At 41.4% G+C, this 144,179-nt stretch overlaps 3 protein-coding genes, 1 long non-coding RNA gene and 1 pseudogene across 4 annotated transcripts; 3 read left to right on the top strand and 2 right to left on the bottom strand.

Moving 5' to 3' along the window:
- The first annotated feature begins 17,229 nt into the window (after window positions 1-17,229).
- LOC147901470 (germin-like protein subfamily 1 member 6 pseudogene) lies at window positions 17,230-17,892 on the top strand (annotated as a pseudogene).
- A 44,837-nt stretch (window positions 17,893-62,729) lies between these two features.
- Window positions 62,730-66,667, bottom strand: LOC147901469 (ABC transporter G family member 11-like). Its single transcript, XM_087374314.1, has 11 exons — window positions 66,079-66,667; window positions 65,866-65,945; window positions 65,481-65,770; window positions 65,173-65,344; window positions 64,885-65,007; window positions 64,585-64,716; window positions 64,304-64,498; window positions 64,097-64,183; window positions 63,722-63,994; window positions 63,446-63,553; window positions 62,730-63,249 (listed from the first exon to the last, which is right to left on the bottom strand). The coding sequence occupies exons 1-11, from the start codon at window positions 66,545-66,547 to the stop codon at window positions 62,851-62,853; spliced, it is 2,328 nt and encodes a 775-aa protein (XP_087230440.1). The 5' UTR covers window positions 66,548-66,667; the 3' UTR covers window positions 62,730-62,850.
- Window positions 66,668-100,467: 33,800 nt separating this feature from the next.
- LOC147901468 (uncharacterized) lies at window positions 100,468-101,601 on the top strand. The gene is made up of 2 exons (XM_087375140.1): window positions 100,468-100,886; window positions 101,160-101,601. Exons 1-2 carry the CDS (start codon window positions 100,468-100,470, stop codon window positions 101,599-101,601), a joined length of 861 nt encoding a protein of 286 aa, XP_087231266.1.
- Window positions 101,602-102,073: 472 nt separating this feature from the next.
- LOC147901467 (uncharacterized) lies at window positions 102,074-103,060 on the top strand. Its single transcript, XR_015540955.1, has 4 exons — window positions 102,074-102,186; window positions 102,279-102,458; window positions 102,596-102,826; window positions 102,953-103,060. It is a non-coding gene; the product is annotated as an uncharacterized LOC147901467 (long non-coding RNA).
- Window positions 103,061-125,664: 22,604 nt separating this feature from the next.
- LOC147901466 (uncharacterized) lies at window positions 125,665-129,761 on the bottom strand. The gene is made up of 2 exons (XM_087374518.1): window positions 127,031-129,761; window positions 125,665-126,915 (listed from the first exon to the last, which is right to left on the bottom strand). Exons 1-2 carry the CDS (start codon window positions 129,705-129,707, stop codon window positions 126,491-126,493), a joined length of 3,102 nt encoding a protein of 1,033 aa, XP_087230644.1. The 5' UTR covers window positions 129,708-129,761; the 3' UTR covers window positions 125,665-126,490.
- Window positions 129,762-144,179: the final 14,418 nt, after the last annotated feature.

Genomic DNA, 144,179 nt, shown 5'->3' with positions numbered 1-144,179 from the left:
CTCGATATGTGTTGGGACATACTTGATTTGCATAAACTGGTATTAGATCCTTTGCACCTTCTACATAGTACACTAGGTACTCTGTTTCATACTCAAATCATGAGCCTACTTTTTCAGCTTGTAATTGATGTATTGGAACTGCCTGAGGAGCTGGATTTGGTGCTCTTGGATATGATCATGGATTCGGATTCCTGAGTAGTTGTGTGACTTGTGTCCGAACGGGAACAGGATTTAGCCTCGAAGCTGGGGGCACTTGTGCAAGTGTCAGTTGCCTGTACACTGGCATGGGTGCCTCTTGGTATTGTTGAGGTCAAGGCGGGTTGTTGCCCATGTTGAAGATGCAATTGTTTTCATCATGGCCGCCGACGATGCAGATATGGCACCACAACCTTGGTGGTGGATTTGCTTGTACAGTGATCTTGGCTCTTAGGACAGGGCACTCATTTGCTATATGATTGGCCATGTAGTGTGGACACTAGACATTTTCTCGCCGTGGATATGTCTGAGTTGGCGGCTGAGACAAGTGAAGTTTTTGTTCCATGGCCTGCATTATGTCTTCTTTCAGCTTCATGGTCATGGCCTCTAAGCGAATCTTCATTTGATGTTTCGGCAGTGGACTTCCATTTGCCCTTTTTCGAGCGCTTATCTCATGCACTAGATCTGCCATGATCACTGCTAATGTCTGAATCGTTCATGCCATCCTCGATGTCAATGGCTACCGCATGAGCAGCACTGAACGTTTCATAGCTGCTAATCTTTTTCATATCCTTTCGAATTTTCTTTCTTAGTCCTGCAATGAACCAAGCCATGAGGTACTTTGCATCGGGGCATGGGTCACATTTGGTGATTAATCTTTTCATCTTACCCAGGTACGTACGTACATCTTCTCGACGGCCTTGTTTGATCTTGCTTAGTTGGAGATTGGGATCATCTTGTAGCCTCTCTGTTTGAAAGCGTCTTTTAAATTCTGTTTGAAGCAGGTCCCATGTGGCTCGTTCTTCCACTAGAAGGTCTAGGTACCATTCAGACGCTTCATTAATTGAGGCCATGGGAAACCAAGCCACCCTTGTTTCATGGGATTGATCTCCACCTGCTCGGCATGCAGCATCAAAATGTTGGAGGAATCGGGCTGGATCTCCCCCAGAAAGCATGGAAACTTGAGACAATTGCTTGGAATACCAAAGTAGAACTTAACACAATGCCCCAAAGAGTGTGGGCTTCATTCCATTATGGGGTATTTATACAAGTTGGAGAGCTTCTCTCTCTACATGTAGGAATTGTAAGACATTCTCTCTCTACATGTAGAACTTGCATGTAGAAGTTGCAAGTTGCATGTAGGAGTTGCATGTAGAACTTGCATGTAGGAGTTGCATGTAGAACTCGCATGTAGCACTTGCATGTAGAACATGCAAGTTGGATTTCTAAGAGGGATTATTTCTAGCCTTGTGCAAGTATAAGCGGAGCTTTGCCACTACTCTACACACACATTCTATTCTACCTAAGTCCATCTTGGCATAGAGACAACATATTTCAAAGAAACTTCTTGCACACCTTCGTAAGCATACTCTATATTTCAAAGAAACTTCTTCCAAAGCTTTAAAAAAGATAATGGAAAAGAGGAAAGGAAGACAATGGGGATTAAAAATGGAGTTTATTAGCACTTCCTCAGGGAGTGCTATAGTGGGATGATTGGATCCTCTTTTGTAAATTCCCACATGTAATTTTGTTTATATTAATTGAGTTTTATACTTCAAGCTGCCTTTTATAGAGATCATCCTACCAGTCAGGGCTAAAGTTGCCTTATAATAGCCCGCTCCATTAAAAAAGACATCTGGTTTTTTCTTCGCACCCAAGAGTGCTTATACTAGGAGGCAATGCCTTCGCGCAATTGTGCACTCTTGTTCTCTATTAGAGGCAAGTTACCTTGGTGTAATAACAATTGCTCACACTCATGCTACTTGCAAAAGGTTTGGTTAATTTTTCATTTGCAACATTCAATCCACATCTATATAATGCTTCTTTGTAGTCTAGTGGCTCAATCTGCAAAAAGTGACATCATGTGACACTAAAGCAACCATAGACACAAATGACAAAATCCAAGACAAGGTTAGTGTTGATTAGTTATTTATTGGTCCATTAATAAAATCGCCCTCCTCATATTTGGCTAGATTGCCATCCTTCCAACACAATCTGAAACAATCACATTCCAACACAATCTGAAACAATCGCATCACACACTGCTCGGGCTGTAACCCTTTTTAAGTTACTTCAAGGTGACTCATTAAATGTTTGTGTATAACTATGGCTTGCATGTCTCCCATGAATAAGTGGCTTAGTTGAAATGTAATTAGAATTATTCACAAGATGTAAGCCGTCTAAACAGATCTTGTCCCTACACATCCTGAACTATGAAAGCAATGGCAATAGTAATTCTAAACAGTTATAAAGAAGTGTGACAGCAAGAGCAAGAGCAAGCAAAGGCAAGCAAAGCAATGAGGACCCTCTCAAAGGGGAGAGGTCACAACAAACACAGAGCAAATGTGAATTGAACAAAATCAATGCAAATAACATATGAACATCACAGTTTGCAAGTCAAAGGGTTAGCTCACAAAAGAGAGCTTTGCACAACCTATTTAAGAAGAAGAATGCCTCATCACCTTGTGTAAACCCACTATATTAGAGGCCTTAAAAATGTCAGACCTAAGTCATCATCAAAAATATTTTTTGCTAATCAACATCATTCATTGCTTAGAACATTTTGCAGATACTTGTTTCAATGATATAACATAGCACCTGGTGATGAACATGAAACTTTCAAAAGAAAAACAAGATACCCAAAGTTGCCATAGGACAATGGTGTATTGCGAAAACCTATTTATAGATGTGCAGTTTTACAATTGATAGCTTAAGCAAGTGGCATATTCACCTTAAAATCCACCGACCTATAGATGAGACCTAAGGCCTGAATGGTTGTCAGCACAATTCTAACTCATTCTATCTACACATAATGCAAACCAACTCCAATTGAGCTATTGAGCTTGACAAATATGCAAAAATGTGTTGGCAAAAAAGGAATCAAGCCCAATCTCAGCCCAATGAAGAAATGCCACCATGCATGTCCTTGAGCCCATGTTGACATCCTCCCATAGAAGGCCCAATCAGGACCCAAGAGGAGAATCCTAAAACCATGGTGAAAATATACAAGTGAGCCAGAGGCCTGCCTGCTGGTCTGTATTGTGCATGTAGCACTTGTACAAAGTAATCTGAAAAACATTTATGATTCTAGTATCTTACAACAATGCATACAGCTTAAAATGAATAAGGAGGTAGGGAGTTCTCTAATTTTGAAGCAAAGAGAGCCTCTCAATGACTTACCCATTGTGAAAAGCATGCCTTTCTAGCTAGACAAAAGGACTTTCTTCAAGTCAAATTTCAAGGTAGCTTCGGATTTTGAGGTTGAGAAAAAGTAGACATCCATTACTAACCCCCATACCCAGTACCATTATGCATGCCCCTTGTATGATAGTCCAAATTGGATCCATCCTGACATATGGAACACACCCCGACCCATCACACCTTCACTTTTTACAGTGGCCAATGTACAAGATGGGCACCCAATTTAACACTGGGCCCTAGCCAAGCTATTCAAAGAAGCCATGTTTCGAGATCTCCTACATCTTGGGACCCCAACATGCTCATCCCGATTCATAATCCATGTGCTAGAGCTGGTGTGGCATGCTATGGCATGTATACAGTAGGGTGTAACCCCAACTATATGAGCCCATTGGATGGACAGAGGATGGTCAATGCCATTTGAGACAAGCTAGTAGTTTGAGCCAAGTATCAAGCCTCACATGTAGGTTTTAAAGGCTAGTTAGAGCCATCTGTTGGACCATTGCATTAGGAAAGGCCAAGATAGAAGCAATGGCACAAGCTCGAGAAGAAGGGTTGAGTTAACCAGTGAGAAGTGCTTGAGGTAGACCAATCGGACAATTGAAGGATAGCCCGCGACAAGCCACTCGTGCACTCAGAAGGTAGCTAAGACAAGCCACTCAAGCCAGTAAAGAAGTGGGCAACAACAAGTGTGACCTGCAATGGCTATGGATCACCAGACAACGCAATAAGACCTTCTTCAAACCGTATGCAAGCAGTTAGCGCAATCCAAAGGGGGCGGATAGAGAGATAGAGGCAAGAGAGAATGTAAAGTCGACACGATATTGGGTCCCTTCACCCACTGGGGGGCCCCTCCTGCAATACACAAGAGTATTTTCTTTTAATCGTTGGAGAACTGTTATAATGATGTGAACACTCTTGAGAATCCCACGTGAAACAACAAAGGACTACGCTCTTCTGCGCAAAGACAACCCAAGCCGAGTAAACAAGCAACAGCTCTTGATCCAGGGCTTCAATGCTATCCACATTGAGATGTGGACCCTCTGCGAAGCCTCAAGTGGCTGTATGCCGCTGTCCGCATACTGCAGGTTGCAAGGGGGGGCTGGTTATATTTCTGGCCGACCTGTCCCTATTGTGTGCCCTTCTGTCCCCCTACTGGCTCCTGCATGGTGGTTGCAAAATGCCTTTCGTACCTTCACCAAAACTCGTATCCTAGGCTGGACCCAACTAACTAACTATTGAATAGTTCTCCGGTGGGTGCAAGGGACTGACACTGACTGCACACTATGGCTCATAGATAGACCTACATAGCTCGTGCCTGACTCATCCGTGGAGTAGGGCTCACAAAGGGGCATGGCATATGACAAAATATCCTATGTGGGTGTTACTTCTATACACAGTTTGCACTTTGTGGTGATGCCAGGTTGTCACCATGCACCCAAGTGCAGGGGTGCATGTTACTGCAGGTATCTGCTTTAGTGAGAGAGTGCAAATGAAGGAGAGAGAGAACGATGAAACAGATTTGAATCTCAGGCTCGTCCTGTTGCCTGCGTAGATGAAGGTACTGCATGGAAAAATGAGCCCAATAGACAAGCGATGCTGGAAACTTCCTTAAATATTTGATGAAGATAAGTTATGCTGGAGCATGGTGACTGTAGATCCTGAGAGCTGGAAACAAAGAGCACCAAAGATGGAAGACTTCCTGATGCAGGGCAGCCACTAGGCGATGAGGGATCAGGGCTATAAGGGCAGCGAGAGAAGGGCTGGGGATGAGGGTGCTCTGAAGGTAGCATGTCTCGGGGTTTAGGCTGAGCAGCCAGAATGCCAAGATCTGAATGCTGATGACGGAAAGGGGGGGGGCTGGTTAGATACTTTCCAAGGCTGCACCTTGTCCCATACTTGTATGGGCATGGGCCAACCACTCGTGAAATAGACCGTCTAGGTTTTCAGCAGGCTCCGCTCTTCTGATGTTGGCCGACCTGCCCCTGGCACCCTACTGTATAGGATTGCAGATAGGGTACTTGTAGCCTTGAAACATACCAAACCTTGTCTAAGCAAGGACTTTCCATATAGCTACAAATAATTTCAATGGAGTATGTTAGTATGTGGCTTTGAAGGGCTTGTAATTTTGTAGCCAAACAGCCTGTGGATACATGATTTTTTAAGAAACTATAGGTGGCGCAAAGAATCACTTTAGATTGTTAATGTGTCGCCCTTATATAGTAGGCCTTAGCAACATCAATTTTTGGACTGTGCTTTGGAATGTTACTGCAGCGGTATTTATGTCCTTATTGTGAGTTCCCTTTCTCGTCACCGGGAAGGCTCTTCTGCTCAACAACGCCAATCAGTCGTCGCATCGGTCACCTGTAAATTTTCTAGCGATTGAACAATCTTCGATTGATAGTGTACGTACATCCTGATTGAACAATCTTCTATTGATAGCGTACATACATCCTGCCATGCACCCTCTTCAAAGCAGATGAGCCTTACTATACACTCGAAATGGGCCATTTAACTTTTGTTAGACCATGAGCTCATGGCTGGAGGCACTGCACTTTCACAGTTCGCTGCATAGGTACGATGCATCAAAGCAAACGAAAACAGCCCATTACTTCGAGATAATAATCAAGACCAAGCAGTCCGTTAGCTAAGCAAACCGCCTAAGGGCAGCGATTGCAATCCCTCCTACTTTGAATCGCTTCACAATTCCTCCTGTTTGCTGGTTACCTGTTGCGCAACGACGCATTCAATTTCTGCGCATGTCCCTACCCAGTGTGAATAAATTGTTTTGGCTTCTCAATATTTACTGAGAAGTTGGCATAAGAGACGCCTTGCAAAATGATCTCGACGTCACCCGTGCAAAATGATCTCGACATCATGTAAAAGTGCCAGCAAGGCTTTGAAAATGCACCTCCGCGACGTCAGCCAGTGCTTCGGATACAAGCACGGGCTGAGAGACCCCAATCTTGGCCAACGCACGGCAACATCATATCCCGTGCCAATCTTGAGATGCATTATCTAGACTTCACCATCATTTAATACCTCTGGCTCAAGGACGTGTCTGGTTTTTGAAACACTGGTGCCTTCGTCTTTGCGATATCGAAGATTCGCTTCGTCTATTTGTTAATTATTAGCACTCCATCCTTAGAGGTGTGGAAGATTGGACTTTCCTTTTGTGAATTTCCAAGTGTAATTTTTTGAAAAATTTTATGCATTTAAAATTGCCTTTTATGAAGATCAAAGGCTTCCTTTTTTAGCCCAACACACATAAAATTTTGTTTTCTTCTTCCTTTGCATCCAAACGTGCATGCTTTACAGGTATACTAAAAGGCAGTGCCCATGGACACTTGTGCACTCTTGTCTTCCATTGAGGCTCTTATCCATGCATCTTTGATGTTATAGTTTTGCATTGAGGAGAAAATATGGAGGTGTTCATCCTAATCATTAACTTGCCTTGTTTTCCATTTCTCTCTCTATTTGTCTTATATGTTCGATTAACCAATGAGTTTGGCTTGTCTTGAGCATGTTGGAGCAAGTTGGAGCACCCTTGGGGCATCTACGAGCAATTTGGAGTAGCCTTAGTAGCTAACAAAGGGAGCAACCTAAAGCAGCCTTAGGGTAGCTTGCAGTAGTTTGAAGCTACCTCGAACAGTTTGGAATGACTTGGAACATCTTGAGGAAGACTTGTAAAGGTTAAAACAACCAAAAGAAACTAAGAGCATCTTGGAGCAATTTTGAACATCATTGGAGCAACCCAGTCTAGCTTGGAGCAGACTACAATAGCTTCAGAGAAGTTTTTATCAAAGCTATACTTATATATTAATCTAAAATCTTGGCAAAAGTTTATGTAACTAGTTTTTTTAGTTTCACAATTAATGGAGCAGCCTGGATTAGAAAGAGAGCATGCCAAAAAGCTCGTAGGAGGGGGAAGCTTGAGGAGGGATTGCGCAACCAGCCTATATGAGCCCTTTGGACTCTATAGGAAAAAACCCAGGCATTTGACCCATCCTAACTCTGAATCCAAAGGATGCACATACCTTCAAAGCTTCCTAAGTGATGTTGGTCTGGTATCATAAAGTGCCTAGCATTCAAAAACATCCTCTTGTAATCACAAAGCAGCTTGAATGCATCACTCTTTGCTTTCAAAAAATAAACCCATGTCATGTGGCTAAAATCATTCATGAAAGTAATGTAATACTGTGCTCTGCATAGGTTTGGGGGTGTTTTTGGCAACTGTGATGTGATGAGACAGTGGAGGAGAAAGTGATCTATGTAAGAAAAAATAAGAAGGAAATGAGATTTGTATTTTATTGAGTTTTTTCCCGAAATGTATGAAAACTAGTTAAAGAACTTGAAAGAAGATGTTTTTGGCGACTGTGATGTGATGAGACGATGGAGGAGAAAGTGATCTAACTACCTAGATGTAAGAAAAAATAAGAAGGAAATGAGATTTGTATTTTATTGAGTTTTTTCCCGAAATGTATGAAAACTAGTTAAAGAACTTGAAAGAAAACGAACTTTCCTACCCTCCCTTTACTCTTGCTACTCTCTCCTGGTAGAAACTCTCTTTCCCTCACACTACTTTCTAGCCTTATCTACACACAAACACCTCTCATTTTTCACATTTTCTTGGTTTTCTTCTCACTCTCTCCACAACTAGCCTCTCTAGGCTATGGGAAATAACAAAAGAAGGACTGTAAATGAAAGAAACATGCACTCTATCCCCAACAATGGTACCAAATATGTGGAGGAAAAGTGATGGAACCAACTTCAAACCTCTCACATGTTGTGAGGAAGAAGTGCCGGGTGCTCAAAGCCTCAAATCACACACCGTAATTTGATGTGAACTCAAAATGCTCTCCGATCCATAAATGTCACTAGCTCTAGACTCTCTCTCCATGTTGCTCCAAAAGAGGGGGGAAAAGGGGTGAGGAGAAGGATGAGAGGGAAGTGCAAGCATGGTGAAGGGGAAGGGGGAATTATATACACAGCAACAACAAGGATGCACAAAGGAAAGCAACTAAACACAACATGAGTAGAGGGAGGAGTGAGCTTGTATTCCTTGTAATAGAAAAGGAACACCAAATTCAACCAACTTGGCTTTTATACAAGACCCTTTAAAAAGGGATGGTCTAACCTTAATTCCACTACTAGATCTAATTTCTCTAGTTCTAGAACATCATACACAACTAGACTACCTCCCTCTCTTTTTCAATTAACTAGGAGCATGTGGAACATCGTACAAGGCTCGACTACTTCCCTCTTTTTTCCAATTAACTGGATTCTTCTATTTACAAAGAATCGTGTCATATTGCATATGTACAAGTGTGCTCAAAATGTTGGCAAGACCCACTATTAACACATTTGTGGGTTAATAGTTGCTCTGGTTTTTATTAGGAATCGATGATTGGCACCGATTTTCAGCCATTAATAAATTTGGGAGGTATATGGACGCGTGTCTCCTTTTAGCGATAATTTAACCAATTGCTTTTTTAATCAAGGATTATGACTATAGAGATTTTTTTTATCCAACTACCATGATCTAAACTATGGCAACCCAGCCATTGGTGCCCATACGAGCTCCACCCAACTCATTCCTTCTTATTTCAACTCACACATACAAATCATTGTCGTTTTAGTCCGATTGTGAGGCAGCTAATTCTTAATTATCTGTAACAATGGAATGAAAATGGCAAGAGCCATCGGTAAAGTAGCCTCGCACCACAACCTTGTTGTGGAATCAAACATGATGACACCGTAAGGAGGCTTTGTGAGGTAGTAGTATACCCCCAAATTCGATCCCAACTTAGCTTCTATCAAAAGATTACCAGCCATATTCTAAGCATTGGTGGAAGGATCATAACTTAGCTTTCAGAAAAGGAATGCCGGCCATCTTCCAAGCATTGGTGGAAGAACCTTAAGCATTTACCATCAAGTAAAACAGGTGAGGTCCCCCACCATGACAATATTGTAAGAATTGGTTGACCTTTCCTACATCATCATAGGTTTGTGAATTAGGTAGACCTAGAGCAACAGTGGTAGGTGCTTTTGGCATTGAGTAGTTTGCATTGTGAACTGACAACATCTTGCATATAGTCCGTTGTTTTTCAAAATAAAGGAGGAAGTAACCACCAAAACACCCAAAGAGGACTCAAAGATGTCAGTTTAAGTAAGATGGAGATGTGAGTTTAAGTAAGGTGAGCCATGTTTTGGATGATCAAAGGAGCAAGCCAATTGGCCAATAGTGCAGAGGAGGAAGCAAGGTCGATGAGGAGGGAAGTCTGAATGGGGGATGAGGAAAGTGCTAGATGATACAACAAAGTTCCATCCCCTATAAAAGGAATGAAAGTGTAGAATACTAGTTAGAGGCAACCAAGCTATGAGATCTTCTTTGTTGTTAATCACTACTACCATCAAAATATGAGTCTGAAAGGAGGAGGATAAGATGAAAGCCACAAAGAAGTCTCTGACTAAGGTGGATTTGTACAAGCAATAAGCAAGGCAAGGTCTCTATTGCTTGGATTCCAAACATCCATGAAAATCAGCTTGCCTCGATTCTTTGAATGCTAAATCTTCTGGCCAAGGGCGAGCTATTGATAGCAACAATTGAGATAGGAGCATATCAAAGGTGGTAGCTATGGTGTGACAAGTTTCCAATTGCATTATCTATGGCTCTAGAATCAGCCGACTGTGACATATGGTTCGCTATCACGTAGGGTGCAATGTCTATAGAAGTGTCCAACTCCAATGTACCAGAAGTTGTTGCCTTTTCCAATGACAAATATGTGGCAATACTTGCAAGTATGTGGGGTGAGGGTGTTGCAAGCCAAACTGGCCTACAATAGAACATCAAACTTTTGATAGGAAGAAATCAAATACTCTTCCAATGGAATAGCAAACCTTTATCTAAAAACCTTTCCTAAAAGCTGATACAACAAAGAAACTCTGTATCAAGTTGGATTTTGAAGAACACATTATAGATACAAGAATGAATCATCGGAATGTTAGAACCAGTCTCACTATTGAAACAAAACTGCATATTTTGCATATTCATAACTCATCCTCCACATAGCATACATGCAATGCATGACTGAATATCTAGAGATTGAACATGGTAGAGTAGTTATTACTAACTTCTAGATGACTTATGACTTTCCAACTTCTACTTATGGCTCTTGACCTTCCCACTACACCTATTATCATACATAGATTATAACATAGCCTAAGTGCCATGTTATCCCCTAACACCTAGCACATCCGATAGGTAGTATTTTTTTCTGGTAGGTAGTATTTTTGCTCGAAAAAATGCTGAACTTAGAACCACTCAAGTCTCCAAGGTGTTGAGGTTATGACAGTGTAAGTACATGTGCAAATTAGCTATGCTTGATGCCAAAAACTTTGACATTGAGATGTGGCATAAGATAATCAAACACATGATCTTTTAGCAAAATTGCAAGGTATCCCAAACTCAAGTGTTGTCATTGGTGTCCCAAAGTTAAGAGTAAAAGCACCTTCGTGTGTATGCATTTCTTACCAGTTTGCCAAGCAAGCAGGAAAACCATACCCACATGAGGGGAAGAGATCTAGCAAGGTATTGGAGCTCGTACATACAAATGTTTAGATGCCATTTGAGCCTAGTATGAGTGCACTGAAGTATTATGTCTTGATGACAATTCACAAAAAAACTTGGATTTACTTCATGCGCAAGAGGTCTAACATGCTCGAAAATTTAAGCACTTTCATGCTATGGTAGAGAGAAGAGTAGAAAAAGGCTATTGATCATCCATTTGGATGGAGGGGAATACATGTCCAAGGAGTTTATTAGTTATTTGGATTCTCATGGCGTTCAAAGGAAGGATTCATGTGAATACACACCACAACAGCATGGTGTAGCAGAGACAAAAATTCGTAGCATTGCAAAGGTTGCAAGAGCCCTCTTGAATTAGAAACACATGCCTATACATTTTTTTGTAGAGGTAGTGCAATGTGCATTATATATTATGAATAGGATGCCTAGCATAGTAGTACAAAACAAGACACCAAAAGAAATGTATTCGGGACAAGATCCGGATGTATCTCATCTCAAAGTGTTTGGTTTTTGGTTCATTTGTTATGTACATGTTTCGAATGAGATACAGAAGAAGTTAGATCCAAAGGCAAAGAAATGCATTTTTGAAGGGTATGCATTAGAACCTAAAGGCTGCGGGTGCTACAATCCTATCATAAGGCAGTTAGTTGAGATGTACTCTTTGATGAGTTGAGCAGTTGGTGCAAATCAGCAAATGTTATGTGTGATCCACATGATGATATGGCTGAAAATCAGGCCCATGCACAACCACATGCTGGTACTTCATCCACTAATGTAAGTGGGGCTGCATATGTCAAAAACACAAACCCATGGTTAGGTAGGTTGCAAAGTAATGTGTCACGACCAAGTATAGCAAGAAATGCCTAAAGTATGGCTAATCTTACCACTATAAATCAGCCTAAAATCAATTTTTTGTCGTCGGCTTCAACAAGTCCATAATCACATGGAGTAGGAAGCATATGCATTCAATCACGTGTTGATGTGTATCATAGACCAAATGTGACATCAGCACAACTATAGATTTTGAGCAGCAAATTGGGTTAGATGCAAGTCTAGAAAGCATACAAAAAAGTCTCATGACATGCAAATCAACTCGGGTGAGGTATCCACTCAAGAGGCTCATATATGATGGGTTTGTTGCAGTACATCATGCCTATATGACACAAGCACTATAACAAAAATAATTGGAAATGTTTAAGGATGCAATTGAGAGGGTACATGCTATGAATAATGAGATGGATGCATTCAAAAAGCAAGGAACATGGCCTCTTGTTGACTTACCTCCTAATAAGAATGCCATAGGTTGCAAATGGTTTATTAGGTGAATCATAATGTAGATAGATGGTAATGTGAGCAGGTACAAAACACATTTGGTTTCTAAAGGGTATGCTCAACAATATGGCATCGATTATGAAGAAATTTTCAGCCCAGTGGGACTAAGACGATAACAATTTCGATGATGATTGCATTAGCTATTATGACTAATGGCTAGAAAAGGCATCAAATGGATGTCAAGAATGCCTTCTCCAATGGAGAGCTAATGGATGAAGTTTACATGCAACAACAACTTGGTTATGAGGATGATAATTACTTGCAAAAAGTATGTAGATTGTGAAAGGCAATATATGTGTTAAAACAAGCACCATGAGCATGGCATAGTTGGTTTATTTCTTGTTTGCAAAACTTAGGCTATTAAGTGTGTCCATGTGATTCATCCCTATTTGCATGGATGAGGGGGAGTGATAAGGTATTTATTATTTTGTACTATGTTGATGACTTGATAGTCAATATTAGTAATGAGAAATTGTTGTAATGAGCAATTGATTGCTCACGTGAAACCAAATTTTTAGGCTAAATTCGAGATGAAGGATGTTGGAGAGCTCCATTTTTCCTTGGCGTAGAGGTCATCAAGGAATGTGATAACACGTGGATGCTTCAATGGTAGTATGCCTTGGATATGCTTGCAAAGTATGGTATGACAAGGTGCAAGCCTATGACTACACCCAAATACAAAGTTGTCAATGCATATGGGTGATGAGATTGAGAATGAAAATATGTATTAGAGAATGCTAGGAAGCTATATCTACCTTACCATTACTCGTCCAAATTTGAGTTAGAGTGGTTAGTCAATTTATGTAGTCACCTAGGAAGCCACACTTGGATGTAGTGCACAGGATCATGCGACATGTGAAGTCTAAAGTGGATTATCGCCTAATGTATAGCCTGCACTTTATGCATACATACATGTTGATTGGGCAGGTAATGCATATGATAGGATGTCTACATGAGCAAATTTATTTAGTTGTGCAAGGGCTACAATATCATGGTCTTCAAAGAATTAGCCAACTATTGCATTGTCTTCTATAGAGGCTAAGTACAAAGGCACAATGATTGCAACATGTGAGGTTTTTTGGTTATGCAATTTGCTAGTACATATTAATTATGATTTGTGGATTATCATCTTATTTCTTGAAGGATATATTTCAGAATCATGAGCGATCACTGTGTGTGAAGTTATTTATTATTTAACGGTTTCATGGTACATAAAGCAAATGTTTTTGGACGTTTCAACAATGAGACCCCCACCAAACCTCTTCCCAAGAAGATTCAATGGCAGAGTCTACAGCCTCAACAATGAGATCCCCTTTGAAATTCACAACCGTCTACCCCTCCTCAAGAGGAAATAAGCTTCCTGACTACATATCATAAATTGAATGGTGCAAAAGCAAGAACAACTCGCATGCCACAAGCTCAACAACCACTGGGTTATGCGATGGCATCCCAACTCCGAAATCAAAATAAGCCATAACCCGAGGATGGGTAATAAAATGAATCCGGGAGTATGTTGTCTCTGTGCCAACATGGACTTAGGTAGAATAGAATGTGTGTGTAGAGTAGCGGCAAAGCTCCGCTTATACTTGCATAAGGCTAGAAATAATCCCTCTTAGAAATCCAATGTGCATGTTCCACATGCAATTCCTACATGCGAGTTCTACATGCAAGTCCTACATGTGAGTTCTGCATGCAACCCCTACATGCAACTTCTATATGCAAGTTCTACATGTAGAGAGAGAATATCTTACAATTCCTACATGCAAAGAGAGAAGATCTCCAACTTGTATAAATACCCCATAATGGAATGAAGCCCACACTCTTTGGGGCATTGTGTTGAGTTCTACTTTGGTATTCCAAGCAATTGTCTCAAGTGTCCATGCTTCCTTGCACTCCATGTCCAAAAGTATGTCCTAACCTTGCAACTCCTCCTCCCCTCTCCTCCAACCTTGCAACCCATCCTCTCCGTCTCCTCCCTCTTCCTCCCTCTTCCTCCTCCTCCTCCCTCCTCCTCCTCCTCCTCCCTCCTCCTCCCTCCTCCTCCTCCTCCCTCCTCTCTCCTTCTCCTCCTCCCTCTTTCTCCTTCTCCTCCCTCCTCCTCCCTCCTCCTCCCTCCTCCTTCTCCTTCTCCCTCCTCCTCCTCCTCCTCCTCCTCCTCCTCCCTCCTCTCTCTTCTTTCCCCCATGCTCTTACACCTTCTTCCTCTCCCACTCCTATGCTCCCCCTAAACCCTTAGTTCCTCAACCCTTAACCTCCATGATCTACGAGGGAAATGAGTTCTCCACCGTGTACTCTAGCTTGAACCTTGGATCCTCCTTCTAACCTTGGAACCTCTTCTAAACTCTGGAACCTCTCTCTAAATCTTGGAATCTCCTTCTAACCCTTGAACCTCCTTCCAAACCTTGGAACCTCCTTCTAACCCTTAAACCTCTTCTAAACTCTAGAACCTCTTTCTAAACCTTGGAACCTCCTTCTAAACTCTGGAACCTCCTTCTAACCCTTAAACTCCTCCTAAACCCTACAACCCCCAATGAAGACGAAAGCCTTCATTATCTCAAACATGATGATACATGTTTCTTTTACACATGCATGCACTATATCTGCTTACCACACTTAAGCCTACATCTCTCATCGGAATACGACTCGAGGTCCTAAGCTACACGTATACTACAAATGACAACCCAATATATGTGTAGGTCAAAAAGCCTCGGAACCCTGCATATACTGAGAATACTCTGCTCTTCTTGCGGAAGCTATGGGAAAGAGCCAACAAAATATGAATTATCGTTGAATGTGGGATTCCTTCAAGAAGCACATGTCATCTCACGATTATCTTACAATAGACACGGTAGTGTATGTTAGAAAAAGAAAAAGAAAGAACGAGGAGAGTTGAAATTGATGTTTGGTGGAGCTTGAGGGTGGAGTAGAGACAAGGAAAAAGTAAAAGACCTTAAACTTGTGTTTAGTTGGTTGAGAAAAAAAGCTTTGGTTCATGAAAGTGAAATAAATGTTGTTTCTTTATAAGTTATTTGAGCTCAAATTGAACCACATGTCAAGATGTAGACCATTGGATCAAATCTCTTCTAGTTCTAGATTACACCATGTGTCAAATTATCTGCTTTAGATTAAAGCTAAAAAGTGGTGTTTTGAAAAGCTAACTAATGAAAAGCCACAACTTGAAAAGAAGCCACTTTGAAAAGCTAAGTAAACAAGTTAAATTTCATTCATAGGGCTTGCCCATTTTGAATTTCATTGTTATTTAGTTTCTTCTTTGACGGTGATGGTAGTATAGAGAAGCGAATGTTGGACCAGTAGATGAAGTTTGTTCCAGTATATCGGCTATTGTTAGATGTGTTTGTCCAAATGTGGTTGATTCATGAATTGTGGATTGTAGTATTACAGTGAATGAGTTGATGCATGTGGTTTTCAGTCATGAATTTGTTTAGTTATGAGAAATCATTATTGTTTTTGTTTAAGTTGATGTTGAAGTCTCCAATGATGTAAGCATTGCATTGAGAAAGAATAAATGATAGCATTAACTGGAGCCAGTATTGCAGCTCGTGTTTTGGGATTTTTGTAAACGTTTACTATAGCTAGTTCTTGTATTGAGTTTGTTTGGAAGATTCTCAGTAGGCATTGAGCCCCTCCTTGAATGTAGTATTGTTGTTTTTTAACGTTCAGGTTTTGTTTATAGTATGTTGTAATGCCTACTCTGTCTTCCTTCGCAATGTGTTCAAACCCTTGTATGGCATGCACATTTGTATGTTGTACATGTGTTTCTTACAGAGAGAGTAATGTTGTGGACATGATGCTCATGCAACTTTGAATATATTTTTGTGGGCATGTATCGATCTCGTGTTAAGTGATTGAATGACATGTTGTTGGTGGAGTATGTTGGAGAAGTCGATTTGTTCAGGTTTCCACTGTGACTCATTTCTTAGGCAATGTATCTCATTCAGCACTCCTGTGTCAACCTTGATATGTTTTTTCTCTATATTCTGTAGTAGAAAAAGATTTTTCGGACCTCTGACCCTTGATAGAGCTGTGTAAACTAGTTAGTGTGACTTTATGTCTATTGGGTCAAATGCAAGTGAGTTCATTGAAAGTCCTTGTGAACAATGTATTGTTCGTGCTGAAGCAGGTTGAATCGAAAAGTGTATTCTTGTGTTTGTGTTTAGGCTGTCTTTTCTTACTTGAAATTCATGTTGAATCTGAGTCAATGGGGTCAATCTTTTTGATATGTTGTTGTCGTAAAGGTTTGTAAGCCTTAGTCTTGCTTGTTGTTTGGTTTTGCTGTATCCGAAGTACTGGATGCATTTTGTTGTCACTATAGTGCAAGAAAATTCCTTCAGCCCCATTCACGAGTCCATCGTCCTTAATGTCCAAATTTCTTGAACAAGTCTCCACAATCATTCCTACCTTTAGTTGTAGTTTTGAATGCAAGGCAGCTGTGTCCACTCACCAGATGTGATAGTCCCTTGACTTTAGTAGCAAAGAGATTGTTAACATATTCCGCTCAAGGCTTAACTAGGAATTCACGAGTGGAGGATGTAATGAAGTGGATTATAAGTGAGGTGGCAATGACATGGCACATGCTAACATGGAGTATGTGATGAATGTGTGAGATGAAGGATGTGCACTTGCTACCTATGTAGCTATTGCATGATGATGAGGTGGAGGAAGGCTTAAAAAAACACCTCACATCCAAAGTTCTTGATGAGATTGAAACTCAAAACCAAAGGCAAGTCGATGGGATTGAAACCCACAACCAAAGGCAATTAGAGGAAGGAGAATCATAACCATGAAGTAGGTGTGCTTCACTTTCTACTAATTCACCAACCTTTAGGTGTGCTTCATTGTCACAACAGTGGCTTGATCAATGAATGAGTGAGCAACTTCTTCATCAGATCGCAGCAATGGCTGGACCTGTATTGATCCTCGTAGCTGTCTTCCACGCTGCTTTCTTTGTAGCTGCTCTTGCCTCCGACCCTCAACCTTTGCTAGACTTTTGCGTAGCCGATATCATTAACAAGCCCATCATCTTCGTCAACGGACTCACTTGTAAGAATCCCGCCCATGTTGTTTCTGTCGATTTTAAGAGCAGTCTCCTGAAGAAAGCTGGAAACACCGACAATCCTTTAGGCTTGGGCATCTCTGCCGCGACAGCGTCCACATTTGGGGCGCTTAATGCACAGGGTCTTGCTCTTGTTCGTGCGGATTTGGCCAAGGGAGGCGTAGTCCCTCCTCATGTTCATCCTCGCGCTACCGAACTCCTATTCGTTTCTGAAGGTGCAGTCTCTGTGGGGTTCGTAGATACTAATAACACACTCTATACCGAAAATCTTCAAGCTGGAGATCTCTGGGTATTTCCGAGGGGGCTTGTGCATTACATATTCAATATCGGGAAGGAAAGAGCTGTCACATTTGCAGCCTTTAACAGCCAAAACCCGGGTACTCTCGTTGCATCTGCGCTGTTCGCCTCCAATCCATCAATCCCAGATGAGATTCTTGAAAAAGCATTCCGGCTATCTGAAGAGGAAGTAAATTTTTTTAAAAAGACCATCGGCGGAATGGGCTGAATTTGAATCAATTACGGAATGGATTAAGTTTCCCGTAGTCGCCAGATAAGGAATTAGCACAAAATATGCGAGGCTACAGATGGACCACTGGTTTGCCATAATCTGAAGCTAAAGAAATATGTCTAAGCAGCTTCTCATCCTCCCCCCATTCCCAGCCTGAGCCTTCCTCTTTCCATGCGCGCGCTCCCAAATCTACAGGTACATTGTGCAGTGATGAGAGTAGTAATTATTAGCTGAAATGATATGCTCTATTGCATTTTACGAAAAAATAATATACAAGGTTTCTTTTACTTTATTAGCAGGTTGATCTTCTTGATAATTCCGTTAGCTTTCGTTTAAAAATCTCTGTCTTTCGTTCTACAAGAAGCAGTACACACGGAGGAAGATACACCGTATCACACCTTCGAGAGTGTTAACACCTAAAGTAGATAGAGAAGGTAGCATGTCTTTCTTGTGCGGAGAGCATTATTTAGTCATGAATTATTAGTTTAATTGAATTTGGGGGCAATTAATTAATTAGTTTGTGGGGAGGGGGGAGTGGGATAAAGGGGGGAGGGCTTGAATTAAACAAGGATGCATGTATCTAACTTGTGGGTTTTATGGGTCTTTAGACACAGTTGATTGTTTAGTAAGAAATAACAAGATGAATTACATTCAAGTGGCCTGCCTTTAAGGTAGTGGAATGTTAGTATAAATCAACGAATGGTCCGACCAATAAATGAAATTGGTTCCGAACATTTCATGTGCTTGTGGAACATTTGTCCAAATGTGGTCAATTGTAGAGCCGTGTATAGATGTTGGGTCCTTGATCAATTGTTGCATGTTATTTTGTGCCATGAATGTCGATAGTTTTAATGCTTTGTTGTTGGAGTTGGTATAGTTAATGTTAAAGTCTCCAATGATTGTTGTTTTTGTGGGTGACCCAATTGTTTGTATAACACTTTCTAGACAAGAGATAAGTGTGAAGTGTTTTGCTGATGGGGAATTGTACACATTAATTATTGCTATTGAGTCCATTTCTTTATTTTGGAATGTTGTGAGCAAGCATTCACAACCAACTTTATTAATATAATTTTTTGTGAGCAAGTGAAGACCTTGACAATAGCAAGTTGCAATACTTGCACCATTTGTGGTTTGTAGGCATACGAATCCTAGCAAGTGAAGTGTGTATGATTGCTTGATATGCAATTCTTGAAGGCAAAGTATGGTGGAGCTTAATAAGCTCTTGTCTAAGAGAATGCCATCAATGTGGGAAGTTAGGGCTCGTACGTTGAGTGATTGAAGTGTGTTGTGTTACAATTCTATTGTTGAGAAGTCTATTTATTTTGTTAGCCATCTTCTTTCTGTTTGTAGTCTTTGGAGTTCTTTGAGAACATTGGTGTCCACCTTAATATGCTTTAGCTCCAACGGATTAACGATGAAAAGGTTTTTTGGATTGCGTATACGTGAGAATGCTATGTATGCTAGAGCATGGGATTTAATAAATGTAGGATCAAATGCTATCCATGGACAATCCTTGTGAGCGATGTATAGTTCTTGCTTCTGCTAGTTGTATCGGAAATTGAGTTTGAGAAATTGTGTTTAGGTAGTTCTTTCCCACTTGGAATTATCTTGTTATTGGAAAGATGGGTGTCCAATTGAATGGAATATTGTTATTGTAAAGATGTTTATGTTTGAGTCGTGTGTGTTTTCCTATATTGTCATTGTTGAAGGAAATCTAAACCACTTGTGGAATTATTTGAATGTTGGAGTCCTTATATATGCCGTCCGTTCCATTGACTAATCCATTTGCAATATCTAAGTTTCCTGAAGGAATTTCTATTATCATATCTTTCTTTAGTTCTAGTATTTTGTGTAATCCTACTGTGTTCTTTGGGTCTTGTGGTGATGCAACTTTAATGCTACAAGTTTTATGTTTTTTGTCATGTGCTGGAAGAATATGTGGTTCACCTACAAGTAGTTCGAATACTTCTTTATTGTGGATGTCCTTTGATGAATTGGTGTAAAACAAATGAGGGACTGTTTTTGTATAGGGGTGTGATAATATGTGTTGTTTATGTAATTTATGTCGTCTTCGGTATGTTCACCTATTCTTATTTTGTTAAGTATGCCAATGTATTTCGGGTTATTTTGTCTCATGGGTGTGGTTAGCTCATACATGAAGACATTTTCTTCCTAGTAAGATGTAAGTGTCTGTTTATTTGAGTTATTTTGAAGGAATATCCACGAATCTTTTGTTGGGCTTGCTTGGCATAGATCTCCACATAAGAGTATGTCAACCCCTCCAAATGGCTCTAGATGGTTGTGTTTTATTTCTCTTAAACACATGTCTGCTACAATGAGGGTGCTATGGCCAATTAGAGAGACCTCATCAAAGACCACTAGTTGCAAGTCACAATATAGTTGGGAAAGTTCTTGAAGTTTCTCTACTGAGACAAGCTTGTATAATGAGAAGCCATTAGTGGTAAGTGTAGAGCTGAGTGTATTGTTGTCCCTCCAATATTAAAGGTTGCTTTTCTTGTATAAGCTAGTAGCAAAACCTTTGGCAATTCAACGTTGTGAGTCTCTTTGTGAGAATAATATCTTAGAAGTGCTTGGACAATTGCCATCAAGACATGAGTTTTCCCTCTTCTAGCATTTCCTGTCAAGAAGAGATGGAGTTTTTGGTGTCCTCTAAAACAACACGTTGTTGTTAAGTTCTCTTATGGTCTTGTAGTGTATTTTGTTGCATAGTAACTTGCAAGTTAGTAAGCATTGATTATGTGGTTCTCTTGAATTTGTATATGTATTGATGTCCATTGCAAGGTCATAGTTATGACGGGCTTCATGAGTGGATTCATTCGTAGAAACTGTTGAACTGCTAATAATTGTGGATAAGTTTGAGGAAATTTTAGGAATAAGTTTGTTAAACTTTTCCTTGTTTTGGTCTATAATATTTTTGTGTTCATTATATTTGTCATGCCATGTATCATTTTCTCCACTAAGCGATGGCTCAAATTGGCAATAAGGAAGAAACAAGGTGCAAAGTTCTCAATAGTATGCCTCTGGATCGTTTCTCTCATTATAGTTATTGAATCGAATGATTTTACTTTTTTAACGTTTGGTTATATTGGAAGACAAAATTGTATAGTCACTTGCAAAGCTTGCCAAGCAAATGCCTATAAGGCTTAGGGGCTGTTTTAAATATTTGACTATAATGTCATCAAAGTAAATGTTTGTGCTATTTGGGTCTAGTTTTTGGAGAATGTCTCTCTGCTTCAATAACAATGTATGTTTTTCTAGAGGGTTAGTGTCAATATATTGAAATTGTCTTGAAGATGTTGACAGGGGCAACGACAAGGACAGGTCAACTACTTGTTGGGAGCTAATCATGTGTTGAGTATTCAATATAGCATTTTCTACACACCGAATACAGTCGTTTGGTTGTGCATTTGTTGATATGCTCTGTGACATAGCTGCTCTTACTACCTCTGTGGTCTCCTTATCTATCTTTGTCATGTAAGATGTGCAATAAGCTACTGCTTCATGTGGATTTAATATGAATTGCATGTCTGTATATTTGCACCCCATAACTTGGAAAAAGTTGGATTGAAGTTGTTCATGTGGATGTCTTTGGGTTCTCTTCTAAGAAACAAAGTTGGTTGTGAGATAGATGCTCGAAGTGAGAGAAAATATTGTTCTTCGAACAAAGAAATACTTGACAAGAATGATCCATAGTCCATGGAAAGCATTGTATCTTCCATTAGCTTGGACTTAATGGCCTTTAGGTTTTGCTTTATGGCTATGTCAATTGAATCAAGTTCTAGGGGTAATAGAATTTTAGTATTTGCCATTGGAAATCGTGGAAATCCAAATCTGTATTTCTTATTTTTTTTGTAGCAAGTTTTTCGATGTTTATGTGTTTGGATTTCTCTTTGGGACAAAGGGAAGATTGATATGTTCATAGAAATGTATTTGTCGACAAAGGCTTCTATGTCATTATTTGTTTGTATTCCAAAAGTAGGTGCTCCGTTAATCCATAGTAGACTATGGTCATGTTGACTACCTGTATTTTGAAACTTTGTGACAAAGAAGAAGTCCTTGATTTTTCCTAGAATGGTTGAATCTTGTTTTATTAATGATTTAAGTGCTTGAAATCGATGCACATAATATTGAGCCATAGTGAGTGGATTTGAACGAATAAGGTTTCTTATCTCAATGTTAGGATTTGGACATTGATCCATTGAGACATTTGGATTGAATTTTTTTAGACACTTTAGTAGTGGTTCCCATAGTTTCTTGGCGGATGATAGTGTTATAAAGAATGTTGGGGGGCCTAATTATCTCAACATAGCGAACATGTTTTTCTTGAGGTGGTATTTGTAGTTGGCTGATGTATGAAGGTGTGTAAATTCTCAATATCCTATGTTTGATTGGAGTAACTTTTCAATGTTTGTGTCCAAAAGAGCATCTTTAACTTGGAGTGTCCTACCTTGTGTTTGAGCTTTTCACATGCAGACCCAAGAAGAGGAGAGAATTTTTTTCACTACTAGGATCTTCATTGTCTTGAAAAAAAGGTTTTCAATGCAATTTGTAAAACGTTTATCTACATTTGTTAGTTCCCAACGTGCAATTGTTTAATACGAAGTTCATTGTGGAATGTTGTATTTTCTAGGATTTCCAAAGAAAAGCTTTGGGAAGCCTAATTCTTCACAAAATTTATCTTTAAAAATGTTAAGTGGGGAGAATCCCTTTGAGGAAGCGATTGCAATTGTTTGATTTTTGAAATCAACAACTTGTTGACTTGTGTATATTCCATGTACTAGGGTATTTGTTTGAATGTAATTGCAAGATTTTTGTCCTTATCAATGTCATTGTTGCCTTCTAAAATGTATTTTGATTGAATGTTTCTTACATCATCTTCCCAAAGAGTATTTATGGAAACATTGTTTTCTTTGTACAATGGAGTTTCCAACAATTCCTTCAATGCAAGCATTGTAAATGTAGGACGAATGATTCCACTCATATAGCTATGCTTGTATGAAAGCTTTCTTTTTATCGCAATAGCAATAGTGTCATTCTCATCCATAAATCTTGGAAGTACCCATTGCGCTCTATCTACATCTGCTCCCATGGAGTCCAAATTGGCCTTCATAAGTTAACTCTCGAATTTGAGCAAATGGAATTCTAATGGAAATCAAACGTGCTTCAATATCATTCCATTTCTTAGTGTAATATTGAATATTTGCCATTTGCATATTCTTTGTAGAAATAATTGAGATTTTTTGAATTTTCACTTCTTTATAGCATGGAGAACATAAGAAATTAGTCAATGAATTAGAGAGGGCAATATTTATTCCATTAGGCTTGGAGGAAGACTCTAGTCTTTTCTTTTAATTTCAAAATTTTTGCATGAAATGTCAATGTTCCACAACATATGCATGGATAGCTTGAAGTATCTTCGATTCTCTTATTATATTTTTGTATGAGCGAGATTTATTTGTCTTTCTTTTGTGTTGCAAAGGAATTTCTTAATTATCCATATTTTCTTTTTGCACAACTTTATCCATACCATGGTTTTCAGCAAGTACTAAGCATTTTTTGATCTTGTAAATTTTGTTTACAATAGCTTGCATAGTGTGAGTTCCTTGCATTTTATTGTCGAAATATAGTTGCAATGTCTTTTGCACACAATGTTGGGTTTTTATAAAGTAGTTCTTGCAATTCTAAATTGTCTTCTTCATTCCATATGTTGTAGTTCCTTTTTCCTTGCAAGTGAATCAATGGAGTTATTGTGCAAGGTGATTTTGTTTCATCCAATAGTAAGGCCTTTGATTCACTGCGTTTGCATTTTCCTATTGTAATTTTCTTTGACAATTTAATTCCATCAAAGCAAATGTTGCTCCCAAAGCTTCATGGATACATCGGAGGATGTTCACTACAATTGCACAAGATGTGGAAGAGTACTTAAGCACATCATCAATATTTTCTATTGTTAATGTTGCATCTCTAGAAATTCTTGCTAACATATGCCATGTTGTACTACTTGTATCAATACTAGAGCCAAACCATTTAAAGACTATTGAGAGTAGTTGATGATATGTTAGGGTAGGATAGAAATCCTAGACATAAATTAGAGCATTTGTGTTTGATGGGTTGCTTAAGAGAAAGCCTATATTATTTCCCAAATATTTTGATTCAGGCAAATGTAACCAAGCCTCCCTATGCATTCTTGAGGCCTTCTTTGATTGTACCATCAAGCACATCCACCAAGATGGTGAAATCAAAGATAGAAATGGTTCCCTTTTCCTTGAGGAAGGAAACATTTAGCAACACATACATAACCACACATTCTTTATTAAATTCTTGCAAATGTTGAGTAAATGTGGTTTTTATTTCAATCACAAAGGACAACTACAAGATGGAAAAGAAAAGTATCAAATAACTTTACTTTCCAAGTGTTGAAAAATAAAACAAGCACCAAATAAAGACACTAATAACTTACTGTAGCTCTATCTTCATCTCTTGGACCATCCGCCACTATGGTTTGGTCAGCCATGCGTTCATCACTTGCTACTTTGATAATAACAATTGCAATTGTTCCCATAACATGAGAGACTTGTAGTTTTCTAAAGTTGATCTACAAGTCTAAAGTGTGGGGGTTAAAGGTCACTGTGCCTTTACCCCGGTTATGTACAATACTCAAAGACATATATAAATGAATGAAAAAGAAGATTAGGGTGTTCTACACCCACCAAAACTTGTGTGGTTCTCTGTTTCTCTCTCTCCCTATTCCGTTCTTGCTTCCATTGAGAGCACTCTCAACTGGTATCAGAGCCTGGGTGATCTAGCTGAGCATGTGTGAATGCTTGAAGCTGAGCAGCTCTGTGGGAGGAAGGAGAAGCTTGTGGGAAGCTTTGTGGGTGACTTTACTTGCATCCGAGTGTGTAGAGACCTTGGAGGAACCTTTGGAAAAGCCACTTTGGTTTTGTGAAGTGGTTTTGAGAGCCTGTTAAGTGTTTTAAAAAAAAGGTTCGTTTTTTGAGCTTTTCCCTATTCTGTTCGATGACAGAGACTCCGTATTGACTTGTAGAGGCAACTATTGCTTGCTTTTGGTGTCCACTTCACTTCAGGAGCTTGGAAACACTTCATTCTTGAATCTGGGATCATTGCTTTGGATTTCTTACTCACTGTGTTAGTTTCTACGTTTTTCTGCCCGGGTGTTGGAACTCAAGTTTGGAGAAACCATTTGCAGATCTGTTAGTTTTGATGGACTCAGGAGGTCCTGAAACTTCTATGTTGCTCATCATTCACACTCCGGTGGATTTTACAAATAGCTCTATTTCCAAAAACGTTTTTCAGTCCATGTGTTGGACCCAGTGATTGAGACCATGATTTCCAAAACCATCTGTCCCAAAACCCCTACTTGTCAGTTGTTACGCGATTCGGTGGAGGATTTTCAGAGTTATAGACCTCTGTGTATTCGATTTCATCTCTCTGTTATGCATTTTTCATTCTAAGGTTTTGAACCTTAGATTTATGCCACATGGCAGTGGATAGGTGTTGACTCCCATTTCTCAATCATCGGTTGGGATTTTGGAGTTCCAACAGAAGAGAGATATTTGCAGATTTTCTTGCTGAGTCCGATTATACAATGGCGCCCATGTTTTGAGGCATCTCAAGTTCTCATCACCGTGGGACTATGATTTCTTGAGCATACCTTATGCAGATCACTCTGGTTGCAGTAGTTTGGGCAGTGTGCGCTCATTCATGGTGTGCATTGGGTTCCAGTGGATGATTTATAGGCCATTTGGATGCATTGCAGTCCTTATTGGATGTGCTGATAGGCCCAAATTGCCTTGTGGGATGCTATTTTTATGGATGCTTTGCACATGGATGCTATTTTATGCTGAGGGACAGCTTTGACACATTGCAGGTGATGCACTGATAGTGCTATGCTCTCTTGGATGAGATATTATTAATGCATATGCCAGTGGACGGTGTTTATGCTTGAGTCATTTGGCACTTATTGGCATTTTGGATTGCCATTGCAGTTGGCATTTTCTTTTGGGCCAAATTTGCTCATATGGATGCATAGTATATGCACATGAGTTAGATGCTTTGAGACATGAGTTTTGGTGATATTTCACTCTATTGTGGCATACACATTTGGGTGCACCTGGTATTTGGTGTGATTCTCTCTTGTAGGCACTAGCATTTGGGATTTTTGCTTCATTTACATCATGGCATCCTCTTCCATGTCTGAAAAGGAGTTTTTTAGCATTAAAAAGTTTGATGGGACAAAATTCTTTGTGTGGAAAGAACAAATAAGGGATGTGCTTATTCAAAAGAAGCAGATTAAACCCTTGGCAAGGATTAAAGCTAAGCCTGCAAATATGTTTGAGGATGATTGGAATGAGTTGGATGCTTTAGCAAAATCTACTATTAGACTTCATCTTGCAGAGTCAGTTTATTTGACAGTAGTAAATGAGTAGACTACGGAAGATTTGTGGAAGAAATTGTGTGCCACTTATGAAAAGGAAACTGCCTCTAATAAAGTTTACCTCATGAAGAGATTGTTTGAGCTACATATGAAGGAAGGGGTCTCCATTGCTTCTCACTTGAATGAATTCAATATTATTTTCAGCCAGCTTCAGGCTCAGAAGATGAATTTTTGATGCGGAGACTAAGGAAATATTTCTTTTATGTTCATTGCCATCCTCATGGGATACCTTTCGTACAGCTGTTAGTAACTCTGCACTTGGTGGAGTACTGAAATTTGATGATGTTGTGGGTAGCTTGTTGGCCGAGGAGATTAGACGGAAGTCTATGGATGGCAACAAGCAGGATGCAGCCTTAAATGTGAAAAGGGGTAGATCACAGTTCAGGGGGAAGTCCCAAGAAAGAGGGAAGTCTTGTAGCAAATCTAGGGCACAGAACATTGAGTGTTACCACTGTGGCAAGAAGGGCCATATGGAAAAGGATTGCTACAAGCTGAAAAGAGAGCAAAAGGATAAGAAAAAGAATGCAAATGGGGGTGCAAATCAAAAGGAAGAGAGTCCAAGGGAGGACAAAGGAAAAGTGAAGATCGAGGAGATCAATGTAGTCACACATGATAGTGACAATGACGTTCTCTTCATGTCTAGTTTATCTACAGAGTTGCTTACCACTTCAGATGATGCATATTCCCAGGATTGGATTTTGGATTCTGGTGCATCATTCCATGTTACTCCCCATAGGGAATGGTTCTCCACTTGTGACAGTGGAAAGACAGGTTGTGTGCATCTTGGAAATGACTATGCACATGATATAGTGGGAGTAGGTGACATAAAGTTTTCTTTTGCAAATGGGTCTACATCTATTTTGAAACATGTGAGACATGTGCCTAAGTTGACCAAGAGTCTTATTTCAGTGGGTCAGCTAGCTGATGCTAGTTTTCACACCACTTTTGGCTTTCAGAGTTGGAAAATTCAGAAGGGCTCTATGCTTTTGGCCAGGGGTGCCAAGTGTGGGACTTTGTATCCCTTACATGTATCAGGGGTATTTGATCATGTTTTTGCAATAACCGAGTAGCCAAGCACTTCTTTGTGGCATTGCGGGTTGGGGCACATGAGCCAGAATGGAATGAAACTCTTATGCCATTTGGGTTATGTACCGCATTTGAGTTTCTCTGATTTTGAATTTTGCGAGCACTGTCTCTACGGGAAGCAGACTAAATCAGCCCATAAAAGAAGGGGAAAGAAAGAGTTTGAAAAGCTTGATTTGGTGCATTCAGACGTATGTGGTCCCATTCCTACACGGCGGCGCTGAATACTATGTGACATTCATTGATGATGCAACTAGGAAAGTGTGGGCTTATGCTATAGCTCGGAAGAGTGATGTGTTCCAGGTATTTCAAAAATGGCTGGCCTTGGTTGAGAATCAGTTAGGTAGAACGCTTAAATGCCTACGGATTGACAATGGTGGAGAGTATCTCTCTCATGACTTTCACCATTTCTATGATACACGTGGGATTAAGAGGGAGCTGACATCCCTTCGTACTCCAGAGCAAAATCGAGTTGCAGAAAAGATGAACTGTACCATTCAAAAAAGGTTGCAATGCATGCTTTCCAATGCAAGTCTTTCAGGTGGTTTTTGGGCTGAGGCAATGAAGACTGCAGTGCATGTGATCAATAGATCACCTAGTAAGAGTTTGGATGGTGGTATTTCTGAAGAGGCATGGAGTGGCAAGAAGCCCTCTTACTCTCATTTGCATATATTTGGGTGTGTGGCATATGCACATGTGCCAAAAGAGCTTCGAAAGAAGCTAGATCCTAAGGCTAGGAAATGCATCTTTCTGGGTTATGGTGAAAGTGGAGAGATGGGCTATCATCTCTGGGATCCGGAAGCAAAGAAGATCATACGCAGCCATGATGTAGTTTTCAATGAGAAGAAGATCCATAAGGCACCCATGAGGGATGTGGAAATGAGGAGAATCACTTTCTAGGATGTGAATCCACCTGCATATGTTGATAGACAGCAAGCTGTCCATGCACCAAATGTGCAAGAAATGGTACTACCAAGTACTCCCACAGGTAGACAATCAAGGGTAGATGATGGATCATCTATTGGTGGAAATGATGAGCCAAATGTGGCTGATATGCAGGTGGGACAGCAAGCTGAAATGCCCTTGAGAAGATCATCTAGAGTGTCTAGACCGCCTGATAGGTTTGTTCCAGGGGTAGACTATGTGATGCTTACTGATTGTGGGGAGCATTCTTGCTACAGAGAGGCTATGATGTGCGAGGATCAATGCAAGTGGGAGTATGCTATGCAATCAGAGATGAGTTCACTTATGAAGAATAAGACTTGGGACTTGGTTTCTTTGCCACATGGAAAGAAAGCATTGCCATGTAAATGGGTCTACAAAATGAAGGTCACAGGTGATGATGTGCCTAGTACAAGGCCCGTTTGGTTGCTAAAGGGTTCAAGCAAGAGAAGGGTGTGGACTTTGATGAGATATTCTCTCTGATTGTGAAGATGACCACACTTAGATGCATGCTTGGACTAGTGGCAGTAGAGGATATGGAGCTTATGCAGATGGATGTCAAGACAGCTTTCTTGCATGAGGATTTGCATGAGGAAATTTACATGGTGCAACTGAAAGGCTTTGAAGAAAAAGGCAAAGAAAATTTAGTTTGCAAGCTGAAGAAGAGTCTCTATGGTCTTAAGCAAGCGCCTAGAGAATGGTATCAGAAGTTTGATGCTTTCATTCGGTCCCAGGGTTTTAGGAGGAGTGAAATTGATCACTGCCTCTACACTAAAAGGACTAAGGATAATAGCCTGATAATCTTGGCACTATATGTGGATGATATGCTATTGGCTAGCAAGAATACTTATGAGCTAGATGCATTAAAGGCCAAGTTGCATGAGGCTTTTGATATGAAGGATTTGGGACTTGCAGGTCATATTCTTGGTATGCGCATCATGCGTGATTGGAGTAGGAAACTCCTTTGGCTTTCACAAAAAGAGTATGTTACAAAAGTATTGCAGCATTTCAATATTGAGGGGGGGAAGGCAGTGAGTACTCCATTGCCTCCATATGTGAAACTAAGTCATACAGATAGTCCCAAATCAGATGAGGAAAGGGCCATGATGGCCAAGGTTCCTTATGCATCAGCAGTTGGGAGTCTTATGTATGCTATGATAGCTACTAGACCAGACATTGCATTTGCAGTGGGAGTTGTTAGCCGGTATATGGCTAATCCAAGAAAGAGGCATTGGGAGGCAGTTAAGTGCATCATGAGGTACATGAAGGGTACCAAGGAGATGTGCATCTGCTTTGGTAGAGGGGACATGCGTGTACTTGGCTACATAGATTCAGACTATGTAGGGCATGTGGAGAGTAGGAGATCCACTTCTGGTTATGTGTTCACCTTTGCAGGTGGTGCAGTGTCGTGGATGTCTTGCACACAGAAGTGCGTTGCTTTGTCTACCACAGAGGCTGAGTATGTTGTAGCCACAGAGGGTTGCAAGGAGGCTATATGGCTTGATCGGCTAGTGGGAGATTTGGGGATTCATACAGGTGTACCGACATTGCATAGTGATTCCATCAGTGATATTCAGCTAGCATGGAATCCAGTCTTTCATGCAAAGACCAAACACATTGAGGTCAGGTACCATTTCATCAGGGAGGTACTTGAGGACAAGTGCATAGAGCTTGTCAAGGTTCATACAGATGATAACCCTGCAGATATGCTGACGAAGAGTCTACCTAGTCAGCGGTTTGAGTATTGTCGTGTATTGATGGGCATTGGTTAGTATGCTCACTGGTTGTTCTCCCTTAAAGGCACATTGTCCTTTAAGTGGGAGGTTGTGGGGGTTAAAGGTCACTGTGCTTTTACCCCAGTTATGTACAATACTCAAACACATATATAAATGAATGAAAAGGAAGATTAGGGTGTTCTGCACCCACCAAAACTTGTGTGGCTCTCTATTTCTCTCTCTCCCTCTTTTGTTCTTGCTTCCGTTGAGAGCACTCTCATAAAGTTGATCATCTCAATAGCCCAATGAACATATGTGGCAAGAAAGTGGTCAGGCAACAAATGAAGATTGCCTTCAAAAGGCTCCCCCCTAATGATGCAAGCAGTAGCATCCACAAGCAAGGCATACTTAGAGGTGCCACCTTTTGTTGATCCTTTTGCCACAACTGTTGCACCCTCCACTCTATAAAACTCCGCAATTTGTAAGAAATTTACAAATTGATGAATGTAAGTGGATGGTATTAGCAATGTAATGGTATGTGCACAAAACTTGTTTGTAAAATCCCCTTTCAGGAAAGTAGATGAATGTAAGTGGATGGTATTAGCAATGTAATGGTATGTGCACAAAACTTGTTTGTAAAATCCCCTTTCAGGAAAGTACTTTGGGTTGGCAACTTTATATGTACCATATTTGCAAAGCAATTTCCCTTCAAAGATGAATCTATAAGGTGCACAATCCGATAGTTGGCCTATAGACAAAGAAGGTAAAGAGTTCCCCCCCCCCTATGAAGTTCTCTTGCGATGGAACAATAGCTTTGGCAATGGCTAGGAAATTATGATGCAAGGGTTGTTTTTTGTTAACTTGATTGTATGAATTAACTTCATCATTGTCTTCATTTGATTGAACTTGCTTGCTTGCTACAAATGACAATTCAAATGAAAATAAGCATAATGCACATCGACGTATCTAAAGTATAAGATTACTATACTAGCAATCAATTTTGGGAAGAGAAAGATTATCCATAGATGCAAGTTAAGAAAAATGTATCATACTTTGAAAAAACTAGAAGTTGTAGTTTTTGCAAATAATCAATTTAAAAGGAGAACATTTCATTAGCAAACTTTCTAAAAGCAACTTTTGAAAGTAGTATTTTATCAAAAGTAGATTTCCAATGCAATCTCAAAACATCTATTGCATTTGGTTACCATCCAAACATTGACATCTAAAGCATCATGATCTAAGTCAATCAGAGATATAATAAGGCTTCAGAGCCTTTCTCTCTTCTCTAAAACACTAAGAACATCGGGCTTTGAATTCCCAAATACACTCCTAGCTCTAAACCTAGTCTCGATAGAGAGTCAATGCTATTGTCGTTGCTGGCCAGGGACATGGCTGCTGCCGTCAATGCCATACCTTGAAAATTGGTTCCAAAGGCATTGAGGGCAGCCATGCGGTTCACCAAAATGACCTTGTCAGCATTGCGATTGATGTCAGCATGACCAATCACTTATGACAAGGCCTTGCACTTCAGGAAGTCATTAGTATCATGTGGAGAAAACTTTTTGTGGATAACCACAAAGCACCCTTTTGCTTGGCCAAGGTAATGTGCCAGTGAGTGATCTTGGCTAAAGCTATTGCGAATAAGGCATTGTTGAGATGAGAATAGGTCGACCTCAAATGCATCCTACAACAGTCCAACATTACATTAGAATTCCATTAAAGCAAAAGTATACCAAGAGAGAAGAAATTCAAAGCTCATAGTTTCTTACCACTATGGAGTCATCATGCTCAATCCCTTCCTCTTTGTCAATGAGGATGGATCTAGAGGCCTCCTACTGTCTGGAGTGGGATGTGGAGGCTTCTTCTGGAACATCAGGTAGGTTAGAGTAGATTGATGTCTCTGCATCTTTGATTTGGGCTAGTGTTAAAGCAAGAACCTCTTCTATTGAATCATCTGCTTTCAAAAACCCAGGTTCTTGCATAGTCATGTCCACCTCATATCCACATAGGACACTAAGAGCTTCATCCTTCCGGAGACCAAACATAACCTCTATGTCATGGACAAAGAGGTATTGTTCTCCATCAACAAGAAGGAGAGCAAGAAAGCATATCACTGTTGCGGGGTCAAAAGAGGTGGTGCCCGAGGTGGATGGAATTTGAGAAGTAGAATGGGGTTTAGAAGGTCACTGGAGCACTTCCAGGGCCAATCCAGCTTCCCACTCCTCAGCTTCACATCTATGCTCTTATCACAAGTTGGAAATAACTCCTCCTCTCTATCAATTAATGGAGTATGAGAGATGAAATCATGGAAGGCAGACCTATCAAAATCCATGGTAGTTTGCTAGCTAGGAGAACTATGGCTATGATAGTGAAACTTTGAAACTAAAGTAACTTTATAACCTATATATACCCAAATGTTCTAAATATAAAAATTAAAAAGAATTATAATTTTTTTGGGAAAAACTTGACATTGACATGAAACAAAACCATTCAAAACATCAAAATTAATTGCACCACTATTAATTGGAAAATGTCAAAATCCATAATTATTCCACCCCACATTGTTTACAATCTTCAATATTGCAGAAGGGATAAAAGTGGCACTATGCATGAGCTTCTCTGCATGCTTTCCTACCTTTTCACCATTTAAGGTAAAGTGAAAGGACTCAAACATGCCATCCTCCATGACCAATAGGTGTTCCCGCACATCCTTGAGAGTCCACTGTGACATGACAGTCACATTCTTGACATCTCCTAAATGAGAACCAACACATAAACTTACCCCTATATTATCATCGTTGTTAGAGTTAAGGGGGAGCCAATTGCCAGTTGTTTTCTTCCAGTGCCTATATTGGAAAGCAAAATATAACATTTGGTGGGAGATGTGGTACTTGACAACCACATTGTCCTTACATACATGGCATTGAAACAGATCACCCTTTTGTTCACCTGACTTGCTTCCCCAATTCACCCCAAGCAATTCGTCAAAGCTCCATTGCTAGGTTTCGTCACATTGCTCCAGTGTGCCTTTGCACCAATCCCCCACCTTTCGATGTTACACAGGATGTGTATACCATGTCTCATCACATCCTAGAAATCTTGGACATTTGTGCACCATGGACAAGTACAAGGCCTATAGAAGCTCTAATCGGGTGTTTATGACGATTTGCAGTTCAGGGAAAGTCAACCAAACCGAATAGACGTCCAAGTACTGCAGATTCTTGTGGGATTTTTGACATTGCTCCAAGATGTGGTATATAGCTCAGCTAAACCAAGGACTTAGAGGAGCCAATGACTGAGTCTTTCTTGGATGCCAAGATGTAACATGAGTGACCGATCATGGAACTTGTAACATTTTTAGTTTTATATATCATCCAAGATTGGATTTACTCCATTGTTTGAACAGTTTGTATGTTTACAGTGACATGATAAATGATGCGATAAGTAATGTTTAAATATTGTTTGTATAAGTAAATGATGCGATAAAAATGATGATCCAATTGTCAAATATGATAAATGATGCAATAATTAATGTTTTAATATTATTTGTATAACTGAATGTTGCGATAAAAATGATGGTCCAATTTTAAAATATGATAAATGATGCAACAATAAATATTTAGATATTATTTGTATAGGTTTAATATTATTTAATTGTTTAAATATTTAATATTATTTGTGGTTACAAATTAATTTTATCTTGTTGTGATTTTTTAGGCTAAGTATGAGCATGGAGGCATAAAACCCTAGCCCACATCCTTCTCCAACGATTCATAGAGGTGGAAGGAAGCATTCCCAATAACCAGCAAATACCCTTGTATTTCATCCAACAGGTGTATGTCTATGACGTCTTGCATCGACGCGTGGATTGGAATGACAAGCATCACTTGCTAGGAACAGGAAAGGGGCATCTTGCAGAGCGCAAGCAAGCAAGGACAGAGAATAGAGAGCTCGTGTCTCAGAGACCTCGTGTGCTAACTCCTCAGGCACACAATGATCTTATTGACTTGGCCACATCTGCCATACCTCTCCATCAACAAGGTGTTACTGCTAAGGAGTTACAAGATTGCATTGCATGACAAGCCAAAGGGATCGAGGACCTACAAGCATGCGTACAGATGTTGGAGTTTGAGCTTGCACACTACAGATAGTACTTTGGAGATTTGGATGCCGCTGAGGATACCTATATTTTTGATTTTGAGGACCTCACTAATATAGATTTGCAGGGTGTAGGACCAAGCACTCAGGGAACGGTAGATGTGGATCCTACTGCATAATTATGTACATTGTAAACTTCATATATAACTTTATAATACTCTTCTTCTACAATGATGGTTCAAGTGATATAAGTGAGTTAAGTGGACTAAGTGATTTAAGTGGTATAAGTGATCTAAGTAGACTAGATGATTTAAGTGACTTACGTGATTTAAGTGGACTATGTGATTTAAGTGATCTAAGTGAATTAAGTGGTATAAGTGATTTAAGTAGACTAAGTGATTTAAGTGGTATAAGTGATCTAAGTGGACTAGGTGATTTAAGTGATTAAAGTAATCTAAGTGAACTAAGTGGTATAATTGATTTAAGTAATTTTCTATGGATTTAAGTGATCTAAGTGAATTAAGTGGTATAAGTGATTTAAGTAGACTAAGTGATTTAAGTGATTTAAGTGGACTAAATGATTTAAGTGAACTAAGTGGTATGATGATTCACGTGGTTTCCCATGGATTAGGTGGACTTGTAAAGTTAATGTAGAAATATTAAAATATATCGACGTGAATTAGTGCACATAATAGCTAGATCAACCCTTTAGACTTGAAATATAAACTTCAATTGTGCATATTCGATTATTCTTTCCAACTTTTTGATGTTCCCTTCGATGTTGCCTTGAAAGTATTTGCAAGTCACAAGGTTGCCTCTAACTATTATGTATACCAAAATCATCCACAATCTCAATAATTACAACACAACATCGCTTGTAGCCCACAAGGTTCTAGATTTCAATACAAAAGGAGACGAGATGGATACGAGCATATGCGCTCTCCCATTGCTTGACATATTCTCCCATCCATCCCCTCACATACAACATTATATCCGATATAATTAGAGCTTCATCCACCGCTTCTATTACCTATCATATTCTTCTATCACTCTATAATGCATTCAACACAGGTACAATATCATCTATCTCTTCGACTTCGCTGTTGTCACTGAGTAGCTCAAGCTCGTCTTCCTCTTCACTAAATGCACCCTCAGCAACTAATTCTATAGTCAATCATTGTCCAGCAATTCTCATTACAATGGCTTCGCTTGTTGCCCTAGCCGCAACATTAAATCCTTTCAACAATCGTAGATTTCCAAAGAAAAATACCAAATCTGCAGCTCTTGATGGCTTTAAGCGATTGCGTCTCTTAGAATGAATAAAATCGTATGCACTCCAATTTTGCTCACATGCACCTAATGATGTAGCAACAGAGAGCACACGAGTTGCAACATGCTATAACTCCAATGTCTCTCCACCATATTCCTTCCACCAAGTAGGTGCAATAGTCATCTTAATAGCATCAAGATTCCGAGGATCTCCAAAAGAGCCTTCGCGATTTGTATATCTCACTCGTTGCTAGTAGGCCAGTTTTCCTTGATCTCCAGGAACTAACTTTTTACAAACCTCTTGAAAGTTACTTATGACTTCAGGATTTTGTGATTGAGCATGCATTTGATATTGTGGATGTACTTGTGGATGTACTGCAAACACAGCTCCATGCAAAGGGGTGTGCATTTTCTTCCATCTCTTATCAACCAAATATACCACTTGTTGCTTCTCCCTAGGAGAAAAAAGTACAAATTCTTTAACTTGTTGTATTGCTTCTGACATCTTCTAATACACTTTAACCATAACAAAGGCATCATCATCAACCATCCTCAATACTGTTACAATTGGTTCTACACCTTCTTTTATTCTTTCAACATTTTTCTAGAATAGAGATGATTGTACAAGATGTACACATTTAGAGCCTGGTATTGCGTATTGCATCTTTTTTTCTAGCCAATTCGCCCATCGTCTATCAGTAACAGTCTTGACTAAAGCTTGATGCACTTCCAACAATCTAGCAAGAACTAGAAAAGAAGTGGCAAATCTAGTTTGACAAATTGCCTGAGTTGCTTGATAGAGTGCTCTCTGAATACTACATGCAAGTATTGATGACTCTTTATAAAACTCACTACAACGTTAGCATCTTGCAGTATAGGTTACACAAATGGTAATTGTCCAATATCCTTCAACAATAAGTTGAGAGTATGAGCACCACATGGCACCCATGTCAGAGTGGGATACTTTGCCATGACCATCTCACCTGCAGTCTTGTAATTCGATGCATTATCTGTTACTAATGCAGTAACATTCTCACTGCCACCAACTTTGCGGATTGCTCTTTCGTATATTTTTACAATATATGCCGAAGTTTTTTCTTTTAGAGACATATCAATACTCTCCAAAAACATAGTTCCCTTGGGAGTAATGCACATCACATTTATCAAGGGTCTGGCCTACTTGCTAGTCCATCCATCAAACACAAGAGTGCACCCATATATAGGAATAAAGTCCAATATCTTTTTTTCAAGCAATCCGCCATAGTTTGTTTGACTCTATGAAGATGATCGGTATGCATTTTATTATAATCTGGCAAAATAAATCTTGGTCTAGCACATGATTTCAAGGCATTACGAAACGAGTCATCTCTCATGACATTGAATGGTCTACCATTTTTAACAAATGCTTCTGTCCATCTTAAGTGCTCTTCATGCACTTGTTGTCGAAGAAATCCATCCTCCATAGAAGATTGTTCTCCCTTTTTTCTCTTCTTCGCCACCATCTCTAGCTTTGATAACTTCCATGGTGCACGGGGTAAAAAGACACGTTGATTTGGCCTCTCTTGTGGCCAAGATTCACGCATCCTCCCTGTGGTGCGTAGATCCTCCCTTATGCTTGTGGAATCTCGTGTTCCATTTAAATGTTCCCAAATGGTAGATGCCACATTCTTGAAGATATGCATGGGATCAAGTAGGTGATTGATCTTGAGGTGGGACCAATATGGTAGCCGATAAAAGATGGAGTATCTAAACAAAAGATGCTGTTAGCATCCAATCTTTATTTCCATTCAATATAGCACACAATAGTTACAAACCCTTACCGACTCATGCCAAGTGGTGGAGGAGTCAAGGAAACGTCCCAAATTCTCATCCAATCTCCTACAATGAGTGACGGTAGTAGGACTTCATTCCAAGGGGTGACATATCTAGGATGATCAGGTGGGAGAAATTCTCATAGATGACCTTACTCAATGCGCCTACCCGTGAAGCAACTAGCGAAGGACCACAAACAAGACATGCATGGTAACTCGATGTAGTGAGACCTAAACAATAGATGTAATTGCATAAGCAAGGTGGGTTTAGGGTGTCACATCGATTGCCTACTCTTAATTAAAAGTTCAATGCCCATTTGAACACTCGCCATAGCCTAGGAAGTCATGCATCGTCCACATCAAGACTACTTTGCTGTTGAAGTCTCATGATGACGAGGGAGGTGCTCAAGTCATGCACCTCGATACCTCTCCAAAGTACATCCAGCTCATCAATCAAAGGCTCTAGATAAACATCAAGATTTTTGACTTTATGTTTCCCTAGAATTAGAAGGAAAACATGTCCTTTCTTAATCGCCATAGAGGGTGGAAGATTATAATTCACCAATATCACTGGCCATACACTGTAAGAGGTGCTTTTGAGACCAAATGGGTTCACACCATCCATACCCAATCGAAGTCTCAAGTTCCTAGGTTCCTCCTTGAAGCTTGGCCATGTGTCTTCAATATGCTTCCACGCAGGAGTGTCTGCGGGAGTTCTTCACCTGTACCATCAGTTGATCGATGGGAGGAATGCCATGACATGAGCTCTACAATGGATTTGCACTTGAACATATGTTGGATGCGAGGGATTATGGGAAAATGTCAAAACCTTACAAGGCACATCCAAAGTTTTGAGATTTGCTTTATTTCTTGTCTCTCCACAAGTAGGACACTCTCTTGTCTCCTTATGTGGTCCACGAAACAAAATGCAATCATTGACGAACACATGCATATGCTTGTAATCCAATCCTCCAAGAGAGGTCACATGTTGCCTTGCCATATCTCTTGAGGTCAATAATTTATTCTACCTTGGAAGCATTTTACATAATAGCCTGCATGTGAAGACCATGATAAAAAGTATTCCAGTAATCGACCCACTAGCATAATCCACCATGTTTGCAAAATAGACTTTAAAGCTTACTTGAGTAATGCATTCAAACTTGCATTGCTCCATCCATAGATGGTTTGCAAGTTTAGTAACTCAACGGAGGCACGTAGAACAAAGAATGTGCACCCCTCAAATAGTGGTGTCGATGCTACATTAAAAAGATCATGCTGCTCCATGCTATCATCCCTAACTGAGGGTTGATGGACAAATAAATCCTGCACCATATCATCAATCACCTTCTCCTCCATGGCCTCATGAGGTAATGTTGGAGGGCTACTATCACTATCACTCCATGCATCCATAATGGTCCCTCCTAAATATCCCACCTCATATTGCCGATGCTTTGCCTCCTCATGATGAGCATAGGGAAACATATGCGAGCATGGCATTGCATCCTGTATCAAATTACAAAAGGATCATATGTCAAACACATGAGCACCCATAGGTATCTGAATCAACCTCAATGCTTAAACACTTACCCAGGATATGGTTGCATCCCATTCTCCATACTTTGAGATGTGATTGATTGTAATTCTACATGCACGATACATGTTTCCTCGACATCGATCACACATACATTTGACTTTTTGCTCCAACCAGATTCCTTGATGTAAGCGTGTTTGTACTGTGGAGTGTGTCTATAGGCATGTCAAAAACACAGTGTAGATGCGCTAATAGATGCCCAGACTAGTACTGATTTTTTAACCTACTTTTAGTGCTGCACTTTCCTTTCGATACTTTTAGCACCCCTTGCTTTCCTTTTAACACACACAGCTCCAAGCATCTACACTCATCTCTAGGCATCCACACTCATCTCCAAGCATACACACTCATCCCCAAGCATATAAGAGAAGAGGGTGAACAAGGAAGCCACCAAAGAAGAGGGAGAGGAACCTTTGAAGAAAGACAAGAAGCTTCCATACCTCTATCCAAGGTAAGTCTCTTGGTGGTTGGTCTTCTCTAGAAGTTATTCTCTTTGGATTCGTCCTTTGTTGTATGTAGGGAAATGATGTTTTTGGTATTGTTGTTCTTTTTGGGGTCGAGCGCATGTCCTTTTCACCTTTTTGTCGAAAAGCATCTATCGAAGTGCAGCTATATATGTGTCTAAAAGCACGTCAAAATTTTAGGAAAATAGGGTAGCCGCGCCTATAGACCCGCTATTTGCCGCATCTATAGATGTGCGTTGACATATTTCCAAACATGCAGTTCTGATAGACAGTTCCCCTTCCCCTTCTCCTTTCCCCTTCTCCTTCCCCTTCTTCCATTCTCCCTCCTCCTTATTTTTTCCCATCCTCCCTTCTATTTCCTTTCTCCGTTCCCTTGCATGCATGTTTAAGTTGAATTTTTAATGCCTTACGCATTCATGAGGAAATAAAGGATTGCATGAATGATGGAAATAAGTGATTGCATGAGTGAAATTGGAGTGCAGCATAAGGGCAGGATAAAGAAAGAGGGCATGCATAATGGAAATCACGGGATTGCATGCATAATGGAAAGAAGGCATGCATGATGGAAATCTTCTTCTCTTCTTTTTTGCAGTTCATTATGTGGTCAGGAAGCTCTTCAGCCTCATCTAATCTTAGGGATGCCATATTTCGAGAGTTATATAACATTTTGGGGCACCCTGCCATTCCTCAAGAGTTATACACATACATGAAGGATACTCAAAACACCCCCCAAGAGTTGGCAGTTAGACTCCAAACCACTCCATACCCACACCAGCTGAGATTACTCCTGTGGAGTCGAGGTAGCCCAGTAGGTGACAGAGCCACTAGCCTTCTCCTCGATCATCAAGAGTCCCTTCTCCCCAATCATCAGCACTCCCTTCTCCCCTATGGCGGTCTGGAGTCCCTTCTCCCATGCCATCAAGAGGCCCTTCTACCTCGCAAGGCTGCCAGCGTACTCATGTGCCATTTGGAGTCCCTTCTCCAAAGACGAGTGCCCAGCGTACTAGCTCATCATGGCAGGGCAGTAGGCATAGTAGCAAGGAGAGCTCTTGGGGATGCATGGCATAGTGCTTTGGGGGGGGTAATGGTGGGGGCGGGGAGGATTCAAATGATGGAGACACGCCAGAGGGTGATGGTACGATCTTCTATGACATCACTCAAAGAGGAGGCATCTTGATGGATGCATGGGGGAAAGGACATCATGGCCTTCATGCGCTCTATAGTTGCTAACAACTATAGAGATTGCTTTATTCCATACAAAGAGCCTCCAAAAAGGTTGGCTGATGAGACCATCAATGATGTACACTCTAGGTATCCCAATCCCCCCAATGTTGAGTTCACAAAGAAATGGGCAAAGTCAAAGATTGTTGTTATACTTGCCAATAAAAGATATTTTCTTAAGAGGCAGGCACTAGTCGAGATTGCCAAGAGAGAAGGAGGTCAACAACCAAGGGGATAGCCCCACACTGCTCATAAGCATGAGTGGAAGAAAGCAATGAAGGCAGCGAAGGGACCGCAATCTGCAGCACATGGAGGCATGGCGGATCCAAATGGAGCAATATGGAAACATGCATTTTGGAGCAGAGGGTGTTGACTCATGGGAGGCCCAATTTGTAAGGATCGATCTCAAATTATATCGTGTTTAAATGTGGTTTATTAGGAGGTTGTTTCTTTGTACTAACCCATCTACAAATTGTGTCATCTTGTAGCTTGATATCATGGGCAGGTACCCTACTCCTATTGACATATCCTACAATTGTGGACATCGTAGAGGACATACATGGAGGAACTTCTATGATGAAGGGTTGATTACTGATGACGAGCAGTATATTCGGGCTACTGGAGCACCCCCCATTATTTAAAAGTACTTAAATAATGTCAATATTGTAAATAAAGATTTGATTTTTCATACATTGATACATGTTGTCCCTCGTTTATAGGCCCCTAGGGATATTCACGAGGAAGAAGGCGAGGATACTGAGGAGGAAGAAGATAATGAAGAAGGCGATGAAGAAGGGAGCAAGGACATGGATGACTTAGATTAGTCGTAGAAGTAGTACTAGCTACTCTTTCTTATACTTGAAGGCATTGGCCTCGTGCCTATCTTGTATATACACTCCTCTTATTTTTTATACTTGAAGCCACAAGTGGCTTGGCTTCATGCTATATGTATATACAAGCACTTTTTGGGCTATGAAATAACATACACTCCCTTTATTTTTTTGGCATTCAATTTCCTTGTGCAATGTTCTATCAATGAATGCCTTGTGAACTAAACGTTTTGGAGTTGTAATGTTTTATTTGTGGGGGTTAAAGGTCACTGTGCCTTTACCCTGCTTATGTACAATACTCAAACACATATATAAATGAATGAAAAAGAAGATTAGGGTGGTTCTGCACCCACCAAAACTTGTGTGGCTCTCTATTTCTCTCTCTCCCTCTTCAGTTCTTGCTTCCGTTGAGAGCACTCTCAACTAGTATCAGAGCTCGGGTGATCTAATTGAGCGTGCGCGAATGCTTGAAGCTCAGCATCTCTGTGGGAGGAAGGAGAAGCTCTATGGGAAGCTTTGTGGGTGACTTTACTTGCATCCGAGTGTGTAGAAACCTTGCTCGGGGGGGTCACTCATCATATGTAACCCTATCACGTGAGTTCAACAAAAGGATATTTTTTATTTCTAAAATTTACAGAAATAAATATACATAAGGGACTATTTAAAATAGTTTTGGAAAAAATTTACAGATTTATATAGAAAAGGGGTACATTTTATTAATGAAAAATTTATACAGATAAGGGATTTTAGAAATATGCCTTGAACGCATGTGGTATAGAGGGTTTATACATAGTGACCCCCCCGAGAAACCTTGGAGGAACCTTTGGAAAAGTCACTTTGGTTTTGCGAAGTGGTTTTGAGAGCCTGTTAAGTGTTTTCAAAGAAAAAGTCGTTTTTTGAGCTTTTCCCTGTTCCGTTCGATGACAGAGACTCCGTATTGACTTATAGAGGCAACTATTGCTTGCTTTTGGTGTCCACTTCCCTTTAGGAGCTTGGAAACACCTTCATTCTTGAATTTGGGATCATTTCATTGGATTTCTGACTCAGTGTCAGTTTTTGTGTTTTTCTGCCCGGGTGTTAGAACTCAAGTTTGGAGCAACCATTTGCAGATCTGTCAGTTCTGGTGGACTCAGGAGGTCCTAAAACTTCTATGTTGCTCATCATTCGCACTCCGGTGGAGTTTACAAATAGCTCTATTTCCAAAAACATTTTTCAGTCTGTGTGTTGGACCTAGTGATTGAGACCACGGTTTCCAAAGCCGTCTGTCCCATTGCGTTCCGGACATCCAAAAACCCCTACCTGTCAGTTCTTACGCGATTCGATGGAGGATTTTCAGAGTTATAGATCTCTGTGTATTCGATTTCGTCTCTCTGTTATGCATTTTTCATTCTAAGGTTTTTAAACCTTAGATTTATGCCACATGGCAGTGGATAAGTGTTGACTCCCATTTCTCACTCATCAGTTGGGATTTTGGAGTTACGACAGAAGAGAGATATTTGCAGATTTTCTTGTTGAGTTCAATTATGCAATGGCGCCCATGTTTTGAGGCATCTCAGGTTCTATTTTTAGTAGCGGTCATTACCGTGGGACTATGATTTCTTGAGCATACCTTATTCAGATCACTCTGGTTGCAGTTTGAGCACTGTGCACTCATTCGTGGTGTGCATTGGGTTGCAGTGGATAATTTATAGGCCATTTGGATGCATTGTGGTCCTTATTGGATGCGCTGATAGGCCCAAATTGCCTTGTGGGATGCTATTTTTATGGATGCTTTGCACATGGATGCTATTTTATGCTGAGGGACAACTTTGACACATTGCAGGTGATGCATTGATAGTGCTATGCTCTCTTGGATGAGATATTATTAATGCATATACCAGTGGATGGTGTTTATGCTTGAGTCATTTGGCACTTATTGGCATTTTGGATTGCCATTGCAGTTGGCATTTTCTTTTGGGCTAGATTTGCTCATTTGGATGCATACTATATGCACATGAGTCAGATGCTTTGAGACATGAGTTTTGGTGATATTTCACTCTATTGTGGCATACACATTTGGGTGCACCTGGTATTTGGTGTGATTCTCTCTTGTAGGCACTAGCATTTGGGATTTTTGCTTCATTTGCATCATGGCATCCTCTTTCATGTCTGAAAAGGAGTTTTTAAGCATTAAAAAGTTTGATGGGACAAACTTTTCTTTGTGGAAAGAACAAATAAGGGATGTGCTTATTCAAAAGAAGTAGATTAAAGCCTTGGTAGGGATTGAAGCTAAGCCTGCAAATATGTCTGAGGATGATTGGAATGAGTTGGATGCATTAGCAAAATCTACTATTAGACTCCATCTTTCAGAGTCAGTTTATTTCATAGTAGTAAATGAGCAGACTACGGAAGATTTGTGGACAAAACTATGTGCCACTTATGAAAAGGAAACTACCTCTAATAAAGTTTACCTCATGAAGAGGTTATTTGAGCTGCAGATGAAGGAAGGGTCTCCATTGCTTCTCACTTGAATGAATTCAATATTCTTTTCAGCCAGCTTCAGGCTCAGAAGATGAATTTTGATGCGGAGACTAAGGCAATATTTCTCTTATGTTCATTGCCATCCTCATGGCCGGATACCTTCCGTACAACTGTCAGTAACTTTGCACCTGGTGGAGTACTGAAATTTGATGATGTTGTGGGTAGCTTGTTGGCCGAGGAGATTAGACGGAAGTCTATGGCTGGCAACAAGCAGGATGCAGCCTTAAATGTGCAAAGGGGAAGATCATAGTTCAGGGGGAAGTCCCAAGAAAGAGGAAAGTCTCATAGCAAATCCAGGGCACGAAACATTGAGTGTTACCACTATGGCAAGAAGGGCCATATGAAAAAGGATTGCTACAAGCTGAAAAGAGAGCAAAAGAATAAGAAAAAGAATGCAAATTGGGGTCCAAATCAAAAGGAAGAGAGTCCAAGGGAGGACAAAGGAAAAGTGAAGATCGAGGAGATCAATGCAATCACACATGATAGTGACAATGACGTTCTCTTCATGTCTAGTTTATCTGCAGAGTTGCTTACCACTTTAGATGATGCATATTCCCAGGATTGAATTTTTGATTCTGGTGCTTCATTCCATGTTACTCCCCATAGGGAATGGCTCTCCACTTATGATAGTGGAAAGACAGGTTGTGTGCATCTTGGAAATGACTATGCATGTGACATAGTGGGAGTAGGTGACATAAAGTTTTCTTTTGCAAATGGGTCTGCATTTGTTTTGAAACATGTGAGACATGTGCCTAAGTTGACCAAGAGTCTTATTTCAGTGGGTCGGCTAGATGATGCTGGTTTTCACACCACTTTTGGCTTTCAGAGTTGGAAAATTTAGAAGGGCTCTATGCTTTTGGCCAAGGGTTCCAAGTGTGGGACTTTGTATCCCTTACATGTATTAGGGGTATTTGATCATGTTGTTACAATAACCAAGCAGCCAAGTACTTCTTTGTGGCATTGCAGGTTGGGGCACATGAGCCAGAATGGAATGAAACTCTTATGCCATTTGGGTTATGTACCGCATTTGAGTTTCTCTAATTTTGAATTTTGCGAGCACTGTCTCTATGGGAAGCAGACTAAATCAGCCCATAAAAGAAAGGGGAAGAAAGAGTTTAAAAAGCTTGATTTGGTGCATGCAAACGTATGTGGTCCCATGCCTACACGGTCATTAGGCGGGGCTGAATACTATGTGACATTCATTGATGATGCAACTAGGAAAGTGTGGGCTTATGCTATAGCTTAGAAGAGTGATGTGTTCCAGGTATTTTAGAAATGGCTGGCCTTGGTTGAGAATCAGTCAGGTAGAATGCTTAAATGCCTACAGACTGACAATGGTGGAGAGTATCTCTCTCATGACTTTCAGCATTTCTGTGATAGATGTGGGATTAAGAGGGAGCTCAAATCCCCTCGTACTCCAGAGAAAAATCCAGTTGCAGAAAAGATGAACCGTACCATTCAAGAAAGGTTGCAATGCATGCTTTCCAATGCAAGTCTTTCTAGTGGTTTTTGGGCTCCGAGGGGTCACTATGTATAAACCCTCTATATCACATGTGTTCAAGGCCTATTTGTAAAATCCCTTATCTGTAAATTTTTCATTAATAAAATGTACCCCTTTTCTATACAAATCTGTGAATTTTTCCCAAAACTATTTTAAATAGTCCCTTATGTATATTTATTTCTGTAAATTTTGTAAATTAAAAATATCCTTCTGTTGAACTCACGTGATAGGATTACATATGATGAGTGACCCCCCCGAGTTTTTGGGCTAAGGCAATGAAGACTGCAGTGCATGTAATCAATAGATCACCTAGTAAGAGTTTTGACGGTGGTATTCCTGAAGAGGCATGGAGTGGCAAGAAGCCCTCTTACTCTCATTTGCATATATTTGGGTGTGAGGCATATGCACATGTGCCAAAAGAGCTTCGAAAGAAGCTAGATCCTAAGTCTAGGAAATGCAACTTTCTGGGTTATGGTGAAAGTGGAGAGATGGGCTATCGTCTCTGGGATCCAGAAGCAAAGAAGATCATACGCAGCCATGATGTAGTCTTGAATGAGAAGAAGATGCATAAGGCACCCATGAGGGATGTGGAAATGAGGAGAATCACTTTCCAGGATGTGAATCCACCTGCATATGTTGATAGACAGCAAGTTGTCCATGCACCAAATGTGCAAGAAATGGTACCACCAAGTACTCCTACAGGTATACAATCAAGGGTAGATGATGGATCATCTATTGGTGGAAATGATGAGCCAAATGTGGCTGATATGCAAGTGGGACAGCAAGCTAAAATGCCCTTGAGAAGATCATCTAGAGTGTCTAGACCGCCTGTTAGGTTTGTTCCAGGGGTAGACTATGTGATGCTTACTGATTACGGGGAGCCTTCTTGCTACAGAGAGGCTATGATGCGTGAGGATCAATGCAAGTGGGAGTATGCTATGCAATCAGAGATGAGTTCACTTATGAAGAATAAGACTTGGGACTTGGTTTCTTTGCCACATGGAAAGAAAGCATTGCCATGTAAATGGGTCTACAAGATGAAGGTCACAGGTGATGATGTGCCTAGGTACAAGGCCCGTTTGGTCGCTAAAGGGTTCAAGCAAGAGAAGGGTGTGGACTTTGATGAGATATTCTCTCCGGTTGTGAAGATGACCACACTTAGATGCATGCTTGGACTAGTGGCAGTAGAGGATATGGAGCTTATGTAGATGGATGTCAAGACAGCTTTCTTGCATGGGGATTTTCATGAGGAAATTTACATGGTGCAGCCGGAAGGCTTTGAAGAAAAGGGCAAAGAGCATTTAGTTTGCAAGCTGAAGAAGAGTCTCTATGGTCTTAAGCAAGTGCCTAGAGAATGATATTAGAAGTTTGATGCTTTCATTCGGTCCTAGGGTTTTAGAAGGAGTGAAATTGATCACTGCCTCTACACTAAAAGGGCTAAGGATAATAGCCTGATAATCTTGGCACTATATGTGGATGATATGCTATTGGCTAGCAAGAATACTTATGAGCTAGATGCATTAAAGGCCAAGTTTCATGAGGCCTTTGATATGAAGGATTTGGGACTTGCAGGTCATATTCTTGGTATGTGCATCACGCGTGATCAGAGTAGGAAACTCCTTTGGCTTTCACAAAAAGAGTATGTTACAAAAGTATTGCAGCATTTCAATATGGAGGGGGGGAAAGCAGTGAGTACTCCATTGCCTCCATATGTGAAACTGAGTCAACAGATAGTCCCAAATCAGATGAGGAAAGGGCCATGATGGCCAAGGTTCCTTATGCATCAGCAGTTGGGAGTCTTATGTATGCTATGATAGCTACTAGACCAGACATTGCATTTGCAGTGGGAGTTGTTAGCCGGTATATGGCTAATCCAGGAAAGAGGCATTGGGAGGTAGTTAAGTGCATCATGAGGTACATGAAGGGTACCAAGGAGATGTGCATCTGCTTTGGTAGAGGAGACATGCATATACTTGGGTACACAGATTCAAACTATGCAGGGCATGTGGATAGTAGGAGATCGACTTCTGGTTATGTGTTCACCTTTGCAGGTGGTGCAGTGTTGTGGATGTCTCGTGGATAGAAGTGCATTGCTTTGTCTACCACAGAGGCTGAGTGTGTTGCAGCCACAGAGGGTTGCAAGGAGGCTATATGGTTTGATCAGCTAGTGGGAGATTTGGGGACTCATACAGGTGTACTGACATTGCATAGTGATTCCACGAGTGCTATTTAGCTAGCACGGAATTCGGTCTTTCATGCAAAGACCAAACACATTGATGTCAGGTACTATTTCATCAGGGAGGTACTTGAGGACAAGCGCATAGAGCTTGTCAAGGTTCATACAGATGATAACCCTGCAGATATGCTGACGAAGAGTCTACCTAGTCAGTGGTTTGAGTATTGTCATGTATTGATGGGCATTGGATAGTATGCTCACTGGTTGTTCTCCCTTAAAGGCACATTGTCTTTTAAGTGGGAGGTTGTGGGGGTTAAAGGTCACTGTGCCTTTACTTTGGTTATGTACAATACTCAAACACATATATAAATGAATGAAAAAGAAGATTAGAGTGGTTCTGCACCCACCAAAACTTGTGTGGCTCTCTGTTTCTCTCTCTCCCTCTTCAGTTCTTGCTTCCATTGAGAGCACTCTCATTATTCGGATTCATGATCATTGGCTATAGACGTGCGTGGAATCGTGCTAATTCAAATACCAACCGTGCTAATTAAAATGCAAATGGCTGTAAGAATTGAATTGCACAATGTGGAAATGGGATTCATGCAACCACACTGCATACACAGCAATCTGTTCAACCACACAAAATTATATATATATATATATATATATATAAAATCTATAGAGCATCTATAAGTGCGTCTATGACCACGTCTTTTTGCTTTTTTAAAATTTCTACAAAGCGTCTGATAGCGCATCTATATGCACATCTATCTATTATATAGACACAGGTATAGATGCAGGTCTATAGATGCACTAATAGACGCACCCATAAGTTTTTTTAAAGTTAAGGAAACACGTCTGTGTTCATGTCTATGGATGCATTGTGTTGTTGTGCATGTATCACTTTCTACCATTTATCATATAAGAAATAGCAACTTATGCGTTACTTTTTGACCATGTTAACATTAAATGGTAAGTTTTATGTCACTTTTTCCCATTTCAATATGATAAATGACAACTTTTGTGCATACACTTGCCATTTCTTTCATATTTAATCTCCAAGATGGTGTGATTCAGGGTGGATTCAGGGATGTTTTTATCGAAGCTATACTTATATATTGTTGTCTCTGTGCCAACATGGACTTAGGTAGTATAGAATATTGTGTATGTAGAGTAGCAGCAAAGCTCCACTTATACTTGCATAAGGCTAGGAATATCCCTCTTAGAAATCCAGCTTGCATGTTCTACATGCAAGTTCTACATATGATTCCTACATGCCACATGTGAGTTCTACATGCAACTCCTACATGCGAGCTCTACATGCAACTCCTACATGCATGTTCTACATGCAACTCCTACATGCAATTCTTACATGCATGTTCTACTTGCAACTCCTACATGCAAGTCCTACATGCAAGTCCCACATGCAATTCCTACATGCATGTTCTACATGCGAGTTCTACATGTAACATGCAACATGCGAGTTCTACATGCAACACTACATGCAAGTCCTACATGCATGTTCTACAGTCAACAACTCCTACATGCATGTTCTACTTGCAACTCTTACATACGAGTTCTACATGCAACTCCTACATGCAACTTCTATATGCAAGTTTTACATGTAGAGAGAGAATGTCTTACAATTCCTACATGGAGAGAGAGAAGCTCTCCAACTTGTATATATACCCCATAATGAAATGAAGCCCTTACTCTTTGGGGCATTGTGTTCAGTTCTACTTTGGTATTCCAAGCAATTATCTCAAGTGTCCATGCTTCCTTGCACTCCATGTCCAAAATCATGTCCTAACCTTGCAACTCCTCCTTCCCTCTCCTCCAACCTTGCAACCCATCCTCTCCCTCTCCTCCTCCCTCCTCCTCCCTTCTCCTCCTCCTCCTCCCTCCTCCTCCTCCTCCCTCCTCCTCTTCCCTCCTCTCTCTTCTTTTTCCCATGCTCTTACACCTTCTTCCTCTCCCACTCCTATGCTCCCCCTAAACCTTTAGTTCCTCAACCCTTAACCTCCATGAACTACGAGGGAGATGAGTTGTCCACCATGTACTCTACCCTGAACCTTGGACACTCCTTCTAACCCTAGAACTTCTAAACCTTGGGACCTCCTTCTAAACTCTTGAACCTCTTCTAAACTCTGGAACCTCTTCTAAACCCTAGAACCTCCTTCTAAACCCTGGAACCTCCTTTTAGACCCTGGAACCTCCTTCTAAACCCTGAACCTTCCTCTAACCCTTGAACTCCTAAACCTTGCAACCTCCAATGAAGGCGAAAGCCTTCATTACCTCAACCATGATGATACACATTCCTTTTGCACATGTATGCACTATGTTTGCTTACCACACTTAAGCCTACATCTCTCACCAGAATACGACCCGAAGTTCTAAGCTTACAAACGACAACCCCTATATATCTGTAGGTGACAAAAAGCCTCAGAACCCTGCATACTGAGAATACCCTCACAATAACACAAAGCAACTATAAAAGTGCTTCATAGACATGCAAAATAGCGGGCACATCTATAGGTGCTATTCAGATAGAGAAATCACGGGTGCGTCTAATAGTGCATCTAATAGCGCATCTATTAACGCATCTATTAGCATGTCTAATAGTGTGTTTAATAGCGTGTCTATTAGCATGGTTATTAGCATGTCTACCAGTGCGTCTGCACTGTTAATTAGACACGGATTTAGATGCAAAACAGAGAATAAAGAAAGTGAGATTTTGGGGCAGCCTGATAAATGTACATCAATGCTTTCCAAACATTGCCCATGATTAATAAAGCACATAATATTAACAAAAATATCAATGCTTTTTTGCAAACCCATGCCACATATACAAAAATTGAGTGAGGTAAGAAGAATGAGACAATATGTAAAATAGTTTTGCCAATATCAATGATGGGCTATGGTTCAATCTCATCCTCAATGAGATCGATGCTTGCCAAACTATCTACTTCAAAATCCAAACCAGTGTTTAGATCTACAAATACATTCAACCCACTACTACTTGTGCTACTCATGTGCTCATCAAAATTAACATCACCAATGGTAGGCTCGTCCTCACGGGTAATGGCCTAAATATCTATATCTCCTATCTCATGATCATCCTCCTCTCTCGTATCATAGTTATCATCACATCCATGGCCATGATCATCCTTTATATACTCCATATTAGTAAATGTACTATACATCACTTTGGAACGTGGCACAATAGGTATGACATGCCACCATCTATATCTGCCATTGGTTGATAGACAACCTAATTCAAACATAAATGCAATCATGTTATTTTCCTTGCATCAAAGTTATCAAATATTTAAATGTGAGTATTTTTATATGTGTGTACAATACCTATTCACATTGTTGCAGTAGTACTAGTGTGTCCTTCTTACTTTGCCAAAACTTTGTGGAGTCAATAGTTACAAAGCCACTTGTATGGCGTTTGATTGTTGCATTAGGGTCTCTTTCCACCACGTCCTTAAACCACTTTACATCCAAAACATACACAAAGAAGCATCAAAAATCAAGCTTAATAATATCTTGGATTATGCCACAATAATCATCCATGGCTCCATTGGCTCCCTCAAAGCTAGCAATGATGTCGTAATCTTGTGTGTTTCTCTTATCATCAATCCATTGTGTTCAAAAATGCTTGCCCTCACACCATATAGCATTGAACATAGTACATTACACCAAGACAAAATCAATTAAATAAGCAATCTAAATTATTGAAAGCTCCTAACTTATGCATAACGTTCTATACACCAACCTTGCTCATGCATCCCCTAGCATACTCCCATTTTTCCATTGTGATATGCATCCCCTTGTCTATCTCTGCTCTCTCCATTTCATCAAGTAGCCAATCCACATGAATATACTTTGGAAGTGCTCTTAGATACTGAGGGTATGGCACACGAGATCTGTGGTGTGTATGAAAGAGGGCCCTTTCTTCTTGTCTTCTTGCCTAATTTGCATCCTTGTATCTTGTCACCCATCTTTTCATCACATCACTATTAAGCATGTAATAGAGGTTGATATTATTAAGCAACTCCGTGTCTATTAATTTGCTGTGTCCTTTTCCTTGAGGCATAATAGAGGTCATCCTTAGGTCTTCATCATCTCTCCATAGTCGTGGGAGAGAGCTATCCACATTAACAAGAAACTCAGAAATATATACAAGTGATTCTTGTACCAACCAATCCTCGGCCATGCTACCTTTGGGTCTTGCATTTTGTCTCACGAAACCCTTCAAGGTCTTCATGAAGCGCTTGTGGAAGAACAACAATCACGAAACCCTTCAAGGTCTTCATGTCGTAGAACCTTACGAGCCTGAGGGGTCCACTAGGGTTTATCGTATGGTACCACGTGAGTGTAAGGGAGGGGGTTATTTAAGGGAAGGAAGGTAAATTTTTAAGGTAAGGTCCCATAAATAGGGGGTAGAAAAGGAAAAATTTTCATATATTTATTGCACGCAGGTGACGTCTCCTTATTACTACTAGTGAATCCCCTGTGCTTACGAGGCACATCCAAAGTTTTGAGATCTGCTCTATATCTTGCCTCTCCATAAGTAGGACACTCTCTTGCATCCTTATGTGGTCCACAAAATAGAATGCAATTGTTGACGCATGCATGGATGCGCTTGTAATCTAATCCTCTAAGAGAGGTCACATGTTGCCTTGCCATATATCTTAGGGTTGGTAATTTATTCTCCCTTGGAAACATTTTACATAGTAGCCCACATGTGAAGACCATAAATGAGGAAAAGCATTTGAGTAATTGACCCACTAGCATAATTCACCATATTTGCAAAATAGACTTTAAAGCTTACTTGAGTAATGCATTCAAACTTGCATTGCTCCATAGACGGTCTGCAAGTTTAGTAACTCAACAGAGGCATGCACAACAGAGAATGTGCACCCCTCAAAAAGTGGAGTCGATGCTGCGGTAAAAAGATCGTCCTGCTCCATGCTATCATCCCTCCCTTCAGATTGATGGACATATAAATCCCGCACCATATCATCAAACACCTCCTCCTCCATGGCCTCATGAGGTAATGGCAAAGGGCTACTATCACCATCACTCCATGCATCTATAACGGTCCCTCCTGAAGATCCCACCTCATATCGCCGACACTTCACCTCCTCACGATGAGCATAGGGCAATATATGCCAGTGTGGCACTACATCTTGTATCAAATTAAAATGGGATCATAACTCAAACACATGAACACCCATAAGTATCTCAATCAACCTTAACTCTTTAACACTTATCATATCTACAGTCGCATCCCATTCTCCATACCTTGAGATGTGATTGAGTGTAATTTTGCATGCACGATACATGTTTCCTTGACATCGATCACACATACATTTGATTTTTTGCTCCAACCATATTTCGCGATGGTGGATACAGAGGGATTCATCCTCACTGGAGCTACTTGTTGAAGATGAAGACATCCTACAAATAAACAACCCAAAAAATTTGCTCTTGCATGAGTTGTAAATGTTAAAAACTCTGTGGCACGTCTAAAAGCATGCCTATACTATGGTACACGTCTAAAGGCACGTCTAAAATGTACTGTAGACATGCTGATAGATGCACGTTGACACCCTTTTAGATGCACATATAGACACGCTTATAGACGCGCTTTTAGACACACAAACTATGAGCTGATTTTCAAACCTACTTTTAGCATGCTTGCTTTTCTTCACATACTTTTAATATCTCATGGCTTGTTTTGCTATTAACAAACACAACTCCGAGCATCCACACTTATCTCCAAGCACCCACACTCATCTCCAGGCTTACACAATCATCCCCAACCACACAAGAGAAGAGGGTAAACAAGGAAGAGAAGAAAGAGCAGAAGAGGGTGAACGAGGAAGAGAAGAAAGAGAAGTAGCTTTGAAGAAGGACAAGAAGCTTCCATACCTCTATCCAAGGTAAGTCTCTTGATGGTTGTTCTTCTTTGGAAATTGCTCTCTTTGGATTTGTCCTTTGTCGTATGCAGGGAATGAATGTTTTTGGTACTAGTGTTGTTTTTTTGTGTCGAGCGCATGTCCTTTTCAAGTTCTAAAAAAAGTGAGTTATCGAAGCACATCTATAGACATGTCCACGAGTGTTTCTAACAGGGCATCTATAGACACATTTATCTTTGGAAACAGACAGCCATGCTTATAGACACACTGTTAGACGTGGATATAGATGCGTTCCGATAGTCTTAGATGTTCTTTGTTTTTCTTCCCTTCCCCTTCCACTTCCAAATAAAGGATTGCATATTGAATGATGGAAATAAGTGATTGCATGGATGAAGAAAGGTATTGCATGAATGATGAAAAGGGATTGCATGATTGAAGAAAGGGATTGCATGAATGATGGAAAGGGAAAGCATGATTGAAGAAAGGGATTGCACTCTCTATTTTCCTCTCTTTTTTGGTATCCCAATCCCCCCAATGTTCAGTTCACAGATAAATGGGCCAAGTCAAAGATTGTTACGATAATTAGCAATAAAAGATCTTCGCTTAAGAGGTAGGCATTAGCAGAGATTGCCAAGCTCAAGGGAGGTCAACCACCAAGGGGCCCACCTATTTGCGCATCTATAAATGCATCTATATATGTGTCTCTCTATTCTAGCAGAGCGTCTATTTGTGCATCTATAGACGCGTCTACTTGTTATATAGACGCACCTTTAGATATGGGTCTATAGACATGCCCGTAAGTTTTTTTTAAAGTTATGGAAACGTGTCTATGTGCATGTCTATAGGTGCTTTGTCTTGTTGTGCCTGTTCTTCCTGTAGAAGACGTGGGAAAGAGTCAATATATATAATATAAAATCTTGGTGAAAGTTTATCGAGCTAGATTTTTAAATTTCACAATATCTATATAACATATGACAATTATATATTTTTTCTTTTAAAATTTAAAGGAAAAGTTGTAAATCTTGGTGAAACTTTAAGTTTTTTCTCATAAAATTTTCAAATCTTGGCGAATTTTTCAAACCTTTATTTTTATCAAGGCATACAAACTTTTGACACCAATATAAAAGTTTCACTTCTTAATGAAACTAATAGGAGAAAATCATCCATGGTGTCATTTCAACAAAATTGAATGCCATTTTATCCATTAAAAATGGCGAATACTTTTCTAAAAAATAGTGCACTGGAAATGGCAGCATGAAAGTGTCATTTGATAATGTAGCAATGGCACTTTTTGGCTTCCTTTTCTACCTATTTTTATAGTAGTGATGCCATATGATTGGCTATATGAAGCTCCTTGTATGGCTAAATTTGGACAAAGTAAGTGAATGAGAGTGGACGTTTGCACTTAAGTGGATGTGATCTACATGTATACTTCTTATTATTAACTTGACCTCTTACTTTGAATTTTGTTATGCATCTTTGCTACAAATCACTATAATGTGCATCCTCATTGCTTTAATTTTTTGTCTTGTAGTATAAAAAGTATAATCTTGCATTGTGGTTATATGGGCAACACTTTTGTATAGAATGCATCGATTTGAAGAGTTCCACATTTGATTGTAAAACCATGGCTAACTTTATACAAGATAGTCGAGCAAAAGCATCAGATGCCAATCTCCTTTCATCATAATTAGATTATTTTGGGACCATACAAGACATTTTGAGAACTGGATTTCGATAATTTAGTATTTTCATTTTAGATGTAAGCTAATGTCCATGATTTGAAGCATTTCTTGTATGTTTATAAGTATCTTAATTTGCACAACAACACAAAGCAAATATAGACGTGCTTGGTAGATGCGCAAAATAGCGGGTGCGTCTATACGCGTTGCTTTAGTAGAGAAATTACGGGCGCATCTACAAGCGTGTCTAACAACTCGTCTATTTGCATGTGTATTAATACGTCTATTTGCGCATCTAAACTAAGAAAATACGGGCCCATCTAACATCGCATTTATCAGCACGTCTATTTGCACTTGTATTAGCGTGTTTATTTGCATGTTTACACTGAGAATCAGACGCGCATTTAGATGCGTAGATAGACACAAACCAGAGAATACAGAAAGTGAGATTTTGGTGTACATCATTGCTTTCCAAACATTGCCCATGATTACCAAAGCACATAATTTTAATAAAAACATCAATGCTTTTTTGCAAGCCCACATCTACAAGACTTAAGTGAGGTGAGGAGAATGAAACAATATGTAAAATAGTTTTGCCAATATCAATGATGGGGCTACGGTTCAATCTCATCCTCAATGAGATCAACCCTTGCCAAACTATCTACTTCAAAATCCAAACAAGTGTTTAGATCTACAAATACATTCAACCCACTACAACTTGTGCTACTCATGTGCTCATCGAAATCAGCATCACCAATGGTAGGCTTGTCTTCACGAGTAATGGCCTCAATATCTATATCTCCTATCTCATGATCATCCTCCTCTCTCGTATCATGGTCATCATCATGTCCATGGCCATGATCATCCTCCATACGCTCCATATTAGTAAATGTACTATACATCACTTTGGAACGTGGCATAATAGGTATGACATGCCACCATCTATTATTATCCACCATTGGTTGATAGACAACCTAATTCAAACACAAATACAATCATGTTACTTTTCTTGCATCAAATATTTAAAAGTGAGTATTTTTATATATGTGCATAGTACCTGTTCACATTATTGTGGTAGTACTAGTGTGTCCTTCCTACTTTGCCAAAACTTTGTGGAGTCAATAGTTACAAAGCCACTTGCATGGCGTTTGATTGCTGCATTAGGGCCTCTTTCCACCACGTCCTTAAACCACTTTACATCCAAAACATACACAAAGAAGCGTCAAAAGTCAAGCATAATAATATCTTGGATTATGCCACAATAATCATCCATGGCTCCATTGGCTCCCTCAAAGCTAGCAATGATGCTGCAATCTTTTGTGTTTCTCTTATCATCAATCCGTTGTGTTCGAAAATGCTTGCCCTCACACCATATAGCATTGAACATAGTGCACTACACCAAGAAAAAATCAATTAAATAAGCAATCTAAATTATTGAAAGCTCCTAACTTATGCATAACATTCTATATACCGACCTTGCTCATGCATCCCCTAGCATACTCCCATTCTTCCATTGTGATATGCATCCCCTCGTCTTTCTCTGCTTTCTCCATTTCATCAAGTAGCCAATCCACATGAATATCCTTTGGAAGTGCTCTTAGATACTGAGGGTATGGCACACGAGATCCGTGGTGTGTACGAAAGAGGGCCCTTTCTTCTTGTCTTCTTGCCTTTACATCCTCATATCTTGTCACCCATCTTTTTATCACATCACTATTAAGCACGCAAAAGAGGTTGATACTATTATGCAACTCCATGTCTATTACTTTGTTGCGTCCTTTCCCTTGAGGCACAATAGAGGTCATCCTTAGGTCTTCATCATCTCTCCATAGTCGTGGGAGAGAGCTATCCACATCAACAAGAAACTCAGAAATATATACAAGTGACTCTTGTACCAACCAACCCTCGGCCATGCTACCTTCGGGTCTTGCATTTTGTCTCACGAAGACCTTCAAGGTCTTCATAAAGTACTCGAGGAAGAACAACCATCATGCATGTATAGTACCGCATATAGCAATCTCATCCACCAAATGCACTATACGATGTAGTTGGCTTGTGAGAATAGAACGTGGAAATGTCTCTAGGATGATCAGGTGGGAGAAATCGATGGTGATTCTCATAGACCTTATTCAATGCGTCTACCTCCGAGGCAACTAGCAAAGGACCACAAACAGGACATGCATGGTTTGCAAGTTTGGTAACTCAAGGGAGGCACGTAGAACAGAGAATGTGCACCCCTCAAATAGTGGAGTCAATGCTACAGTAAAAATATCATCCTACTCCATGCTATCATCCCTCCCTTGATGGACATATAAATCCTGCACCATATCATCAAACACCTCCTCCTCCATGGCTTCATGAGGTAATGGCAGAGGGCTACTATCACCATCACTCCATGCATCTGTGATGGTCCCTCCTAAACATCCCACCTCATATCGCCAATGCTTCACCTCCTCATGGCGAGCATAGGGCAACATATGCACTGCATCCTGTATCAAATTAAAACGGGATCATAACGCAAACATATGAACACCCATAGGTATCTCAATCAACCTTAACTTACAAACTCTTACCCTGTTTATGGTCACGTCCCATTCTCCATACTTTGAGATGTGATTGAGTGTAATCCTGCGTGCACGATACATGTTTCCTCGACATCGATCACACATACATTTGATTTTTTGCTGCAACCACATTTCGCGATGGTGGATACGGAGGGATTCATCCTCACTGGAGCTACTTGTTGAAGATGAAGACATCCTACAAACAAATAACCCAAAAAAATTTGCTCTTCTTCAAATGTTTAATTTTAAACTCTGTGGCGCATCTAAAGGTGCATCTAAAAGCGCGTCTGTTTGTTTTGTGGTGCGCGTCTAAAGCACATCTACTTTGTGTATTTAGACGCACCTATAGATGCACTTTTAGATGTGCCTATAGATGCGGCTTTTAAACCTGCTTTTAGCGTACTCGCTTCGCTTTTCTTCACATTACTTATATTTCGCGGCTTGCTTGCTTCCTTATTAGCAGATCCACAGTTTCGATGCTTAAGAGGAAGGCTCCCACTCTTACTTCCAAGCTTACACTTAAGAGGAAGGCACCCACACTTACTTCCAAGCTTAAAGGAGAGCAGGGCAAACAAGGAGGAGAAGCAACTTTGAAAAACGAGAACCTTCCATACCTCTATCCAACGTAAGTCTTTTTGCAGTTGATCTTTTTTGGAAGTTTGGTCTCTTTGGATTTGTACTTTCTCGTATCCAAAAAACGCATGATCAGGGTATCAGTCTCACGTTTGTGTGTCAGGCACAATGTCCTTTTCTACTTTTTAAAAAAGTCCGTCTATCGGAGCATGTCTATAGGCACGTCTTAGAGTGCATCTAAAACCGCATCTATAGGTGTGTCTAAACGTGCGTCTAGTCTGTTTGTAGACACAGACAACCGCATCTATAGATGCGCTATTATACACGAAAATAGATGCGCTAATCAGATGCGTCTATAGACGTGCTCTGACAGTAATCCTCTCTTCCCTTCCCCTTTCTTCTTAGCTCATCAGTAATAGATTTTTTTTCTTTTTTCCAGTTCAACATGTGGCCAGGAAGCGCTTCTAGCTCACCTGATCCTCGGGATTCTATTTGGAGGGACTTATATAACCTTTTAGGACACCCTCCTAGTCCTGCGGAGTTATACGAGTATATGACAGGTACTCTAAACACCCACCAGGAGTCGGCACTACAGACTCCAAACCACCCCACACCAGTTGAGATCACCCCAGCAGAGTCAGCATAGCCCAGTCGGCTACACAGCACAGGCCCATCTCCCATGCCGTCTTATGCCCCTTCCCCCATGCCGTCTTATGTCCCTTCTGCCATGCCGTCTTATGCCCCTTCCCCCATGCCGTTAGGAGGTCCTGTCTCGTAGAGCCATCGACGTACTCCTGTGCAGTCGAGACTCGGTTCTCTAGCTACGAGTGGTCAGCGTAATCCCGTGCAGTCTCCAGCTATGAGTGGCCAGCGTACAAGCTCGACACGACACAGTAGCAGGCATAGTAGCAGGGAGAGCAGTGGAGGATGCATGGCACAGTGCTTTGGGAGGGGTGGCGGTGGGGACGATGATTTAGACGTGCCTCCAAGTGATGGTACGATATTCTATGACATCACTCAGACAGGAGGCATCTTGATGGATGCGCGGGGGAAGGACATCATGGCCTTCATGCGCTCTGTAATTGCTAACAATTACAGAGATTGCTTTATCCACTTCAAAGACCAGCCAAAGAGGTTGGTTGATGAGACCCTCACTACTGTTCGCTCTAGGTATCCTAACCCCCCCAATCGCCAGTTCACAGATAAATGGGCCAAGTCAAAGATTGTTATGATACTTGGCAATAAAAGATCTTCGCTTAAGATGCAGGCACTAGCGGAGATTGCCAGGCTCGAGGGAGGTCAACCACCAAGGGGCCCACCCCACACCACTCACAAGCGTGAGTGGAAGAAAGCAATGAAGTCAGCGAGGGAGGACCCCAGTCTACAGCACGTGGAGGCACGAAGGATCCAGATGGAGGAATATGGAAGCATGCATTTTGGAGCAGGGGATGTTGATTCATGGGAGGCCCAATTTGTAAGTATCGATCTCAAATTATATTGCTTATGTAGTTTATTAGGAGGTTGTTTCTTTGTACTAATCCCTCCGCAAATTGTGTCATCTTGCAGCTTGAGATCATGGGCAGATACCCTACTCCTATGGAGACAACCTACCACCGCCACCATCGCAGAGGAGATACATGGAGCCACTTCTATGATGATGGGTTGATTACTGAGGAGCAGTATATCCGGGCTACTGTTTGGCCCTCGAGGTATTTGAAAGTAATTAAATAATGCCAATATAATAAGTAAAGATTTGATTTTTCATACATTGATATATGTTGTCCCTTGTTTACAGGCCCGTGCATAAGACGACGAGGAAGACGAGGAAGGAGGCGCAGAAGGGAGCATGGAAGGCAGTGAGGATTAGTCATAGAAGTAGTGCTAGCTACTCTTTTTTGTACTTAAAGCCACTGGCTTGGCTTCGTGCCTCTTGTATATACACTCCTCTTATTTTTTATACTTGAAGGCACATGACGTGGTTTAGCTTCCTTATTTTCTGTACTTGAAGCCACATGACGTGGCTTAGCTTCGTGCTATATGTACATACATACAAGCACTTTTTGAGCTTTCAATTTTATTGCGTTTTGGAGTTGTAATGTTTTATTTGGAATTGTAATTAAAATGCGATTGCATTGGCTGTAAGAATTGAATTACATAATGTGGAAATGGGATTCTTTTAACTTTATAGCATACACAACATACACAACATTCTGTAAATTAAAAAAAAAATATTATAAAGCGCGTCTATCAGTGCGTCTATAAACGCATCTATATACGCGTCTGTCTATTCGACAAGCATCTATATTTGCATCTATAAACACATTTATAAGAGCGTCTATTTAAGCATCTAAATGCACGTCTATACACCCGTGTGTATCCTATATAGAAGCGCTATTAGATGCAGGTCTCCAGATGCAAGTATAGACGCGCCCGTAAGTTTTTTATTTAGTTCAGTAAATGCGTCTGTTGCACATCTATGGGTGCTTTGTCTTGTTGTGTTGTAAAAGCATTTGAATTTTGAACATAGTTGGTATTTCACCTAGATCATTATGATTCGAGATGGTGGTATGTGATCCAAGTTATTTCTTAACATAAGCCAACTTTTAAATATAAAGATGTAGATATGGAGATGCCAGTGCAACTTCTACTTGATGCATTATATGGTGCAGAGAATGGTGTTTATAGTCATTCATAACGTTTCAAGGAGACCATAGCTAGTACATCTATAACATCATCACCATAATAGGAGCTTTTATCTTGTATAAATTCTGGTGAGTATATAGGATATAGCTAGAGATAGATTTATTTGGCATGATTGACTTAGCTAATGATGTAGCCCCAATGTAAATGGCATTTCCTAACCAATTGACTAGAAAGAGCTATTTTCATCTTTTGCCCTTTCAATTATACTTGAATTATGACTATTCATTGGTGGAACAATAACCCTAAACTTCATTTGGATGTTTTATCTTTCAAATGATTTAAGATTTAGTGCATTATACTATTGGGAGATCCTGTAAAATGCTTTCTATAAAATTTTCCTACAATGGAAGTGTCAAAATCATATTCAATATAGGCATCAATATACACATCGATATATACAATGGTATGAATGTCAATATTTAATGTCAGCTACCATCTAGTATGTAAATGTAAATCATCATTGGGTGCTAGTATAATACTAACACAAATATAAATGGGAATACCAATAAAAGGTTCCAGCTATACTATTTCGATTGTGTGCTAGTTTTTCTTATGTTTAATCTTTCGGAACCAAAAAGATGGGCAAACAATAGTAAGAAAGCAATAGAAATGGACCCTTGGGTAGTAGTGACTCGGTAATAATAGTTTATTGTATCTTTGAATTTGTATTCTCAAAGTTCGTTGCTTTTCCAAGGACCAAATTGCACCTTCTCGAATTTGCACAACCCATTATTATCTCACTTGCACCTAGGAATCAACACATCTTTAAGATGTGTAGCTTGAGGAAGACATGAAAATTGCGTCATAGATCATGAGATGGAAGCAAGCATTATCCCATATCTTGGAAGTCGATACAAGCACTAGAAAAGGGTATTATTTAAGAGTTTTGGTTCAATACTCAACTTAGGCCTATGAGGTGAAAAGGATGAACATGAAGGGACAAAGAATGAATATGATTTGGATCATTAGTTATAAAGGCCCCTCAAACTTTAAATTGCATCCTAAAATCGACCCTGCATCTAAAAATCCATGCGCTTATAAGTATAACTCTATAAAACATGTATAAATTATCTAATTTAAAATCCCAATTGATGATTACACATGCTACCTTACATATTCCTTAATACATCCCAAGGATAAAAGGTGGTCCACCCATTAACACCCTTGAAATAGGTATTTTAGGAACTTTTTTCATAAGAAACATGGTGTAATATCTTAACTTAAATGTGAAAAGAGGCATTTTACTATAAGCAAGCTTCTTTTTTAAAAATTTGAGGGTAGAGATCAATCTAATGAGTACTTGTTTCAAAGTGCTTGAAAAAAAGAAAACTTTGAGATCTTGAGCCTAAACGATGGACTTCAAAGTGGTAAAATGACGTATTTTATGCACGTGAAAAAGAGATATATATCCAACAGTTCCTTTCAAGGTTACAAGGATAGGTGATCTTGAATAACTTAGGTAGTGGGAAAGGGGCCGTGGTTATAGTAAGTGTATTGAGATGCCGTCTCTTTGGGAGACTGTGTTTTTGTATTAGTCTTATGAGAGCACGAGGGCTCCTTTACATGTCTTGAAAAGAAGAGAATCCAAAGAGAGCACTTTGGAATTGACAGCACATCATTTACCCAAAAGGAACAAAAAGAAAGGCATGAAGGGGGTGTTGTAGAAGGAAGAGAGCTAGAAAAGCTAGTCGAAGAAATGAATCGACGGAATATGCAGGGGTGAATATAACAGGAAAGGTGGAACTGAGTGTACAAGGCATTGTGGAGACCTAGTGCAGCAGCTGCACGTAGGGATTCACCAAGTCATATGATAGTTGTAGCAGGTCCAGCGAGATGATGGGTTTCCTGTGACTGGCTCCCGAAGCTGGTTTCATCATCCATGTGACCATCGGGCGAGCTCAGCATCGCCCTCCCAGTTTGTAATTGCCTCGCTGATGACTTGTTGCTTAGCTTCATTGATGTGTAACACCTGCTCACCACCTCGCACAGCACCGGCTGCACTTGCTCCCGAAACTTGATCATCACAAAGAACAGCACCCGATACCCCACTGCCATCGCCAATAAGATCGCCAGGTTCCACCATTTTGACCTGCTCACCGTGATCTGGAAGCCTTCTTCCACGATCGTCAGCCCAGGAACCCGTGGTGCTCCCTCAATCTTGCTGGCGAAGGACAGACCCAAAAAATCATTCTCGTACATACCCTAAGCAGGAAGCACGTACACATTTATTAGTACTGACATCACGTCTCGTGGATGCTTCATCAATCGCCGCTTTGAGATGATCGGTTCGTGACTAATCTACGGCGCACCGTTTCTACCTGTTCTTAAACCCTGAAAGTGGAAGCGGTCGTCAAAAAAATAGAAATTTCATCTTAGGTATTTGGCGTGCAGGAGGTACCTGAAGAGAGTATGAGTGAAAGCTCAAATAGAACAAAGGGTACTTCCATAGAGGCTTAGGCAAATCGTTTGGGAGACGAAAGAAACCAGCAACCAAGAGAAATATCCCCTGCATGAAGCCAAAAAGCACACGAGACATGCTTCATCCCCCATATCGTAATATCGGAGCCCAGGCTCAATGAATTAAAAAGGATTTTTTACAACATGATATGCATGGCAGCGACAGACAGACAGACGTTAGTCGCTCAATCGTCCAGAGTCCAGATATTATACGTACCTGTATGCCAGCACCCGTTATGATTCCCATCAGATAATTCGGTACAATGCTTGCGATTGCCATCATAAGACTTTCCACAACTACCATGCCTGCAAAGAGAGATAGGAGGAAGTACACAAAGTGGCCTATCCCTGGATGCAGCCATACCATGAAGTAGCAAATAGTGGCAGAAGTCCAAGAAATGAGGAACAAGAACGGCAAAGAAGACACAGAGTTTCCCACTACGAAGGCTGCGACTCCGTAGTGACCATTCAGGCGCTCACGAGTGAAGACCTACATCGTACATGAGCAAACAGGAAATTGGGTGAGCTGAAAAAGAAAGGGACGGTTGATTATACAAATGGATGTCTTAATTGTGCAGGGATACCAATGTACCTTCATGTCCTCAACAAAGGACGGAAAGCCTCCGATGGCCATGAAAGTCAAGAAGCCTGAGATATATGACATACAGGAAGCTCTCGCCTGGGGAGACACGAGTCATGCATGATCAGGAGAAGCCCGAAAACGTTGATGACTTGTATGCCAACTACCAGTCGCAACATAAAAGGACCTTAAGATGACAAGAGCAGGTAGTGGTGATACCATGATAGAGTTGTAATCAGTCCCGACTTTGTAGTATATGGTTCCGATGCAGAAGGATACTATGATATAGATGCTCAGTCTAAGCCAGTAGTAGCCCATATCTCTATACATGTTCGTGAAAGACCTACAGGTCAATGTACGAGCTTGCGTCCAAAACTTCGCTTGACTTCCCAACGACTCTGGAACGGCTCCATTCTGTATAAATGTAGCCCAATTTTAAGAAAGAGCACTACACGTAAAACGGACAGTGGCACTGATTTTTTCCCGGCTACGAAGCTCACCGTTTGCGAGATTTCATGGACTCGGGAAGCCGCTAGCCAGGCGAATGTAGAGTTCTTATACGCGCTCACAAGAATGTCCACTACCGTGGCTGTGTCCAAGGGACTGCACATGCCGGAGTCGGGGGATTCGACCTGCATGAGAGCGGTGTAGATGTTGCTAAGAATAGGTGAAGATGCCTGTTTGATCGATCTTCTCACGTAAACCCCAAAAAAATTGCCCAACTGCAGAGTCTCTGTTGAAAGTTCGAAACGAGTATCGAAGTTTCAAATTTCAAACCCCGTTCCTTTGCAGGTACTTACGCTTGTCTCGAACGAATCCTTCAGGCCATATTTGGCCTTGTCAAATTCTGAGTTGATTGCACGCAGGAAATGGTCCGAAGGATTGCGTAGCGGAGGACAGGGGAAACCAGCCGATGCAAAGTGCTGGATAAGAACCACAACCGGCTCATGTTAAAATCAGCAATTGCAGATACTTTAAACTTGAATCTGCATCATACGGACAACTTGAGAAAAGCACCTCCTTAAACACGTAATACCTTTGAGGTGTACTATTTGTGTAGGGAAAGAATAGGCCGAGAGAGCTCTCACCTGAAATGCGCCAGCACTCTCGCCGAAGTATACAGTTCGACCGCTGGACAGTAGAAGAAGGTCATGGAACAGCTCAAATACTTCACTACTTGGTTGATGGATCGATGAGAGGATGGTCCTTCCATCTTGCGCCAGCTTTTGCAAAGTTTTCACGACAAAAAAGGCTGATGCACTGCCAAGGACAGATGCGAGACTCATTTGTAGCCACCATAAAAGGAATTGAGAGCGAGTGAGCAGTGATCAGGAGCTGAGTGTGCACAGCGGCGGTGCAAGGAAGAAGAAGTATCACTGCTTTTAAGTTTACTGACCTGTCCAGCCCGCTCGTGGGTTCGTCGAGGAAGAGTAGACGCGGGCGAGTTAAGATCTCGGTGGCTATGCTCACACGCCGCTTCTCACCCCCACTCAGACCTCTCAAGTGCCAGTTCCCAATTGGTGTGTTTGCGCACTCGTCCAGACCCATCTCCGAGATGGCTCTCTCTACTATGGAGGACTTTTTCTCTCGAGACATGGTACTTGGAAGACGTAGATTGGCGGAGTAGCATATGGCTTCCCGGACCGTGAGCGTCCCCATAAGAGTATCGTCTTGTGTAACGTAAGCCTGGAATACAAGGTGCGGACATCCTCGAATGTCAGATCAAAAAGGGGAATGGGAATTATGCTTCCTGCTGTGGTGGTGATTATTGGCATACTTACAGAGATACCGTAAGAAGGCGTCATCTTTTGTCCGTTGATCCACACGTTGCCACTTCGCGTTGCATTTCGCGCTAATCGGCCTAGTGAGATGTGATAATGGATCAGCAATGAGCGTCTTTTAGGTTTTATAACATCAGTAGTATGAACCCTGGCTAACTAGATTTGCCACGTAATTGTCTCGCAGGAATTTTAGATCAGCCATATGATCATCACCTGAAAGAGCGTCGAGCAAAGTCGATTTTCCGGATCCGGAAGGCCCCATGATCGCCAGGAGGCATCCAGGCTCTGCATAACCGGTGATGTTATCTAAAACTTTCTGACGTTCCCCTTCCGAATCAGTTACGCTAACCCGGATGTTCTTCCAGGCGAGTCGAATAGGTCCAGCGTGCTTCTCGGCAAACTCGGGATCATCCGCATTCCACCAGCTTTGTTGCTCGATGTGGGGACTCAGGATACGGTTATGCAGATTTAGTTCTGTACTTTGCGATCCCACTCGCCGAGGCTGACCACAGAGTCGTGGTGTAGGCTGCTGGCCTGTCGCCATAGATGGATGATCTACTGGAATAGACCACTTATGAACGATGATGGTGAGGGAAGGATAGGGGGACTTGCTGCGGAGGGCTGCAAAAGGATTAAGAGCAACGGAGATCAATGTATGCCTGTGGGGGTAAGTGGCATACATATATATATATATGAGGAAGCCGATGGAGCTGGGGGTGGATGATTTGTCAATGCTAGAGCAAATCGAGGAAGCGTTTTGGAGGAAGCTGAGTGACGCGAGAATATCTGGGCTTGACGAGGATGATCAGCCGGGTGATGATGAATAAGAAGATGAGCAGGAAGGGCGATTTTGAATCGGAAATGGTGCCATTTCCTCGCGGAGGATCGCTGCAAAAAGAGCGTTGGCTATGGCTACCGGCCTCCAGCGACTCTTCTTCTTTTCTAGTCCTTCTTCTTCTTCTTCTTATTCGTCGTTCACGTACCTACCCATCTTGTGAAGGGCAAACGTAGCAGCAGCCGCCTAGGCAGCAGGGAGCTGAGCTCCACAAATTTGCCCCTCCATCCATCCTCTCTTGCGTTTTCTTCATCTTCATCTTGTGTGCTGCTCACCAGCAACCACCACAAACGTGTTGATGTCTGTATCCATCAAACAAACTACTGCTTTAGGACTTATCTGCGTATGTTCCCCTCATCCTCTCGTAGTCGATTTTACAATCGCCCCGCTAAAGCATTGCACCCAAATAAACAGCGCATGCAATTTTCAAATAGCTTTCTGGATTTCCTCTGATAGAAATTGGCCCTGATATCTGATTTCCAGCAAATGTTGGAGCATTTCATTTTGACGTTTTATGGGTGTATGAGGTACCGGATAATATCTGCAGATTGCCAGCGTTGGGATGCTGAAGCGTTATGAGTATGTCCATGCGTGCTGAATATCCATTGCCCACCTTGGAATTAAGGTACGTTCTATGCTTCCTCTCTTCCTTTGATTGAATTTTAAAACAGAATTCATAATCAATGGATTTCACACTTTCAATCTTATACATTGCGTCGAATCGAAGCGGCCATTGCGTGCCCAATGCGTGACATGTGGGACTTTTAAAAGGACTGATGGAAGCATTCTAATTTCTAACTACGTTGACACTCATGACAGCCAATTTCTATCAAAGTACACTCTCGAGTTTTGGGAAATGGACTATGACTTCATCTCCATGGAGTCTTCCAAGGGCCTCTTTCCACGTCAACGAAATGCGGTGCTCATTTTGGCACTCGTGGCAGGAGGCCTAAATCGCTAGTCCACATGCGAGCCAATTGAGGCTTTGGACATTGATTGATGTTGGATAGGGAGGGTTGCATGTTGCCTCCTATTGGACAAGGAGGGTTGGACGTTGAGTGCAATTGGTTGGGCACGTTGCCTAGTGCCTCCAGCACTCGAATGGCCAAATGCGTCTAGCAAAAATTGTTAGGCTCATTCAGCCACCCATATGTTTTAAACGCCATCACCACCTAATTCATTTATCATGCATGAACCACTCGAGAGCTCTCTCCTACACCCAAACATGCACATTTGCGTTGTGTGGAAATAGGCCACAAGTAGACTTAAGTCATCTGATGTCCCCTGCACAAAGGTCTATTCTCCCTTCATTGAAGATGACCACAAGGATCTACTACAACAATAGGAAGCCACAGGGAGGATACGTGCTTGGAATCACAAGACAACAACAACAACAAGCCATAGGCCAGAGGGTCGAGCATTGCCCACAACAGAAGGTGTGTGTCAAACTAAAGTACCAAGTATATCCAAAGAAGACAATAATAGGTTAGATGGCTTGAGTTTTGTTAGATTTAGATCATCACATTATTGTTTCATGTTTGACTCGAATAATGGCTCTACTTTTCATAGATTTTAGAATACAATTGCTATCACCATGATTCAAACACCACTATTTTTATTTTTTGCCTAGGAAATTCACATGCCAAAAGACCAATTTGCATTGGATTTAAAAAATCACATCAATCATTTAGACCATCATCAAGCTAATTGTAATACTTAATTAACATAAGTTCCAAACATAATCTAGGTAGCACTTAGCATGGCCCTTCAATAGTATTAAATAAAAATACCAATCTATCAATTTGATCTGCAGTACTAATAATTACCATAGTTGATGCTTTTGATTATATGAATGCTTGCTTAACACTTGCCATATGTTGAAATCGTACAATCAAAAGCCCCAACTATGGCAATTGTTAGTACTGCATATCAAATTGATAGATTGGTATTGTTATGTAATACTATTGAAGGGCCATGATAAGTGCTACCTATGCTAATTACACTATAGCCATCCTTGTGCTAGTTTCGCAGCTCTGATATATAGTCAGTGCTATGATTGCTATGTGCTATATTGTAATTACTATGTGTTATACATAAGCACTAGCATTGCTAAGTGCTAAGTGCTAAGTTGCTAGCAGTGCTAAGTGCTAGCATTGCTAAGTGCTATGTGCTAAGTGCTAATTACTAAGCCTTAGCATTGATTAGTGCTAAGTGCAAGCATTGCTACTAATTATTCAATGTTTCTGGATGCACAACTTAGTTAGCATTCATTGAAAAACTTGAAACCATTCTTTGTCAAAAAATTGGAAGATAGGGTCAATGTTTGCTTGGGTGTAACCATTTGTGGTGAGGTTTGCGGCATTTTTTGTCTATAGGTATCTTGCGTGACCCATAACTTATACATTGCTCAATGGAATTCGACAAACTTTGTCTTCAAGTTGTAGTACACATTCCAATCTTGAACATGAGACCAAAAAATAATGGAATAAAGATTTGCAACGAGACCGTGCAAGTGCTATGAAGCATTCAACCTGGAGAGTATATGATATATCAACAATTTATTCAATTTAAACATCAAATTTTTATTTTGCACATACATGCAACCAAGTAATCATTCAAAAGTACACTACATGAGCTTCTCCTCAACCAAAGGATACACCTAGTTGAGAATAGTAGATGTGGTCTAAGGGGCCTCCAATGTTGTGCTAAAATTGTGCACACTCATTTGAGGGCACGCTCCATAACTTATGCTTGTTTTGTTGAAAACCAAAACCAATTGAAAAAATAAAATCCAAGCTACTTAGCATGGTGATCTTAAAACATTAATAGTTGGTGATACTGATATCTAAATTCCCCCTAGAATGGAAGAATTTAAAAATGTGCACTTCGTGCATGTGCAAAGATCTTTTAATAAATCCAATACTATTTACAATTTTGTATTGGTTCTTTTTCCATGCAATTTCTTGCTATATGTCAAAGGTCATTGCATTTCACAATATACAGCACCAGATCCAATAGCATGATCTTTGGCCTATTTGTATTTTGAAGCAATGTGGGCAACATTGCACGTGCTTGAAGGCAACTGGTATATCCAATTTTGCTGACATGTATCGCTAGAGGAGGGAAATCATGACGGTTGAAAATTTTGCTATCCTCATGCACTTTAAAAATTTTTAATCTCTCGTCCTACAAATCTTTGAATGCCATTCGCATGCTTGCATGCCTTGGAAATTCCATTGTTGAACCTCTCTGGCTTGAATTCGTCTACATCATCGTACCATCAATCTTTGTGCCTGTGAATATACAGAGATGGAATCGTGAACCCCGTCCCTGATGGAAGAATGTGATCCCCTAGCTTGAAGCTTCCTTCATTTGGAACCGAAACACGAACCCCAAAAAGTGGAACTGGTGGATACAATTGCAACGACTCATTTAAAATCATCCCCATCTGTTAAAGTACATCCTCCTCTTGCCAGCTTGCACCTGTCCCGTGTGTAGAGTCAGCTTGATGTGACCTAAATCTTTGGACGTTTGGTGTTATCTTCTTTACTCGAGTAAGTTGTCTTCTATTCTTTGCTCACCTCACAAGCTAGTTTGTCTCCATGGCAGCAATGGTAAGATGCAGCTCGTTATGGCTTGCAAGAGAAGCAGATAGAGGTTGAGAGATAGGAACACTAAAAATCTTGTTCAAGACATAAGGAATAGATTGTAGGGCAAGGAAAAAAATGTCACGATACTGAAATAGCTACGGAAGACACTTTTGCAACATTTGCAGAGGGAGAAACAATGAGAAGAAAAAAGAATCCTTGCAGAGTAGCAACAAGAAGCAGCTGTAAATGTATGCATTCAATCATTGACATCAAAGCAAAGAACATCAAATGTGGTCTCATGATTTGTGGGAGGCATCAACATCAGGCCATTCATGTGAATACGAGTCTCAAGTCTTCACAAGTTATAGCATGTACCCTAAAAATTATAGAGTGACAACCCTACCAACATCTCTAGATAATCATGTCTAAGAGACGATGCTCTCTAGCTTGAGAAGTGGCTTACAGAAAGTGAAACGGGTACGTAGCTTAGATCAATTAGCTGTAAAGAGGGAGACATTGGCTATGTTGGTATTCTATGAAACAAATGTGAAATGGCAAAGACCAACATGGCTCCAACGGTTAGGGGCATGAAAGCGATGTAAGGTCATCTCGATTTGAGAAGTCTGTGGGCTTCCACAAAATGCAAGAAAAGGAGAGACAACCTAAGTATAGAAGTTATTAATCGAGTGACAATGTTCTAACATAAGAACACAAGAGTTTCTCCAAATAAGCAAGATACCTATAAAAAGTGAACTGGATGCAAGTAGTGGGATGAGCACATCATTGACATGCTTGATACAACATAGGTTAGTGGTTGCCTAAACCAGCCCACTGGTTGCTTGTGATTGAGTTTTGGAATTGTTTAATTGTTTAATTTCTAAACTGGACTGGCGTGGACTTAATGTGATTGTGCTAAAGTTAACCATCTTGATGGTTGGAACATCATGCAACATATCACTGTGCTAGTTCAAGTCAAACACCATATCTGTGATTATCCTAAACCAATGTTCCTGAATAGCAATATATTTTGCAATAGAAAGAAACAATAATATATTGTTATTTTATGATTGATGAACAACCTGATAGTTGAAATTGTTTTGATTCCTAGTAGTTCAATATTAGTTAAGCTTAATTTTCAAGCTAGCTCGGGCCATATACTAGTTAATTTCTAAACTAGGCTGGCTTGGACTAAAGTGATTGCCCTAAACTAGTCCAGTGGTTGAAACCAAAGGGAGCCTCTGAGTGGCACTGCAGTGAATGCATTCGTGGCACATGCACGCATTGCAGTTAGATAAAGAAGAGGTAATTTGATATCTATCCAAATGAAATGAGGAAGGCAACCCTGTTGCTCTAAAATAAAGGAGATTTGAACATGTTAATGTTAAAGGATCGGAGAAAAAGAGATGGCTAGTATCATATAAGAGCACTCAATTGAGAGAGCTTAAACTCAGCTTAAAGAGCACTTGTTTCAATCCATCCCAAAATATGTGCTTCACAATTTCATAGTCAGCTGGCAAGATAAGCAGTTTAGGAAGCACCTTGCCAATTTTCCCCATGGCACTATTGTCTCTATCATAGATTTTGCTAAAATTTACTCATTTCTAGAACAAGATGAGATACAAAGTTCTCATTGGTACAACAAGCATATAACAATTCTAGTGCATATCACATATGATCATTTGCTTGATTCTTGTATAATGCCAATCTGGTTTGCTGATTCGGAGTCCAAGTCAGTGCAATGCATATACCATTTCTACATTTCGGATGGTAGGTAACACAACTCCTTATTTGTGTAGCATGCTTTTCTATTGCATTGGGAATGGCTAAAAATTGATGATCCCCATGTAAAGAAAATATAAGACAACATTGGGTGTGGTTAGATGGTGAATCCTCTCAATTTAAATTAGCTCATGGATTCTACTTAGTCTCAATTTTAAATCCCTAATCGATCTAAATATGGATGTGGAATTTCTTTGGGTCTAGTCATGGCAAGGGGGAACATGACTTATGTGGTGTCGTTATTTAGCGAGCTCTGTTTAGACACCAATTAACATGCCCTCAAGAAAATCTCAATGATGCCCGTGATGTTGTAACATGGCTCACAATCAACATACAATAAACAAAGCCTCAGGAATAATGTAGTGCGCAGATTGTTCCATGGTGTGAAAGTGAATGAAGTAAAAAGGAGAACTAGACAGGATTATGAGGCCACTAAAGGAACTCATAGTTTGCACAGCATATGGGGCTTTTCAAACAACCACCTACTCAAAACAAGAAAACTTTTTTGTTTTTGCAGTGCATGCATCATAGGGGATCATGAAAATTGTGAGGACATTGCAGCTACGAAGAGATGGGAGATAGTTCAAGTTTTCCCTCTACACATGTGAAGATGGAGGGACAAATAATGGAGAGGTAAGCAATGAATCACCACAGTTTGGGGAGTGTTTTGATAACCTCATTGACTATCTAGAAGAGGGCTATACATTTGCAGTTGTCGCTAACTTTGGAGAGAATAAGGAAGAGACAATATAGCAACAAATCTCATGTAATTAAGTGGGCACATGTGAATCATGCACCTTCCGAATGTATCGACGATGATGAGTCCTACATCAATTTGGACCCAATCTATGAAGGTGGACATAATGCTCTAAGTGATACCCTTAGTATAGGGGATAATTTTCTTGTCAATTCCAAGGCTAGCAATACTTAAGGTGTGGAGTTTTACTTTGTCAAATATGCAGGTGAGAAGGAGAAACTAAGACATGTACTAAGGGATTATTGCTTGGTGTAATGCATACCAAGAAAGGTTAGCTCTGGTGCCTAGATGGTAGTGTAAAAGGCAGAATGACCATCACTACCATTTGCTTGAGCACCATCAAATGGTATTCTTGTACTCGCACCTTTTTTAAGCCCTCAAATTCCCCATGGAGACAATTGAAGGAGAGAGAAATTTGTCTTACCTATCCTCTGAGGTCCATGAGGTGATTTACCATAGAATGTCTTTTGGAAATTGAAGATTTAAACAAAATAAACAAATTGTACAAGGATGCAATCTCGGGAAGAATTTATCACCTGGCAACAAGTCTTAATGCAACAATTTTTAAAAAATCATCACAATACCATAAAAATGTGATAGGTCATCACAACACGATAAGGGAGTTTCAGAATCTTCGAGAGGCCTTGATTGTGTTATGATGATTTGAAAGAAAAAATGAATTAGAAAATCTTGACAGGTAGATTGAAATCATCACAATGTCATAAGGGAGTTCCAAAATTGATGGAGAGGCCCTACTAATCATGTTGAAAAAAGAGAATAAGAAAAACCCGACAAATCTCAAAATCAACACAACAGGATACAAGAGTTACAAAATTAACGAAGGGTTCCTAAATGAATTGTGATGATCTGAACAAAAATATGAATACTATGGTCTAAATGGAAATGTGAATAAGAGAATCTAGATAGGCCTTACAACCATAATTTTTAAAGAATAAAGAATCCTCTGAGGTTCTTTGAAAAATATTTCATTTGTCTTCTTTTCTCCATAACTAATTAATAGAAATTTCCCATTTCAGAATGTCACGGAATACATACAGAAACTAAAAATATATGCATAGATTTCAAGCATCTAGTAAATATAAGTACTTAGACATAAAACTAGTTTGATTCCAAATTTTGATTTGATGTTATAATAATCCAACTTTGCTAGTTCATTATACCTCAATTACAGACATAATGTTCCAAATAACCCAAGCTTTCTTGGTTCAACAATATATAAAAAAGAGTAATTTCCCAATGGGCTACAAAATAGGGGGTTGCTATGTATGTTTGTTGCCAGTACAGGCCTAGCTAGTAGGAGCAATAGTGTCTTGTTGAACTAGGATCTCCTCCACTATGTTTACAATTAGGTTCTAAAGTCTCAACCCTAGATTCTTATAGATCCAAGTTTGTATGTGATGACAATGGGGATACTATAAGGAAAGTTGAAGTTAATATGTTATCGTGAATAGAGAAATCATAAAGAAATATGAAACGACACTGTATAGAAAGCAGTCCATTACATACTTTTGGGGACAGGTTGAAAAGGAGTTGAAAAGCTTGTTGATGACTAGCATTCTATTGTAACATACTCTCCAACCATAGGTATGGACGTCATTTTTCACTGATGTATTGTACTATTCAATACAAAGGTCCTTTTCATAGCTTTCTTGTGTACCTCAACAGCACGTACCAACTTCTTTGCCGACCTATAACATATAATAGAACATCAATTTGTGCATTGCAAATAATACATAATATGCAAATAACAACACACAAAGTATACACTCACTCTATCACAGAGCCATGGACTCTATCACCTAAATTAACCAAATAAATGTGCCCTCTGTGTGCCAAGCCAAAAGGCTCGAGTGTGAGTTGCATGACAGATTCCAAATAACTATTATTGAACACGATCCAAAAATGTCACATGTGAGAGGAAAAATAAGTATGCAATGTTCTTTACCCCTTGTATGCAAAAACGATAAGCATTGCATCATCGAAATTTATATCGAATAGCCAATTATGAAGGTTCAAAAAGGAGCGATCACTTTAACACGTCAAGGTAGAAATAAAGAAATTGACTATATATAGACAATTTTGTATGTCATTGGGAAAGTGTCATACAATCATACTATACAATCATATACAATCATACTGTAGCAAAAATTAAAAAAACATTAGCACCTTAGCTTCGACCAAAATAGTTAGAATGAAGCCAAGATAAAAATTTGTAACAAACCTCAAGGCAAAATGCAGCACTCGATCATTAACCTCTCAAAGGGGGTTGGAAAGTATTGAAATCTCCTCTGGACCAAAGTGAAAAGTCTTTTGTTACTCTCAAATGACAAACATTACAAGAAATTACTACCTCTGTTCCAATGCAACAACGTTTAAAGAATTGAGCTGCACTGCGATTTTCTTTTTCCTAGCCACAAGAATCCTCCCTCCTCTGTCTTATGTTCTTTCTTCAGCATATGCATTGTCATCTTCTCAATTCTCTTATTGGAAAGAATTATTCTCTTCTTAGATCTCCTCTCCTTCTCAGCTACTCTCTCTTGCTTTTGCTCTCTCCTCTCCTCCTCAGCTACTTTCTCCTTCTCTTTCTCACCTCATCCCCTCTTCCTACCTCCTCTCCCCTCTCCTCTCTCCCCTCCTCTTCCCCTCTACTTACCTCCTCTCCACTCTCCTCTTCTCTCCCCACCTCATTCTCATCTTACAAATCCACAGGCTCCCAAATCTGAGCATTATGTCAAGTATGTACTAAGTGCATATTTGAGGGAGTTCTTTAATCTTCAATATATGCCTCCTTATTAGAGGGAGAGATGCAATATGTTAGCCTACTCTACATCATCGATAACAACAATCCCAAGACAATTTTCAAATCGGAACCTAAGTAAGCACAATGAAATCATGTCAATGGGAAAAATTATCACCCTATGAGCATGGGTTGCCAATACATAACTATCCACAAAGAACCTACCCAAGGAACCCTAGGCAGCCTCATGCAATGCTCTTCGGATAGATCTTTGCCATTGTATTATCAATCTAAAGCATTGCATATGGACCTGACAAGTCACTGGAAATGGATCTTGGGTATGGCACACGTAAGATGTTTTAATGCCCTCTTGATCTACCTGAGGATGCATGAATACTTTGCAACCTTCATGCCCTCCCTTGTTTCACATTTAGAATTCTTTTTTTCAATGGCCTAGCTACATGCTTTACTCTAGCCATATGCAAACAATATGGGAGTCATCACAATGCAATAACGGAGTTCAAAATAAGCTAGGTATCTTGGAATCATCACAATGTGATAAAGGAGTTTCAAAAACCGTGTTGTGATGATATAAATGAAAATGCAAATAAGAGAAATGAGGACCACATCACAATGCAATAAGGAAGTTTAGAATCAACGGAGGGTCCCTAATAGCATTGTGATGATCTAAAAGACAAAGCGAATAAGGAAAATCTAGATCATCACAATAGAAGGGAGTTTCAGGATCGACAGAGGGCCCTAATGGCATTGTGATGATCGAAGTAAATAAATAAATGAGAAAACTTGACGCAAGGAATTTCAAGATCACTGGACGGGTCTTGGAATATTACATGTGATCCAGGAGTTTCAGAATTTAAAAACAAATGAGAAAAATCTGACGGGCCTTGAATTAGTCATCAAAACAAGATACGAGAGTTTCAAAATCGAGGGAGGGACCCTAATTTCATTGTGATTATCTAAGCAACAAATAAAAATAAAAAAACACGATAGATCTTGGTATCAATAGAATACCAAGTTGGTAGAGCTTGCAAAGGTCAAAGGAAACTATTCGAGGGTGGAGAACGCAGAGCAACAAAGAAAACTAAAAAACATGATAGGTCTTGGAACCAATAGAATACTATGTTGGTAGAGCTTGCAAAGGCCAAAGGAAGTGATTGGAGCATGGAGAACATAGAGATCGGTGTCGTGTGCATGAAGGAGAGGCAAGTGAGGGAGGGAAGACCATGAAAGAGGCTGGAGGATGGAGAGGTAGGTGTTGCACACGTGAAGCAAGCTGCAAAAGGGGATGGAGCTTGCAATGGTGGGAGGAAGAGCACAAAAGTCAGATGGAAGAGCACAAAAGTCTAATGGAAGAGCCATGGTCTCATACTTTGCATGCCTACCAATGAATGATTACTTAGTAGGCATGCAATCAATGATGAATATTGCATGCAGACTACACTGGATGCCCTCATTTTTTATGGCAATTAATTATGAATGTTGCATGCAAACCATAGTCACCGTGCAATGCAATGGAGTCTGAGTGGATGCTTTGTGATGAGCAATCATGAATTTGCATGTAGTGTACCATCATTATATACAGCCTCCTTTTTTAATGCCCCCATTTTAGACAAAAGTCACTCATGAATTTGCATGCAGTGTCTCATCATTATGTACGCTCTCATTTTTTAATGAAGTCATGTATTTGCATGCAATATTAAGATTTGTTATCCCATCAATACAATGTAGTTAGAGTCCTTTTATTCAACTCTATACTCCCTTATGGTGTTGTGATGATTTTGAGATAGATTCTAAACTATAATTATTCATAGATTCTAAGCTGCCAAATCATACAATAGAGATCTAATCACCATCAAGCTTGACATGCAATCTTGTAAGATCTTTGAATGCTTTGAAATCTTTTAAGATGAACAAATTTCCCACTTGATGTATATGATAGGTTGCATGATAGTTTAGGCTATGGTTCCTAGCACTAGCTATGTAAGAGAACCTCCTTGTGCCACCGTCATCTTCCCTCCTCAACTCCCTTAGCAACTACACTTTTTTTAAAAGTTCCATCAGCATGATTTGTTTGATCTCTCTCTCTCTCTCTCTCTCTCTCTCTCTCTCATTCTTCTCGAAACTTGTCTCTCTTTCATGCTCCCTCATAGTAAAACTCCCTTATCAAGTTGTCATGATTCTAAGCACCTCGGAAAATTATCGAAGGGGGTTGAAGAGTATTGAAATCTTCTCTTATCATCAGTGTCGGTGAACATCAAAACATTTTCCTCAACTCAGATACAAGGACCAAGGATACCCATGAGCCCTCACATGCACGCGAGAGCTTGTGGGAGAAAAATTGATTTGAGATCTTCTAAAAAAATCTCTGTGACAATCAATGACCGTCATGTTGCATGGAGTGGCATCACCATCCCCTTATGTCTCCCCATTCCTTACATCTTCTAAGATATCTCTACAAAGCATTTGTGACCTTGGCTATGCAATTAGTAACCTTCATGACAAGTTGCGGTCTCCAAAGGAGAGAGAGATAGTGAAGGATGAGTCTTAGTTGATGCTTTGAGAGTCATCCTTCATTAGATCTATCTTTTGGAGATCATGAGAATTCCATGGATGATTTCTGGTTTGGCATGTAATATAGATTTCAAAGTTAGATCAAAACATAAACATGGTTGTAATATAGATTTAGCTTTGGCATGTAATAAAAATTTGGTTAGATTTAGAACATAAACATGGTTGTATATATTTTACTTCGGCATGTAATACAAACTTTTTTGACACCTTCCTCACATAAATGTATTTTAACATAAAAATTTTGTATCAAGAGTGAACATGGTAGCATGCTCTTGCAAAACATTTAATCTTTTTACACATTTTTCTTTTCTACACATGGATGGTGTTGTAAGACTAGACCATAATTAATAGTGGTGCCAAGACCTATTGTTTTGATCATCACAATGCATGCAAATACAAATTGATTCAAAAGTTGATGGCATACTACTAAATATTACAATGCTACTTAAACTGAGGATTTCTCTTGGGCATACTAATTAATTGATGAAAAGTATGAGAAAAGCAGTTAGATGCATGGCTATCCCACATTCTTCCATCTGACCTTTGCAAGCTCCAACCTCTTTTGTGGTCCTCCCTCACCTGTAAGACCTCCCCATTTGATCGGTCTTCCAACACAGTATTCTTCCAATATGGTATTCTGCGGGTTCAAAATCTTGTGGAATCTTATCAGGTTTTTCAAATTGCCAGCTCCACCTCCTTGGATTATTCTTCCAACACGATATAATTTTGTTGATCCCAAGTCTTGTCAGGTTTTTCATATTTGTGAGCTCTTCTATTTTTAAAAGAATATTTGCAAGCTCCATTCCCTTTGATCGTTCTTTCAACACGGTGTTTTGCTAATTCCCAAGGCATATCAAGATTTTCTTAATCACTTTTTCATCCATAGGTGATTATGTCTCCTCCATCGATTTTGAACTCTCTATGTCTTCCCATGTTTGAATGTTCAAATCATTACAACTCTATTAGACCCTCCATCTATTCTAAGACTCCCTTATTGAATTGTAATGATTTTAAGACCTGTTCGATTTTGTGATGATTAAATCCTCCATCTACTCTAAAACTCCCTTATCGTATTGTGATGATTTCAAGACCTGTTTGGTTTTTCTTATTTTATTTTCTATATAGATAATCACAATGTGATTAGGTCCCCTCTATACATCCTAAAACTCCCTTATGTTTGGATCATCACAATGCAATTAGGGCTCTCCGTCTATTCCAAAACTCCCTTATTGCATTGTAATGATTTTGGGACCTATCAGGATTTTCTTATTTGCTTTTTTGTTTACATAATCACAATGTGATTAGGGCCCCTCCATCGACCATGAAACTCCCTTATGTTTGGATCATCATAATGTGAGTAGGGCCCCTACGTCATCTTGAAACTCCGAAAAAACTCCCTTATTGCAACTTGATGATTTTGAGACTTGTTGAGTTTTTCTTTACTTTTTCATTAAGATTATGACAATGTCATTAGGGACTCTGTATCGCCTAGAGTGATCCTAAAACTCCGTTATCACCTTGTATGATTATGAGACTATAGGGTTTTTCTTAATTGCTTTTCTTGTTTAGATCATCACAATATGGGTTTCTCGTGTTGCATTTCTCCTCCAATTGTAATTTTTCTAAAACCATGACCCCTTTATTTTATGGTTGTACTTGTAGATGAATCCATTACAAAGCCTTAGTGTGGTAGATTCTCTAGAAGAAAAGCTTATTGGCTTTCTTTAGAAAGTACTCAAAAATTACAACAACATCATCGACACCCAAGGATCTCTTAGATGTTTAATTGTGACTTTCCCCTTGAAACTTGTCTTTGTAGCCTCTTATATTGAAGAGAAAGAGAAAGAATTCTAGGAATAATGTAAAATTTCTTTACACATCTCCATCACTAAGGAGACACAACCAATACTCGTCATCTCAAAAGCATGTATCATCCTCTTCCTATGCCTCTTCCTATGTACATGCACTTTAGATTTGTCTTAATCATGTTAAATAAATCAATAAATACAATGATTATAATATATCTAAAGCTATTTCAAGAACATTTAGCACACATCAAAGATAATAGACAAAGTTACAATAAATGTACTAGGTCATGCTGAAAAATCGTGGTTGGGAGGGATAACACAAAACCACATTGGGTAATTATCGAATCATTTGCATGACAAACATAACAATAGGGTTTAAAACTGTACAGTCAAACATAGAGAGCAAAAAAGAAACAAAAAGATTAAAAAAAGGATTGAAAGGCTCCAAGGCAAAAGAAGAGTAAAATGGATAAAGAGGATATGAGAGTGAGGGTGGAGACTTGCCTCTTAGCCCACCATTGATATTGCCATGTGACACGATGGCACCTGATACAAAGGGCTTGGGAAAGGATGATATGAAATTCATTGGCAGGTGTACAATCCTTAATGCAGTGGGGGTGGAGACTTGCCTCTTAGTCCACCATTAATACTGCCATGTGACACGATGGCACCTGATACCAAAGGCTTGGGAAAGGATGAGATGAAATTCATGGCAGGTTCTGCCCAAAATAAAAAATAAAATCATGCAAGTGCACAACCCTTAATGCAGTGGGAAGCTTACTACTACTGATGCTCTAGTTTGCTCACTCCCCAATGGTTAACTTATGGGTGCTCAATGTCCACTGCTCAATTGAAGATGCTCCCTCCTATAACCCCTCTAGGGTGTCTAGTCAACTCGAACCTTTTGTGCATCCTCTAGTGAAACTGTAGTTGAGCAACTTCAGCTACCATGGTAACCTGGGAAGCTTGCAGTCTAGAGTTGGCAGCGCACAGCTTCTCCACCTCACATTGTAAATTGCCATAGTCTCATTGTAACTCTATGTGGGTGTGATGAAGCTTGCTATGTTCTGCACCAGCTCATCATACACATTCTTCTTTCTCTCTAGCTACTCGTATAAGCTATCCTGTTCTTGCTAAAGGCACCTTGCTATTGCCTTAATGTGACCATGTTCTCCTCAAAAATCTCAATTGCTCCCGGTACTACTCTTGAAGGAACAAGTGTGGTTGAGTACCTGGGAAGGGAGCCAATGATTTGCTAAGTAGTCTAAGACTTGGTTTGCCATGAACAAAGTTTTCCCTTAGGCAATGCCATAGTGACTGGGTTTCAGTGGCATAAGTGTCCCTATGATCATCTTCGAGGAGCATGGGGCCGAGAGGGAACGGCTCTAGTGGAAGCAGAGTTTAAAGAATGTTGAGAGGTACAACACTGTAATGGAGCTGGTGGTGACCACTTCATCTGATTTTGGTTCTCGTTTTATGAGCCCGCTCCCTAGTCCTACTATTGGGGCTCATCATAGGGCTCCGACACCTATTGCTTGGAAAGTTCTTGTCTACCTCCAGGCCATTCATGGCTATCTAGTCAGACTTGGCATTGTCTTCTGACTTAGAAATTCCAACTTGAGAGGAGGAGCCTCCATCCTCATTATTGCCACTCTGGTTCTTCTCCTGCACTTGTTTGCTGTGCTTCTCAGACACCTTCTTGTTATCTTCATATTGCTACCCATTGCCATCCTCAATGCTATTTGTGCTAGATGGCCCTGCTCCACCACCTGGTTCTGAAATGGTGTTTGACCATTGTACTTCACCTGATGTGAGCTGATGGTGCAGCATGCATGCATGAGGTCCAAGTTTACAATGTGTCTGGACCCTTCTCATAGCCTTATTGCCTCAAATTCACCTAGGTGATGTTTAGCTGCCACTTTGAGATTGGGAACAACAAATCCAAGGGCACTATAGCTTCCAAACCAAAAGCCATTCAGCACAAAGTTAAATTTGTGGTGACCTTAAATGAAATTTTATAAGCCCATAGAGTAGCATGGAGCTTACAATCCCAATCACTCTTATTAGATGGCATTGTCTTGGTAAAGATTAATTTGATTGTCTTATTTGTATATTTGGCTTCTCAATACCTCATGCATAATAAATTGTAGAGACTATGTGCATAATCTTGAATACATCCTTTAGTAACTACATAACTTCATTCCAAAAGTGTGACACTTGATCACTAAAAGTTTGTATTGGGCACCAATATCTATAGATGATATTTTCAAATACACACTTAGCTGTACTCCGAGCTGAGTCATCCCAAAGTGCCTTAGCTTCTGGCCACTTGGTAGTATAATCAATAGCAACCATAATATACTTATATGGTGTAAACATAGCAAGCTTGAAAGGACCAACAAAGTCCAATCCCCACTCAATCCCCATCTTCGAAATGCTTTCCAAGGACAAGTAGGTTGCCACCACGGTCTTGCTTGCAAGGCCTTCCAAGCTGTTAATTGCCCCTATAATGTCCACCAGATGGGCCTGAGTGAGCTTCTTGCAAGACTATAGCACATTCATGTGGCAAAACCCATCAACGTAGAACCAAAGAAATGACCTCTTTCGGTTGCACTTCAAATTCATTGATTTGTTGGGCAAAGAATTCATGGCAATACAGAGCTATCCACATCATTTCAACAAATGTAAGGTTGATTTTCATACTCTTGAATATTCCCCATGTTCAGGCTAGCTCTGCACTAGGATTCAATGGAGCACTCGGCTCCTATTCCACACTTTGTTCTTTGGACTTTGAGGACTCATCTAGCACAATTGAAAGTGATTGACACTACTCAGATGGCATTTCAATTGATGGTGCCTTACCCTTCCAATCTTTGGCAATTTTAGCACCTACCTCCTTTTGGCCTTCCTATTACCCTTCGACTTGGTGACCACCTGGGCTTCCATTGTGTTTGGTAACTCAACTACAACTCTCAAAACTCGAGATCCACATCCTTTTGTTCCATATTAGTTCTAAGGAACTCCGTATGTTTAGCCCAAATTCGGCATTCAAAATGAAGATGACTCTCTCCATAACAAAAACATCGTATCTTTAAAGGATCTATATTCTTCTCCTTACCATTTCTACCTTTGTCCTTATTCTGCTTGGGACATGGCAGGGGTTTGCCACTTGTAGGCTGAGTATGAGTGGTTACCTGGTTGGCAGATACTTAACTATTTTTGCCATTGAACTAACAATCAGAGTCATCATGCCCAAACTTAGTCCAGGTATCACAATACTTAGTTTTGTAATCTTCTTCTAAGTGTCCATGCCTAGAACACTTAAATGCACCATTTTTCCGTGCTACTTGGCTTCCCTCGAATGCCCAATTCCTTCAGTGCCTTTGTTAGCTCAGACTTGAGCTTATCTTTCTTTGTGGTTGTTTCTTTAGTGTCACTATCTATATCTTTCTTCTTTTTCTTGCCCTTAAAAGGCCTTCACTCTTCTTCAGAGCGATAGCTCAGTCAAGCAATTCCTTATATGTATTAGTTAGATTTACTATTTTTGGCTTGCACAAGTCCCATCTGAGTGCTCAACCAGGCTCTCATGGACTTGTCATCTGGCACAGTTGTCAATTGATTGCTAAGAGATCCTATCTGAAGCACAAAGTCTTGGATAAGACTCACCCTTATTCTATTTCTGGTCACTCAGCTTAGTGCAAACATCTTCTTCTTTATTTTCCATCTGAACCGATGCAAGAATAGTATACTAATCAGGGAAATACACAATTGGAAATTGGTTGAACCATCTATGTGCATTTTTTATCAAGGTAGAGAGGAAATAGCCCATGTATTCTTCCTCTATTGTGGCATTGTTCATATGACACACCTGTAGAAAACTTTGAAGATGGCTATACGGGTCTTCATCATTAGTGTCTTTGAAATTCTAGAATTTAACCATAATATTTGATAGGGCCTTAGATTTCCCTATTTTCTCACCTAAATCTACTGCTTGGTCAACTCCATAAACTGGGTGCATATGATGTTCACTCAAAACAATAGTCTCCAGACCTCCATCTATCATACCCACCTTTGTGTGTATGAGGTTGTTAATGATTGATTCTAAGTTGATCCATAGAAAAAGCTGCAGGCCTTATGTTTTCCAAAGGTCAATTGAGTGGTAGAGCTCTTGACTATATGAGCGTTCTATCAAATAGGAAGAGGAACTTGGGCAAATTGCCTTAGTTTCTCTACGTTCTTCCCTTCAAGCGCTTAGTGGTGTCTACCTTCCTTCAATTTTTTTGATTCTTTGACCATCTGCCATGGGTGGTCTTCTTCAATCATGCCTCTCTTTGTGGTGTCCTCCTAATGGAACTGATGAGTATGAAAGAAGTCTTTCTCTTCTTTCATTATCATAATCCTCTTATTCATGTTTAGGATCAACGGAGGAAGTGGCTAATCTTTCAAAGTTCAAGCTCTCTATAGATGAGCACTAGACTCCATTTTCAATGATAGACCCTCGCTTGTTGGTCTTCTAGAATGCCTCAACCAATTACTAGTGGTTTGTCCTTTGGCACTACATAATAATCAAATTGCACCCCTGGGGTAGCGAGGCTAAGTCTCGCTCCTCAAGCTTCATGCTCCAATTGGATAGTCAATGCTTCTATATGCCTCCTTTGGGAACTCAATTTTGGCTCTAAGACTGCACCATCTCTCATGGTTGGGCATAGCCAATTTCTTTGACTTGAGAACTCTTCACACTCAGCCACCTATCTTTGTCTTATTTATAATCATGTATCAAACATTGGCTAAGTCATGAATTAGATGATTGGTGGTGTGAATGCTTTTTGTAGTCCACACTCGGGTCTTCAAGCACAATAATAGGATGTGCTACTCATCTATGGAGGTATTTCTTATAGTAGCTCATGATACCCATCAATTGCTTCAACTTGTTTCTGGTTAGCATGAACATGGGTCTGTAACTTCCAAATATTAGTGGGAATGCACACTTTACTATCAATTTTGAAAATCATTTCTTCTGATCCCGAATCCTGTAGTACCTTTGCACTCTTAAGACAAAGCCATCCCAGCGAAATAGGATAGGCAATTTTCTCCAGAGCAATAATAATAAAACTAATTGTGTAATAAATGCCTCCTACAGTTTTTACAATATCATATAGCATACCTTTGGGATCAACTGGTTGCTAATGGAGATGGCTTGAATGTCTTAAACTTTAACCGCTTTGCAATATCTTTAGAAATAATGCTAAATCCTAAAACACAATCTACAATCGCACTTGTTTTAGTCTGCTTCTTGACTTTAATAGTGATAACTAATACTACTTCATCCACCATAGGTGTGTTAATGATAGGAATGGTAACCAAAGAAATGACCTCCTTCGGTTGCACTTCAAATTCATTGATTTGTTGGGCAAAGAATTCATGGCAATACAGAGCTATCCACACCAATTCAGGAAATGTAAGGCTAATTTTCATACTCTTGAATATTTCCCATGTTCAGGCTAGCTCTGCACTAGGATTCAATGGAGCACTCGACTCCTATTCCACACTTTTTTCTTTAGACTTTGAGGACTCATCTGGCTCTGTTGAAAGTGATTGAAACTACTTAGATGGCATTTCGATTAATGGTGCCTTACCCTTCCAATCTCTGGCAATTTTAGTAGCTACCTCCTTTTCGCCTTCCTAATAACATCCTTGTCTATTACATCACTATCTGTAGAGGTTGTAGCTAGACCCTTCAACTTGGTCACCACCTGGGCTTCCATTGTGTCTGGTAACTGAGATACGACTCTCAACGCTCTAGATCCACTTCCTTTTGTTCCATATTAGTTCTAAGGAACTCCATATGTTTAGCCCAAATTGGGTAGTCAGAATGAAGATGATTCTCTCCATAACAAAAACATCATATCTTTAAAGGATCTATATTCTTCTCCTTACCATTTCTACCTTTGCCCTTATTCTGCTTGGGATGTGGTAGGGGTTTGACACTTGTAGGCCGAGTATGAGTGGTTACCTGGTTGGCAGATACTTAACTATTTTTGCCATTCAACTAACAATCAGAGTCATCATGCCCAAACTTAGTCAAGGTATCACAATACTTAGTTTTGCAATCTTCTTCTAAGTTTCCATTCCTAGAACAATTAATTGCACCATTTTTCATTGCTACCTGGCTTCCCTCAAATGCCCAATTCCTTCAATGCCTTTGTTAGCTCAGACTTGAGCTTATCTTTCTTTGTGGTTGTTTCTTTAGTGTCACTATCTATATCTTTCTTCTTTTTCTTGCCCTTAAAAGGCCTTCACTCTTCTACATAGCAATAGCTTAGTCAAGCAATTCCTCATATTATGTATATAAGTTAGATTTAATATTTTTGGCTTGCACAAGTCCCATTTGAGTGCTCAACCAGGCTCTCATGGACTTGTCATCTGGCACAGTTTGTCAATTGATTGCTAAGAGATCCTATCCAAAGCACAAAGTCTTGGACAAACTCACCCGTATTCTATTTCAATTCACTCAGCTTAGTGCAAACATATTCTTCTTTATTTTCCATCTAAATCGATGCAAGAATAGTATACCAATCAGGGAAATATACAATTGGAAATTGGTTGAACCATCTATGTGCATTTTTTATCAAGGTATATAGGAAATAGCCCATGTATTCTTCCTCTATTATGGCATTGTTCATATGACACACCTGTAGAAAACTTTGAAGATGGCTATACGGGTCTTCATCATCAGTTTCTTTGAAATACTGGAATTTAACCATAGTATTTGATAGGCCCTTAGATTTCCCTATTTGCTCGCCTAAATCTTTTACTTGGTCAACTCCATAAACTGGGTGCGTATGATGTTCACTCAAAACAATAGTCTCCAGACCTCCATCTATCATACCCACCTTTGTGTGTATGATGTTGTCGATGATTGATTCTAAGTTAATCCCACAGAAAGAGCTGTAGGCCTTATGTTTTCCAAAGGTCAATTGAGTGGTAGAGCTCCTGACTATATGATCCTTCTATCAAATAGGAAGAGGAACTTGGGCAAATTGCCTTAGTTTCTCTATGTTCTTCCCTTCAAGTGCTTAGTGGTGTCTACCTTCCTTCAATTTTTTTTATTCTTTGACCATTTACCATGGGTGGTCTTCTTCGATCATGCCTCTCTTTGTGGTGTCCTCCCAATGGAACTGATGAGTATCAAAGAAGTCTTTCTCTTCTTTCATTATCATAATCCTCTTATTCATGTTTAGGATCAACGAAGGAAATGGCTAATCTTACCAAGCTCAAGCTCTTTGTAGATGAGTGCTTGGACTCCATTTTCAATGATGGACCCTTGGTTGTTGGTCTTCTAGAATGCCTCAGCCAATTACTAGTGGTTTGTCCTTTTGGCACTATATAATAATCAAATTCCACCCCTTGGGTAGCGAGGCTAAGTCTCTCTCCTCATGCTTCATGCTCCAGTTGGATAGTCAATGCTTCTATATGCCTCCTTTGGGAACTCAATTTTGGCTCTAAGACTACACGATCTCTCATAGTTGGGCGTAGCCAATTTCTTGGACTCGATATCTCTTCACACTCAGCCACGTATCTTTGTCTTATTTATAAGTGTGTATCAGACATTGATACCCATCAACTGCTTCAACTTGTTGATGGTTAGCATGAACCTCTTTGAATGATTGTGCACTCAATCCTAGGCTTGCTACACTCAATCCACTCAATTTCCCTCACTAATAGCACGTTAACTTGCAAATTCAATTGACCCTTCCCTAGTAGGATTGCCAAATGTTGACACTCTAGTTGCTCACTACACAATGGTTAATTAATGGGTATTTGGTATCTAGTGCCCTTGAACAGTGCTCAACTGAAGATGCTCACTCTTGCAATCCATGGTGAGCTATGTACATGCATGCTAGAGTGTGATGAAGGAAACTATCAACAAAACAACTCAGAGGTCGGGGTTGCTATTGAAGGGGTGATTGAGTTCTCAATAGTTAAACAAACAAAGCAACATCATATAAATAGATTGAAGTAAAAACCACACTTGTATTAAAGAGTCTATTATAATGAAGCTACCTCGACTTGAACTAAGCACTCACTAGCAAGCTCCTAACCTAGCAAGATAGGTGAGTAAGAGCATGAACTACAATGTCACTCAAGTCTCCTACTGCCTATTACAACAATTCTAAGACTACTACAAATTAATTCTATAGTTGGCACACTGGATTTCGCTAAACTGTTGCTTGCCAATTAGTCTACTGCCCTTAGTTCTAGGTAGCATATACTTTAGAAGCATGGTCATCGCTTTGTGTTGTTGATGCTTGCCATTTAGAAATTAACTAATGATGGTTACTTCATATTGCTAATGCTTTCCAATTAGAAGTTTACTAATGAGATCCTTTTCCTGTTGCCAATCAAGGGCGCCACCTACTCTTGCACTTGTGTTGGTAAGTCTACCTATTAGCCTGACCCAAGGGCCAATTAGGTGTGAGACACTTCAAAATTGATGTCAAAAGGTTTTACAAGGTAAAATTGAATATGTGTGTAGGCCACATAACAAAGAAGAGGTGTTAAGGTTAGTCTCGAGGGGTGCACTACTTAGAAACCTATGTATCACGTGCACTCAAGGGGTATTTAAAAAACCTCTTAGCTAAAATTCCCCCCCCAATAAAACCACCCCTCTTTACTTATGAACTAAGTGATTTTTCTCTAAAGTTGAATTTAAAAATGCCTCTTGTTATTGTAAACCTGTTAAAATTTTCCAAAAAGTTAAATTAAAATACCCCTCCTTTTGAATGCATGTGGTACACTAAAATTTATGAGGTGAACCCCTCGAGAGGTTAGTTATGGACTTTTGTAAAGCACCAGATCGTGTGGACACAACCACAGACTTGGTACCCTTTGATAGAAAGAATAAATGCCCATTGAAAACTTTTCAGAAAAGAGGACATTCCTTGTGTGCAATATATTGGCATTTCTGGGCAACACTCAGTTGAGGCTACAAAGAGACTTCAAGAAATTGATGCAGTTCTTGCACCTATCAAATAATTATATAGGTAATATTAAAAACAGGCTTTTATAATGTTTTTGAACATTATTTCCTTGGTTCGAATTTTTTAAATGAGACTATGAAATGAGTTCTTGTCTTTCTAACTAATGGTAGGTTTTGCAAAGCAATGAATTGTCCAAATATGGATCTAGTTGAGTGCTTAAGGAACAAAAACATTGTACATGCTAAAATGATGAGGAAGCCCCCATACTTGGACTAGCTAGCACATGCTAGGCAAAATTGCTAGGAAGCTTTCAAAAAAACCACAAGACCAACAAAGGAACATGATCATAGTGATCCATGTGATGTATGTATTCATAATTTCCATAAATATATATAAATGTTTATGTTTTGCTTTGAGATTGCATATTCTAATGCATCAAAAATTCTAAATAATTGATGATGACAGAAATTCATTGAAATGACAAAGATGAGTCTCAACAAGTTCACCTTCAAAAACAACATCCACATAATCACGTCTTCAGAAGACATCTTCAAAAAGTGGATGAAAATAGAAAAAATATACATAGCCAGCCAACTTCCTAACACATTGGGGTTGATTGAGCCATTTAAAGAAGATACAAAATCAAAGGATGCAATTGAAGAGGGAGAGGAATTTGTGAGGGCTAAACAAGTACCCCACACAACTCCCATTTGTGGGACCTTGTTTTACCGCTTAGAGGGACTATCTGAGAATAACACTCGAGACTTACACGATAAGATCATGAACCATAGTGTTGTCATTAGAAGTTAAATAAAGTAGAAAATTTGAAAGATATGGAAGATGCCACAAAGAAGATGAAAGCAAATGAAGTTCTCAAAGGAGCAGTTAGCATATTTCAGTATGCTTACTGCAGGTAAGAAGTCTCAAAGTTGGATTCTATCATAGTTGCTTGTGCACTTATAGACAAAGAATATTTAAAAAAAGCAGATGGTCAGAGGAGTGGATTAAAAATACATTGAGAAAGGTAAAGCGACTTGTGCCATTGCCAGTTCTAGTGACAGATATGATAATCTCACTTTACCTCCAACACACTAGAATCGGTAAGCTAGGTTCATGATTCATGAATCTGTTTCATGAAAGAAATAATTTTGTGTAACTTACTTGTTGGCATTGAATCAATGTTGTACAAGCTCATATCTCTAGTGAGTGAGGTACAAAAAGGATGGTTTGGAGATGTTGAAATCCAAAAATCTAGTCATCTTCAAGCTTCTAGTTTTTAAGCCAAACTGTTCTAGCAACAAGTTATTGTGCATTTTTTATCAAAGCATGTGTGATGGCATTTTGTAACATAGTATAACTACATCATGATCTGACCAATAGATTAGTATATTGTTGATAATTGATTCTGATAGTGTTGCATTTGTGATCTAAAAGTGATTTGTGAGATGTTGTTGGTGAGTTGTTTACTAGCACTAGGTTATTTGAAGACATTAATGAGTGTAACATTCTTCGCTCTTTATTTCTTTCAAACATATTAACATTGAAGTCACCAAGGATAAATGTTGGGAAAGCATTGGGAATTGCTTTTATTTTGTTGCTAAGTGTTGTCAAGAAAGAGTTTGTATTACTAGACAAAATACGTCGGGCTACAAGTTTTCTAAAGGGGAATGCACTTCAATGGTGGACCACTATGCTCATGCAAAACACCACATTAAACACATGGGTAGGTTTCAAACAGGTATTTTCAGCTGCGTGGCTTACAACAACTTTTGAGGTGGATATCATGACTACTTGGCATGAGCTGAATTCCAAAAATTGCTGTGATATAGAGGAGTATAACAGCAGGTTTTGGGTGGCTTTGTTGCCTGTTAGCTTGTACCGGATTGTTCCTTTCACTGAGCAGGTTGAGAAATATTGCTGTGGGTTGCCTAAGGAGTTGAGAGACTACTGGATGGAGACTAAAGTCTTCAATATGTCTAAGCTTATTGAGAATGCTAGCACAACATATGCTTTGATGCAGGGGAAGACTTCGGGTTCAAAGGTGGACAGAAGCATGAATCTAAGAAGGATGGCACAGACAAGAGATCTGGGTTCCAATTTTCCAAAATAGAGAAGAAGGCTAATCATTAGAAGGCTGCGTTTGTTGCAGGGAGGCAGCAAAATAATAAAAAGGCAGCTGCGTATTTGAGTCCAGAAGAGCTGAAAACTCTCTATGAAGAAATTTTAAATGCAAAGAACCAGATCATGTATCTCGGGATTGCCCAAAGTGGAATGAGGAGAAGGTTGATGCATGCAAAGGTGATCAGAAGGGGAAGAAACAGAAGACCATGGCTAGTTTGATGCATGATGTGATCAGTAGCGAACATCCCCAGGGTGAGGAAACTGAGTTATGCAGAGCTTGGGGTAAGGTTTGGGATCCAACAACCCTTATTTTTTTTAATCCAAGTGCAAAGGCCAACTTTATTTCTCCAGAGATGGCGGCGAGATTGGGCATTCAAGTCGAGGAGATGGGACCGAGCTGTGAAACCTGTATGGCTAGCTCGGAGTTCACCACTCTTGTCACACCTATCATACAGAAGTTATGCTTGCATATTCAGTCCTTCATGGACAGTGAAGACTTTTATGCCCCTGCAGGTTGTGACGTTGTGTTGGGTATGCCCTGGATGCATCGCTGGAATGCATTGATAGAAGCCAAGAAGATAAAAATTACAGTTTCACATAAGGGGAAGACCCATGTGATTGATGCAAAATTAAAAGGGGAGTCCATCCCAATTGTAACGGCTTTTGCCATTAATCCTATAATGAAAAGCCATATTTTTGCGTATATGGTTTTTGCTAGAGAGATACCCCCTGTATATAAAGAGCATACTATTTCCCGTTTGGAAAAGCAAAGGACTGTTTTTCTAACTGAATTTTCAGATTGCTTTTCTAATGAGTTGCCTAGTGAGCTTTCACCAGAAAGGCCAGAGGACCATGGGATTAACATCATACCTAGCAGTAGTCCACCAATAAACCACCTTACGGAGTTAGTGCGGCACAACAAGAGGAGATCATGAGTCAAGTAAATGAACTTTTGGAGAAAGGGCTGATTCAACCAAGTTCATCGCCTTATTGCTTTCCAGTTCTGCTGGTTCAAAAGAAGGATGGTTCTTGACGTATGTGTATTGATTACCATGCCTTGAATAAGAGCACCATTAAGAATTGCTTCCCTATAACCAAGATAGATGACATTCTGGATAGGTTGAAGAGGGGAGCTGTTTTCAGCCGCATTGATTTGAAGAGTGGGTATCATCAGGTTCGCATACATCCAAAAGATGTGCATAAGACGGCGTTTACGACTTCTTTTGGGTTATATGAGTTTTTGGTCATGCCTTTCGAACTCACTAATGCTCCTGCCACCTTCAATCGCATGACCACAAACCTTCGTGGGTACATTCTTTCATGACATGATTGTGTTTTCAAAAGATGAGGAGGAGAATCGGGAGCATCTCGCAATTGTGTTCGCTGAGCTCAGAAAGCAGAGGTTGTTCATATAGCCTAAAAAGAGTGAGTTGTTCATGGCTGAGATTCATTTTTTGGGGCATATTGTTTCCAAGGATGGGGTTCGTATGGATTCAGCTAAAGTGGAAGCAATACGGAGTTGGCCACAACCAAAGAATTTGCATGAGGTTTGTAGTTTCTTGGATTTGTGTTCCTACTATCGTTGTCATCACTTTGTGGAAATTGCAGCCCCTATGCATGCACTTTCCAAGAAGGAAAGACCTTTCCAGTGGACACAAGTGGAGAATGACTCTTTTGAGGAGCTAAAGCACAAGCTTACAACAGATCTGGTGCTGATTTTTCCTAACTTGAGGAAGTCTTTTCATGTGCATGCGGATGCTTGTGGTAAAAATGGTGTTGGAGCTGTCCTCACACAGGATGGGCATCCTGTAGCTTACAAGCGTCACATTTTACAGCTAGTTGGGTTGCATTTATAGATTTATGAGAAGGAGATGTTGGCTGTACTTCATGCTTTATCCACTTGGAGACATTATTTATTGGGAGCTGATTTTACAATACAGATGGATCATCAATCTTTGCACTACTTTTTGATGCAATCTAAGCGGTCCGAGAAGCACATGAAGTGGGCAAACTTCTTGTCAATGTTTCATTTTCAGATCATACATGTTGAAGGCAAGAAGAATGTGGTTGTAGATGCTTTGTCTAGGAAGCCAAAAGTTTCATCTGTGACGATTGCTTATCACAATGAGTTGGATGTAATCAAGGATTACTATGCGGAGGATGAGCAATTTGCTGAAATTATATGACTAGCTTAATAATGGACAGAGGCACGAGCTTTATGTGCTTAAGGATGGGTTTATAATGATGCATGGCAAGCTGTGTGTAACTAAGCAGCTAAGGCAGAAGGTTATGAGTGAATGTCCTGATCCACCATATGCAGGACATCATGGTATTGATGCCACAGTCAAGGTAGTAAAGCATTTCTTTTATTGGCCTACGTTGGTTGCGATGTTGAGGAGTATGTTCGCACATGCATAACTTGTTAGAAGGTGAAGTATGATCATAGGAAGACTCCTGGACTGTTATGTCCTTTGCTCATACTTGATGGACCATGGGAGAGCATAGCCATGGATTTTATTTTTTATTTTCTGAGGACACCTACAGGTAATGATGGATTATCGATGATCCTTGATCGCTTTAGCAAGCAGGCGCACTTCATTCATGTATAGAAGACGATTGGGGAAGATCATATGGTGAAGTTATTTATGCATAATATCTTCAAGTATCATGGTATGCCAAAGTCCATTGTGAGTGATAGAGACCTGTGCATGACCAGCTTGTTTTGGCGGGAACTTTTTGAGAATATGGGCACTACTCTCCTATTTTCTTTTGCTTTTCATCCACAGACCGATGGGCAATCGGAGGAGGCTAATTCCACAGTTCTAGATTTGCTGAAATGCTATGTTTCAGAGCACCAGTCACAATGGGATAAGTTTTTACCAGTGGTGGAGTATGCATACAATAAGATGGTACATTCTTCCACAGGTAAAGCTCCATTTGAGATAGTGGAAGCCCGACGTAAGATTCCACCTATCTTGCAGACGAAAGATAAATTTTTTGAGGCTGATAAGTATGTGGAGAGCTTGGACATAGATTATCAGAGGGTGAAACAAGCATTGCAAAAGTCACAGTAGAAGCAAAAAAAGGTAGCAGACAAGCATAGGCGTGACGTTGTCATCAAGGAAGGTGATTATGTCTTGTTGCGTTTTCAGAAAGCAAGGCTGAAAAGTACACAGGATCGTACTCGGCTATTCCCTAAGCTAAGTATGAGGTACTATGGGCCTTTCAAGGTAACTGAGCCGATTAATGATGTAGCATTTTTCTTACAGTTGCCTGACCATTGGAGGATTCACAATCCCTTTCATGTGAGTCTCCTCAAGCCTTTTCAAGGTGATGTGCCTATGGATCTGCCTTGGGAGATGCACCTAGAGGTGGAAGATATGGATGAGATCCTTGTACCCGAGCAGATTCTAGCACATAGGGAAAGGAAGGTAAGAGGTAAAGTTGCACGACACTACTTGGTGAAATTTTATAATTAGTCATCATTGCATGCGAAGTGGTTGGACGAGGACAAGTTAGCAGATACTCCTCAGGTGTTACAGTTTTACCTTGCGGCTTTCCAGTTGGAGCCCACTTTGCATGGCACTCATTCGGGTTCAACAGAGCGCCAGGGGTCTGTAGCATTACTTGATGCACAGGGGGGGAGTTAGCACTTCCATTCCTTTTGTACAGACCCGCTCATGTATCTAGAGGACACTTGGTGTTGCATTTTTCTTTCACCCGAGGTACTGGTTGCTCATAGTATCTTCACCGGGAGGGCCTCTATGATTCATCTTATGTGCAATGTATTTTGTATTTGTTACCATGGCTCTACAGATAGTTATTCATTGTTGGTTGACTTGTTGATGGCATTGGTACATTGTCCTTTTAGGTTTGGTTGGTCTGTTGGGTCGCTCCCATTTCAAACTTGGTTGATCTGTTGGCGGCATTGTTGGTTGTCTTTCAGATTTGGTTATTTGGTTATTTTTCTATTTCAGCTTTGGTATTTCACTTGCTTTTGATTTTTTCATTGCTATCATTTCTTTTTGTTTGGTTTGTAGGCAATTGAGGACGTTTGCCTTCTTTCAAGAGGGGGGTCTGTCACGAGGACGTGAAATTATGGGACTTTTGATTTGCGACTCCTGTAATTTGCACGTAATTGCCTTGAGTCTCTAGGGCGCGAGGGTCCGGCCATGTGTGCGGGACTTGGGGAATTAAAATTCCCTAGTGGGTGCTTGGGAATTGTGAATGTGCGCCCAATTACTAGGCAATTAATTCCTAGGGCCAAAGTGTGCAACAGGGGGCCAAAAGAGTGGTGCAATTAAAAATTGCTATTTTTAGCACAAGGGACTTCTTTTGGATCTAGAAGGCCAGAAACAGCCCCAGAAGGAGCCAAAGCAGATTTCGAGGTTTGCCAGAGCCTGCTAAAGTTGCCAGAGGAATTCGCCACTTGCCAGAGCCTGCCAGGAGTTGCCAGGGAGTGTTGCCACCAGCTTGGAGCTACCCAAGAGCCTACCTGGTGATTTCGCAATGGACCAAGAGCCTGTCTGGGGATTTCGCAACTGACTCAGAGGCTTCCAGGTGCTGGTCGGGCTTGCTAGGAGCTGCTACAGGTGTCGTGATCTGCCTTCAAGTTGTCTAGGAGCTGCTACCAGGTGCTACGAATTGTTTCCGGCTCAACAAGAGCTATCTACAGGGATTTCAACCTGTTTTCTGCTTGCTTTTTGGGATGTTGCTGCTGACTTTGCTGTTCTCTAGGCTTGGAAGACTTCTCCTACGATGCTTCTAGGTCAAGCCAGAGCTGGATCTACTGTTTCTCGCTGGTTTTAGGGTTTTCGAGCCCCGGTGACCTGTTTTCAGAGGATTCTTGGCCAAGGAAGCTTCTCTTTGCCTGCTTTTTCCATTCTTGGACTTGTTGCTGGCTGGCTATTGCGTTTGGAATTGATTCCTTGTGGGAAGGTGGATTTATGCAGTGGTTTGTGGCCAAGAAGGCTCCAGGTTGATTTCGACTTGTTTTGGGATAGCGATTTGGTTTGATTGCACCAGAATCTGGCTGTGTGTGGTGGGAGTTGTCTTGCAGTTGTGTAGCCGTGTCTAGCTGGTTGGGCACTTGGTTGTGCAATTGCAGGTGTGGCACAAACAGTGGATGATTTTGGGGTCTCTGTTGCATGCTTTGGTTGGTTGAGGACACAGGGTTGTCTAGTAATTGGGTGCCATTTCACCATTTGGGGTTGAGTAGGGAATAACAGGGTGGGCTGGACGGGGAGTCTGCGGGCGTTGGTTTGCCTGTGGTGCAGCTTCCCAGAGGCCTTTGTAATCAGCCACTTGGCTTTAAATGAATGTTAAATAAATACTGCAAGGGGCGCCAACATTTGGGGTCAATCGGTGTCCTTGTATCTGAGTAGGAGCGCTCTAGCTCCCTTGTGATTTAATCTATGGTGCATAATTGTCAATTTACTGTGTATGCTGTAATTAAGTGGATCCTACCACCCTTTACGTTGTTAAGGCGGGTTTCAATTGCCTTGATGTATCCCTCTCCTAGAATCTGAAGGTCTCACACTCTGAACATATTGTTGGAATGTAAGGACTGACCTGAGATGAACAGGAAGACTCTTGTATTCATCAAATCTCTGGCATATGACTTTAATGGACTGTTACTTTTTTGAGCTGCTCCCTATGAATGGTCTTTTCATTTAGTAGCTGGCTCTTGATACCATAGTGAGCCCTTCTAGCCGCTCTCATAGATCCTTCAGGGCTTGCCACATGATAAAGGAATCAAGGGTCGCTCCAGCAACTGTTTCAGAGGTCTCTTCCCCTAAATTTGGCTTTCAAAAAAGTTTAAATCAAATCTGATGGGAGAAATACTTTGCACACCCCTTCTAGCAGCAATTGCGACTCAGATGGAGGTGTCAAAACTGGATTTGGAGCAGGATTTCCAGGAACTCGAAAGTGCCTGCCAGCCTGTCATAAATCCTTCAGGGCTTGTCACATGATAAAGGAATCAAGGGTCGCTCCAGCAACTGTTTCAGAGGTCTCTTCCCCTATATTTGGCTTTCAAAAAAGTTTAAATCAAATCTGATGGGAGAAATACTTTGCACACCCCTTCTAGCAGCAATTGCCACTCAGATGGAGGTGTCAAAACTGGATTTGGTGCAGGATTTGCAGGAACTCGAAAGTGCCTGCCAACATTTTTGTGCAAAATACAGATTCAAATCGAAAATTTTTGTAATGATCCATGAGGGCCTTTATTAGAGATCAACCCGATCATGATGATGTGTATAAATGTTCAAATGTGACAACTTTGAAATTACAACCCTCTAACAGGCTGACAAGTGGCAACCAAAGATTGGGACAACTTCCTGCGACCTTATGCAATATCCAAGGCATGAAATCGTGAGATGAGATGGGTCCGTGGTATCAAGTTGAAGGCCTTCTAGAAATCGACAAAGCAACAACGAAGATGCGATCTAGAGTGGATCGAGGTAACTAGTTTGGCTTTGGTGTCAATGGTTGCTTGGGTATCAACGGTCTCTAAAAGTGTAGCAAGATGACTACCATATGTGATTCTAGTGATTGATTAAAGTCATACTGAAGGTAGTGGATGAAGTTGGTATGTGGGTGTGTTGGATGAGTTGTGGAGCATTAGGTTAGGGGAATGACTGGCTCATAGCATAAGAGGGTGGAGTGTGATATCGGACATATGAGGAAAAGAAAAAGATCTTTTAATGCTGCATTCGCCGGAATCAAGATTTCTATTCGGATTGCTACCATGTGGGGAGGCTGAATGTAATACAAAACACTCATGTCATTGTTCATTGGAGACCAAATTGGTGTATGGGTCCAGTGCAATGCGATGTTACAACTCAGAATAGGCATGTTGCGCTCACGCCCTACATATTGTACCCTGTGTGCCACAAGATGCTGCTGCTGAGGGAGCTGGTCTCGAGTCCCAAACACTTGAAGAATGTGTGTGTGTGTATGAGAGAGAGAGAGAGAGAGAGATTAACGTCCATGGGATGCCTCGTGGGCCTATGGGACAAGGTGACACCAAAGGGGGAAAACTCACACATGCCACAAGGGGCTGAGGCAAAGAGCGCGCTAAGACCCTTTGCTGAGTACTGTGCTGAAATAAAAAGAGCTCAATGGCTCATGCAAAATCAAGTACAAAAATATATATCATATCATGTGCTATCTGCTATCTGGAGCAGGCTGGGAACTGAGAGAAGGCTTGACTGAAGGTAGAAGAGGCTGAGTGGAGAGGACATCTAATAACGTCTGTGTGTAACTACAATACGCATTCTATAGGATAACGGCTTTCACGATTTGGCCAATGCGGGGTGTATTTGGCAATGGTACAAGAGGGCACTTGAGCACTAGTCCTGTTTAGGTTCTGGATTTTTATTGCTCTCTCTTTGTCCCGAACAACTACAAGGACCATATTCGACGGCATATTCATTTGGTAATCTACTAACGGATACACAGGGTACTATTCCATGGCAAAGAAGTTTCTCATTTATAGAGACGTGATCTTCTAAGAGCATGACAGGCAAGTCAGCACAATGTTCCAACTGTTACACAGAGAAGATAAAAGTACCAGCAGTCCTGGAGAAGCAGATATAACTTGCGTTTGATAAAGATGATTGCCTTGTATTGAGGTTGTGTATGAAGAGAAAGAAGATCAGCCCAAGAATTAGAAGACTTCTATAAAACAGATGGTGATATATTTAGGTATTGAGAGGAGTGAAGGCTAGATGCTCTTTGTGGATCAGGATACTTTATCTATGCACATCTCAATGTCCTTAGGTGGAACAGGAGAATAAATACAAGTGCTAGTTTCCATTTCACGTTCACATAATGGCATCCTAGTATTATTTTTTTTTTCAGAAAAGGAACTCCTATTGATAGACTCCTTAGGGACATAGACACCAAGGAAACTACAACTCCCCAATGAAGGGTACAATATAAAAACACAAGGATATCCCCTTGGCTGGCCACTTTATGGGGTATTACCTCGTACAAAGGGCTGAACAAATAGCCACTCCGGTCATTTATAATGCCATATTATACTACATCTGTAAAATAAATGAAGGGGCCTGGTTCTCATATACTCATAAAAGCCTCTCTCCTGCACCTAGCGCGATCCGAAGCTCTTTGGACTCTATCCCATCTACCTTTGAGAGTATGAATGATATCTATGCAAATGCTGGCCAGTGTCTCCGAGGCTGATGTGGTCTGCTGCTCTATGGCCTGCCTGCACCTAGCTGTCCATTTGTAAGAGGCAATGATGCTCGCTATCAGCTCTCATCTATGACAGTATCCAGGTGTCCATACTCCTGTGTGAGCAGGCAATCCCAAATGCAGTGCCGCTGAGACTCCTCTGCAAAACCACATGGTGAGCATGTAACTGGAAAATGACCACAGGTGCCCACTGCAAGGGCTCTGTGTGCGAACAGCCAAAGGAAGTGGAAGATCTTCCTTGGCTTGTAACTCTCCCGGAGCCTGTGCAAAACATCCTCAAGGAACCTCTGAGAGAGTCCCTGTCAGTGCCAATGCTTTGTTGCGACTGGCATGCCATCAATCTCGCTATCTGGATCCTCCCACCCAATCTCACTGAATAGCTGAAAAAATGAATGTCAGGGGCTTCTTGAATGAAAGTTTCTCTCCAAAACTACTCTGTTGGGTCCCACTGAAGCCTTTGCAAGGGGCTTCTCTCCCACACCCAAAACCTCCAAGCCTCCTCCTTTGCCATGCTGCAAGGATTTGGATCAATGTACCACCTTCTTTCATATTGGGCTACTATCTACTGAGAGGTGTACATCCTCCGAATTTCTTCATCCTAACCTCTTGTCTCTGCATCCTGCCATCGTCCTGCGCCGTAAATGCGAATGACCAAAGCAAGATCTTGTGTCTGGTAAAATACCCAAACCATGAATGAGATTGCGCGCATGTGGCTCCTTAGATGCTCTTCAGTCGTCAGAGACTGCACTCCAGTGTCACCAAAAAACGCGTTTCGGGGCACCGAAACGCGAAGAAACGTTTCTAGACGAAACGTTTCTTCGAAACGCCCGAAACGCGCAGTTAGGGCGATACGTTGCCTGTCCAAAAATCCGCCGCAATGAGTTTCTTGCAGATTTTGGCCGCCGTTTTCGTTTTTTTGCTCCTCCCGCGCTGCTCCATTGCCTACCCTCGGGCCTCTACTCTACTCTACTCTACCCTCTACTCTAGTCTGTACGGTCTACCCTCTACTTTCCTCTAGGGTCTACCCTCTACCCTCTGCTCTACACTACCCTCTACTCTACTCTACTCTACTCTACCCTCTACTCTACCCTCTACTCTAGTCTCTACCCTCTACTCTCCTCTAGCCTCTACAATCTACTCTTCTCTACTCTCTACTCCCATACCATGGCCTCAAGACGTGCCGGTGGACCGAGTGGAAGCACAAAACGGGATGTATGGCAGGATACCGTTTTTATAAAGAGATATGGCACATCTGGCACAAGGAGGTCAGTATGCAAGTTTTGTGGTGACACTTTGACGGGATCTGCCCCTCGAGTTCGAGCACATTTTTTATGGATCGGAGGCCAGGGTAAGAGTGCTTGCCATGCCATTCCAGAGGGGATCTTCTTGGCATATGGAGGTACCTCATCCAAATTTGCTGAGATTCGATCCCTCCTCCATCCCGTGATCACAGATCAAGTTCTTCAAGCGAATGTGTTGGTTGAGCAGCAGAAGTTGGGCATAGAGGCAACCGTCACTCTCACATCATCCCAGTCAGATACCGGGAATGTGGAGTGTTCTCACTCACAGCAAGAGGGGCATGGGTATACTCCATCTACATCGACATCACAAGTTCATGGGAGTGCCTCTACTTAGCCTCTACATGGCACCACTCCATCGGCATCCGTATCAGTTGGGCTGTCCGCTATGCCATCAGCTCCTCCACAGCCTCCTGCCAAGAGGCCGCGTGGTCCAGCAGCTATCACTCCGAGAGTTACTCCTATACAGGTTGCTTGGGCACCACGCCTGAAGCAAGAGGCTGCAATTGCAGAGGAGTAGTTTTTCTACGCTTGCAATATTCCCTTCAATGTTGCAAGGACTCCTGCCTACAAGAAGTTTTATCATGCACTTGTAGCTGCTGGTAGAGCAGGGGCATCATCCCTTACACCTGCTAGTTCTGAGACTCTCCGCACCACACGTTTGAAGAAGCAGGTGGGATTAATCAAGAAAGACATGGAGGGACTCAAGGAAGCTTGGAGTCGGTATGGATGCACCATAGTCTCCGATGGATGGAGTGACACGAAGAGGAGACACATGATTAATATCTTGGTCACTAGTTGTGTGGGAAGCATATTCTTGAGGGTGGTTGATGCCTCACATGCCGGCCTTCACATCACCGGAGAGTGGATATGTGGTCATATTGAGGCAGCCATCAAGGAGGTTGGTGAGGACAATGTGGTGCAAGTCATCACCGATAATGGCTCCAACTGCAAGAGAATGGGAAGTCTTCTTGAGGAGAAGTATCCCAAGATAGTATGAACACCTTGTGTCTCACACTCTCTTGATTTGATGATGAAGGATATTGGAAAGCTGCCTTGGGTGTCTAGTGTGGTCGAAAAAGCAATGCAGCTAGTGACTTATATCACTCGTAAGCCACATGCACTGGCCCTATTCAGAAGGGAGTGTAAGTAGGAGCTATTGAGACCCTCAAAGACACGCTTTGGCTACATCTTCTTGGTTCTTAGCAGGTATGATTAATGAATCATGATTCAATTTTCATCATTCAAAGATCAATTCCTCAAATTATTCATTGTTTAAATTTGTTTAAACTTTATCATTTGTAGGCTGGTTAAGACCAAAGAGAGCCTTCGTCGCATGATGACCAGTTCAGATTGGTTGGATTGGAGTGACTCCAGATTGCCTGCTGGACAGAATGTCGAGGGGATTGTCTTTGACAATCAGTTTTGGCAGGAAGCCCTTTGCATTCAGATGTCCAAAGCCCTTGTACTTCGTGCTTCGACTCTTTGACCATGAGGCTTGTACTATGGGCTTGCTATACGAGTTCATGCTGAAGCTTCGAAAAGCAACGGAGGATTGTTCTATTGAGATCCTCAACCAGAGCAGGTACATATAAGTTGAAACTTGTAAGTTCAATACTCAGTTCTCCTAGCTCTAGAGTCTAGTCTCTAACTTGATTCCTTTTGGTAAATTTTTAGAAAGGATGACATATTAGGAATTTGGAGGAAGAGATGGGATTGGTTTCATAGGCCAATCCACACTGTTGCACATATGCTCCATCCCTTGTGGAAGGAGCCTGCTTAATGGAATGATCGGGTGCTTGTGAACAGATGGACCCAATACTTGGAGAAAGTATGCGACTCATCGGTCCAGAATAGGTGAGGTAGCATGGCGTACAAGTTTGTAGCCTACTCACTACTAACTTCTAAGTGCTTTCAACTTTGTATTTAATATTATCATTTATGATTTATCTAATTATTTATATTGTCTTCTTCTGTATTGCAAATTGCAATAGCATTGAAGAGGACATAGTGGAGTTCCGCAATGACATGGGTCATTTCTCCCGTGCAATTGCCAAGGAAAGAGACAACAGGCTGTTGGCTCTTACTTGGTGGGAGAAATTTGGGATTTTGAATCCCTCATTGCAGAACTTAGCTCTCCGCATCCTTTCGCAAGATTGCACATCAGGTCCAGCTGAGAGGATATGGAGCATATGTGCAGACATACACACCAGGAAGAGAAACAAGTAAGTTCTAACTTCCTATAGTTCTTATTTATAGGCTATATAGTATAGCGTCAAGCTTGTAACATTTTGAAAAACAATTCTTAAGTCGTGAGAATTGACTTCTTTATGCTTTGTAAACTATGTCAGGTTGAGCGTGGAGCAGCTCAATAGGTTGGTATATGTCAATGCCAACCTACGTCTACTTGAGAAGTACAGGTCTGCAGATGGTACTGGTAGCATCGAGTGGAAGCCCAAAGCAAGTCAATCGTGGCAAGATCAAGCTAGAACCTGTCAACATGTCCATCATTGTTACGCTCTAGCTGAGGTAGCATGACCTCAGAAGAATCAGTTGACATTTTCCTTAAAGGATCTATCTTTGTAATATATTTGTTTGTGCTTCATGTAAATGATTGGGAGGGAATTAATGTCAAGGTCCTAGGTGAGGGTTGATAGCACCAGACTAGGTGGATCTAAGGCTAAGGGCCTAATGCAAAGAATGTGCCTAGGGGCAAAGGATTTAATGCATCCCAAGAGAGGGGTGAAATGTTGCATTAGGAAGGTCCTATATGGATGACATGTGGCATCTAGATCTATCTAGGGAGATGGGGCTTGTTGAAGCTAGTGAGAGATGAGAAGGAACTGTTCACGTATGTTTATGATTTGAATTCTCTGTGAGCTCTCATGCTTCAGCAGGATTTGGCTGGGTTGAATAACTCGGTGCTTCTCCCGTGATCTGCATTAGGAGATTAGAAGTAGTGTCTAACGTGGTGGTCCTCTGGCACTGGCGAGCAGGAATTGCGGTGTGCTGTGCATAAAGGTTCGTGGGTTGACGGGCAGGTTCTGCGCTCATCGACCTTGATGGACGGTGTTAGGACTATTCGTGGCATACGGTGGAAGCGACTCGTGAACGGGGAGACCCTTCGACGCTGATAGCCCATGACTGACGAAATCGTTGATGACCATCCTGTGACTTGGCTGTTGGCGCTGCCCGTAGTCTATGATGGAAGCGTGGGGGATCCTCTAGGGCAATTGACGAAATCGCTGGCGCTGCCTGTGATCTGGAGGGGACGATAGGCGTGGAGCGCTAGTCGACGAGCAACTGGCCGCATATTCAGGATTTGGACTGAGCACGTAAGCTGTGACTGCAGATTTGTCACAGGAGCGTAGGGCCTTGAGCAGTGTAGGCAAGGATAGGAGGCCACGCAAACAGAGAGTTACGAATCAGGAAAACCAGGCGACCCATAGCCAAAGAACATAGGCTGCAGGTTTTGCGATATCTGCATATATGATTTGCCAGGAGATAGAAATTACTGTTTGACTTGATTCCCTCAGACAGAATTCGATCAGACAGCTACGCCTTGGCCAAAAAGAGGAGCGAACAAGACCAGAGAGCACTTTATCTATTTTTTCTTTTTTGCTTTTAGTCATTCCTGTTTTGTCAGAAGCAGTTTACGCTTTTGCGGTTGTAGCAGAGTTTGTGGTTTATGATACTGTAGCAGGGACAGATTATATCTGTGTGCTTCAGTCAGAGTCAGTTTGCAGGAATTTCCCTAGTATAGGGAAAAGCGCTATTTGGGTTATGCATGTGTCAAATGCCTAGTCAGGATACATGTGGGATTGCAGGTATTCCCTAGTATAGGGAATTGTGTCAGAGTGTTAGTACACTGAATTGTGTCAGCTTGTAAATACAGTGTTCCAGCAGTGTTTAAAAAAAAAAACAAAACAAAACAAAACAAAACAAAACAAACCAGAACAAAACACCCATTGAACAAAATGGAAGCAGAAGAGGGAGCTTCCAGGAGGCACCCTAGTGAATCAGGAGTCCAGCCGACCCAGCAGGTGTCGTGCCCAGTAGCTCACACTTTATCTGGCAGGATTGCATTGCTTGAGGATGCCTTGCAATAGTTATTAGCACAGCAGTTGCAGGCCAATATAGGGGAGTCTGAACTTAGAAGAGTAATACACAGTATGTCTGCCAGACCTTCTCGAGAGGAGAAGGGAAAGGCTCCAATGGAACCGGAGTCTAGTGTCCATACGGTCGAGCCTAGGAAGGCTAAAGTGCCAAATATTACCAATTACAGACAGGAAAAGTATTCTGGTCGGATGAACGATCGTAGCTCTGATGTCATTGAGACCTGGTTACACAAATGGGACGAGGCGTTCACCATTTGTGAAATCAGAAATGACATCAAGAAGATCCATGATGATACGTTTCGCCTCTGTATAGATTACAGAGCATTGAATAATATCACTGCTAAGCACAGGTATCCGATGGCTCGGATTGATGATTTGCTAGATGCATTACATGGAGCCGTGATTTTCAGCAAGATAGATCTTAAGTGTGGCTACCATCAGATCCGGATTAGAGCCGAGGATGTGCATAAAACCGCTTTCAGAAGCAAGTTTGGTCATTATGAGTTTTTGGTAATGCCCTTCGGACCTACCAATGCTCCAGCGACATTCGACATGCTTATGAACGATTTACTATAGTTGGAGTACCTCAGAAAGTGCCTAGTGCCGCGAACTTTGTAGTTCAGATGCGGGAGATGCTAGCACTTGCGAGAGCTAATATCTGCCAGGCTATGGATAGAGCCAAGGTGTATGCGGATGAAAACCGGTCTATAAGAGTATTTAAGAAAGGAGAAAAAGTTTCTCTCAGTGTTCCTTCGCACTCGAAGTCATTGACTTCAGGAGAGTGTGCTAAGTTATCACCTCGATACTGTGGGCCGTGGTTAATTCTAAAGAGAATAGGCAAGGTAGCCTATAAATTAGAATTGCCACTGGGGTGTAAGGTGCACCCGATTTTTCATGTTTCGTGCTTAAAGAAATTTTTACATACAGGTGACTCACTAATCGAAGGTGTGGTTTTGTTTCAGGAGATAGAGGATAATGCGAGGCGCAAACCAACAAGAATCCTGGACCGAGGAACAATGCAAATACGAAATTAGAAGATACCCATGGTGTTGGTTGCATGGCATGGTCAGCCTCTATCCGAAGCTACCTGGGAATCCGTATACCAGTTGCGGAGAGTGTTCCCAGATTTTATCATCGAGGATGCTGATGTCTGAAGAGGGAAGGAATGTTACGCTCTAGCCGAGGTAGCATGACCTCAGAAGAATCAGTCGACATTTCCCTTAAAGGATCTATCTTTGTAATATATTTGTTTGTGCTTCATGTAAATGATCGGGAGGGAATTAATGTCAAGGTCCTAGGTGAGGGTTGATAGCACCAGACTAGGTGGATCCAAGGCTAAGGGCCTAATGCAAAGAATGTGCCTAGGGGCAAAGGATTTAATGCATCCCAAGAGAGGGGTGAAATGTTGCATTAGGAAGGCCCTATATGGATGACATGTGGCATCTAGATCTATCTAGGGAGATGGGGCTTGTTGAAGCTAGTGAGAGATGAGAAGGAACTGTTCACGTATGTTTATGATTTGAATTCTCTGTGAGTTCTCATGCTTTAGCAGGATTTGGCTGGGTGGAATAACTCGGTGCTTCTCCCGTGATCTGCAGTAGGAGATTAGAAGTAGTGTCTAACAATCATCCAGCACAATCAAGAGAATGACAATGCTTACGAGTTCCTGCGACAGGATATGCTTCGATTCCGACATCAGACACGTTCGATGGCTCAAGCTCGTGCACCACGAGTACGTGCTGCTACTGTTGCAGAGGATACACGGACACCCCAGATTCGTGGTTATCAACGTCGAGCACGAGCCTCACGAGGGGGATCACATGTATCTGTTCTTGCATCGTCATCCCGAGGACGTCCAGGCAGAGATGAGCCAGAGGAGGAGGCGGCATTGGTAGACAGTGCGGACTCAGAGGACTCAGATCAGTTGCGAGCCCCTACTTGGTTCGAGGGTGGCACTTCCTCTTCCTCCACAGAGGATGTAGATCCATCTGCTGATTCCAGTGCTGATGATGACAGTGATGAGGCAGCAGATCTTGGAGAGGGCAGCGGTCCCTAGCTCTAGAGAGTCGAGACTAGACTCTAGAGTGTACTGTGTACACTGCAGTTGTTAGCAGCTAGCTGGCTTGCAGGCGACGGGCTTTGATTATGTATACAGTTTACACCATACAGTTACCAGTATATCATTATGGCATGTTACATGTATGATGTAAACAGTAGTACATAATACATTTTGTTATATTTTGAATCTTGAATCTTGAAATTTGATTCTAAAATTTGAATTATAAAGTTAAAAGTTTATTGTTTGAACTATGGGCCATGGCATATGCTAGTAGCCATATGCACTTGCAACTAATTAGTTAGTAGTAATTTGTAAAGTGGAAGATCTGTGTCTTTGTAAACCTCAATCTATAGGCTGCGTGACGCATCTTTTTACTCTTTCAGTTGTGTAATATGTGTGTGCAATGTGCATTGTGTGCACAATATGGATATCTGAGAGCTCTTTTGAGAGAGAGAGAGAGAGAATCTGAAGACAATTATTTATGAAGTATATTATATATATAACTTCTATAAAATAAGTATTTTTAGGCGTTTCTAGATGAAACGCCTGTAAAAATCTTGTGACACTGCTGCACTCTCAATCTTTTCTATCATAACACTCTGGCCAATAACACGTGCTGTTTGTCATACTGTTGAACATGGAAGAGTTTGAATTTACATACGTCGAGAAGATCCAAATAAATTCCTATGTCAGTTTTTTGTCTTCTTTATTAGCAACCAAGCTAACATTTTATCTTATACTTAATCAATGCTGTATTGCCAAATTCTATTCCATGAACTTTTACAAATGGTCAAGACATTGAAGGAATAAGTCAATGCACCTTTGCATCGACTACCGAGCCCTCAACAAGCTCACTATAAAAAACAAGTATCCATTGCCTCGCATCGATGACCTCTTTGATCAACTTCTACATGCAACACAATTCTCAACGATTGATCTTCATTCAAGTTATCATCAAATATGCATACGAGAAGGCGATGAATATAAGACAGCTTTTCGAACAAAGTATGGATACTATGAATGTTTGGTCATGCCTTTTGGGTTAAACAATGCCCCGGCCACATTCATGACACTCTTGAACGACATCTTGAGGCCTTTCCTCGATAAGTTTGTCATCGTTTACCTTGATGACATCCTCGTTTTCAGCAGATCTCTACATGAGCACAAACAACATCTTCACCAAGTTTTTGAAGTTCTCAGCGCAAATTCTCTCTACATCAACATTGAGAAGAGTGAGTCCTTCAAAATCCAACTCGAATATTTGGGACATGTTATTTCAGCTCAACATCTCTGTGGATCCCAAGAAGGTCGAGGTAATCCGAAATTGGCCTACTCCTAAGAATGTTCATGATGTCCGCTCTTTTCTCGGATTGGCAAATTTCTACCATACAAAGGTCTATCAGTTTTCCGAAATCGCAGCTCCTATGTCCGAATTATTGAAAACCACAACATGTTTTTAGTGGCTTCCCGAAACAGAGTATAGTTTCCAACAACTCAAGCAAGCACTCACTACTACACCAGTTATGGCTATTGCTGACCCAAACCTTCCATTTGAGGTCATGACCGATGCTTCCGACATCGCTACAGGAGCAGTCTTGATGCAAGAAGGCAGAGTTATTGCTTTTGACAGCCATAAACATTCTAATATCCAAACCTGATACCCACCCAGTTTATGATAAGAAGTTTCTTGCCGTTTTACATGCTTATCGCTCTTGGAAACATTATCTCATGGGAGCTGACTTGGTGGTCAAAACAGACCATCACTCTTTAAAGTATATCTTTACTCAGCCAGTCATGAATGCTCGACAAGCACGCTGGGTTGAGTTTCTGGCCAACTTTCACATGACCATTGAGTACATTCCAGGACTACGCAATGTAGTTGCAGATGCTCTCAGTAGGTTACCTCTAGCAATAGCTATGGTAATCTCTACATTATCTATAGATGTTTCGAATTCATTCAAAGGAAAGTATTTCAATGATAAAGACTTCGGCACAGCAGTACAGGTTCTTTCAAAAGATCAACCTTCAACTTCCGAACAAAAGATTTTCTCTTCCTATTCTTATACGGACGAAGTATCTCTTATTGACTCCAAATACATTCAATTTAGAGGGACAACTCAAGGTTAAGAACCTTTATTTGGCTCCACACACACAACATCACTGATCATCAACTACCACCTCAGAGAGGGATAGATCATGTAGATGTGGCGTACATATTCTCGAGCTTGTCCAGTGCCTCCGTGGTTGAAGTAGTGAGGTCAAGGTGATGTAGTTTGTTAGCCAACCTCACACCAATAAGCGCTAGTGCTGTGTCATTCTTCTCATCCCAAGCTGAGACTTGTGCGGATTGATCTTCACCACGAGGGCGAGACTCCATGTGTGCCAACTGAGGTAACAAACTCGCAACACCAACTGAAGAACCAGCAAGTATGGCGGCTAGTCTAGGACTCCAAAATGCAATAGCAGCCTCCACGTGTGCAAGATAATCGAAGAGGTGCTTCTCTATATAGTTGCAGCAGCTGGTCGAAGGCCTGAAGAACGGCAAATTGCACACATAGGTTCAAAATGTGCAAGGCAATAGCTGTAGGTGCTCCAAATGCGAAGGCAGGTCTCAAGAGCAGCTTCAAAGTGTTGCAGTAGGTCACCCTTTTGAAAAACAGTGTTTTAGATGCCCTAGAGATCAAGACCCTGCTCGTAGATGACTCTGGTGGAGGTGGTTGTGTAGCAGTAGAACCAAAACAGCTCGGAGATGCAAATAACAGCCTCAAGTAGGTCGAAAAAGCCTTCAAAAAAACCTCAAAATTTTAAACCAATGTGCACGAGTGGTCAGTTTTTGCTGCAATGTCGTGCAAATCCTAAAATTGGCAATGAAAGAGCTCCAAAACTCTTCAAAGGTCCACACGTGCAGGTGTGCCTTGAATAGAATGTGCCGACCAGCAAGCTAGAAGGTTGCCAAGGGAGGTAGAGCACTCAAGGACAGCTCCAAGAGATCCGAATGGTGGCGGCAGGCTATGGAGATTGTAGACAGGAAGAAACGAAAGGAAGTGGCTATGGAGGAGGCGAAAACAGTAGCTAATGGTTGCAAGAGATCATGTAGTATAATGTGGCTTGGTTGAATTATATAGTGAAATGGCCTATACAAGAGTTCCAAACATTCTTTGTTTCTCTTTTTCGCTTACAACACTCACCCCTTTTAAGAAGTTGCCTTTGTAGCTACAATTGTAAAACTTTGCACGCCTTATTTGCTTATTACCTCTTCTTCATGGACTGGATTCTCACCATCTCTTATTTGTAGAGAATGTGTTCTTTCCTTGGATTGCTAGCCTTCCTCATGGTCGAGTCATCCCCTCACCTCTAGAATGTTTGATAGAAACTTGATAACCGTCTTTTATATAAAGTGATATGCAGCCATGATCTTGTGTGCATAGTGAGCATAATTTAATACATTGGAAAAATCCTACCATTAAAGTGATGATGACGTCTGTGGGGATGTCCTAGTAGCTAGTCACTATTGTGCATGTGATAGAGTTGAAGGTTTCCAACCTTATGGATAACTATTATAAATGTTGAACTGTGCTATTAAGGGTGATTCAAGTGTGGTCACTAGGTCCTTGTCTTGGAGTAAACATAGAGTTGGTATAAGATTCTTTTAGACTTTTGTACAAATCTAATCATTTTACTTGACATAGTCAATTGTTTTCAAAAAGTATCGGGTGCTTACTCGGTGCTTAAAAATACATATTGTGGCTATAAAAAAATTAAAGGGAAGAACCTTTGAAATTTGCTTTGGAGTCAGTATTCTAGAGTCTCTTGCTTGTCTAACAAGTTCATTGCAAGCATAAGTGTAATGCTGACCATCAATCGGCTCAAATTTACAATGCAGTAAGAAAGTTCCCTTTGTCTCTTTCAAAAATATCTTGGAATTTGCCTCTTCACCCTGTTCATGTGGAATTTGTTGAAGGTATTGTGTGAAGAATTTGGTGAACGTCTTCTCAAAATACGTAGGCCCTTCAAACATAATTCCATTGTCACGGCTACTTATATTTGGACAGAACACACCAACATGGCCATGGCTCGTCCTTCCTCTTCTTTTATCTTTTGTACTTGTTTTGCACGCAACAGTCGTTTGTTTTTTTATTTTTTTGTTCAAAAGCAGCATCTGCTTCTATTTCTATCTTGAAGTGTTTGCATGTAGACCCTTGATGTGGGGCTCCTTGTCTAGGCTGCTTTTGAACCAAACTAGCATCCATCAGATCCTGCTTGTGCCCTCTTTGTTTCTGAACCAAACTAGCATCCCTCTTATCCTTCTCATGCCCTCTCTGTTTTTGAGCCAAACTAGCATCCCTCTGATCCGCAGCATTCAGTCTTGTACACCTTCTCACGGTTTTGGATGGACAGCTCGAGATGGATTTTTACTTCAGCCCATCTACTCTGCTCTTAACCAAATTTATGGTCTATCTCATGTGAAGATGTCTTAAAGTACTCAACCATAATCTTTTGACGCAGCCTACTTACCTCCGTACTAAAAAATTTACTCCATTCATCCATGAGAGCCTCTAATGGAGCTCATAATTCTCAAAAGTTTGATGGTGGAGAAGGTGGCATTGCGAGCGTGTTTAGGCCTCTAGATAAGATAAAACGGTAGCCCCCAATATGAGGTTGCGAACACTTCACAAAAATATTAAAGTATGGTATCTTTTGCTCCATCATGATTCCCACAACCATGCTAGAAGCTATATCTTTCTTAGAGAAGCTTGCATTCCATGGCTCCTCATTTTGCTTCGATATCTTTCATCGACATCATACATTAGGGGAGAATTGGGATCTCCAAAGGGTCCCCAATTAGTGTTTCCTAATTTCAAGGGATTAGTGAGGTATTTGAGGTGTACCAATGGGAGTGCTCCTTTTTGTGGGGCAATGTCATGTTGAGGTGGAGGGTGGGCAGACCTACAAACAGCCCTTATTGTCTACTCCTCTTATACCGAGGACCACTCAAACCATCCCCTCCTCCCCCTCAACCCATGCTTGACCCTCCTCCCATATGCACCTCCCCCAAACAAACCTACAAGTCATTCAAGAGGTGGTGGGCCCTTCTGGGTGAATTTTTTCTCTCTCTCAGCTTGTTACAGGCCTGCCCCCTCCTCTTCTCTGGTCTAGCTCCATTCTCCCACCATTTTTCAAATGTGAAAACTCATTTGGCAGCTTCTCTGCCCCCTCCTGCTCTAGTTCCACTGTCTCTCTCCCTCTCTAGTACCTCCTATAGCAGCTTCTCATTCTCTCCATTCCTAGCTACAACACCTCCTACAATAGCAGCTGCTCATCCCCCTCTACTCTTTCTCCCTCCATTGCTAGCTACAGTACCTCCTGTAGTGGCTACTCATCCCCCTCTGCTCTTTCTCCCTCCATTCCTAGCTACAACACCTCCTGGAGCAACTGCTCATCCCCCTCTACTCTTTCTCCCTCCATTCCTTAGCACCTCTTGGAGCTTCTCAACCTTCAGTTGCACCCTCTATACCTTCTCTCTCTCTCTCCCTCTATCGGAGCTTCTCTCTCCCTCCAAGTTGCACTTTCTAGTCCACTATTGCTGTTGTGACCTCTGTACAAGCATGGTGAGGAGACCATACATGTACTTTGTGTCCCACAGGAGCAAAAATGAATGGGTGCCTTACACCTATAGCTTAAATGATTGGATAGTCATGAGAGGATCTGCCAAGGGTCCACATAAGCTTCCCAAGAGCAAAAGAGGTGATCTTTTGCATGAATGGAAGGGCCGCATCATGAAGTTCAAGCTTGGGAAGAAAGGATGGCTTGCAAAGGTGCAACACATCTACATGGGGAAGGACATGCACCTTCCTCCGTCAAGCAATCAATTGATAAGACCATCGCATTGTAACTCTGCATTTTGTGTAAGATTTCAAAGTGTAATGAGTTAGTTTGAAATTGTATTTTGAAATAGCACTTGTGCATAGCAGATGTATTTCCTTCAGACTTTGAGGAGTGGGAACCAGTTGAGTGCTTCTTAGGTAAGTTTACTACCATTCATGAGGATTTAGGAAGGCAAATGCATGCTGGACACAAGTCCTCTGCTTTGAAACATGGAAATATCTATTGGTATAATGCCAAGTACATTTCTTCAAGGACAGCATCAGGCTATGGCCATCTTCAATGCATTGCAACACCACAACTTGAAGACATGAATTGCAGCATGGTGGACACAAGAACAGTGCAAAAGATTGCAAAGGATGTGGGCATGGCCATGAAGTTTACATTTGGCTCTAAATGGGTAAGGTTGTCTTGGTTTATGCCTTTGCACATTTTTGCTTCTTGTTTTTAGAATATCCAGATGCACAGAACACATTAGGGGAGAAATGGGGTCTCAAAAGGGCCTCCAATTAGTGTTTCCTAATTTCAAGGGATTAGAGAAAGATTTGAGGTGTACCAATGAGAGTGCTCCTTTGTGTGGGGCACTGGTATGTTGATGTGTACAAAAGGCCATGTTGAGCATTTATGGGTGGGTAGACATCTCACCCATGGTTTGTACCTTGATCTTCACTCCTAGCCATTGATCTCATCTACAATCCAAGGGATACATTCAAATTTGGGGTAGAGCACTTCCAGCCATTAGATCAAGGTCTAGATTCAAGGGATACGATCAAAGGATAAAGGGATTATATCTAAACCCTTGAAAAAGGGAAGGATCTAATGGATGAGATCAAAATAGAAGGTGGATCATTTTCAACCATCCATCTAGAGATACATCCAAGGGTGGAGATGCAAGAAAAAGGCGCTAGAATTCAGGTCCTTGATTCCATCAAGATCTAGGGGAGGAGATGGATGCAAAAGCCACTGAAATATGGACCGTCCAATATGCGCTTCAATCTCATCCCTTGATGTCATCTCCATCATCTCCACCCTCCAAAATGCGCCTCAATCTCAGCCCTTGATCTCATCTCCATCAATTGCTTTCATCTCCACCCTCCAAAATGTGCCTAGATCTTAGCCCTTGATTTGATCTCTTCCTCTCCACCTTTAATTTGTCCAAGATCCAATGGTCCATAGCATATGGCGATTTCTCCCTCTTTATTAGACCCCCTTTTTGTCAACTCTTGCCACTTTGGAACCCACCAAAGGTGCCTCCAACCATTTTGAGCATCCTAGGTCTTTGATCCATCCACCATCCACCTCCATCTAAAGGCCAAGGTTGATCAATTTCAAAATAAAGGTAACCATGTCAGTTGAGTAAATGCTAGGGGACCCTTAGCCCATGGGTTACCATAGTGGGTTCACTTGGTCTTAACTTAATCCATTCCTTATGAGGTCCTTTTGAGACCCCGATTCTCCCCTAATGAAAACCATGTGGTCATGCAAGTGCCTACATGAGAATGCCCTTGAGGAATTGCTTGGGGTGAATTGGGGAAGCAGGTCAGGTGAACAAAAGGGTGATCTGTTTCAATGCCATGTATGTAAGGACAATGTGGTTGTCAAGTACCACATCTCCCGCCAAATGTTATATTTTGCTTTCCAATATAGGCGCTGGAAGAAAACAGGTGGCCATTGGCCCCTCCGTGACTCTAATGACGATGATAATATAGGGGTAAGTTTATGTATTGGTTCTCATTTAGGAGATGTCAAGAATGTGACTGTCACATCACATTGGACTCTCAGGGATGTGTGGGAACACCTATTGGTCATGGAGGATGGCATATCTGAGTCCTTTCACTTTACCTTAAATGGTGAAAAGGTAGGAAAGCGTGTAGAGAAGCGCATGCATAGTGCCACTTTTATCCCTCATGCAATATTGAAGATTGTAAACAATTTGGGGTGGAACAATTGTGGATTTTGGCATTTTCCAATTAATAGTGGTGCAATTAATTTTGATGTTTTGAATGGTTTTGTTTCATGTCAATGTCAAGTTTTGTCCCAAAAAGTTATAATTCTTTTTATTATTTATATTTAGAACATGTGGATATATATAGGTTATAAAGCTACTTTAGTTTCAAAGTTTCACTATCATATCCATAGTTCTCCTAGCTACCAAACTACCATGGATTCTGCTAGGTCTGCGTTTCACGATTTCATCTCTCGTACTCCATTAGATGTCTGCTTGGGCTCTCTGCACCTCGCTTGCTTGCATAGCCAATGTCTAAGAATGGTTCAATCGATTGTAATAACTAAGCAATCCAGCATGTCCATTGCCAACAAACCGAACAACATCATGCATTGTATGAAAAGGAGGACTCTTTTGGGTGGCAGGGTCTAAAGGATATAAGTTTCCATCCACCCAAAGGTCATGATTCTTCTTCCCTTGCAATCGAAGACTGTGGAGCACACTTTGAGGAGTTCCACTATATCCCAAATGGCGTGTGCTTGCATATTCTGCCTCCAAATGTAGGTTCACATGATCCTTGTTGGATATGTCCTCAAATGGTGCCATGAGTACTCAAAGAGAGGTCAAGGATATAGGCTAAAATGTAGGGGAGAGTTGGCAAAGATGAAGCAATGAGAGGGAAAGAGTAGCAAGGAAGAGGGAGGAGGAGAAGCAAATCAGGGCAAGAGGAAGAGGAGGACGAGAGTAGGGCAACAGGTGTAGAAGGGAGGGAAGGAGCTGCTGCAGAAGGGAGGAGGAGGGGAGAGCTGCTACCAGAGGGAGGAGGAGGGGAGAGATTCTGCAGGAGGGAGGAGCAGAGGAGAGGGAGCCTGGGCAGCTAGAAAAGGAGGGGAGAGGGAGGAGGGAGGAGGAGCCAGAAGGAGGAGGAGGAGGGGAGAGGGAGGAGGGAGGAGGAGGAGCAAGATGGAGGAGGGGAGAGGAGGAGGGAGGGGGAGGGAGGGAGAGGGAGAGGGAGAGGGAGGAGGAGGGAGGGAGGTGGAGGGAGGGAGTAGGAAGGGAGGCGGGGGAGGGAGAGAGAGGGAGGGAGGAAGAGAGAGAGAGAGAGAGGGAGGGAGGGAGATTCGAAATTTGAAATTCAAATTTCAAAAAGTGGCCCCCTCCTCTCATTGATGGGGGGAGGGGTGGGCTCAACTAGGTTGGGCTAGTTAGGCCTCTTTGGGACCTTCCAAGCCCCTTGCATTAGCCCACTAAGCATTCCCTAATCCATTCCTTATGAGGCCCTTTTGAGACCCCAATTCTCCCCTAATGAGATGTAGCTCAGTTTTTCTTTGAATGAGAAACCAAGCTTTTCTTCCCATGTGTATGTGAGTCCACTTCCCTTGAAAGTTATCAGGGGCATACTCTTTCCCATTGAAATGTAAGGTGGTCCTAGAGACAAATGCTCTAATCTCGAGTGCTTCATAATAATTGAAAATTCTACATGAAAAGAGCATGAAAAATGATTTAGAAGACTTTAGATAGATATAATGCTTCAACAAAATAGCCAATAAGGCTTTACAAAGAGGACGTGCAAAGTATAAACTAAAAGACAATGCATTTCACCCATCATACTGCAATGTGCCCACCCTGTAATGTGCAATCACATGCACGGACTCATAAAACTGTAATAATACCTGTAATGTGCCCACTCATATAATTGTCTGTGTGTTCATTTAACAAAATCTTTGAAAACTCTGTAATGGATGGTCGTAAAATAGCCTTAAAGGCTTTATAAGGCTCAATATGTGTACATAAACTAAAAAAGGATAGCCAATAAGGCTTTACAATGATGGCATGCAAAATTCTCTCCATGATTAACAATTGCAATGTGTCCACTAAAACTTTGACTTTGCTCATTGATCTGTCAACTAAAACTTTGCTTATAGGGTTATGTTATGAGTGTGAAACCGCATGTAAGTGCAGGACTGACCCTGATTAAGAACTAGTTAAGAATTTTTTAGCATGGCTTTGATTGGTTACTTTGGAGTTCTCTCCTCTATGGATAAACTAATTTATGCTAATCTAAGCTACACCAACCATCGAAGCGAAGAAAAATGGAGAAGTAATTTCTTTTTCTTGTTCTTTTTAATAGGTTACATGCAAGAGACATCGTAGCACTAGAGATCTTATACTCAAATTTTAATCATTATATATACATATATATTTTAAAATATATTTAATTTAGTAAAATTTTTAAAAGTAAATTAAGTATCTATACATATTATTAAAATTAATTAAAATTTTAAAATCTAAAGAAATATAATAAATTATTTAATTGATATAAATATATTATTTAATTAATTTAAATATAAACTTTAAAACACAAAAAAATAAAAAATAAATTTGTTAGCTAGTATAGATTAAAAGATATAAATTTGGCTTAGATTAAAACTTTACTTTAAATCAAATATGTCTTTTAATATATACAACTAATCAATTGAACGTTATTCAAAAACATAAACTATAAACTAATTTTCACTTTTTAAAAAGTAATTAATTAAATCTACTATTTTTTACATAACAAAAAAATATTAGTTAATATTAAGAATTAACTAAATTGACCATCGCGTAGGGGTAAGGGAGAGGGGATTACCACCCCTCGTCTCCCCCCTCCCTTACCCCCTGGCAGCCGCGATCGCCGAGGGATAAGCGAGGGGGGTTCTCAGGGGGAGAACCCCCTCCCTTACCCCCCTGGCGGCCACCAAGGATAAGGAAGGCCAAGGGTAAGGGAGGAGGATTTTGGGGATCCTCCCATTTCTCCATCTTTCTTTCGGCGATTCCATGTGAACCGAATCATGTTGTGTCATTCACATGGAAGAGAAAGAGAAAGGACAAGGATCTCCTTTCAATTTTGTGTGAATGACCGATTCCATCTCGTGTCATTAACGAAATGAAGAGCAAACGAAAGAAAGAAAGGAGAGGAGAAGGAAGAGACGCGGTCGAGAGGTAGGACATCGGAAGAGGTAGATTAGTAAAAGAACATGGGAGAGTTGGAGGCTTACTAATAAGAGTGGAAAGGAGAGAATCGAAATGAGAGAAACGGGAGAGAGAAAAGATAAGGGGAGCGGGGTAGATTCAAATATAATGCAGGTAGATTCAAATTTCAAAAGTGAGTAAGAGAAGATTTTCCTGGGAGATTCAAATTTGAACCTAGAAAATAGAAGTGTGGGACAATTTGAATTTGAATTAAAAATAAGAGCCGACATTCTCTTAAACACCCTTCACCTTATGCTATTTTCTCACTCTATGACATTCTTTCCTCACTTCATGACACATGGCATTCTCCTTCACGATGCTCTTTCTTTGCTTCCCATACACGATACACTTTTTGATATTCTTTTCATAGTACACGGGTAAGTTCTACTCCTTTCGACACTCTTTGTTCTATTTCATTGTACTTTTCTGGCACTCCTTTGTCTCTCTCTATGTTACACATTTTGTTATGCTCACATCTTACTTCATTCTGTTCCCTCTCACACCTTCGCTTCTCTCCCGCCATTCCATTTCTTCTTTTGATTTGGTTCTCTCACGACCTTCCACAGCCCATCCGTCTTTTGCCACCATCTCTATCTCCCACCGCCCGCAGTCCGTATGTCTATCTTCTACCATCCATTCGTCTATTTTTCCTGTCCGTCCATCTATCTTTACCGTCCGCTTCACCACCCAGAAAGAATGTATGATTGGAAGAGCTTTATTCTACCTTTCATATAAAAAGGGTAGTGATGTCCTGATAGGTCCTAATGCTCCTCACTACTTTCACTTTTTCTTAAAGGATGGAAACCAGTGATGTGGTGGCAACACTATTATCGTGACACAACATGGGAACTGGAAGAACCTTATAGTCTCTTAACTTCAATTCCAAGCAAAGAAATGCATCCAACATAGGTTCCTATAAAAAAATTCAGCAAGAAATCCAAAGGTAAAATAGAAGGCTTAAAAGCTTTTATTACATACCAAGAGAAAATGCTTCAGAGATTTCATGATTGGAAGCCCTCTTGGAACGAACACACTGCTGTTGTAATTAGCAAGACCTACCAATTGATAAAGGACCTTGCAAAAATGCGAGAAGATGATATTAAGGTAGAATGGCCTTTATTTTGGCCAAATGTTTGTAACGACTTACGCCCACCTTGTGGTCCCTTTGAAATGAGTTTGAATTGCTACTCCCATATCCATATTTTGGACTAAAGAAGAGAGTTTATTACACAAATAGACATAGACATCCATTGTTTTATTACAGCTTGACCATCGAACGATGAACATGAGAATGTGAAGTTTTGGGTTGCAAAAGTGGTGGGCATGAGCATGGATGACTAGGGGAGATCTACAACATTTACAATGCTATGATATGAGCTAATGGGTAGGAAGGAGAACCATGGTAACAATACACTATATATTGGTTGCCTAAAAAATAATGGGTCCCAAACCATGAAGCATTTTCAGAGCTTTCCACAGAGACAACCATAGTATCCTATAAATCAAGGACAAAGAAAACAAAGAAGCACATGGGGTATGATGTAGAAGAAAAAGTAAAAATACAGCTACCAATTATTTCACACATTACGAAGTTTTTAAAGATGCTCGCTAAGGAGGAAGCAGAAGGAGATGGCGTAAATGAAGAATGCCAATGACAGCACCATTCAAGCATCAATAGAGACTGGAGATGATGGTGGTCATATGAGAGTGAATGAAGATGGCACCCAAGAAACAAGTGACAATGAATCGGACATTCAAGCAAGCAACTGTCAGGATTGCCCATTTGTACTTAACGCATTGTAAAGGCAAAATTAAATTATTAAAAAGGCCGTGACAGACTCCTTTGTACAAAGACTCATCGAGAGCAATATTTCTTGTAAACATATGATAATGTAAAATTGCAAGCATAGTTATTACTATTTTTGGAGTACAAAAGAGTCTTCCATGTCTCTTGTCTATTTAAACCTTTTAATTTTTTGAATCGTGTTATAGTTTTCTATATTGAATTTTAAGTGCATTAAATTAAATTAATAAGTCATAATTTTGTAAGTGACTCTTCATGAATTTAAATTAATAACTCATAAATTTTTAAAACATGAATAGATTCTTAAAAACAAGAAATACAAAAGTAGGAATTAATACCAGTTTTTGCACTATTAGTGCAACATTATAGAGAGAGATTGTGAATTTTATTATGTGGAAATGATAGTGCCAAAAAGTAAACTTTCATTTGGGAAGGATTTTTAGGATTAGTCCAATTGTAGACATATGAGTCCAAAATTAATGAAATATGTGTTCTAAGAAATATTCGCCCAAAGCCTGTTTGCTATGGGATAGGAGGAAAGATCCTTTTGAAGTCTTGGAGCTTGTACTCCTGAATGGTTGGAAGCTATCTGTTGAAGTCAGATTCATAATTTTCCCGAATACATGCTATATATATAAATACAGAGGCAGCCACGGCCATTTCGCTAGGAATTGTCCAATGAGAGAGGACATTGCTACTAAGAAGTCAAATTTCCCCACACATGAGAATTGTAAGAGCTGAGGGTGATGGAAGTGTGGTCTCTATGTTAGAAACTAACACAGGCCTTCACACTCATCGAAAGGGTGAGTTTGCGACAAAGATGAATGTGTCTCCTGACTCTCATGGCACTGGAAAAGGTATCGGAACTCCAATGAAAAAAGAGGATGGAGATGTATCCTCTACGGTAGCGGTGAAGGGCACTGTTGAGACAATGGGTGACACTCCCTTACAGGCAAACCAACATCAAGCTAGCGTGGCTATCATGCAAAAGATAAACGAGCTACGTAAGCTACCAGATGGCAAGACTACCATGCAAAAAGGTGCTAATTCATCACCCCAAAAGGGTTGATCTCTTAGGATAGTCAAAGGTAAAGCCTAAAAAGGTAATAAGTTCATTAACATGTTTGCGTCGTTGATTCTTTATGATGAGGAGTAGTGCACCCATTAGGGGAATTTTGGACTCAAAAAGGGCCTCTTGCATTAGGCCCCTAATTTTTGAGATTAGAAGGTTGGCCAATAGGAAGGCTTGGACATTTAAAAAATGGAGCTTTTTGAAACTCTTTTGATTGGTGGGATGACTGACATTACCTCTATCATGAGTGGCGTTACATAGGTTCACTTTGGTTAAGGTTTTGAAAAGGAACCCAATGGATCACTAGCCCTATTATTTTTGCACCATAGATCAAACACAAACACATCTACACCATCCAATTGAATATGACACGTTACACTTCTCTTTAATAATAGTAAAATCTCCCCCTTAATTGCCTCTTACCATGCCCTTTTCACTTCAAGATTAGGAGATGACCATTTTTCTTAATCAGATCCTTATGAGGCCCTTTTTGAGGCCAAGATTCCCCTAATGCGAGTTGTTCATGATGTTGTGGAAAGTGAGGCATGTGTGCAAAGTGGCAACAAGGTGCTATAAAGAGACTGGTATGCAAGTACAACCCTCATGTACCTGCATTTTTTGAACTAAAAAATGTTGGTGTTAATATTTGGGGAATTCAAGTGGATGGATACCAAGTTGTGCATAACTACCCCAATATAGGTAAGGGTGGTATTGCAGTACTAGTTAAGTCTGTATTTGAGATCAAGTCAGTCCTCTCCAATCCTAAAGGGGATTTTCTTTTATTACAGATTATGTTCAAAGGAGTTTACTTTTGTTTAGTATCTCCAAAGCTTTTTGTGCAAAGATCATCGTTGTGGGGTCACTTGAGGCTTGTTCTAGCAGAAAAGCATGCGATGTGCATGGGTGACTGAAATAGCATTGATGCAGTTGTCTGAGAGGTTTCTAGTTGTTCATTAGTTGGCTTGGTTAATTTTGATGGCTTGAAAGAAGCAAGAGTATTCACTTGGCACAATAGACATCGGGATGATTTTTTGAGAGCTGCTAGACTCGATAGGATAGCTTTTACTGCAAATGCATGGTGTCTTAAACCGATCATGCATGGTAAGGTTCTCTTTGATGCACAATAGACATCGGGATGATTTTTGGAGAGCTGCTAGGCTCGATAGGATATATTTTACTACAAATGCATGGTGTCTTAAACCGATCATGCATGGTAAGGTTCTCTTTGATCATTTTTCATCCAATCATTTTACACTTTGGCTAAATCTAGGTCTAGCGGACTATTCTTTGTCAAAGAAAGGGCCTATCCCCTTTAAGTTTAATACCTCCTTTCTAGGTCAACTTGATTTTGATAATGCTTTTAAGGATGCTTGGAGCAATGCTGCGATGACATTTGAGTGCCCTATGCAACGATGGGTGGCTTGCATGTAGATGTAGATGCCTTTTGACTTTAAAGAAAGAATGGAGGAGTTTATGAGGGCGATTATGCCTCGCAAAGCAATACTATTGTAGAGACCATTCTCAAAAACAAAAATCAAATTCATTATAATGCAGATGGACATAGGGAAAGCTCCGAGGGTTGTTGGCTTTCCCATTGAAGTATATCAACGCTAGTAGGATGTATGCGAGTGTCAATGGCCTTTATCAATCGGTGCGTCTAGAGGGGGAAGCTCCCTAGGAGTTGCAATGTTAGTGTGATTAGATTAATTCGTAAATCTCACAGTAGACTTAAGGTGAATCAATGGAAACCAGTTTCCTTGCTAAATTGTGTGTACAAGATATTGGCAAAAGCCATGACAAAAAGAACTAAATTCATCTTAGGAAGAGTGATCCATGCTAGGCAATGTGGTTTTGTTCAAGGGAGAAATATTCACGTGATATTCTCAATACATTGTTGGAAATCAACTTTGCTATTTCGCAGAATGAAAAATTTGTCATGTTGAATCTAGACCTAGAGAAAGCTTATGATTGAGTGAGCTAGGAATTCATTTTATTGACCATGCTAAAGCTGGGCTTTGGAGATAGATTTTGCAGGATGACTTGTATGTTGATGAGTAATGCTTTGGCTAAATTGTCTTTAAATGTCTATTTATATCAAGAATTTGCCCTTGTCAGGTCAATTAGGCAGTGGTGCTCGTTGTTATTTGCAATTAAAATGGAGCCACTACTGTGTCAACTCGATGTACATCTTAATCGGGGTTATCTAAGAGGCTTGGAACTTCTTTATGGAGACACATTTTGTTCACAGTTTTTTGTAGATGATAACACTAGTTTTCTTGTAGACTCTAAGAGGAATATTAAACATCCTTTTAAGGTTGTGACGCCTGTCTAATTCTAAGGTTGATGCTCTCAAAAATATGACAATTCTGGTTGGTAGGATCTTCTTGAATAGATGGGATCCTTTAGCTTTAAATGGATCAAACCAAGGCAGATTCTTAGATACTTGGGATGTTTGGTAGGGGTTGGTGTATAATTGAAAGACAAGTTCGAGTGGTCCACTTTGAAAGTTGCTAGTAAGTTTGAGAAGTGGAAAAATAAGTTGTCTGTGCTTGTCAAAAACATTTTTTGTGGTCTATGTTTAAATATTGTTTTATTCTTCGATAATAGCAATGTGTGGCCCATTTGGAGAAAGAAATGGCATGCCTGCCCATGGGACTTATTGCCCTCACTGAGATCTCAAGGGGGCTTGGGACTTGAGAAGATGAAAGATAAATGTTAGATCCTATGCATTAAATGTTTGTTTAGAGTGGGATCCACCAGCCTTGGGTTGTCCTAGCCAGGAAGTGGATTTGTATGAGTGGGCCTTGTGGCATAAGTGACCCTTGGGAAAATCTATTACTTGTAGATGTGCCTTTAAAAAGCCGCAATCTAAGTTACTTAGGCTTAATGCACACGCTCCAAGTGATGCACAATTGGTGGCGCTTCCATTCTGGCCATGTGTTGAATGGAGAGGGTACTCAAAAGCATCCCCACGTGCTAGAAATGGCACCTCCCATTTCAAAGTACATCACTGGGTTTGACCTTGAGTCATCCTTCAGGCTTTACCTATGCAGACGAAAGGCAGAGGGGTGCAGAAATATATGGGAGGTCCTCAAATCTTGCACTAGTGCACAACTGCACCTCCAGCCTCACATTTTGGGATCGTGGGCACTGGCTCTTAATAATAGGATCAAGGTTTGGAAACCCAGAGTGAAAGGTTGTCAATGGGAAGGTAGGAGATCCTTATATGGAGATGGATCCTTAGGTAGATCAGTGTGGTTATTGGGTTGGGCATTTGTTGATGGGTAGGCCGTGTACATAAATGCATTACCCAAGGCTAGTTAAGAAGCTCTATGCTAAAGGGTTAAAGACCTTTAGGTAAATATGGGATTTGGGCTCAGGTAGATGCATTCATGTGGATCGACTTGCTAATACTTTTGTACTACTTGCTAATACTTTCACGGGTTAATGTGGATCAACTTGCTAATACTTTCTAATTTTGGGACAGAGAGAAAGATTTGGCAAGAACACTCATTAGTAAGATAAGGGATGATTGGCCTACAAGTGGTTTTTTTTTAAAAAAGGTCTCCTTTGAAGGGTTTATCTCTACTAAGGGTAAGCTACTGCTCAAATGCTCATTTAACGATTTTAGGAAGGAGAATGCGCAGTGGATTTTGATTAAGACATGGAGTAAATGGAAGATGTATCTCCTTTTGGCTTTATTGTAGGTTGGAGGGGCAGACTGCAAATGGTCTGGAATGCCACCCCTTCAGCTAAGCTAAATTGTCTTCCTATGGAAAGTACCTAGTCTCTAAACTACCAATCAGAGCAAGGTTATTTAAATGGAACTAGAAGATTTCCCCTCTATGCCCCAATGCAATCATTTTAAAGAAACTACCATGCATTTACAATGGGACTGTTTTGAAATCAAGAAAAGCTGGCATAGTGTGATCAAATGGATGGAGAGCTGTTCAATTTTGGTAAAGCTGTTCTAGACAATTGCTTTATTGGGAGATAAAGGGAAGTTACATGACGTGCTATATTGTCATTAGGAGTTGATTCGAGCGGTGGTATTAATGCATTTGGCAGCTCAAAAATGAGGTAGTCTTCTCAAGAAGGGTTGGATAAGGAAAACTCTTGAGGAAAGAATTTTGGATGATCTTCCAAAGATCATAAAGTACTTTAGAAATTTAGAGAATTACTTGGGTTATTTGGTAATAGTTCTTAATTGTTGAGTTCTTTAGTTCTCCTACGACAGGAGACTGCTTTTATCTGTTATTGTACTTTTTCCTTTTCTTTTTAATAGATCTTCCTTTGTACTTGAAATTAAAAAAAGCAACAATTCACTATGTTAACTTTGCAAACTAGAATAGAGTTTATGAAAATGTAGTATTGTCTAGTTTCTAGGAATAGTCTTGCTTTGCCACATGCTCAAATGCCTTCCCAAAACTATTTAATTGGGTTTGCAACTCTTTGGCACATGTCTTACACTATTACTATGATGTTGTTTAATGATGTGAATTTCTTTTTCATTAAATGAAAAATTTTGAGTACTACTTAGCACATTGTAACATGTTCTAGAGAAATGGGCAATAGGATGTTTGCTATAACATAGGCAACTTAGTACTAGCCTATGGGTAAGTCTCATCTCTATTAAAGCTTCATTTTATCTATTAATTACCTTAAAGAATTTAAAAGGGAAAAGGGTAAGAAAAGCCTTGTAGATTAAAATTACCACAATATTTCATGCTAAAACAAAGGGTTCTTCGAAGCATTATTTCTCAACACACTTATATTAGGAAACTTTAAGATTTAAAAAAAGACTAAACCATTAAAGAAGTGAGGAAAAAAAGAAGTGTTCTCATTGTGAGAGAAATGCACTTAATTATTTAACATTGCTTAAGGTTGTTCTTGCAAACTTGGAAGGATTTTTAAACAAAAGGTGTTAATGTTTGGTGTGCACATTTTTAAGAGCAATGGAGCAATCTATTAAGTTGCTTTAACTTCTACATGTCAAGATGTATATAAGATTGCAATATATAAGCCCCCCAAGTATTAGATAAGAGATTTCATTAGTCTTTACTCTTAATTTCATATTGTTGGCTTCATGTGTACTTTAACTCTTAGGTCTCCTCAATTCATGCAAGCAACAATTCAACACTTCATGTGTGTTTCAACCATGAGGAAAGTTTTTCAGACATTACACTAGGGAAAGGATGTCTAGAATTAGCGTTTGAAAAAGATAAATATGCATAGATTCGTCAATGGGGACAGGTACTTCCTTGTACATACGTGTCGAGGGGAAAGACACTTGCACGCTCTCCTCGAGATTCCCTACAATCAAAAGCAAGATTCAACGCGAATTGCGCAAAGCAAAAGGAGATGTCAAGGAGATGGCATGCAACAGCTGTATAGATCCCATGCTTTAAAACGAAGAGACAAAGTTGTACATGCTGGGCGAAAGGGAGAGGCAATGAAGAGCCCGTTGGAAAGGGGAAAAACTGGCAAATGAATTTGGGCTGGAAAGGACTCGACGTATGTAATTGGGTAAGGGAAAGATACTACATGGGATCTCGGGAAAGGCAAGTGGTTGCAACAGAGAGCTAATTTGTGTCGGGGGCTTTTTCGATTGCCCAGCTTTGTGGGCAATCCCTGAGCGCTCTGATCCAGCTCCACTAAACTTCAAATTTCACACCCATCCTCCTCTCTTATTATTATGCCAGACACTACAGTCTACCTCTCTGTGAACTCTTGTACTACTGCAAGTTAAAATGTCTCGTGATGGGTGGGTTCTCTTTCCCAGAAGACCCCCTTCATCACTGCACATTGCACAGTGCACTCTGTTTGCACAGCCATCACCAATTTCCCTGTTGGCTGTGGGCAGAGTGACCTCAAACCTCTCTACACGAGTTCCCCCAGATTTGCAAGTTGTTTAAACTAATGCACTCATTCCCAATGTACAGACTGATGCCTCACTCATAATTTCCAACATAAAGATTGAAGCCTCTGTTTGCTCATATTGAGATGAGGTCCGGAGGGCTTGCCATGCCCGAGCAGGCTGCTGCTGACGGGGTGGATTTCCCCGACGCTGTGGCGCTCGAGGCCGCGGTCTTGCCCTTGGGAACCTCGGTCAGCATTTGCACCACTTCACGCATCGTTGGGCGTTGCATCGGCAAATCAGCCAAGCAATGCAGCGCCACCCTCAGTACCAGCATCACTTCGTGCATCTGTTCCGAGCCTTCCGCCACCCCCAACCTAGAATCCAGCACCTCCAACATCCCTTCCCTCGTTTGCACTTTCCTACGAACCCATTGGGCAATGTCCACACCCTCCCCATACTCTGGTTCCACGGGTCGTCTCCCGGTTAGGAGCTCCAGCAAAACTACTCCGAAACTGTAGATGTCGGTCTTCTCGTCCACCTTCAGAGTGTACGCGTATTCTGGAAAGGAAAGAAAGAACGCAAAATATTAGAGTGAGTGACAAGGCATAGACAAGTTCAAAAAGAGCACTGACAGGGAAACCCATCAGGCAATCAACGAGCCGGCAAGTAGTACCTGGAGCTATGTAGCCATAGGAACCTGCGACGGAAGACATGGATTCCGGGTAATGCAGAGCCTTGGCGAGGCCAAAGTCGGCCACGTGAGCTTCAAATTTTGAATCAAGTAAAATGTTGTTAGATTTTACGTCCCGATGAACAATGAGAGGTGAACAGTCGTGATGTAGGTACCGCAATCCGTTAGCGGCTTCAACAGCAATTCTGTATCTTTTGGCCCAATCTAGCGAGCCTCCCCTTGGTCCATGGAGCAGCTCGCCAAGGCTACCGTTGGGCATGTACTCGTACACGAGTAGATTCGTTTCGCGGCTTGAACAGCAGCCTAGCAACCTCACGATATGTCTGTGCCTGATTTTTCCCAGGGTTTGAATCTCTGCGGAAAAGCCATGATCGTCGGAGGTACCCTTACGATTGCCCAGAACGTCAGGAGCTCCCTTACAGTTGCCGGGAAGCCTTTTGACGGCCACCATTCCGGACGGGGTCGCGCATTTATAAACAGTGCCAGATCCACCCTTGCCGATGATGTTCTCGTCGGTCAGGCACGCTAGCACGTGGTTGGCGGTGAAATCTAACCTTTGGAATGCAGTGAGCTTCCATGGGCTGTCCAAGGTATCTCGTCCGAGCAACGCACAGAATGCATGCCGGTTGTAGAACACTCCCACCACAAACACCAGGACCGTCAGGGACGAGATGGTTCCAACGATTATCCAGTACATTAGCGCCGGTTCGCTTTGAACTCTGTGGCGGAGGGAGGAATGTGCAGAAGAGCTACAAGGAACGAGCTGCGCCCCACAAAGACCTGCATTGCCTATGAAAGAGCTGGAATTGAAAGTGGCAAACTGACCTTGATCAGGGATGACCCCCGACAGATTGTTGAAGGAAAAATCTGCCGCAGTAAGGGTCTGCATTTCCTGAAACGACTGGGGGATGCCACCCGATAAATGATTTCTGGAAAGATTCAGGAAATCCAACACACCCAAATTCTGGAGCTGAGGAGGGATTTCCCCAACGAGCGCATTTCGGCTGAGGTCCAAGTAGGTGAGGTCGGCGCATTGCCCCAATGCAGGAGGAATAGAGCCACGGATGGAGTTGCCACTCCAATCCAGTTTGGACAAACGCTTCAAGCCGCTCACCTGAGACGGAATGGTGCCGGTAAGTGCGTTACCGGGCAACAGAAACGCTTGAAGGGCAGACAAGTTGCCAATGCTAGCAGGAATAGGGCCACTGAGCTGGTTGTTGGACAAATCGAGTCTGCCCAAATTGGAATTGAAAGGGATTGTATCAGGGATACTCCCGGTGAGCTGGTTGAGAGCCAACTCGATGATCTGAAGTAGAGGAAGCGCAAGCAATCCCGCAGGGATCGGACCAGAGAGCTGGTTCCGGCCCAATCGAATTCGCTCCAACGGGGTGCAGCTCCCTAAGTACTCAGGAATGGGACCGGTGAAGAAGTTGTTGAGCAGGATGAGTTTCTGAAGGGTACCTCCCAAACAGAGATGGGGCGGAACAACACCTGTGAAGGCATTGGAAGAAATGTCCACCACGACAAGTTTCCCATTCGAGCCGAGCTGCTGGGGGACATCGCCAGTCATGTTGTTCTCCCACAATGAGAGCACTTGGAGGGACGGAAGATCACCGATGAAGGAAGGAATCTCCCCGTGAAGCTGATTGCGGAACAAGTTGAGTAGCTGTACGTTGGCCAAGTTGCGGAACTGGTCGGGTATGTGGCCGGAGAGCAGATTGTTGGAGAGATCCAAGGACCTGAGATTGACGAGGCTGCCGAGCTCGCCAGGGATCGGTCCCGAGAGCAGGTTGATCTGAAGGAAGAGCGTGTCGAGCTTGGTGAGGTTCTGAAGCTGAGGAGGTATGCTGCCCGTGAGGCCACAGTTGGCCATATCCAAGCGCATCAAGCGAGTAAGCTGGCCTAGGGCGGCGGGAATCCCCCCGTCGAATTGATTGAAGTATCCCACGTAAAGCTCCTGCAGGAGGGCAAGGTTGCCAAGCTCCAGCGGAATCCTTCCCGTGAGGGAGTTCCCAGACAAACCAAGATACACGAGGCTTTGCATGTCACCATACTGCGGAGGGATGGAACCATCGAAGTAGTTCCCCCCTAGGTGCAGATGGCGCATGGCTGTGAGCTTGCTGACTTCCAGAGGAAGAGGCCCTGTGAAATTGTTGTTGTAGGCGTCCAGAACCTCGAGCGAGGCGAGCTTGGACAGGTTATCGGCAGGAAAATGGTAGCCGAGGAGATTGTTGGAGATGTTCAAGTAGCGCAAGCTGCAACCGATGTCGAAGATTTGGGGGGGCAATCTCCCGGTCAAGTTGTTGACGGCGAGGGAGAGGTTAACGAGGTTGCGCAATCGCCCGATGGAGGGGGAGATGGAGCCGGAGAGGTTAAGGGAGGAGAGGTCGAGCGCCACAACGACAGAGTTGGAAGGGGAGGAGCTGTTGCAAGCGACGCCGGTCCAATAGCAAGGCGGGGGGGGGAAGCTGGAGCTATGGGAGTTGTTGTGGGAGAGCAAGGCCCAATTGCTGAGGTGCCCGAGGGGGTCAAGCAAGCTCTGTTTGATGAGGAGGAGGGATTGGAGCTCGTCATTGAGGGAGGAGGCGAGGGAGGGGGAGGAGAGGATGAAGACGAAGAAGAAGAAGAAGAAGATAGAAAACGAAGAAGCAGCAGCCATGGCTGTAACGTAACGGCAGTTTGAGTTTTGGCTATGGCGGGGTGGCTGGTTGGCTGGCTGGCTGGCTGAACGAACACACTCGACGAAGACGAACAAGAGCAGAGTGTTCTATAAAAGAGGAGGATGGATAATAACACTGGGAATGCGTTCCCGGAATGGGCCCCCCGGCGGCCACTCCCGCGAAGTGACTTCCCACCGGTTCCCCTACTTTCCCCCTTTACACTATGCCTTCCCCCTTGCACGTACTTTGTCGCTAAAAGATTCTGAGTCATCGTCGTCCTCGTCGTTGTTGGGAGCATCCCCACTTCCTCTACACCAGCGTCCGCCTACTCAGCATCGCCGTGTCATCCTTCTACGCCTCCCACCTCAGCCCACGCCCCCCGCTGGCCATCCCACTCATCGCCCTTTTTTGTGATTCACATCATATTAAAATAATGGTTCCGTCCACCTCCATGCAAAGAATGTGTGCTATCTACTACGCTCCTACTCCTCACCCGCCAATTCCGAGTAAGTGGGGCCTGACTCCTTTCTGGTCGTATGCCCGTAAAGCACTAGTAGCATGCAGACACGCGCGCCAAGGCGGCGGTGAAATTCGAAAAACAGCGCATGATTTAGAAAACCGGATCACTGTCTAGAGTCTGAGGAGGACTATCATATCGCATATCTTCGTTTAAAAGTATTTAAAAGAGGAGATTCATGCAGCGTCCATAGGCTTTTCACGTATCTTGGTATTAAAGTAATCAAAAGGAAATCTCCCTCTGATGTAGAGACACTGGGGTTTGAGTTCCCAAATTTATATGGGATTTTTTCGGTTTTGGCTATTGCGCCGTGACGCCATCCGATCTGGACTTGCCATCGAGGATCCAGTCCCTTTGTCTTTAGCGGCGGGAGTTTAGCTGTAGCCTTGCCTTTGGAATCTCCAACCAAACCTGGACCAACCCCTCCAGTCCTCGTGAACGGACGTCCAGTCCTCGCAGCCTGCAGTCTACTCTGTCTCACACCTCTTGAGAAATTAGTCGCAATCCCTATGTTGGCCCACTTTCTTCGCTGTTGTGACGTTGAATACAGCAACGGACGCCTCCAAATCTAGTGCCTGCGTGGTGTGTGTGTGTTGTGTGCGCTCATCTCAGCTAAAGCCTGCCCATTGCCCAGAGTTCAAATGCAAGACTGAACCACCCATAAATGCTTCAGACGCTGCTGTCGCCGCCTCCGCCTCCAGCAATCGCAATTGAGTGACATTATCGACGCCTCTCCATTTAAGGAGGCGGTTACACTTTCCAGTGTCTAAAGCCAAAGTCAAGACTTCACAGCCCGGATGGCTCGTATCGGATAATCGGACGATTGAAGACGAACCCCGAGGGATTTTTTGAGTCTCCCTCGGTCCGCAGGCGACATCCACTTTTAATAGGCCACTACTATGACTTATTACATAATTAGATAAAATATATACAACTAATCCAGCCGGTCCTAACTCAGTTCAAACGCATTCCTCCAATGATAATCTACAGTGCAATCCTTCAAGCCTTCACCATATGGATGATATGGGATGCAGGCTGCAGGGTCCAAAATCGCTAGCCCCCAATCCGCTGCGCTCAAAATATAAATATTCACACAAATAAAAGTAACTGACACCCAATTGATCGGGACTCGGGAGCCTCCAATATGCTTGCAGACAAAAAAAATTGGCATCAATTCTGTATCGCTTCTGCCAGCTGCAGTACTGCAAGGCTACAGCCCCACTCGCCTGCCCACTCGCCTGGGAAAATTAAGAGAAGTATGAGGTCAGGTTCAAACATTTTACGGAAGAATATCCGAGGTAGTAATCGATGACAACACTCGAGCACATTTCTGCGGGGAAGACTTGGCAATGGAGTGACAATAATAATTGGAGCCGAACTCTAAATAGTAGCACCTAGTACGCTACTTTGACCATAGTTTTCGATATGGCAATGAGTAGGGTGTACAGTCGGGATTGGGGAGTCCGGAGATTCTTGATGCGAAAATAAGATTAGTTGTTTGGCATACCTTTGATAACGGCTACGCAAGCTGCTCATAAACAAAGGTTTAATATAATAATAAGGCGATTGACAATGCAGCGAGAGCTGTTGACAAACTAGCCATTCCAAAACCATCTCTCCTGGCAAATCGCGCCAGTGCCCTAGGAGTTTAAGCATAAATTGTGATCATTGTGACTCAGTCCTTCCCCAAAGCTATAATCACAGATGGTTTACGAACGAATCGTTGTTAAACATCCGCTCTAGAAAAGCTATTGAATTCCTACCACATGAGCGCTGTCGAGTAACTGTTGGGTATCTGCTGCTTGGCACCGGACGCTTACATGTGCATCTGGATATTCCCCAAGTTCACTGAAAAGCATTCCAGTCTACGGTCTCTCCCGATAGCTTTCGACTCTCGACTCTCGAGTTCTGGGCGAAAGAATGCAACATCTTCTATTAAATTTTTTTGAGGTGCAGGCAACAAAGTGGAATCGCCTTGTCCTGCGGCCTGCCCAATTTGAAATGAGGACGAGGCACGGCCCTGATTCCTCGTCTTATCGTCAGGACTCAGGACTCAAGGGGGCGGCCTGAGAGCGCTCGTGTGGCAGGCTTTGCACGCGCACGCAAAAGCCAGAAGAGAGGACACGGTGGCCAAGGCCCAAGGGCCTTCCTCGAAGGCTGCTGTGATGAGTGGAGTGGGCAGGGGGCAGGGGGTGCGCATCCTACGGCCGCCATGGCGATTGCAGGCGTGCAAGGCTCAAGCAGTCACCAGTGCACTGTGGAATGTGCAATCTGTCCACAGACTCGGTGTGAGTGTGTACTGCGAAGCGTGGAATGCGCCATGTCAGGGAAACAAATTGCAGTTGTGTGTACATGAACCAACAAGAAGACGACGGCCACGTTGTCAAGGCCATTTCGCTACTAACAGCCTGTGCACACGTCCCACCTTAGCGGGCGTGTTCATGCGCACCTGAGGTAGTTTGCGTATGCTGGTGGGACTATCCCGTCTTCACTAGTAGGCAAATTTCACAGCCCCATGGAGGCCCAAGGTTGGCTAAGCATGCTCGGTAGCATTGCAGCTGATCTCTTGAGAATCCAAGATTCTCGCTCAGCCTTGCAATGCCCAAAGCTCCTCATCAGCACAAATAATCTGATGGCCATGGGATTGGGTGTGATAGCTATGCATTGAGCTACATTAAAGAAGAAGAACGGAAAAAGCAAACCGCTGCACTTCTAAAAATTCTGAGTGAGTAGGGGCCCGCTACGATCTCACCAAGCACAGGGAGGTCCTCTAAAACAGCCTCCATTCTCAAATAGAGCCCCTATGCCACACAACACATTTATGGCTCAAAGGTCCACAACTAGTTGTAAAGAGAGACCCCTCCAATTTGCAAGGGCTGGATTGAAAACCCAACTTCTCCTAGTGCACACGATGCCTAAAATGCGAGGCTGGTGGCGGTTTTTGGAGGTTGGCACAAATTTCGTGGCCAACATCAAGGTCCTAGGAATTTATTTCCAGCCGTCCGATCGTACGCAATTCTTTTCAAGAAGACTTATTCTCATGAGCGAGCTCTCACCATCGCTCTTCCTCATCGCCAAGTCTCCATCAACGCGAGAAGATGGCTTGGAATCTGAGTTGGCAGCGTGAGGATTAATCTGCTGTCACAATCAAGGTAGGTTCCCAGGACCTTGACTTTCGGGAAATGCCTCCCTTGGGCATTTCCCTCATGTCTTGAAGCGCCATTGATGCTCAGATTTGCACCTCAATTGTTTAGATTGCCATTCCAGCACCAAAGCACCATTCCTTCCCCATCCTATTGGATGCTGCCATTTGGTGCTGGGTTGGAGTTGGAGTGCCTTCAATCCTCAAGAGTTGGTACATAAGTTAATGGGCAACCTAATCACAAATGCGTAGATCTCACATGTACAGCTCCATACACGTACTCAGACATTAGTCAGACCTCTATTAAGTGCCTTAGACCATCTTAGCAATTTAGACGTGCGAATTAAAGCTTGGAATGGCACTAGCTGTGCAAATTCCTCTCTTGTGCACTGGCTCTTAGTGTAGCCAATTATTGAATCCTCTAAGGCAACCACTTTTCACTTGAGGAGCTTCAACAACCTAATTAATTTATTGAACTCAACTAATAAGCTTCAACATAAAATCCATTGTGTGGACTCAAGAATTGGGCATTAAATTTTATAGGATTCGCTACCAACATGGCACATGGCTTAACACCTAGGAGGCACTAGACCAACCCCAATCCTTGAGTTTCATCTCCAAGATTCCTTGTCTCAATCATATTAATGCACAAATTTGGGTTTTGATTTGCAAAGCAATGTACATGCATGAAACGTTATTATGATGGCATCAACCTCACAAAGGCAACTCCTCCTTCGATTGATTGCAACTAGCCAAAAGTTTATCTGCACTTTTTCTTTCAAGGGGCCATTGTTACCCATTTCATACCATAGCAAGGGCTCCACAGGCAAATGCTCTAAGAGCATTATCACATAAAAGCACCCTTCATTAGCAACCATGCCACAAAATAAAGGAGCTCATTTTGCCTTATGAGAGTCATAAGATCCCTTCATTTAGCAACGATGCCACAATTTAAAGGAGGCAAAATTGAGGCCATTCTTTACAAAAATTATGCCACTGCATAACTCTCTAGACCTCCAACTCCATCATTATCCAGCCTTGGAAACTTGCAATTGCCAATCTCACCCACTCTAGGGCTTGGAAACCTGTGTGCGGCATTTCAATGCATGACGCCAAGCTTAGAGTCATTTATGGCTACATGGTCGTGATATGTCATAGGCATAATCGTTGTCACTAAGGTGGGAAGTAGCAGCTGGGGAGGTCCTTTAGCCCCTTACAAGTCTTATCGATGAAGATAGAGATGCCATTTAGCTATTGAAATTTACGGACATGGTCCATGACTCATGCTCTAAAAGGGGTTGACACGGCACAACCACATTGTGTTGGCAAAATTTCCAAGCTTGGGTGTAGCTATTGTTCCTTGCTATTTCGTTCTTTTTCCAATGTCATAAGTTATGTGAAGGGATTAGTATTAGAGTAAGTTTGACATCAGTATTAGATGCTCAACTTTGATATTAGTATCAGAGCAACTTTGATATCAGCATTAGAGCTATCCAAAATGATGCTCCCATACTAACTTGCACAATTATGAAAGGACGTGTGCATCCCACTCATGGGGAGATGGGCATGAAAAGTAAATAGCACTTGAGGTTATGTACATTCAACATACATTCTCATTAATGGGTTGAAGAAACTTAAGAATTCTCCATCCAACCATGGGGGTACATGCAACTTGTCTATATTGACCTGGTAGACGTTCAAGAAACATGAAAAATGCCGCAACATAGGACCATCATTGCTCTCATTAATGGTTCATTAATGCAATGGGTTGACTTTGATGTAGAAGTGCTACCTTCAATGATGTGGAATGACATTGAAGGGAAAATATTATCTTGCAACTTCATCTCTTTGCATGGAAAACTTGCCTCCATTCCTCCATATTTGGCTCCACTCTAGATCTATTTCTAAAGGCAATCATAGCAAGCCCCTCCCACCTATCCACTTCACTTTGCATGGCTTTGTGAAAATGTGGCACTACTTCAAGCCCTATGTGCACTCTGTTAGATATCAATGCTCCACTCTCATGTAACTACGCGGGAACCAGCTAACTCTACTTGTAAGCCCCCCATATGAGGAGAAGGCATTTGAGTAGCTAGGTTATCTGGTAGGTCCTGGTTTGGACGCCAAATGGGGGCCATGTATGGCCTGATGGCTGGACGGCTTCAGATAGAGTTGGCACACTGCCAACTAGGCTACATGCAAGTGTGGGAAGGCATCCCATGATTGACCACACTGAGGGTAGATGGAGCATTTCCCGAGGCAGCCCACTCTCGGTTTGCGGGGCCCGTTTGGAGCCCCAGATGATCCCGGATGGCTCTGGGCCGAACAATGTCCGTAGGTCAGTTGCTCTATTCTGCGCCACAGTTCTAACATGTGGTCGGTGGCCTATCAAAAATTTTGGGCCGACTGGGTTGGTCTCCCAATTGGGTCTAACCGACTATGACTGGTGGCTATATAAGAGCAAGCCCGTGAAGCCCATCATCATCACTGGCTATAGCAACCCTCATTCCTTAGCATCCAGCCTCCGTCCTCTACTGTTTCTAGCACACCATCGAAGCTTCTCACACAGGAGTGCACGACTGGGAGGCAACGCCATCTATTGTATCAGTTTTACAGTAATCAAATTTTTCATTCTCCATACTATCTGCTTTTCTCTCTTGCATACGAGATCCTATTATCTGCTGAGGACAGACGTTGTATTGTTTTCTTACACACTCTCCATAGCCTTCATATGCATATCATGTGTTGATTCATAATGTAGACTCCATAATCTCTTATTTCTTCATTATTTTTAATCATTCTTGGTATCCTATCATTGCCGATTGGATATCTTATGAAAATTCACATTGCCATTACTTTTCGAGGCAAGGTCCCTCTGACTTTAATGGTAAAGGTGACAACCTTGTCTAGTTATTGAATGTTTAAATTTATGCCTCAAATGTCAAAAGTACCAAGCAATCCTACCTTCTCATCTTGTCATCTTCTAGCTTTGAAATCACATTGATTTTTGTGGATCGCTTTGAAGTGATAGAAAGGTAAAGTAGTTTTGAAATTGTTTTTTAACATGAGCATAAAGCTATAAGACAAGGTTGTCAAGCCTCCAAGTGGGAATCATTGTTGATCATATTCCCAATGTGGCACAAAGTGTAAGGAAAATTGTTTAAGTGCGTTTTTACAAGTGAGACAAGATGATAATATAATATTACAGTTTAGTGTAATATGAGATCATCAAAGATGAGAAAATGGTTGTGATGATTGGAGGTTGACAAATGCCCGAGTTGTTATGACACATAGAGACTTGCATATGCTTGCAACCAAAGAGACATGTGCACATGACATATTTTGGGTCTTTACTTTGTCAATTGCTTTAAGAAATGTTCATATTGATAAGACTCCAACTTTTTTTTGCCAAGAAGAGAGTCATTGGTACCGGTTATTATTGTATTGAAGTAATCTTAGAGCCTTTGGATGACAACTTTAAGTTGTGCAAGCTTTCTGTTTGTAAGATTTGGTGACTACATATTAAAGTCTTTATGATTGCAAGGAACTTTGAATTTCCAGCAATTTTTGGAAGAATATGTCTTCATCTTAGTAAATTAAGCACACATTAAATTTTTTCACATTGTAGGTTGAATTGTGAAGAGTACATTGACCTTCTCTCATTTTGATATGCTCACACATATTAAATGACCATTGGAGCAAAATTTGTGAAAATTTCAAAGGCCCTTTCAAATCATTGCTTCATTTTTAAATCTCATTTAATGCACATACAGAGTCTATTTTCCACGCTTAGTCATTTGTTGTATTCGATCATAATTAACTACATCATTTTGAGTGTTAATGTGATACAGCATCATTAGTATACTACATTAATGAATTGAAAATTACTTTGAGCTTCCGTAAGCTGGAAAATAAATCTCTTCTCATGTCACTTGGTTGTAAAAGACTTCATAGTCATTTAATCTTCTTTAATTCAAATGCATTGTCATTTTTTATAATTTTAGGAAAGCAAGTTTTAGAGCTATAGTACATGATAAGCCACAAATGTTACAATACAAAATAGGCAAGAGCATGCCTAGAACTCACAGTTAATAACTTGTTGTTGCTTGTTTTGCTTTATTGGCCTTCCTCAACCATGGTGTTACTTCTATAAATTGATTATTGACATTAGTTCCAACATCAGTATGAATTGCAAATTAAATCACAATGTTTCAGACACTATGTTATTTTGCCTTTAGTTTGGCTTGCCATCCCATGAAGTTAAAAGAACTTAATGCAATTAAGCTCAATGTGATATTAATTTAAGAACAAAGCAAAAATGTAATGCTTAGCATGACTAATATACTCACATAATTCATTGCAAATTTTACATTATCATGCAAAAAACCATGTGATGAAAGATTAGATAATAGATCTCATAAAGTGGCACTACTAACAGAGAATCTAGTGATTTTTATTAAAGAAGACATTAGGAGATGTCTTGCTAGTCCTCTAAGGTCCATGTTGACTTTGTTGATCGATGGTAAATCCTTGCAAGCCTACTAGTAACATAAATATATCCAAGTTTTTGAGCCCTTAAGTTGATTCCATATCATTCATTGAATTCAACACCTGCATTCATTGAAATATCTCTTATTGTTCCATGAAATTTTCTTTGACACATAATTCTTTTTCTTTATTCTTTTTTAATGAATAGGGGTTAATTTCTTGTTTTATATGTTAGAATAAAATAATTGCAAACTCTTGCAACGTTCACAATATACCAAGACAATACCACCCTTATGGGTTAGAAAAGAGGGTTTATAATAGTACCTAGATTCAACTAAAGAGTGTAACTCAACACATCCTAGAGTAATTTGGAGACTAGACATGTCAAGTGTAAGCAACATTGTAGGGGACTAGAGAATTTGACTGATTATCAATGATTTGCTAACTCTTGATCATGGTACATGGCATTAATAAGTACTATGAGTTGATGTGCATCCCCAATAAATTTTCCAATGATCCTCTGATCCTAATCATGGTGCATGGCATTAGTCAGTACTATCTGGATGTGCATCCCCAATAGCTTTACTATGAGTAGATGTGCATCCTAATCATGGTGCATGGCATTAGTAAGTACTATGAGTGCATGTGCATCCCCAATAGTCTTACTATCTAATGCCACATACTTGGCCATTGACTTTGGGGATATATGTGGATCAACCATTGGGATTTCATTGTTTAGTTTGTGTACTTAGTTGCAAAAGCTACCAAAGTGATGATAGGTTAAAACAAAACTTGCAAACCATCATCCAAGCACGATGTGTGGCTATCCCTAGACTCTAAGTGGGACAATTGGATAGGCTTGATGTTTGCACTAGGTTTGCTGAATAATGCTAGAGGGATTCCTTGTCATTCTGCTTCACCTCATATAACTGATTAATCAGGCTCCATTTATGTCAACTAGGGGAGAACCCTACAATGAAGGCTTTTCTCAGCGTCTCCCAGTTGACTTTTTTTCTAGGGTGAGAGCCCTATACCATTGGCCTGCTTTGCCATCCAGACTGCCACCAAATGCATTAGCCATTTCTAGATCTCCGGAAGCTCCAAATGCTTCACATATCTATTTAAATCACTCCACGTGGGAGACAGGGTCTCCTTCCCCGAGGAATTTGGTCATCAACTTGGAGATGGTTATGGGTTGGCTCCTTGAGGGATTCGTGATTCTTGTTGGAAATACTGGGGCGGGCAGAGGTGGTGTGGCCCCCTTTCCTAACGCATTCACCAAGATGTGCATCACCTCATCTGATAGCACCATCTGGGCAACTGGTGGAGGCAGTGCCATTGTGGGCCCAATGGGACGTAGGGGTGGCCTTAAGCCTGGCCCTGGTGGTGGAATCCATTGAGTTGTTGGTTCCAGCATTGGGGCGATGCGCTAAGGCCTGCATTCATTGGAGCAACAAATGCAGGTGGAAACGATCGAACTCTTGGAGGGGCTGGGTCATGGGGGATTGGCATGGAGGTTCCTTGCATTGGGTGATAGGGTGGAGCTTGTGGTGCCACATAGGTCAACAAAGGTCGGTGGCACTGGGAAGATCGGGAGTTGATAAGAAGCCCCTCCTTGGGAGCCTCTCGCATCCTCCTGGCTAGGGTCTTGTCCGCGGAAGTCCCTCATCCATGGATCTTCATCCTCCATGCGTTCCCACTAAGGGTGCCTTGCAAAAGATGTGGACCCTGGGTCCACAAAGGTGGTTTCAGTACCTGTCTCCATTTCAGGAGCTTGTTGTTGCTAACCTTCCCTTCCCACAGGCATGCTGGCGAAGGGGTTCTCCATGTCTGTCGAATCTGTTTGGCCTAAACATCCAAACATGTTGGTGAATGTACCTCTTAACGTAGACGCTACAGAGGGAGCAGGAGAGTTGGGTGAGGCCACACTAGTGAAGGGAGCTTCGAAAGCCCTTGGACCTGTGGGGTCTTACATCTCCTCATTAAAGCTCTCCGTCTCGTCGAAGCTAGATGGATCCTCCCGTCGGGGTCCTATTACGGAGTGGGAGCTAGGAATTGAGCTTTTGGTTTGGACCGATCCCCATGGGTCAACGGAGTTTGATCGGTGGGATAGGGCTATGGCGACGGTCAACGAGATAGCACTAAGCCGTTGACCCATGGGGATAGGAATGTGCTATGTTGCCGACTAATTTTTGATGATTTTTGACATATTTGGAGTTTTTGTTTAGGGTTTTTGGTGCTAGGGAGATGCTATACTACCTAGTCTACCTACTCAATGCAAAAAACATGAAAGAAAAACAACATTTGAGTGCAAAAATGAGAGATTTCTGGAGGGGTGACTATCAAGACACAAAACAACTTCGATTTTCAGCTTGATTCCTCAGTCTTGGTTGTTTTTTGTGAGATTTGACAACGTACACACCTTAGCAATCTGAGAAACTACCTTCCTATTATTTCAAAACACTAACAAACCTAAAAAGCAAGCCTTCTAAACTCAAAAATGCTCTTCAACATAAAATGACATTTTTTCGTCTCTTTTCCGTCCAACTTACACTTCCTTCCTCATACCTCTCCTAAAACTCCACTAACAAAGCTCCAAGTTAAGCTTGAAGCCATGTGCAATGGGTAGATTATGAAAGAAAGAAAATGCAATGCAAAAGCATACCTTGAACTCCCCGACAAGGGCGCCAAAAATGTGTAGTCTCAATGGTCACTCACGTGTCGTGGGATCTTGAAGGAATGCCGATGGAGCCTGCAGTCCAAGCTACTTCCTTCTAAGAGAAATGCAAGCACGAGCCGTCCACTTGTGTCAAGCAAGCAGCTTCTGGATTGTTGCAGTGTGTTTCCACGAGAGAAAGAGGGAAGGGGGAGAGGGGAGAAGAGAGGGGAGAAGGGAGGGAGAAGGAGAAGGGAAGAGGAGAGTGAAGGGGGATAAAGTGGCAAACACAAAGGCACTACAAAGGAAACAAGAGAACACCCAAAGACACTCTTGAAGAGAAGAGGGAGCTTGTATTCCAAACTTGAGCATACAACAATGAAGACCAAAGTCAACCATTTGGTCTTTTATACAAGTCACCTTTTGAAGTGACACTTCGCCTTTGGATTTGGAGGAAGGTTCTTGTGTAACTCCTCTCATTATAGGGGTCGATTCTTGTGTTGCTTCCTCACCGACTTGGGAGATCCTTGTGTTGAGTTGTACAATTCGTGGTAGTAGGGCACTTTTGGGACTCTGGGGCTTGGTTGTTGTAGCCGGTCCAACGGTAGCTTTAGGTCCACTTTCCCATAGAACTTCCTTGCCTTGGGTTGGCAAGGGTGCAGCAGAAGGAGCAGGGCATGGTTCACAAAGCAGAATTACCGTGGTTCTACCACCATTCGTGAGGGAAGTGATCTTGGTCCTCTAGTCGATTTGACAGTTCATGGTGTAATACCAGGTCCTTCCTAATATGATCTGTTCATTCTGTGAGGAGAACATAAAAGTGGATTTCTACTGCCTGGCGAACAACCGTTAGACTCAAGTTCGCAAAATGCAAGGTACTTAAGTGTTGGACATTGACAGCGCGTACCGAAGCGACGGTGAGGTTTAGGGAAAATTGTAGCTTTTCCCATACCTCGCGGGAGATGAAGTCGTGACTCGCTCTTGCTCAGATGCGCAAGCCTAGACCCTGCAATTGAACATGAAACCTAGCTGGTTCTACTATTAGTTTATCCATCAGTCCTGGGTGTTTAAGCCTTGCCTTAAGCAATGCCATTTGCTTACGTTGTCTGAACTTGGCATTACGTGCCCTGGCTTCTTCGATGGCTTGGCGTTTCATCATGGCTACCTTGGCCTTGAGTACTTTTTTCTCTATGGATGGCTTGAATGGTAGGCAGGGTGAGTGGTCCGTAATATCTCTTCAATTTGCTCCTGTTAAGGTAGCCTTCCATTTCTACTCCATTAAGAGTGGCTATTTGGCATGCCCCGAGTGACTTCTACCACACGGTAGGGACCCATGCATTGGTACGTGAGCTTGTGCTGTTGAGAGTTCACGCTCAACATCATGTGATCATGTGTGCATAGCACCATCACGTGATCATATGTGCATAGCACTAACCTTATAGAGTGCTATAAAGGAAAGGGTTAGATCCCCTAACCCTAACCCTAAAAGGGTTTGTATATATTCTATTTTTTCAACTAAATCTAGTGTACAGTTAGTCATTTGTGGTGTGCTCTCTAGCTGTGCCCTCTCTCCTCATCTCCACTCTTCTCCTCTCCCCTCTTCATATTTTGTCATGGTATCAGAGCTCCCTTGCCTTCCGCTGAGGCATTGTGATTCCTAAGAGTGCGAGAGAGATTGTGAGATTGAGAGTTCTCTTGAGTGATTGTGAGATCCTTCCCTTCACTTCTGTTGAGAGAATTTCCGTCCATTTCCGTTCATTTCTTGAGTGCAATATGATAGTTTCTTGTGAGGGAGAGAGAGAGAAAAAGATAGGGAGAACAGAGTCTAAGTAACCTCTTGTTCATGAGAGTTTGAACAAGTTTTCTTAGGATGTGCTTCTTCGATTCTCTGAGAGGAACTTCGCTTTGAAAGAGAAAAGATCTCATAGTCTTCATTGGGAGACACTTCTTAGAAAGGTCTCATGCAAGGAAGCCAACAAGCTTCAAAGTCTTCAACCAAACTGCAACTTAGCCAGCCGACTCCATCAACGGCTTTAGCTCAATGACTAAAGGGCTTTACAAAGCTAAGGGGCTGAGACATGGCTCCCTATGAGCAAACTCCATCATCTCAGTCATATCTCAGCCGGCTCCAAATGCTAAACGATGCCATCTACGACAAGCCTCAACGTCGGACCTACAGCATGCCTCAGTGTCAAAATCTCTACATCAACAACAACCTTGCCAATCGATCCACAGTGTGCCTCTCGTTGCAAGCACACGAGCAGCTGTGCCAATGCCAACTTTCTTGCAATGACCACGTACTGCTTCTCCTGCAAGGCAGCCTCCAACGAGCAGTCAAGGATCACCTCACGGGCCTTTTCCTTTCAGCCGCGTGACAGCACACTAGCTCTATAACTTTGGCCAAACAACAATAGCTATGGGCTCATCATGGGCTCACAGGCCATCCTTGACACTGCCCATGCAAGCCACCTCTCTAAGCAGCCACCACGATTCCAATGGACGACAGCGAGCAAGGACCTACGTACAACGCGGCTCCATAAACGATGCTCCAACATGGCCACTCAACACACGGAGACAGAGGTGAGCCCTCCGCCTTGGTCTCTTTTGTAGCGGGGTTGCCTCTCCGTCGTCCATCACCAATGCTCCAATGAACGACACCTTCAACGACTACCTCCAATGAAGCATCACATGCAACACAACTTCCTCCACAAACCACAAGTGAGCTCCTATGATAGCCAGCACTCGTGGCTAAGCTCTCAAGACTAAGGCTTCACAGACTGTAGCTCAACTCCTGCGCGGCCTCGACAGAAACGAGGATGGAATCTATAAAGATTCTATTAGAATCTCAAAAGATTTCGGTCTCCCTCCTAGCACCACGTGGCAGAGAGGGAGGATATCCCTTATCCTCAACCTCACCACACATTGAGGTGTGGTCAGCCAAGTGACAAGTGGCCCGTGTGCCACATCATCATCTTCTCCCCACTGCCACATCAGCAGTCCATGTCACCTGTGCCACATCATCAGGCCCACATCATCAGGACACATCACCACTACCATGCCATCAAGACACATCATCCTACCATGTCATCACAACCACGTCAGCATTGCCATGTCATCTACTAACATCATCATCTGTGCCACCTTAGCAGTGCCACCTCAGCTATCCAGTCAGCATTGACCTCTGCAGGCACACACAGTGCTTCACAGTCACTTCATGTGACCACTCCATCTCAGCACAGGGCTTCACTGGCACACCTCTTGCTAGGCACAGTGCCACATCATCACTACATGTGACTCACAGTGACACATCATCATTGAGCACATTTGCACTCCTTTTGCCCCTCCACATAGATCAAGTCGTATCTCTTGATCCAAGAAGAATTTGAGGATGCTCCAAAAAGTAAAGTCGCTTGTTTTTTCGTGCTCTACGCGCTCATCACATCATGCACACATTTTGGTACAAGTTACACTCATATTTGAGCCTCGTCGACAAAACCACTTCCTTCACGCACATTTGCCTCTACATCAACGCGTCTGACCCAGCACTTAAAAAGAACAAAAGAAAAGGAATTATTTGCTATTCTTTCATCGATCGATGGTTGGTTTAGATCTAGATCAGAGTAGACTAGATCGCCATAGAGGGGACGCTTTGAATTTCCCCAAGTTGC

This window comes from Dipteris shenzhenensis, chromosome 5 (assembly GCF_047967505.1).
Source record: "Dipteris shenzhenensis isolate YYH24624 ecotype China chromosome 5, Dip_SZ_1.0, whole genome shotgun sequence".
In the NCBI taxonomy this organism is placed as follows: domain Eukaryota; kingdom Viridiplantae; phylum Streptophyta; class Polypodiopsida; order Gleicheniales; family Dipteridaceae; genus Dipteris; species Dipteris shenzhenensis.
This window is presented reverse-complemented; position numbering and strand designations above follow the sequence as displayed.

Coding starts and splice junctions, on each gene's coding strand:
- LOC147901469 (XM_087374314.1), bottom strand. CDS start 66,547: ATGTATGCCACTTACCCCCACAGGCATACATTGATCTCCGTTGCTCTT. Junction 65,946..66,078: donor TTTGCTCGACGCTCTTTCAG/GTGATGATCATA, acceptor ACATCTCACTAG/GCCGATTAGCGCGAAATGCA. Junction 64,184..64,303: donor CTGATTACAACTCTATCATG/GTATCACCACTA, acceptor GTGTCTCCCCAG/GCGAGAGCTTCCTGTATGTC.
- LOC147901468 (XM_087375140.1), top strand. CDS start 100,468: ATGGCCTCAAGACGTGCCGGTGGACCGAGTGGAAGCACAAAACGGGAT. Junction 100,887..101,159: donor TCACAGCAAGAGGGGCATGG/GTATACTCCATC, acceptor CAATGTTGCAAG/GACTCCTGCCTACAAGAAGT.
- LOC147901466 (XM_087374518.1), bottom strand. CDS start 129,707: ATGGCTGCTGCTTCTTCGTTTTCTATCTTCTTCTTCTTCTTCTTCGTC. Junction 126,916..127,030: donor CTATGGCTACATAGCTCCAG/GTACTACTTGCC, acceptor TTTCCTTTCCAG/AATACGCGTACACTCTGAAG.